The 144179-nt window shown below is 36.2% G+C and overlaps 8 protein-coding genes, 1 long non-coding RNA gene and 1 pseudogene across 24 annotated transcripts in view; 7 read left to right on the forward strand and 3 right to left on the reverse strand.

The window, feature by feature from the left end:
• Positions 1–3460: 3460 nt before the first annotated feature.
• Positions 3461–11366, forward strand: LOC126689089 (cullin-1-like; annotated as a pseudogene).
• Positions 11367–23913: 12547 nt separating this feature from the next.
• LOC126689093 (protein SRG1) lies at positions 23914–25610 on the reverse strand. 2 transcript variants are annotated; one of them, XR_007644421.1, is made up of 5 exons: positions 25292–25610; positions 24963–25210; positions 24555–24882; positions 24084–24469; positions 23914–24012 (listed from the first exon to the last, which is right to left on the reverse strand). XR_007644421.1 is itself a non-coding variant. In XM_050384131.1 (4 exons), exons 1-4 carry the CDS (start codon positions 25547–25549, stop codon positions 24209–24211), a joined length of 1095 nt encoding a protein of 364 aa, XP_050240088.1. In that variant the 5' UTR covers positions 25550–25610; the 3' UTR covers positions 23914–24208. The 2 variants fall into 2 exon arrangements, 1 of the variants encoding a protein (XP_050240088.1); XM_050384131.1 differs by having other exon boundaries at positions 23914–24469.
• A 15414-nt stretch (positions 25611–41024) lies between these two features.
• On the forward strand, positions 41025–43244 carry LOC126689094 (pentatricopeptide repeat-containing protein At4g15720). The gene has a single exon (XM_050384132.1). It carries the CDS (start codon positions 41116–41118, stop codon positions 42940–42942), a length of 1827 nt encoding a protein of 608 aa, XP_050240089.1. The 5' UTR covers positions 41025–41115; the 3' UTR covers positions 42943–43244.
• A 3327-nt stretch (positions 43245–46571) lies between these two features.
• LOC126689097 (uncharacterized) lies at positions 46572–48563 on the forward strand. The gene is made up of 2 exons (XR_007644423.1): positions 46572–46963; positions 47048–48563. It is a non-coding gene; the product is annotated as an uncharacterized LOC126689097 (long non-coding RNA).
• Positions 48564–49049: 486 nt separating this feature from the next.
• Positions 49050–61414, reverse strand: LOC126689095 (cysteine-tryptophan domain-containing zinc finger protein 5-like). Of its 12 annotated transcripts, none has more exons than XM_050384134.1 (14): positions 60810–61414; positions 59704–59776; positions 59483–59610; positions 58969–59358; positions 57505–58868; positions 56834–57276; positions 54754–56723; positions 54495–54652; positions 53373–53533; positions 52850–53007; positions 51445–52317; positions 51269–51346; positions 51053–51158; positions 49050–49993 (listed from the first exon to the last, which is right to left on the reverse strand). In XM_050384134.1, exons 1-11 carry the CDS (start codon positions 60906–60908, stop codon positions 52099–52101), a joined length of 5163 nt encoding a protein of 1720 aa, XP_050240091.1. In that variant the 5' UTR covers positions 60909–61414; the 3' UTR covers positions 49050–49993; positions 51053–51158; positions 51269–51346; positions 51445–52098. The 12 variants fall into 12 exon arrangements, with proteins under 12 accessions (XP_050240091.1, XP_050240100.1, XP_050240099.1 ...); XM_050384143.1 differs by having other exon boundaries at positions 49050–49445; positions 49905–49993; positions 51060–51158; positions 51269–52317; XM_050384142.1 differs by having other exon boundaries at positions 49050–49467; positions 49905–49993; positions 51060–51158; positions 51269–52317.
• A 14474-nt stretch (positions 61415–75888) lies between these two features.
• LOC126690276 (uncharacterized) lies at positions 75889–76404 on the forward strand. Its single transcript, XM_050385390.1, has one exon. It carries the CDS (start codon positions 75889–75891, stop codon positions 76402–76404), a length of 516 nt encoding a protein of 171 aa, XP_050241347.1.
• A 378-nt stretch (positions 76405–76782) lies between these two features.
• LOC126690277 (uncharacterized) lies at positions 76783–77367 on the forward strand. The gene has a single exon (XM_050385391.1). It carries the CDS (start codon positions 76783–76785, stop codon positions 77365–77367), a length of 585 nt encoding a protein of 194 aa, XP_050241348.1.
• A 30210-nt stretch (positions 77368–107577) lies between these two features.
• LOC126689098 (sucrose nonfermenting 4-like protein) lies at positions 107578–118144 on the forward strand. 2 transcript variants are annotated; one of them, XM_050384146.1, is made up of 14 exons: positions 107578–108020; positions 108165–108407; positions 108538–108625; positions 110264–110398; positions 111007–111141; positions 111257–111316; positions 111930–112019; positions 113014–113148; positions 114436–114580; positions 114682–114855; positions 115747–115810; positions 115948–116017; positions 116666–116783; positions 117591–118144. In XM_050384146.1, the coding sequence occupies exons 2-14, from the start codon at positions 108283–108285 to the stop codon at positions 117680–117682; spliced, it is 1431 nt and encodes a 476-aa protein (XP_050240103.1). In that variant the 5' UTR covers positions 107578–108020; positions 108165–108282; the 3' UTR covers positions 117683–118144. The 2 variants fall into 2 exon arrangements, with proteins under 2 accessions (XP_050240103.1, XP_050240104.1); XM_050384147.1 differs by having other exon boundaries at positions 107578–107869.
• Positions 118145–120104: 1960 nt separating this feature from the next.
• On the forward strand, positions 120105–123338 carry LOC126689099 (H/ACA ribonucleoprotein complex subunit CBF5). The gene is made up of 5 exons (XM_050384148.1): positions 120105–120293; positions 120388–120545; positions 122674–122732; positions 122824–122943; positions 123023–123338. The coding sequence occupies exons 1-5, from the start codon at positions 120178–120180 to the stop codon at positions 123080–123082; spliced, it is 513 nt and encodes a 170-aa protein (XP_050240105.1). The 5' UTR covers positions 120105–120177; the 3' UTR covers positions 123083–123338.
• A 2420-nt stretch (positions 123339–125758) lies between these two features.
• LOC126689100 (protein ALWAYS EARLY 3) overlaps positions 125759–144179 on the reverse strand; it is an 18539-nt gene continuing 118 nt past the window's right edge. Inside the window, exons 1-21 of one of the 3 annotated variants that reach the window (XM_050384151.1) lie at positions 144049–144179; positions 141438–141585; positions 141173–141271; positions 140858–140920; positions 140430–140507; positions 139277–139466; positions 138694–138956; positions 138239–138599; positions 137387–137452; positions 136232–136443; positions 136058–136111; positions 134732–135055; positions 134468–134646; positions 134081–134363; positions 132348–132542; positions 131956–132117; positions 130677–130820; positions 129715–129933; positions 127468–127767; positions 126638–126805; positions 125759–126410 (exon numbers count right to left, since the gene is read on the reverse strand). The exon at positions 144049–144179 is cut by the window's right edge and continues 118 nt beyond it. In XM_050384151.1, coding sequence (XP_050240108.1) covers positions 126638–126805; positions 127468–127767; positions 129715–129933; positions 130677–130820; positions 131956–132117; positions 132348–132542; positions 134081–134363; positions 134468–134646; positions 134732–135055; positions 136058–136111; positions 136232–136443; positions 137387–137452; positions 138239–138599; positions 138694–138956; positions 139277–139466; positions 140430–140507; positions 140858–140920; positions 141173–141271; positions 141438–141566 — 3489 coding nt within the window. In that variant the 5' untranslated portion in view covers positions 141567–141585; positions 144049–144179 and the 3' untranslated portion in view covers positions 125759–126410. Of the gene's footprint in view, positions 126411–126637; positions 126806–127467; positions 127768–129714; positions 129934–130676; positions 130821–131955; positions 132118–132347; positions 132543–134080; positions 134364–134467; positions 134647–134731; positions 135056–136057; positions 136118–136231; positions 136444–137386; positions 137453–138238; positions 138600–138693; positions 138957–139276; positions 139467–140429; positions 140508–140857; positions 140921–141172; positions 141272–141437; positions 141586–142525; positions 142544–144048 lie in introns of those variants that run through there. The other 2 variants (XM_050384149.1, XM_050384150.1) reach the window with 2 other exon arrangements.

Genomic DNA, 144179 nt, shown 5'->3' on the forward strand with positions numbered 1-144179 from the left:
TATATAGACAAATGGTTGAAATATATACAAATATATATATATATATATATATATGTATGTATGTATGGATGTTACTGTCCATATATATGAGCAAAATGAGTGGTAGAGATCATGAAAATTTGACAACTAATTTTGATTGTATCTATTGTCAAAATTTTAGTATGAAAACCAAATTCATTCTTGGTTTTTATTTTATTTTATTTATATTGATTACATTAGGTGGTTTACATAATACACATGTTTTAAATTACACAAGAAATATAAAAAATAAAAATAAAAATTTGCATACCAAACACCAGAAAACATTCTCAAGCTCATTTTCAAAGTCGTTCCCAAACACTAAAAAATGATACAGTTTTCTAGAAAACGCTCTTTGGAAAATGAACCATTTTCTAGAAAACCTTTATGCTGAAACAAATAAAGCGTTAATATTTGTTGAAGCCAAACAGAAATTGAGAAAAGTCCCACAAAAAAAAAAAAGAACCATTGAGTCAAAAAAAATGAAAGCAGTAATTGGAGTATAATACATTAAACTTTGGTTTTCTTTTCTTCTTATTTTTTACATAGAGTTAAACAAATGTCAAATGTAAGAAAACTAAAATATCAAAGATAAACAAATTGAACGAGTAAAACACAAATATAAAATAAAAATTGTAAAGCATGAATATGAAGTAAGAAGTTGTTGTAGAGATTTCTAATTCTTGAAAACCCTTCTCATAACCGACAAACCAATCCTAGCCACCCATAGCCCCAAAGTGATCACATTGTCAACAACCCACAAAAAAGCATATCATCCACAAACTTTAGAAATCCAATGGAAAAACTAAAGCTGGGGGGGAAAAGAAAAAATAAAAAGGGAAAGAACACACCTTAAAGGGACTTTCCAAATCAAATGCTACTTTGGCAACTTTTGCGGATGTAGAGAGAGCAACTGGAAATTTATAATGTTAAAAATAACATAGTTAATCACAGGAGTAGTAATTGAAGGGGGAAATGAAGAGTTGAGAATTGGAAGAAGGCCAAATTAATGGTGAGTTGGATTTCATGAGTTAAAGAATGTGTAAGGTTGTTCATAGTAAGTTGGATTTAATGAGTTAGAGAATGTGCAAAGTTGTACTATTTATTTATATATTAATATTGTTTAAAAAATGAAGGGAAAATAAAAAATGTAACATGAATCATGATCGATGATGGCTCAACTGAAGCGTAACAACGATAAATACTACGTTTTAGCTTTTAGATATATATAAATAGATATAGATGTCCAGTCTCATGACTTGGTTTATGCTTGTCTGTTAATTGTCTATTAGATGGATGGTACATCACTCCATCTTCATATGCAAATCTTTATTGCTCTGTTGTTTTGTGCATTAGTCTGTACTTACATAATTTTATTTTCTTAATGTAATTCCCAAGTCACTGAGCTCACGTCGTAAGGTGCTTATGCTTTTATTAAAAGGCTTGGGAGGGACATGAGTTGGATTTACAACTGTAAAATGAGTTTCATATTCTCTCATGGTTATTGAAATCAGTCTGTGTATTCAAATGCTATCTTGATTAATTTCACACTTTATGGGATTTAAAATAACTCCTAATCTCCTTTAAACAGATCATGAGATTTATATGTATGACTTGATTGAAATTACCAGTTCAATCATGCCTCCAATTTTGCCATATACTTTTCATCCCTTATGTGTAATTTTTAGTCATGAAAGTGTGAGATTGCCACCTTCAACAATGTATTATAATTAAGGATTAGGTCCAATGTCCAGTAGTACTGGATCCGTTCGGATGATGACATGTGTTCACTTTTAAATACGTATCATTATTTGATCGAGTCCAGTGCACTGAATACACTGGACCTAAACCAAGTCCTATAATTAAACATTATAAGCATAACTCAAAATATAACACAAACTTACCAAAAGTCTTAGGGTCTCTATCATAGCCTTAAAATCCTGCAAGAAATTGATGTCTTTGGTCGAAACTCTAGGGATCTTAGTATTGCATCAACTAGATCTTTTCTAGAGCATCTTCTTGCTCGCTAAGCTCCATCATGACAACAACAAAGACAAAGATTCGGGTCCAATTTGAAGGTTTATGGTAGATTTGAGTTTGCTTGATTATGGTTATGGGTTATGATACTAGGTTTGCTCGATTTTTACCTCAACTAAATAATTTGCAAGATGCTTGATTTTGTTGCTGAATTTGTTTATTTGTTTGTGGTTTGGGCTTAATTTTTTTTTTTTTTTTTGTTTAAATCTTTTTTTACAAATTTTAATTAACAATTTTAAAAAGTATTTTATTATTTTTATTTTTTTTAACTTACAAAATTCAAAGAAAACCAAAATTATGTCATTTTCAAAGGCACTAACACCACAATTTTGACAGAGAGGGATGACTCAAATAAAGTTAAAATTTAGAGGACTGAATTAAGTAAAGTTTAAAAAATTAGATAATTAAATTGAGAAAAAAATGAAGTTAGAGGACTAGATTGAATTTTACGCAAACTTAAAACGTACAAAAATTGTAATTTAGCTAAACAAAGAAGGTGCCAAATGAAAAATTGAGAGTATATAACGGCTCCTCCAACTCCAACATGTGGTTAAAACCCAATTTCACATTGTCTTCCCGCGGGAAAAAACAGAAAAAGGAATTTCTTTTTTGGGTGAGAGAGAATAAGAAGGAACCATCTCCTTCACTTTCGTTCTCAAAAACACAGAGAGGAAGAGAAGAGGAAGAGAAGAGAAAGAGAAGGATCAAGAAAGCAACACACAGTAGTCAATGTACTCTTTTCTTTTTCCTAGTCTTTGCCATTTCAAGCAAAGAAAGTCTTTCTAGGAGAATCAAACAAAGAAAGAATTGCCAAATAAAAACTCTTTTTTTTTTTCTTTTTTGGGTTCTACAAAGTTACCAACTTGCACTGAACTTTTGGTTGAATTCTTGTGCAGTTTTCTTGTTGCATTCTTGATTCTTGTTACTTTCTTTTGATGGGTTTCTCATATAACAGCTCTTTGTGTTCTTTGAGAGAGAGAACACAACTCTTTTAGAGAGGAAGAAAGAAAAAAAAATTTGTTTGAAATTTCCTCTGTAATCTTCATCCTTTTTTTTTTTTTTCCAAAAATTAACATTTTGATTCGTTTTATGCTATGTTTTTGTATTGAAAGGTGTTTTTTTTTTTTTTTTTTTTTTTTTTTTTTCTCTAACAAAGATTATCCCAATTTTTATTTTGAGCTCTTTCAGTTGTACTTTCATGCTTCCTCTTCCTCAGCTGAGAAAACAGAGAGCATTAGGGTTTTTGGACTGAGGATAGAGGAAATTTTGTTTAGCTTTCAATTCAAGCATCTGGGAAATTCAATTTGGGGGTTTCTTTCTTGTTCAACAAGTTTTGTGTGAAATTTTGTAATTGAAATAATGGGATGTGAGTGAAAGTTTGATATTGGGTGTTTTATTTTGCAGGTTTTGGTTTTGGGGGTTAAGGAATTATGGCTATAGCAGTATGCCGATGGGTGAGCGAGAGATCATACACTTCGAGCAAGGATGGGAGCTTATGCAGAAGGCGATCACAAAGCTGAAGAACATTCTAGAGGGTTGCCCGAGCCGCAGTTCAGCAGTGAGGACTACATGATGCTCTACACGTATTGATTTCTTTGCCATTTTGCTTTATTTGCTTTGTTTTATAATTATTATTATTTTTTATGAATTGTGTGTGTTTTAAAGTTTTAGAGTTTGATGGAAATGATTGTGATGTTGTTTGTTTTGCTTGATGTTATATGCACAGAACCATCTATAACATGTGTACACAGAGTCCTCCTCATGATTATTCCCAACAGATCTACTATAAGTACCGGGAAACATTTGAAGAGTACATGACTTCAATGGTGAGGAATATTACATGTTTTCTTGCGATTTTTTTTTGAAGTGGCTTGAAGAAATGTGTGTGATAAAACTGCGCTGTAGAACATGTGTGGTATAGGATTGAATGGTTAAAGGAATAGGAAATGCAGTGTGAGTTGTATAAAATCAGGGAAGACGTCAGGCTTCCTTTCATCTTTGGAAGGCAACAAATATTTTTAGTTGAATCTTATTCTTGTGTGACATTGGAGAATTGGAGTTCTCCTTACTAGGTTTTATCCTTTATGTTTTTGGGTTGGTTCAGTTGTGGGTTGCGAAGACAATGGTTTATTGCCCTAATTGAAATCTCGCTAGCCCACAAGGGAAGGTTATTACATAGTGAGGCATTGACAGATCTCTGCTAAGAGATGTTTAGTATGCTATTACTGGATATATTATTTTGAACATGAAGAATTAGACTGAGGTCTCCTGATACCATAGTTAGTGAGGAGTTCTTTTTTTATTATTATTAACCTTTGCTTTATTAAAGAGTTAAATGTATCAGGCTCAACCTTTATTTTACTGTCAGCAGAGTTGGCAGTTATTTTTTTTACTTTGAAACACATTTTTTGTTTATAATAAGGGAAGCATTTCATTAGGGTGTTAGCATTCAACTCTCAAAAACCTAAAATCCATATGCGCTATATGAGCCAATGGGTCGATGATTGAGTAAAGGCACTCTAATGGCAAGCATTGGATTGTTGTGACACATGACACCTAAATTATTACGAAAAAGAATTCCATTTGAAAGGGAGGTTAGTCAGAGTGTTGCTTGATGTGGTGTGATGGAAAGCTTAAATGTTAAGGAGAGATTTGATAGAATAATTACATATGATACTAACACTATTATCAGAGTAAATATTATCACCTGGTCACTACCAACAGATCGAGCCATCAAAATGAGACTTCTTAAGGTGTTATATTCACCCTCACAGATCCAAGATCCCTACATTTGGCCTCTCTGTCAAGACAATTGAGCATCCTTCCCATCTCTGAAGTGGCTGTTATATTTCTTTGAGTTACCTCATTCTCGGATTGGAGAACAATTTTGTTAATTTTCAATAGGTTTCACATTTACTTGTCAAGCATTTGATGGCCTCTGCTGCATGTTGATTAGATTTTATGTTCATGCTTTGTTGCCCATTTTTTGCATACAAAAATGAGATTAAGGAAACATTAAAAGGTAATATTACACATCCACTGTAATTTAATATTGTTACTGCTTGTTATACCATTCTCAGAAGCTTTCCGCCTTTCAAGTTATCAATGGTTTGTGATTATGTTAAAAGATGAAGAAAGCGTTATTATTCTTTTCTTTGGAAAAGAAGTATTACCAGTTATTGTTTGTTTGGTTCTGAGATTAGTATTATCATATCAGCACTTTAGTCTTTAGACTTTAGTTATCTATGAGGAGTGAGGAAAACTGTCTTGAAAGTAATTAACAAGATAAGGACATTTGCTGGATCAGTATCTCACATCTAGCTAAAGCAATGCCATGGATCTTTGCTCTAATTTATTGTTTGTGTGCATGTGTATTTATAAAAATATATATATATATATATATATTTGTGTATGTATTTATAATTCTCTTGCCAATGAGTTATAGCTCAATTGGCACTTCCTTCTCCAATAATAATGGGATTGAGGGTGAGTTTGTGGGTTCAAAACCTACTGGGTGCGTAACTTACCAAGAAATAAAATGTATTTATAGTTCTCTTGCAATCAACTTCTAACGGTTTCTTCTTCTGTACAGGTATTACCATCTTTAAAAGAGAAGCATGATGAATTTATGTTGAGAGAGCTTGTGAAAAGGTGGGCAATCTACAAAGTTCTGGGGAGATGGCTTTCTCATTTCTTCAGTTATCTTGATCGATATTTTATTGCTCGGAGGAACCTTCCGCGCCTTAATGAAGTTGGACTTACTTGCTTCCGTGATCTGGTATGTCATGTCTGAACCCCTATGTGATGGTTCCATCTTGATTAATGTTGTATAGGCCATTCTTATTTTTATTGCCTCTTGATAATGGATTAGTTCACATTCCAAATTAAGACCTAACAGTCTTGCATCCAATTTTATGTTCATTTTCCTTCAAAAGAAATATAAATTGTGATACAGAATTACCAGATTTGCTAGATAGCTGTGCTTTTCATGCATCCTAGTTTTTTTTTTTTTTTTTTTTTTTTTTTTTTTTTTGGTTCTAAGTACGCTGCCTGTGTGCTTTGGCTTTTTCATTGTACCTTTTCAATGTTTTTGGAATGAAGTATTATTTACCTATCAAAAAATTTTTAATTCTGATTTCAGGTATACCAGGAGTTCAATGGAAAAATTAGGGATGTTGTAATTTCTCTGGTATGTTTGTACTTTTGCCTGTTTTATAAACTGCACTTGTATAGCCCTGAAATAAGTCTACTTAAAACAATTCTTTTCAATCAGATCGATAAAGAACGTGAAGGAGAGCAGGTTGATCCAGCTTTACTGAGGAATGTTTTAGATATATTTGTTGCAATTGGAATGGGGCAAATGGATCAGTATGAACATGATTTTGAGGCAGCGTTTCTTAAAGATACTGTTGCTTACTATTCTCAGAAAGCTTCCAGCTGGATTCTAGAAGATTCTTGTCCAGATTATATGCTCAAAGTAAACTTTATATGCCCTTGTTATTTGGTAAAAAGTGATTTCTTATAAATATAGAATTATTCCTAATGTGTGTTGGGAATTCCAGGCTGAGAAGTGCTTAAGACGAGAGAAAGATGGGGTTTCTCTTTACTTGCATTCTAGTACTGAGGCAAAGCTACTGGAGGTTTGTACCTTTTATATTTAAAAAAAAAAAAGTAATCTAGCTATCCTGGTGTAGTAGTCCTGTGAATGATGTTTTATTAGGTTGATGAAAGATTAAATGTTTTAGTGATGCTCATTGATTCTTGCAATGCCTTTCAATATTTTATTACTAAATCTGTAAATCTGGCTGCTACTTTGTTATTATGACTTCTTCTTTCTTCATTTTAGAAAGTTCAACATGAGTTTTTGTCTGTATATGCGACCCAACTGCTTGAAAAAGATGACTCCCAATGCCATGCATTGGTTAGAGACGACAAGGTACTTAGTAATTGTATTATTTTTGAAATAGTTTTGTTGAGATTATTTAAAATTTTGGCAGTTATTGCTGCTTTCTTATCACTTTATTATTATTATATTTTTGTGTTTAATGATGTCTAAGGTGGAAGATTTGTCAAGAATGTCCGGGCTTCTTTTTTATTTATCAAAAAATAAAAAAAGGTTCAGGCTTCTTTTTAAAATACCTCAAGGCATAGAACCAGTTTCCAGCATATTTAAGCAGGTTAGTAGCCTCCAGCTTATGTTTTATCCATTTGTCTTCAATTTACAAGGGATCTTATGCGTGGCACATCTTCCTTCTTTCTCATTAAAGCTGTTTTTTCCACTGTAATGCAGCATGTCACTGCTGAAGTAACAGCCTTGGTCAAACAAGCAGAAGATGCAGCAAGCAACAAGAAGGTCTGTGCCTTGATTTCTTTTCAATGATTTTCCAAGAAGGTGTTTTTGGTCACTTAATACCACAGTAGGAATCGAATAAGCAAATACTTTCTTTTCATAACCTCGAGGTGGCATCCATACTTCTTCTTCACATAAGTGTTTTTTTTGTTCTTATATTCATGGAGCCATTCTAAAATCTTGGTGACAACATGCAACACTTTGAATTATTTCAGACATGGTACATTTCCCTGTACAAAATGTAAGATTAGATGCATTTGATTTACTTGACTTTTGTGTTTTGTTTGCACTTAATTGGTAGGCCTTTTTGTTGCCCTATTGCTCGGTAAACTTTTAGAATGTCTGAAGTATCCAATGGGATCTCTGGCAGAAATTTCAGTAGTCTGAGGCCATATGCTACATTCTAATTTGTTCCTTGTTTTGAAGATTGATTTTGAGGTTGAGTACTAGTTAGCCAATATGAATATGTTTCAGAGATGTGATAGGTATATATGGAAATATAAAACAAAACTTATAACAGTATAAAAATAAGCGTGTAAAGATCACTTGTTACAACAAAGTGGAATACTGGAATCCAAAGAGTGAGGCATGAAGGCGCAGAAAATGTTATATAAAAAAATAATTACTTGCAAACAGATTAATTTTAATTTATACAGTCATTATAAGTTCATTATGAATACAGCCATTATAAGTATGAGTCCATAAAGTGTATGGTTACCATAGCCTATATGGGTGAATTGGCTTATGTGTATGATCTTTCAAAATTAAAATTATTTCTAAGTTCTTAATTACTCATTTTTAATGACCCATTGCTAATCATTTAAGAAAATGTAATGAGTAAATAACAACCTGATTGGATTGATAAATGTAAAGATGACTCAGCCAATTATTACTGAGTTTTTCGACCATTTTTTTTTTTTTTTTTTTTTGAGAATAAGTGAGAAAATCCTTCAATTTTTTTTTAATCCAACAGAAAATCACACTTTGTAAGTTCACTTGCAATCTAAAAGGTGAGTTCCAATAGGCTTACAATTTGAGCCACATCTTAAATACCTTCACATTACATATCATCTTATGATTAGTGATAAATAATATTAGCATTAGTGACTTAGTATAGTCTGATGCAAGAAAAATGATCAGAATGATAAGATCAGTGACTTATTCCAGACCATTGTATCTTGACCATTGCATACTACTCTTTTTTTCGTTTTTTAATTGATCTTTTTTATATGTGCCAGTATTTGAACAGTTCATTTTTCTTGTAATGCTCATTATTGTTTTTTCTTATCTAATTTTCACATGCGGAGAAGGACTTGGTTGGTTTGCAGGAACAGGTAATTGTATGAAGATTGTACTTGTAGAATTTGTCTGGACTGTTTAATTATTGGAAACTGTTATAGATTGTGTGCTCTTCAGGTTTTTGTCAGAAAAGTGATTGAGCTGCATGAAAAATACCTAGCGTATGTGAATGATTATCACACTTTTCGTAAGGTTTGTGTTAGAAAATGCCTTCAGGGTTTTCATGATCACACACATATGTTTCTCTACATCTAAATATTCTGTGTTTCATTTTAGGCGCTCAAGGAGGCTTTTGAGGTCTTCTGCAACATGGGGGTTTCTGGAAGCTCAAGTGCAGAATTGCTTGCTAACTTTTGTGATAACATTCTTAAAAAAGGCAGTAGTGGGAAACTGAGTGATGAAGACATTGAAGAAACACTTGAAAAGGTCTCCTTCACTCCTGATGAGATATACTATTTAGCTTCTAATAGAAATATTTTAGAACTTCATAATTTTCTAATCAACCTGCAGGTAGTAAAGTTGCTTGACTATATCAGCAATATGGACCTGTTCACCAAATTCTATAGGTAAATAGTCATATTTTCAAATATCTGTTGTCTTCAATCAATATTTTTTAAAATTGAAATTGCATTGATTATTGCTTTATGCTTACTTTAAGAACAAGAAGTTGTAAATGATTAATTTATGGCAGGAAGAAGCTTGCCCGACGGCTTCTTTTTGACGAGAGTGCAAATGATGACCATGAGAGGAGTATTTTGACGAAGATTAAGCAGAAATGTGGTGGCCAGTTCACCTCAAAGATGGAGAGAATGGTTAGTTACCTTAAAATTGTTCAGGAACTAAATTTTAAATGTTAATGAAGTACATTTTTTTTATACTGATGGATCCCAATATTTTATCACTATTCAATATCCAAAATAGTACTCTAGTGCAAACTTATTCCATTGAATTTTTTTTTTTTCCTTCTTGTAGGTTACCGACTTAACATTGACCAGGGAAAACCAGACCACCTTTGAGGAGTATCTGAGTAATAATTCACATGCAAATCCAGGGATTGACTTGACTGTTACTGTTCTGACTACTGGCTTTTGGCCAAGTTACAAGTCTTTTGACCTCAACCTTCCACCAGAGTTGGTAATTTGGAATTCTTTTGTTGATATGATATAACTTTGCAAATGTTAATTATTGTGGAAGTCGCTAACATCCTTCTCTTTTACTGCTATTGCTTTAGGTCAAGTGTGTCAAAGTTTTCCAGGAATTCTATCAAACAAAAACAAAGCACAGAAAACTTACATGGATATACTCTTTGGGTACTTGTAATATCAGTGGGAAATTTGAACCCAAAACTATGGAACTGATTGTGACCACTTCTCAGGTGATATGTTCACAAAGTTTTATTTCTATTCTGTTAATGCTTTTATGTGGTTATGAGTGCCACTTCCGAATGGATTTATTTCTTGCTATTATAGAGGGTTAATTCTTCTTCTTGTGGGACAGACTTCTGCCCTGTTGCTTTTCAATTCCTCAGATAGATTGAGTTACTCAGACATCATGACAGAATTAAACTTGACCGATAATGACGTTGTTAGACTTCTCCACTCCTTGTCATGTGCGAAGTACAAGATTCTGAACAAGGAGCCTAACACGAAAACAATATCTCCTACTGATTACTTTGAGTTCAACTCAATGTTTACTGACAAAATGAGGAGAATCAAGGTACTGAGCTATTTTCTGAATGTCTAGTTCCAGTTTGCCTTTTCAATTTACTGATTTTTGCTAGGCATATTTAATCTATTGCTTGGTTTGATGTGCAGATTCCTGTCCCTCCAGTGGATGAGAAGAAGAAAGTAATTGAAGATGTTGACCAAGACAGACGGTATGCCATTGATGCCTCGATTGTGCGCGTCATGAAGAGCCGTAAAGTTTTAGGCCACCAGCAGCTGGTCATGGAGTGTGTTGAGCAGTTGGGTCGCATGTTCAAGGTTTTTATGGCACCTCTTTTCCTCATATATAATTTATGTCCTGTTTCTTTTAATCAGCTGTATCTCACTGCTATTGCTTGAAATGTGATTATGCAGCCCGATTTGAAGGCAATAAAGAAGCGCATTGATGATCTGATCACTCGAGATTATTTGGAAAGAGACAAGGACAACCCTAATTTGTTCAGATACTTGGCATGAGGTGTCCTAGTTGATTATCACCAAATGAATTGGTGACTATTAATGCTGCAAATAACAAAGAAAGAGGGGTCAGTTCATGGTGGAGAGAGAGGGCAAAGGCTTGTATATAAATGCCACTAAGTGAGTGCCTCTTTTTTTGTTGATTGCTTAGAAGCTGTAAGTGTAGAATGCTTGTACATTTCACCTTGAAAGCTAGGTAATGGACAACTACTGTAGATTGAGCACCCAGATTGGAGAAATTGTAATTGATTCTTTAAAGTGGTCCAGTGCACCAGTTGGATCCCGCCCTGTATCTTGGTGTTGTAATTTTTTGTAACGTCCATCTCATGCCTTAGTTTCTGCCTGCTTGTTAATTGCTTATCTCCACCACCCCACCACGCGCGGGCAGAAAATGAAAAGTGTATCTTTAATATTACTCATCATTGCCTTTTTATTGTCAATCCTTGAAACTATCAGATGGATGTTCCATATGCAAGCCTTTATTGCTCTGTTGTTTTGTGCATTAGTGTAGACTTTCTATAATTTTATTTGCTTAATATAAATTCCGAGTCCCTGAACCAGAATCATAAGATGCTTATTCTTTAATTGCAAGGCTTGGGACTTATGTTGGATTTACAACAGTTAAATGAGTTTCATATTCTCTCATGGTTTTAGAAATCAGTCTCTGTATTCAAACACGATCAGGATGAATTTCACACTTTATGGGATTTAAATAATTCCTAGCCGTTAGCCCCAAGTATTATTGCCAATCATTTGTCAGTCATGGATTGTGATGTCATGTTGGAGCCATTATTCCTGTCAATTGGTAATTATGTATTGTGATGTATGATTATATAGTATCCAGAAACCATCATATGCAAAGACCCTAATAAATTTGTGGGGAGAGAACTAGTCATTGTTATAAATGTACAGTTTTGATGAGATCTGAACTCATTTGCATTTTTTTTTAAAGATTGAATGAGGGGTTCTAACACAGACACCACAAGCTCCATTCATTTGCATGTGGAGAGAACTAGTCATTGTTATAAATGTACAGTTTTGATGAGATCTGAACTCATTTGCATTTTTTTTTTAAAGAGTGAATGAGGGGTTCTAACACAGACACCACAAGCTCCATTCATTTGCATGTCTTTGATGTCATTGTATCAAAATGATTTTTTAGACACAAACAGGCATAGTAGCTGTCTACTTGCTGTAATTGTTCACTGCCTCTTAATTATGTTGTTTGGTCCTGTCTGATTTTGTCGATGCCGATACACTCAGCTGCTACATAGAACCTCTTTACTGTCAGACTGCCCGCTGGCAAATTTAGATGTATCCTAACTTCTTTTCTGTAATGAAAGTAACAATTATAAAACATCAATTTTTCATTTCAATCCTAAAGGTGTTGGGGGTTCTGATAACAGATAGGAAGGTCATTAAGAGTTTTAAGGCTTTGAATCTTTTAATGTTTCTGTTGTGAGAATAATTTCAAGGCCTTACTTACCTTATGAACAAAAACAAATCCAAATTGATATTTGCTCAAATTATGTTGGCAGGCAAAGATGGAGGTAGCTCTCACTCAGATTTGCAATTTTGGTCATGATAATGAAATGTATGAGTGGTAATGTGCTATTTTAACCAATTTGACACGGCATCAACTTCTTAGGCAGGTAAACAGCTCGTGATTAGTCCAAATGTGCGAGACTAACTTCTTGCAATCCAATTGAGGCTAACTGAAAGACCAAACAATGAAAAGAAAATCATTAAAAAAATAATTGACTCTGCTGGTGTAGGCCTAACTAGGTTCTACTTATCTTTATGATAGGAAATTCACACCAATTGAGTTTTGTCGGCAAGCTTTTACTAGTTCTTATTTGAACCCACTTTTGACATCACTTTTTTACTTATCACTAACAATCTGCCGCATAAGCCGGGTGTGAAATTTAGAGGCGAAAGTAATTTTATTTTCTTTTTTTAAATAAAGTTTTTTTGTAAAATTTGTCTGAAACTATTTCTAGGATAATAATCACAAGTTGTCCTGTTCTGCACAATTTGTTTTTCTTGCGCAAGCAAACGCCAAAAGAAAATTGCAGAGTTTTCTCCATATTCTAGTGTGAACAATATGAGTGATTTATTTATAATATTTTATAAACTTCGAACTTCAAGGTTGGACTATACATGCATAAAAAGAAGGGTTGCAGTAAGGTTCAATGAATGTGAACAAACAAACAAACGTGCCAAATTCACAATTCGCTTATGTAAAACGAAAGCAAAATTAACGGTCCTCTTCACATTCCCCACTCATGAAAAAAGAGACTAAGAATAGCTCCCATGAACACACACAATCTACTACTAGTACTAACACACTTGCTTGTCTTTTTCTTTCTTCCAATGGTTGCACTTTTTGGTTTGCTTTTGTCTTCAACAAATTATTTGTTTAATCATGTTGGGCAATCGCAATTTAAGCTTGTGAATTGAACCAATTTGCTGAGATCACCCTCAAACTCTAACCCCAAAGACAAACACAGAGCTATTATTGGAAAAAGATAGTTTGGAGGAAAGGGAGGTGAAGTTTTCTTTCCTCCAATAACTTGTGGTAATGACATTGGCAAGTAGGCACAGCAAGCAAAGCACACCTTTGCGTGAGCACTAGGTTTCTACTAGTGGGTTGTCATTTCCAAAAGTCATGAAATGGGTCCAGCCCTTGTTTTGTTTTGTTTCTCAAACATGGCTGCTAGCCTCTCTGCACTCAACCTTCCAAAGTCAAGACTCAAGATGTTGATTTGTGATTTGATGAATGTTTTTCACTTTTTTTTTTTTTTTTTTTTTTACGTTCTATTTCTTGGGATGTGAATTCCTAAAATATTAGTTCAACATTTTGACTTGTAGTTGAAAAAAAAAAAACTTGGTCCATGTTTCCATGCCCAAAAAATTGTTAAGAGTTACTCTTATATGAATATATATATATATATATTTTTTGATATAGGGGCATTTAATATTCTTGTAATTTTTTCATATCACTAAGTTGAGAAACTAATTGATTAAGCCCTAAATTTCTCTCTCTCTCTCTCTCTCTCTCTCTCCTTCTCCTTTAACCCTAATCTCTCATGTTTTACCCCTAAACTTGGTATAAGAGCCAAGTTCCTATCCTAGGACTTTAAATACAAAACATTGACTGAATATCAAATAAATCTTGACTTTAAAGTTTACACACTCTTGAACAATTGATCTTGCTTTTTGAAAAAGTGGTAGGCCAAATCGCAGGATTTGGATTTTCTGCTTAGGAGCTCCATTGCTCAAACACCAAAAATCACCTTTGTTGGACCAAAAAGCACAATTTGAAAATTTTACCAAACACACCCAAAAAAAAATCACGTTTTGAAAATATAATCATTATTTTGACCAAAAATGCGCTAACCAAACGAGCACTTAATTGACCTTATAAGTACCCAAGTCTTTAATAAGTTTCTCTTCCCTGTTTTTTTTAATTCATTTTTGGATAGATCTTTCATGTTAAATCTGTATAGATCTTTAAATAACTAATTTACTCAAAGGGTCTGATCTTACTTGTTACATAATATCTTCAATTACTATTTCAATGACACTAATTTCTCTTTCAATCCCATCCTCCTTGACACCACACCCCCCCATCAAAGTGAATAAAGTTTATTTTGATGTTGGAATCTGATTCAATTTTCTTGTTAAGAAAGGTAGTTCATTTTTTATTTTATTTTTTTACGAATATATACTGGAGAAAAAAATTAAAAATTTTCCAAGTTAGTGTGTAAAAAGATCTGAGATTGCAAAGGGTAAGAAGTTTGTTATAATCAAACAAAATAACTCAGTCTGCTTGGAAGATGAACTACATGCATGTGTATGCCGCTATTATACATTACAAACATATTCCCATTTTTACACATGGCAATCTATCAGTGTTAATCAAAAATTCCCATAATATTCTACCTTGATACCATAAAATACAAATGTTTGTGATACATGTTCCTATGGGTTGGAGTAATGGGGGTAGAGGTAATCATTTAGAGTCATATCAGCTTCCTCTGCTTTAAATACCGCAAGACTAATTGCAGCATCATTTACTTTGTTAACTATGCTTCTGGACTTGGGTCAACCCAAGACATTATTCTAGTTGCATAGGTCATCGTTGACTGTGCTTGGGTCATTTTTTAACCCATACTAGTCGCAAACCCGCGCATTGCGCGAGATAATTTTTTTTTAGGGTGATCTTATTAAATATATTTGGGGTAATAAGTAATAACACTCTCCCATTCTATTTATATTAATAACAAAATATTTTAACTTTATTTAAGAATCTGTTTATAAATGTTTAACCATGGTTAGTAAAGACATTACTCATAATTTTAGAATTAAAATACAAATTTATAAAATACCAAAACATTTGAAATGACAAATCTCTCCATAACTCATTGGGAAAAGAGAAGGAAAAAAAAAAAGAAAAAGGAAAAGACATTACTTAATATTTTGAAATACACTTTAATTTAAAATTTTAAAATAAGAGAATTTAATTTTAAAATTAAGGTTAATTTTGGAACCTATCTTAAGCACATGCAAGTTAGTACACAATATATTAATATTAATTTAACAAAGTTTGGTCAAACAAATGTAAAGGGTGAAAATATTTTTTCCTTTCAAGTTTGAGGTAGAGTGTCATTTCTTCAAACCTCAAGAAATGGGAATGTAATTACCTCTATATTATTATTATTGTTGTTGTTGTTGTTTTTTCATTTTCTTCTAAGTTAATAAAAACCTTACATATACCTTTTTATTTATTTATAGAATATACATTTTTTTAACTTTTACATATCTTTTTTTTAATGTCAATCTTTACATATACCTTAAATAAACTCTATATATTCCACTTCTTTAGATGTGCAAAATCATAGACTACTACTTCATAATGATAGTAGCTAATTAGTTTTATCACTTTTTTTTTTCATAATTTCATTTATAACTTTTTTTACTATTATCATAATTTTATTTCTTATGTAATTTCTATTATTACATGAGAACATCTCCTTTTAGTTATGAATTAGAGTTTGATTAGTTTTAAGTTTAAATATATTGCTATGATTGTGTTTAATTATTGATTCAATTTTTTAAGTGAATGTAACAATTGATTTTATTGCACTGTAAAGTTTTTAATGTTCTTCATATTGGTCATATTTATTTTTTATTTTTACTTCTCCTTACAACCTCTTTGTTTTCCAATTAATAGTTACTAATTGACATTTGATTTTTTTTTCTTTACCATCTCTCTATCTCTCTTTCCATAGGCAACCTATTTTTTCCAAAACTTGATGATTATTTTATTGCATTAAATATGCATTGTAGTTTTTTTTTTTTTTTTCATTTAATTTTGCTACCCTTAAGTTAGTATATCCATAACTATTAGTTTCTTTATATTATATTTGGTTTGATATCCTCATTATTATTATTATTTTTAATTTAGTGTTTCCCAATTGGCATTTGTTTTGTATTATATTTTTTCTTTGATGTATTGGGTTTGAGAATGAGTGTGTCCCTAGTATTACTCCACTTTATGAGGACAATTTTATTTATTGAATTTAAGTAAAATTTTAAAATTTTATAAAGGTAAGGAAAAAGCTTTGGACAAAGTGTAGATGAAAAAAAAAAGAGTACAATTTTTTAAGGATAATTTTATTGATTTAAATTTAAATAAAATATTCCATGTTTAATTATTATTATTATATATATATATATATATAGATAGATGTGACTGAATTTAACTGTTGAATAACATAAGATGAGAAGAAAAAAAAGTAAAAATAAAATATATAACAATAAATACCAATAAAGAGAACAATTGCACATAAAAGATTTTTATTCTTTCTTATAACTCTAATTAAGATTGATGGTTTTTTTTTAATATGTGTTTTAGTATTGTGTTTTTTTAATTTCCCATTAGAAAGTCTTTTCTTTCCCTTTTATAATTTTCATTGAATTTTGGTTTGGATTAATACTTAGTTGTTTTTGGAAATAGGAATTTGAATATGCCTACCAATTTTTTGACTAATAAATTATTATAAAATCTATTTTTTATTTCTTTAGTTTTATTTTAATTTTGGTTAAGTTAACCTTGTAATTTTGTGATGATTTTTTATTATTATGGTAATTTCCTTATTCCAAAGAGATGAGTTGTATATTAAGCAAATGTAACACACTACAACAAAGTTAGAAGAATATGGTTCACCTTAAAAAATATTAATGAAATACACCAAAAAAAAAAATATTAAAATGATATCCACCCCAAATGTTTTCCTATAATGACAAGCTTTATCTTTTAACCTCTAAGAAATGCAATGCAATGACCAAAGGATATGCCCCTTTAATATATTGTCTCTAATCAAATAAACAAAGGCTCTTGTCCCTTTTAGGTACAGGTTTATATGGAATTCAATTGTTTTCAATTTCTTCTTTCCTCTGTAAGAAAGAACCATCAACCTTAACTAACCAAAAAAAAAAAAAAAAACCATCAACATTAATTAGAGTTATAAGAAAGAACAAAAATAGGATAACATTTAACAATTAAAGAGAAAAAAACAATTTAAAAAACAAATCTAAATGGCATTAACCAATGTGGAGTTTTAATGAACTCTTGGTCTACCTAGAATATAATAGATAAAATAAAAATGAGACTAATACTAATTCTAGGAAACATATATAGAGAAATTGAAATTAGGATGCTAATTAAAGAACATTGGCAATACCATCAATACCATTTAAAGCTTAATCATAGCTCCACTAATTTGCTGACTTTCAACTTTTGGCTAGTATATATTCAAGCGTTCTCCAATGCCATAAAATTCCTTATTGTCTGGTTTTACTTGAATTCAGGCAAACTACCCAATCAAATTAAGGAGAAAATAAGAATAATGATTCTAGTGTAGAAAAAAAAATCCCAAAGATTAGTAATTTGGCATAAATAGAAGAATGTATAAAAAATTCATCGAAAAATTAAAAGAAAAAGAGAGAGAACCTTTTTTTTGAATTCTGGCAAACTACTCGATTAAATTAAGTGAGAAAATGAGCATAATGATTCTAGTGTAGAAAAAAAAAAAAAGGATTCCCAAAGATTAGTAATTTGGCATAAATAAAAGAATGTATAAAAAAATTCATCGAAAAATTGAGAGAGAGAGAGAGAACCTCTTTTTTGTGAGAGAAAACCATGCATAGAATAGAATAGATAGTTACAAATTTATAGTAAGAGAATGTGAATAAGAAGAGACAAAATAAAGGAAGATGAAGAGAAAGAAGAAGGAAAAATTTATGTAGAGGGTAGTGGGGAGATGAAAAGAAGAAGAATAATATTTATGTAGAAGGTAGTGGGGAGATGAAAAGGTAAGGGTGGAGAAAGTGTGGAAAAAGTGTGGAAAAAGTGTAAATATTAAAATAAAATAAAAAGTAAATGTTAAAAACAATTATAGGAAAATTGGAAAGAAAATGATAATGAGGTGGATGATGATGTGGCTCAACTGGAGCGTAGCAACAATAAATGCTACGCTTCAGCTTTTAGATATATATAGATTTCACAAAGCTCATTGCATCATCAATCACTTTTGCCTATGTGGTCTCTCAACTTGTTGAACTCTTATGTATTATCTATATATATAAAACCGAAACTTTTAGAGCTCCCACAATTTTCCACGTCACCATTATTTTCTTTTTCTTTTTATTTGCCACATCATTTTTATTTTTTTGCTCCAATTCCAATTAGAACACATCTTTATTTCTCTCTTTACGTAACCCTTTTTTGCCAGCGTCTCCCTCTGCCTCCAAGAAAACATTTATCCATATTGGGTTTTCAAGCCATGTAGCTACAGAGCTTATAATCAAGCTGCTAAGGATCCTATTGTAGCGACAAGAGAGAGTGCAAAAAAATAAACAACTAGGAAGAAAGAAGAAGTTGAGAGAGAATTGGAGGCTAGAAGATCAGCCGAAAGAAAGGTATGTGTGTACCAAAATTATATCTTTACTATTGCATAGACCTTCAATTATATGACTTTTTGAACATGAAATTCTACATGTTTATTGGTTACATCTTTCATAGTTTATGAATTATGTTTGCTTTAATTATTCGAATTAAGCTCTTCTTAATTGCTTGGACTCGGAGTGACTAAACTTATTGGGAATTTCTATTGAGACCTTGCATTGAAGATAAGAACATTGGCCTGATCCCTTTGTGACATTCAAGGTTTGGTCATATCAAAATGAAAATTTTTCTAAGCAAGGTATGCTTTAGTTTCCCCACCTATCAACTAAAATCCAACTGAATTTAATTAAGTCTTTTACTATCTTTGATGTTAGGGTGTGCTATCAATTAGGGGTTTCATTGTACATTTTTTTTTCTTTTTTTGCAAAATTATTAATGTACCTTCAAGCAAATTAAATATATATGATTTTAATTATTATTTATTTAAATTATATAAATAATTAATAATCTATATTATTATTATTATTATTATTATTATTATTATTTATATGTATAAAACCGAAACTTTTAAAACTTCCACAATTTTCCACATCATCATTTTAATTTAAAAAAATTTTAATTTTTAAAACTAAATAGTGAAAGAGTCCTAACAGAAATCTCTTATATATATATATATATATATATATATAGATAAGAGACAAAATCTTTGAAAACCCTAAAGCAATCTCCTCTGTCTGCCTCCACTAAAAGAGAAAACCCTAAGCTTCAATTTCTTTGGTACGCTTGCTATTGCTTTTTCTCTTTTTTGTGAATAAGTTTTTTTTTTGCTTTTGTTTTGTGTCTGGTGGAGGTGATCTTGCAGCTGTCTGTTCTTCCAGGCCCCATGGGATTTTACATGACTTTCATTGGCGATGGAGTAGTACTTTACAATATATAGTATAACTACAAGTATTGTAGTAAGTTTGCTAACTTTTTGTGTGGTTCAAAGATGCTATATTCTATATTCTTTTAGATTAAATAACCTTAAGATTTACCTTATGGAGACGTATGTTAGGTTGTCTCACATCAGAAGTAACTTATTGCATTTGTTGTACAAGTTTTCAATTCCTTTTGTGTGGATATTTTTTCACAGCTGTGGAGTAAGGTATATGTACTATATGTTATCTTATGTTTTCTCTTATAGTGTCATGCTTCTTTGTTTATTAATTAAAGATTATGTTGGAAGCCTATATTATTTGCACCTTCAAAGTGTTTGACAATGTTTGAACCAAATTTTTCATCAATTAGGAAGAATTAGATAAAAAAAAAAAAAAAAAAAACTTAGAAAACCTTTCCATCCTTACTAAAATTGTCTCACAATAATGACTTTTTTATTTTTGTTTTGTTTTTATAATTTGTAGGTTTTGAATCTTTTGATTTTTAATTTTATTGCCTTTTGAAAGTTTGACCATCTAAATTTTTGGGTTCAATTTTTTGCAATATCTGAAACAGTTTAGCAAATTTCAACTATTATAACTATGGATTATTCTCTTGAAGGTAGTAACCTATCTTTCTCTTATATTTCTCTATTTGATAGTCATATATATTTTGTTTTGTTTCAATAATTTCTAGACAGTGCCAATAATTTTTTTTTTTTTCCTTCCTTTCGGACGTTTTAACATCAGAATTTTTTAGTTATTTTTTTCAATATCTAAATTTGTTAACTAGATTTTTTGCAACCCATTGCATGTTCAAGCAATGGCTTATTCATCAAATTGTAACTCAAAAAGATAGGAGCAATTCACGCAATAGTATAGTTTCATAATCAAGTTTAGTCTATTTAAATAAAATTATAAAATTTTATAAAAAATAATTTTTTTTAAAATAATTTTTTTAAAACAAACTTAATAAGGAGTAAAACTCTATTTCTCTTATAAATCCAACTTAAACTTAAACTCAAACTCAAATGTTGGTAATTTATCTCTAAATTTGCAAGATTTCATTTAAGAATTAATTTATTTTCTTATAAATATATATATATATATATATATATAATCGAAACCTTTGAAACTCTCACAATTTTTCACGTCAACACAATATTTAAATAAAATTATAAAATTTTATAAAAAATTATTTTTTTTAAACAAACTTAATAAGGAGTAAAACTCTATTTCTCTAACAAATCCAACTTAAACTCAAACTCAAATATTGGTAATTTATCTCTAAATTTGCAAGATTTCATTTAAGAATTAATTTATTTTCTTAAAATTTACAAACCAATTTCTTTTTTAAAGGAGAAAACACCAAATTGTAATCACTCAATAGTTCTCAAACTATTTGTAGCCGCCTCCTTTCTTTTTGAAGCCCTATGTTATTTTGTTTTTTCTTTCAAGGAGATTGTCTTTATGTCATAATACCACCATAGGAACCTACAGAGAACATCTCATGGACAGACACAACACCAAAGATGCTAAGAAACCTAAGATGGTTACAACAGGTTTGGGTGATGTAGTTCTCTTCACGTAAAGTGATAAGCTATATAACAAATAGGTTTGCAACAAACTCTTCTTCTTTTTTTAGACCCATTAAAATTTAAAATTTATTGCTTCATGGGTTCATGAACTTTTTTCTTTTTCTTATATTTCTCTTTTGAATAGTCTTTTTTTTTTAATTGTTTCAATAACTTATTCTGTAATTATATTTCAACATGTTTAGCAGATTTCAATAATTGTACTATGCATTATTCTTTTGAAGGTAATCAATTTTATTTATTTATTTTTTATTTCTCTATTGTGTAATCATATACATTTTGTTTTGTTTCAAAATTTTATAGAAAGTAAATCTTATGATTTTTTAATATTTTTTGGTCTTTCATAAGTTTTAATATTTGAATTATTCTTTTGATGGTAACACATCTTTTTCTTATATTTATCTATTGTGTAATCACACGCGCGCGCGCACACACACACACACACACACACATATATATATATATATATATATTTTTTTTTTCTATAATTTGTAGGTTCTGAATCTTTTTATTCCTTTCAATGGTTATAACAATGGATTATTCTTTTGAATATAACCCATCTTTCTATTATATTGGTTTCTTTATCAAATTGTAACATAAATTGAAGTCATACAAGAACAAATCATCATGTAACGGTGTAGTTTCATAATCAATTTAAGATTTTATTAAATTATTTTAGTCTACTTCACAATTAGGTAAGTTCTCGTGCATAACACAGGTTAGCGACTAGTTTCAATTATACAGTAAAGCACGAGGTACTTGATTGCAGTTATAATAACTAGATGATATCCTGTGCGATGTGCAGACTACTTTATAATTTCATTTGAAATCATTTTTATGTATATTAAAATTTACATATAATACTTAATACTTTTTTTGTTGTATAATATTTATGTTTGCCCACAATATTGTTAAATACTTTGAAACTTGATTTTTTTTTTTAAATTCATAATTTATTTTAAAAAATTTTATAACATTGTAAGATTATAATATATTATAATATTTACCGTTAAAAGTAGATTTTATTTTTCAAACTGATTAAATGATTTTGAAAACTACAAATAAGAATTCAAAATATAAAATACTTTTATATCCTAAAATTACATAAATTTAAATAACCTACCCAACACTTTCTCAATCACTCTATTCTCACAACCAAATATGGAGAACTTGACCATAAACACCCAATTAATTATCTCAATGGAATTAAGGAAATCATTTGTAAGTATCAATATAAAGAGAACGTGATTAAACAAAGAGAAATTTGCTAAAAACACATTCATTTATCAAAATTCAATTGACTTTAGTTGGGCTTCTGTATCCTTTAAAAAAAAGCAAAAAATAATTCTAAGTCACCATGGATTTTTGTTTTTACCACTATGGCTACATACAAAGAAACCTACAAATTATGAATTCTAACACAAAAATTAAAATTAAATAAAATTAAAATTTAAAAAAAAAAAAAAAAAAAAGCTAACTTCATAAATAATCAATTAGAATGTTTTTTTTTTCTTTTTCTTTAGTTCTAAAATAAAATACATTTATAACTTTCCCAAACCAAAATCTCAAACACCCAAAGACTCCAAACAAATCATAACCTTCACAAAATCTACAATGTTTGACTTCAACATCAAAACCGTAAGCTATCGTCATTGAAAAAAAAACGCAAGCCCTCTTCTTTGGTCATAGCTTACTCATACGGGTTACAATCAAATGATACTGCAAAGTTGGAGTTATGTAGACATCATTGAAAGGTTGAAGCTAAATGACATCATTTTTTTTCTAAGTATATTTGAGATAGGATGATCTGAAAGGCTATGGACATGTGTATATAAAGGAGTAAAAGTGAAAATGATGAATAGAAATGCAAAGAGTTTTTTGTGTGTGAGAGAGATAGAAGGTCTTGAAACATTGAACCAAATGAAATAAATAGTAGTCTTAAAACATTGAATACAAAATGTAACAAAAATTAGTCTTGAAACATTGAACCAAAAGAAATAAAGATTCTCCACTTTTAAATTTGTTCTTATCTCTAATATGGTTTAAGGGTATCTCAATTCTCTTCATAGAGTGTGCTACATGACAGAACCTCATGCTCTTTCGCATGAGTTCTCTTCTTTTATATATATATATATATATATATATATATTGATTACCTTATCATGAATGTTGTAGATTTGCTTTGTGCTCTACTTGTTAGCACTCAAATGTCATTTCAGCTCTTAGTGCTTCCCTTCCTCATACCAATAATATGAATAAACAAACATGCAAATATGTGATTTGTGGCCCTCTCCTCTTTCCCACCGCTAAGAAAAAGCTCTCACACCTTAACCAATGGAATGCCCCATGAGATTCTTAAATTTCGGTTTGATTTTTTCAAAATATTGGGTGGAGGTATTGTTGGGTTTCCCCACATGATTTAATGCTTCTTTCCTTATTAGGAGTCTGATAGAGAAAACAGTAAGAATAAAATCTGCTTCTGTTTGATCCTTGTTTTCTTCTCTGCTTACAGCTGCTAATTCATGAAAGTCTCCACAACAAACGCAACTTGAAAAGAAAAGATTCCATTAATTCACGGCTAATACAGAAAGGAGATACACATGAACAGTGCAGTCCAATGATCCACACTGATTTTGATATAGAATACCTTTTTTTTTTTGGTAAAAAAAAAAAAGGTATTCTATATCAAAATCAGTGTGGATCATTGATATAGAATACCACTAACTAGTGTTTTGGTCTATATTTTTCTACCAGATATAGAGAACTGATACTTAATCATATTGTGCTCTTTATACAAAGTTTAATAATGGGTATCCCAAGGTAGGGGGGCTAAGTGGGCCTTCCTAGTTCGAGATCTTTGTGTGAATCTTGGCAAAATCCAGGGCTTTTTTACCTTGCAGCTTGCTTGTTACATAATGTTTACTGTACTCTCCATGATTGTACCTTCTATACTTGCATGGGTTGCTTTCATCAACAAATTCTGGCATTGGACCAAGCTCTATTTCATAGCTAGGAGCATAAAATGTGACAAGTGAGAGTCTGTCTTTCTCCTTATGAGTCACTGCTCTGTGCTCCACACTCTTGTATTTACCATTTGAAAGAACCTGAAAATTTTTAAAATTTAGAAAGACCCCAGTTGAGATATTGATTTTGACACAGAAGATACACATAAGATTTCAGATCTCTTACTTCTATTGTGTCACCAATGTTGATTACTAGAGCATTTGGGATGGGCTGAACAGGCACCCATGTGTTATCTTTAAGGATTTGCAGTCCTACTGAGCTGCCCTTTCCTTGCTGCAGCACTGTGAGGGCACTTCCATCTGAATGTGGGCTTAGACCTAAAACAAGGTCAGGCCTTGAACATGCTGGGTAGTAGTTCATCCTAATGGCCTGCACAGCCACCCCAAACATCTCTTCAAAGGCTTGTTGTCTCAATCCTAGGCTCATGGCTATATATTTCAACAGATCATTGCAGAGTGCCCTCACTTCTTTTGAGTAAAGCTCTACAGTTTCACTGCAGACACAAAATATGAGTTTAAGTAATTAACCAAAAACATTGGAAATTATTGGAAAAAGGTATAGAACAACTTTTACCTGAACTTGGCTGGCTTTGTTGGCCATAATTTGGGGTTCCTTATGTATTGGGGCTCAACCCCAAGAGCAAACATGTTGCACCAATCCAGCTTTTGGTCCTCTGAGAACACAAATGCCTGCCCATATCCTTGAAGAGTCCCTGGTATCATTGGGTATTTTTGTTTCTCTTCCAGAGGTAGCATGAAGAATTCCTTGGCCAGCTTCTCTATGCTCTCAAGCAAACTAAGCTCAATGTCATGGTTGATTACCTTAACAAAATAACAAAGTATTAGCTTACACTGTAAAATGACCATTTTTAGCACTAACATTAAGATATGCAATTTGTGTACCTGAAAGAATCCCCACTCCTCACAAGCTATTCCAAGCTTCAAAATTTCACTATGGACTTCATCTTTGTCTCCTTTTATAAGCTTGGAGAAATCAATAACTGGAATGTCACTAGTTGATGATAGAGCTGTGGCTAGTGTTGGCCTCTCTGTCATGTCCCTTACAAATCTTTCTGGAATTGTAGTTGGTTTAGCGTTTCTTAGTTCTTGGACATCATCAATGTGCCCAACCTTGACTGGAGAAAGGGGTACGGGGGCCATCGGAATAGAACTTAGAGGTAAGTGAATGCAAAGAGGTTTTACTTGTTAACTCTACTCTTGCACAAAGCTCTATTTATAGAGGAAGGAAAATACAAATCTAAGCACTTTGTTGAGCATTTGTTTTTTTTTTTATATAACAAAATTTGTATCTAATTCTTTGGGGACCCACATTATGCATTTTATAAAATTGAGGTACATATTTTAAAATCTCATTTTTGCTCGTAACACTAATTGAGTCATACATGTAACCCCTTACATATACCGACTAGATGTCTGGTTGCAATTGGAGCACAAACAAGGCCACTAAATCAAACAAATGATACACATAAGGTACCTCTTGGCTCTTATTGCATCACTTGTTTTTTATGGGGGGAGGAGGGGGTGTCCTTTTATGTATGATATCATCATTTGTATGAAAACATTATACATACATACATATATATGTGCTTTTAAGATCATGGAATCTAATAGTACTGGTACTGATTGTCTCTTGTGGCAGACTTATGCCAGTGGTTGTAAGTTGGGGCCATTCTCAAATTGTGCAAGTAGTAGATGTCTCCATTTCTGCAGACCAAATCTAGTGTTTTTGTTCCCTTTGTCCATACTAGCTCTTACTTAAGGCTCTATGCTTTCTAAGCCCCTCTATTATGTATGTTCCAAGATCCTTTTTGGAAAGCATGAAATAAGAAAAGCACCCACTCAATCTTTAGTGCTAGCAGAGACCCCTACTTGGTCATGCTTTGGGAAAATTGTGTCACCCCCAAGAAAACGTTATTGAGTTCTCAAAACATTTTGGTTTAGTAAATATGAGTTACATCTTAAAGCTTAATAGCTTTTCCCAGTTAGGTACAAGTTTTGGAACTTAATTAAATGGCTGAATCAGTGAGGAAAATGTTGAGACACAAATCAAGCAATAATTGATTCCAAAAGAGGTTTTAGATATTAACCTAGAAACTTATGTGGTGGAAATGAAATCATCTTTTGGTACATGTACCATGTGGCTTCTCCCATAAAGTTAACTGGTTTGTGCTGAGAAGGATAGAATAAAAATTTTGTCCCCAAAGAAGAAGTAGAAAATCGTACTTGAGAATCTTAGAAAGCAAAAGATCATATTCTTTTTAGAAAAGTGAAGTGCAACAATGATAAATGTGTTAGTGAGATTCTAAGGCAACTAAATTTTGTGCAGCACTAGGCAGTCCAGTTTTGTACTGTCTAATATTCACCATGCTCAACCTGTGAGCTACCTAGCATTGCATATAGAAGTTGTATAAACTGAACAATTTATATGCACATATGTATATATGATCCAAAAAGATCTTTCCCACCCAAATGATCTAATGTCAATTAATATTAAAGGGGAAAAATTTTTTAAGTCCCAAAAGTCTGTTACCATTGGACCAATACATTTTTGTAGTAACTTCTAAATAGCATAAAGAAAGTAGAGGGGTTGATACATAGTCCCCCCAAAGCCTTCTAAATTGTAATGACAAGTGTCTTGACCAAAAAAAGGGGAATGGGCTTGAATGAAGGTGGACCACTCAACCTTTTCTCTCTCTGTCAGTGGTCTTTTTCACCTTTATCAGTTTGTTGGGCTTTTTTTGCCAAGACCAAGGATATAAAGCATGCTATCAAGAAAACACCAATAATTGGACTATCCAACAAGAACAAATTGTTTATGAATAACACCCACCGTTTGAAGCCATAAAAATCTATGTAGGAAATACTTGGATAATTGCTTCCCCCACCAAAATCTGCAACAACAAATGATGGAGTTACTAATTTTGAACTAAATAATCGAACAAAAAAATTACACAAATCAATGTCTTAAAACAGTAGGTGACCAGCTAAAATAAAAAAGAAAGTGTAAATGGACCAGATAAGACCAAACAAAACACCAAATAATAGCAAATCTACATGTACACCTTTATTTGTTCCACATGAAGTCCCCCCCACCCCCCACATTTTAAGGATAAAATTTTCAATCAAACAAGATAGGAGCTCATCAAAAAATGAAACAAAGAACAGAAATCTAATGAAATTTTATAAAACACTTTCACACAAAATGAATTGATCAAAATTAGATCATATTCAATAACAATTTGCAACCCTACGAACAAAAATATCCAAAATAAAGAACTCTAAGCCTAAGGTATCCTCTAAATATTGTTATCCAAACCCACCCCACCAAACATACAAGTTGAAGATCAACTAAGTCAGTTCTCTATAAGAAATATATATGAGTGGAAAATTGATGGAAAATCTCTATAAAAAAAATTGTTGGCGGTTGTGCTCTAAATACCATTACTGAACCAGGAAATTATAAATCAAAAGCAATATTTAAGAAAATGAACACATAAAAATGGATATAAAAAGCAAATTAACAAATGTGGGAAATTAACTTTGTGTTCAAAAGCAAACAATGAGAAAAGCAAATTAACTTTGTATTCAAAGCAACACATATGGGAAATTATTTAAATTAAAATAATAAACAATAAAGAGTGATCGGAGCATTAGTATTGGTGGTGCTAAAAAACTAAATTACTATTTTTAGCACCACAAACTACAAAATTGGTGCTGCATTGGTGGAGCTAAAGCAATAATTTTTTGCTTCTCAACTACAATGCACAGCTATCTTTGGCTATGCACTGCAGCTCAAATGTTTAAAAAAAAATTATTTTATTTGTGTTCGCACTAGGTCAAATTATCGTGGATTTGTGTTTTTGCTAGCTTTTTGGTTCTTCTTCCCATAGGAGTTTCACACTTGTGGTGGTGGTGGTAGTGGTGCCATAAGTGCTTTAAAAAGTTTCACACTTGTGGTAGTAGTGGTGGTGGTGGAGGCAGCGACAACAACGGCAATGGCAACATGAGTGGTTGTGTATTGAAAAGAGGGAGAAAGAGAGATAGTGAAGAACAGAAAAAAATAATAATAAATAAATGAATTGTTTATGTAGTAAATATATTATTTTATTATGTTATTTATATTATTTTATTATGTTAAAAACTAAAATAAAACCATTTATGTTGGGTGTTTTGTAAAATAAGGTAATAAAATAGATAGAGTAGTTTTTTGTTGTACAAAATTATTAAATTTATGACTCCACCAATGTGGAGAAATTATACAGTCTTCTGGTGGACCACATCACTTGTCCACTATTCCATTAAAAGGCTTCCATTTGTTTAAAATTACTGAGTCAATAATCAGTTTCTATTTTTTTTTTAAATTTAACTCAATAATTTTAAACAAGTATGAGTCTTTTAGTGAAATAATAGACCACATCATTTGTCCACCATATAAACCTTATAATTTCTCACCAACGTGGATGCTCTAAATAACCGGTACTTTCTTGAAGGCTGAAGCTTTTGACACTTTGAACATAAATATTTGGATTAATAATTTTGGAAAGTATTGAAAATTGATGAAATATGTAGGAGACAAGATAAAAGAAAAAGGAAAGGGATTACAATGAGACGTGACTACAAATGACAGCAAGAGTGGAATGTCTTTTTGTGACTCTAAAGGCTTGTCCCTAAACTAAAGCTACTCCCTGAAAGTCTTTTTATAGCCAATTCTTGGAGGGATAAGCGTGTGATCTTGTAGCGCCACGTACTACTCTCATGCAAATGGAGTTTTTTTTTTTTTTTTTTTTTTTTAACTTCAATAGCATTAAACTTCAAAAGCAACAAAGGGTGGGTAATCCTCCTTACAAACTGTTAAATATTAGCATTGATACACCATGTTGAATATGCTAATATAGATGCGGAAGCGAAAGCATAAAGTATGGTTCAACCTAACGGCCTACATCCACGGAGGAAACCCTAAAGGGCTACATTAATAATATATTAAAGTGTAGTACAAATCCTGTGTTACAATGAATCATAACATGTGTATATATAGTAGACTAAACCCTAGACTAATAGACTTCTAGTACAAGTAGGAGACTTGGCTTGCACACAAAGTAGAATTAGGCTTGGGCCTATGCTAATGGGCTAATATATCTCTAACACCCCCTCTCAAACTCAAGATGGAAGCTTGATGAAATCTTGAGATTTGATAAGGTTGAGAAGATCCCTTGAATGAAGTTTGGCTCTGTGACGGTAGTTTGAGGAAGGCAATGGTCTTGCAGTGTTGATGCGACTTCTAACGGTAGCTTGACTATACCGGAGAGTTTTGACGGCAGTAGTAGGAAGCCAAAGAAGATGAACACAGCGAAGAAAAACACCGAGGAAGACAAAGATTGCTCTTAAATATACCGTAAGGACAGAAAACTATGGCCACAGGAAGGTGGCTCTGATACCATGTTCAATATTAGCATTGATACACCATGTTGAATATGCTAATATAGATGCGGAAGCGAAAGCATAAAGTATAAAACACAATAACACACGAGGGTTACGTGGTTCAGCCTAACGGCCTACATCCACGGAGGAAACCCTAAAGGGCTACATTAATAATATATTAAAGTGTAGTACAAATCCTGTGTTACAATGAATCATAACATGTGTATATATAGTAGACTAAACCCTAGACTAATAGACTTCTAGTACAAGTAGGAGACTTAGCTTGCACACAAAGTAGAATTAGGCTTGGACCTATGCTAATGGGCTAATATATCTCTAACACAAACAAACTCTATAACTGGTGGAATATTACCAGAACTAAAAGAAAAGGACCGAAGGGAGGTCCAAGCAAATTTAGCAACCTCATGAGCTGCTGCATTACATAACCTCCTAACCCTACAAAACTTAACAAAAGGAAAAAAAGCAGAAAAATGAAAGATGTTGCTGATGGAGTTTGTAGAGTAGTCTTGGAAACTTGATTTGACTTTAATAATACCGAGATTATATTTCTCTTCTTCAATCTCCTGGTTTCTTTTGCCACAGCTAAACCCTTTCTCATTGGTTCTCACAAGACCTCTGGTTTACTCTTCAACTACACTAAGTAAGTCCTCCTTCACTCTGCTCTCTCCTCTAATCGCTCAAATTTCTTTACTCTCTTTGAGTTTAAACTTTAAACTGATTTAACAGTTCTAGGGTTTTTTTTTTTTTTTTAATTCCCCAAATGGAGTTTGTAGGGCACTTGGACACTTCGAGTGTTACTTTCATGAAACTGACATCTCGATTTTGTCACTGCTTGCATGTAAATGGAGTTTGTAGAGTTTTGGTTCAACTCATTAATTATATTTTGCCACGTAATTTTTGAAACTGTACCATTTTACGCATCAACATTCTAATATAAATTTTTAATTGAGTTTGAATACTATTCTATATATATATATATATATATATTTAAATTCTAAATTAGAATCTGGCCACATTATATATATTTTTTTAAATGATATTCTATCTCTCCCATAATTCCATTTTAAGATGTCTTAAAACAAAGTTCTTTTTATCATTATAAATCACTACAAGGAAAAATGTTTATTGCAACAAAAAAAACCATTACAATAACATTAGAATTATTGCAATAATTGATACAAGATGTTGCAATAAAATTTGAGATAATAGGTTTATGCAATAAAAAATTTTGTTGCAATAAACTCCAAATATTTTAATAATAACTTTGATGCAATGATATATATATATATTGTTGCAATAAACAATTTACTATTTTGAATATCTTGTAAGTATAGGCTATTACTTCACAAAACTTGTTGTAATAGAAGAAAATAAGTCGGATTAAATTACTGCAATGATATCTTCAATGCAATAGATAATTAATTCATTTTGTCACTGCGATTAACTATAAAATAATTGATACAAAGTTATTGCAACGATATATTCATTGCAGTTACATGTTTGTCATTGCAATAGATTGTAAAAGAATTAATATCAAATTATTACAATGGTAATTTTGATGCAATAGCTATTAATTCGAAATTTTCGTTGCAATAGATTACAAAAACAATTGGTATCAATTTATTACAATGATTTTTTCATTTATTGCAACAATTTTTCCTAATATATTAAAGTTTCTGTTGCAACTAAAAATTATAAGTTATTGCAACTTATTATTGTTGATGCAATAATTTAATACTTTTAAGTTACTATTACAACCATTTTAACTTGTAAATGCGATATTTTGTCTAAAACTACTATATAAATATTTTGTTGTATTAACGCTTGATGTAATAGACATTTTTTGTTGTAGTGCATCATTGATGTGATGGTCACTTCATAAGTATAAATACTTGTAAAGTGTGGGGGGCAAAGGCCGGGGTTCAAATTTTCAGGAGAAAACTTCACACACATATACAATTAGATTAGACTAGAGTAGAATTTTAATCATGTATTTAAAAAAATAAATAAATAAATAAATAAAAACAAAGCCATCTTTGAAAGGTCAATAACTAAATTTACTAACATACCCTCCACTTAAATAAATAAACCGTACTTCTTCCACTATCATTTTAAAGGGTAAATTGCAATTTACACCCCTGAAGTTTGGGGTTGACTGGATTTTACACCCTAAAGTTTTAAAAACTTGATTTTACACCCTGTAGTTTGATTCTGTTAGCAATTCACACCCCACAGTTAGTTTTTGGTGTTAAGAGACACATATACATGCTGACGTGTTTTATTTTTGCCAAATCAGCACCAAAACTACGTCATTTTAATGATGACCAAGCGAAGAGTTAGCATGCATCAAAACTAACTACGTAGTTTTAAGCCTAAACTTAACTCCTTGCACATCTCCATAAACGACACAGTTTCAAGCAAAGTTCTAAAATATAAAAAACAAGGACTCACGAACAACTCAAGGATCTCACCATTCTCATGAACCCAAACCCTTCATCCCAGGTGGCGGCAGCAGCAGCAGCGGCGGCGTTGAAGGCTCCAGGCTGCCTCGTCGGAGACATCTAGACCCCCTAGCTTCAATTGCACATGTGAACCGAAACAAACCGAACCCAAACCCCACGAACCCATCGACTCTTGTGAACCTAGGCAGCCTCAGCGATTGTGGGTTTCTAGGTTCTCATTATGCTGTATTTTTGGTTTTATTTTCATCTTGTTATACTGTTTTGGGATTGACATTGACCATTGCAATCTGGGGCGTTGAATTTTTTTCGTTTTGTTGTTCCTTACTATTGACAATATCCATGAATTTTTTTTCGTTTTGTTGTTCCTTACTGTTGTCAATATCCATGAATTTAGGAGTCATTTATTGGGTTTGCTGAGTTTCTTCATTATGCTTTCATGATTGTGGGTTTATGGGTTCTCATTATGCTGTATTTTTGTTATTTATGTACTTGGTGAGCAATTTCTCTACTTGGGTTGGTTTTATTTTCATCTTGTTATACTGTTTTGGGATTGACATTGGCCATTGCAGTCTGGGGCGTTGAATTTTTTTCATTTTGTTGTTCCTTACTGTTGTCAATATCCATGAATTTAGGAGTCATTTACTGGGTTTGCTGAGTTTCTTCATTTTATCATCTTCTCACATAACTAAGCTGAGTTAATTCCTAATTGTTCACCATTTTTGTATATGCTTATGATTGAATCAAACAAAAAAGTTTAAAGATTAAGACAAATGAAACATGCATAATTCAGAGGCAACCATCCTTATGTTGGGGTAAAATTATCAGCATTAATCTGACTGCTTTAAGTCTTGCTTCATTTTCTTATTGCCAAATTATATTTATTTCATCATAGGTAGACAATGTATCTTCCACCCAAAGGAAGACATGTATTTCCCTTCATGAGAATCTCTTAATTCTGCCATTGGTAACATGCATCCAGCAGCATTAGAACAATTGAAGAAGTGAAATTTTCCACTATGCCATAGATTCATTATCAGTTGGTGTTCTCATGTCCAAGACCCTTCAAATTTTCCACAGTTCCATAGATTCATGATCAGCTATACATGTGCCTCTTATCTCTTGCAAACTGACAATCTTGAAATGGGAAGAAGTGAAATTGTAGAGGTAGCAGCTTCTCCGAGAGAACCTAAATTGTAGAAATTGGTTTGTTGTTGTGGTGGTCATTTTAGTGTATTTAGTGAATGCAAAAGGCCAATTGTATATAGTTTCTTATCTTATTTAATGTAACGACAATTGTAATAGCCATTGGCTTTATTATATTGTAATGGAAATTGAAATGCATTTCTTGCAAAGGAAATTGTCACTTAATTTTGTCTCTTATTAGAATATTGTTTATTATAAGGTTTTTAAATGTGGCTTTTGCTCTTGACTTAAAACTTAGAAGAAGTCTACCAAAACCACATCTTTTCTGCATCAGTCTATGAGAAATATGCAGAAACATGCAGAAAAATGACTGGAATATGCAGAAATATGAGGAGAGGATTATATTTATATACATATATATATACTAAAAACTCTAATGAGCACAGCATCAACATGCCTTGTAAAACTTTTAAGCCTATAAATTGCTCTCTCTCTCTCTCTCTCTCTCTCTCTCTCTCTCTCTCTCTCTCTCTTCCTACTTTTCAATGATGCTCTTTTTTTTGGTAATAAGTAAAGAGAACTTTATTAGACTGAGACATAAGATACAAAAGGAATGAAAGGGCCTTTAGCATCTTCAGCTTCAGAAAACAGAACAGAGGGAGGGAGATTGGAGATGGGAAAAGGCCCCTCTTAAGAACACTCAAAACCCAAGAAGTTAAGTTATTGGGGGGGGGGGGGGAGGGGGGGTAAAATTAGCATCTTGTTTTACAATTGAAAAAGAAAAGGAAAATTCTTAACCCAAAAAAGAATGACTTCTATTATAGGAGGCCAAAAATGAATGTCTTCAATTCTGGAAGCAATCAGCCAGCAAGGGGTAGAAGCAAGTTCCTTGAGGGGCATTAACACATTGGCTACATCACCTTTGATGATGATTAGGGAATAACCAGCTTCTGAAGCACATGAGATTGCAAACAGGGCAGCCATGACTTCTCCCCACAAAGCATCTCCTTTAGGGAATAACTTGGTCCAAGCTTTGAGGATTTGAGCTTGGTTGTTACAGCTTACTACTACTGCCATTGTACCTTGATTTTTGAAAGTTGCATCAAAATTCAATTTATTCCTATCAAAGGGAGGGTCTGGCTCCATTTGCATGGAAGGGGCAGGGTATTTTAATGTATTCCAAGCTGCCAAGTGAGATAAGAAAGCAGCATTAATCTCCCTGAACAAAGCTATAGTCTATTTGAGCATTTTGAAAAACCAATTTGTTCCTTTCTGCCAATAAGTGATCGCAGAGAATTGGAGAGAATAGTATAAATGCTTTTAATTGTTCTTTGGTGAGCTAGAGGTTTTTTTTTTTTTTTTTTTCTGAATATATGATGAATCTGATCCGATGAGCCATTGTTGGGAAATCCATTTGAGCAAAGTGGCAGGGACCATAATGAACTTGACCACACCTATGAAGAATGGGGCATTTGAGGAAGAGGTGTATGGTTGATTCACTTGGGTATTGGCATGTGGAATAGTGTTCTTCTATAGCTGGAATTCTAAATTTTTGTATGGACCAGGAGCAATATTTGGAGATGCATTCTTGGATACTTTGTAGATTTTGTGCTTTGGTTTGTGAGAAAATGAATAGATTATCTGCAAATTATGGGTGTATTAAGGATGGGGAGCCACGGTTGATTTTGACCCTTTGATTAATCCAATTTGATCACTTTGTTGAAGAAGTCTTGAAGTGGAGTCACCAGCAAGAGTGAAGAGGAAAGAGGATAAAGGATCCCCTTGTCCCATCCCTCGAGTGGGTTTGAAGAAACCAAAAGGGCCACCATTGATTAGTATTGAATATGAGTGAGTGGAGATAGATTGCAGAAACATGCAAAAAAATGACTGGAATATGCAGAAATATGACTAAAATATGCAGAAAAATGACTGGAATATGCAGAAATATGACTAAAATATGTAGAACATGACTGAAATATGCAGAAATATGACTGAAATATGCTGCTATATTTTTTTTCTACTCATGTCCAACATGACTAGAATAATAAGCTTATGAAAGCTTTACAAAATAGTGACTATCAAAGTTTGCCAAACCAAAGGGCCTAATAATAAAAGGTCCTAAGACCAACACAAAATAAGCTTATGGGCAGCCTTATAAAACAGTAACCACAAAAGGTTCTAACAATCAAAGGTCCTACAAACTACCAACTCCTGATCCACTTCCAACTCCTTTTCTAGCTCCAGCTCCTTTTCCATATCTACCAACTGCACTGCTTCTAGTAACACTTGTTTGGGTTGAGACCTATAATAATAGATACATTGGACCATATGGTAAATACACAACAAACTCAATGACCAAATACTGGCAATATGCAAATATTAAGCATAATGTGAAGTATATATATAATATGGCAATTACTATAGTGGATTGGCTTCCAACAACACTTGGTGGGTGATGATCCTCTTCCACTCTTAAGCCCATAAACACATGATCACCTCCAGCTCTCCTAACCTTCAACAAGTTCAAAAAATTTGTAGTTAGCAACTACAATAGGTGAGTAGCACAATAAAAAACTTATTTAGCAATAACCAAGTATTAATACATGGTTTTGGCTCCTTGTATTCGTTGTTGCTCCTTGTCTTTGCTTAGTCTGGCCCTCACTAGCATCATTAGATTTGGGGGGTAATTTGCATCCTCTTTTGTTGTGACCCAATTGTCCACAATTGCCATATTTTTTGTGCGGCAGATGATTTCTTCAACTATGTGAAATCCTTGGTGCCTCGTCAGCAGCTTTCTTCCTCTTGTTCTCCTTTGGTCTTCCAAGTTGTACTAGCATCTTTGGAGGCAAAATCTTATCACCTACTGCATTTGGCCAAAAGTCCTCACCATTGGTAGGCTGGATAAGGTGTGAGTATGTTCTAAGGTAAGTCTCAACCTTGTAATAACTATGCACATAGCTTTCTGCCATTTCTTTTTTGTAAGCAATTGCTGAAACCGCATGCATGCAAGGGATGCCGGTTATATCCCATCTGTAGCAAGCACAAGTATGCTTCTCCAAATCAACTACAAATTGCTTTCCCTTACAATGCACTTCAAACTTCGATCCACCAAACCATGTAGATGTGCAATCCCTAGTTGCTTCCTTGTTAACTTCTAATTTATCTTGAATTTTAGGACAAATTGGGCCAGACTTCTTCAACATTGTATCCCTATTTCTTGGGATCCTTTTCATAAGATACCTCCTAATCATCTCACACATAGTCAATATGGATTTACCCCTAGCATCAACAATCTTAGAGTTAAATGACTCACAAAGATTGTTCAACAGCATGTCACACTTAGGTCATGTACTAAAAGCATGTCTACTCCAATGTGCACAGTCAATACCCATCAAATGCCCATAAGCATTAACATCTACCTTTCTCATCATCTCCATCTTTGCCTCAAACCCAAGTTTGGTGATCTCTCTTGCTGCTGCCCACATTAAATCCTTCAATAGTTTGCCCTTGTGCTCTTTCTTGAAGTTTGCCTATAGATGCCTAACACAGAACCTTGTATGTGCTTCAGGAGCAACTTTTGCAAGAGCAAGAAGTAAGCCCTATATTAAAAACAAAACAAATAAATTAGTTAATATGTAGATATTAAATAATATGTAAATTATTTCAAGTCAAATATTATACAACAAATGGTAAGATTAAACTTACATAAATAATTACATACCTTCTGTTGATCAGAAATAAAGGTCCAGCCACGTTCCCTCACAGGACCAATATCAGCTAACAACAACTCCAAAAACCATGACCAACTGTCTTTGTTCTCGCCCTCACAAACAGCAAATGCTATTGGGTACATCCCGTCATTCCCATCAATTCCAACAGCTGCCAATAGTTTCCCTTTCAAAAACCCTCTTAAATGACAAGCAGCTAGACACACATACATTCGTTTGAAGTGCAATGTGGGTGTGTGTAAAGTGTTTTACTTTTCATCCTTCCGTTAATGTCCGTTAGTTTATGTCCTATGTAGCCTAATGGAATACTGATGTGGTAACTAACTTGGACTAAACCATTTTATTTAAAAAAAAATATGGACACATGGCTCACAATGATTTGTACATATGGATTAAATACTTTAGTGAGACAAATTTACCCCTTTTAATGATTTTTTCTTCCTTGTTCTCATGACCAACTGCACCTAGCTTCTCTCAGAAGAGATCTTGGCACTAGCAACAAAAACAAGATACAGTGGCACTAACTCATACCCCCGAGCCTAATGAAATCTCAAGCCCTTGATTGAAAAAAATCCTTTCATTCTGTATTTGCTTGTAGATTTGAAAAGAAAAGATAACTTGGAGCCCACTACCTTGACTAGTTGATAAGTTTGGATATGCATAAACAACAATTTCTTGAACAGAGCGAAAAATTAAAGTATTTTATAGTTTGGGACTCAAAACTTTTGCCTGATTTGGAGCTATATGTGTGTGGCAATACTTCTTGTATAATGGGTTTGTAGTTGAAGCGGTAGCCCTGGAGTGGATTAAAATAAAATGAAGCTATAAGTGCTCTCTCTCTAAGCTTTGGAATTTTTAATCGTTTCTTCTCTTCTATAAGGTGAGCTTCTAGGAGGGCTTGGGCGTTGGGTAATCAGTTTTAACGTTTGGGTAATGGGGTTTCCAGTTGGGGATTTTCTATCAAGATTAACGCACGACTACGGGCTACGGCTAGTGTGAAGAATAAATTTTGTTAGGTTTTAAGACTTTAGGATCTAAATGTATTAGAACTTCAATGTGTAATGTTGACAAACCATGATCAAAACTTAGAGACTAAAATTAGGCTGCTTAAAGTGTGTTTATGTGTAAAATTGGAATCGAGTGATTGCAAAATTTATTAGACTAAATCTATAAGGCTCGATTGATCGAAAATTAGACTCGATCGATCGAAACTCGTGCAAATTGTTTTTTCTACAGAATTTCCAACTCAGCCCAAGCCCATATGACCTATAGGGTTTTATGTTTTGCTTCAAGTATAAAAGAAAAAACCCTAGCCACGTTTTATAAGTTGTTGATATGCTGTGTGTGTGAATCTCTTGTGAGATCTAGATGTGTTTATCTTCATACACACTTAGGATTATCAAGATCAAGATTGATGTCGAGAACTTGGTGATCTCTTCAGTTACTGTTTCAAGAGCTTAAAGAAAAACACAAGTAGGAGAACTTGTGGTTGCTGTGAATCAAGGAAAGAAGTAATCTGTGGACTCGGAGCTGTCACGTGGTCGTGGTAGTAAGTTTTCTACTCAAGGTAGTAATAGGATGTTAGTGATCTAAGTCTTATTGCACAAATTTCAATTCTTTCATAGTGGATCTGTTTTACCTTGAGAATGGCTAGGTTAAATCCTCCCCAGGTTTTTTACCAGTTTGGTTTTCTTGGGTCATCATATCATTGTATTCTTTATATTTTCCGCTACTTTACATGATATGATTGTTATTGTTTTAACCTAGATCTGAATAATAAACCTAAGTATTCACTTGATTAATTAATTAGGTTAAACAATCTAGTTTACAGGGATCTAAAAACGTACAAATTTGTCTCACTAAAATATTTAATCCACACGCATGAATTATTATAAGCCACTTGTCCTTTTTAAAAAAAAAAAAAAATAGTTTAGTCCAAGTCAATTACCACGTCAAATCTCTGTTATGCCACATAGAACATAAATTAAAGGACATTAACGAAAGGATGAAAAGTAGAACGTTTTATAAAGTTTAGAGATGAAAAACAAACTTTTAAAAATTTAGGGACTAAAAACTAACTTTTGTGATAGTTTAGGGATGAAAATGATATTTTACCCAAAAAAATACTTATATGGGTATTGTTCCCTACATTGTGTGTATCATAATTACAATTATGTGTGTGTGTATATATATCAAAATCAATTGCTATGCAAATAATTCGTATGTATCAGCATTGTCCTAACTTTGCCAATGACTTATTGGCCTAATTGTCCCAACTAGTGGGATTCAACTAGGACTCAATTCTCCTCACCCAACTTTTTATAAAATAAGATTGTTATAAATAAATAAATAAATATTGTCCTAACTTTTTGTATCTTGACATATAAAGGGATACTCTACTACTTGGCACTTGCTATTTTCCAACTAGTTTACTAATTACTAGAAATGCTTCTTTTCAAAATAATAATAATAATAAAGGAAATAGTGTCGTGTAATTTTATATATATATATATATATATAAATATATATATATATAAATGTATGTATGTATGTAATTAAAAGACAAAACTTAGGTACAATACCTTAGGTGTTGTTTTTTAGGTTCCCCTCTTAAAATTCAGCCATGTGGCTATTTAATTAAAAGATATACTTCATCCCATTAGAAAAAACCCACATGACAGAATTTTAGAATGGGAACTCAAGGAACAACACCTAAGTACTATACCTAAGTCTTGCCCAAAATTAAAACAAGAAGCATACTTTAAAAAAATAAATAAACAAATAAATAAATAAAAGAGTAATGCTAGAAATACAAACTTTTTTACAAAAAATTTTACAAACTGTTGATGTGATAAGTGGTTATTAGTAAATGAAAAAGTGATGTTAATAATAGACCTAAATGAAAACCAATAAGAAGTAGGCCACATTATTAGTTTGTAAAATAGTTTGTGAATTTAACATTACTCAAAAAAAATTGTAAGTGGTTTAAAACTTTTAAATTAGGAGCCAAAAAAAATTAACTTTATATATATTTACACTATTGAAAAAGGTAAATTATATTTTATAAATGGTTTCAAATTAAACTCTATATTTTAAAAATAAACCATGAAGCTTAAGATTTAAGAATGTTATAAGTTACACCTTATAGTTCCATTAGTTTCAAGTCAAATCTTAAACTTTTCAAATTATATCAATTTAAATCTCTAATTAAACTTGCAAATCAAACCCCTAAACCAAACAAGAAAAGTTCATAATTTAAATTAATACCATTTTAATAATCTAGGGTTTGATTTGAAACTAAGAAACTATAAAGTTTAAATTGTAACGATCATAATTTTTTTTTAAATCTTAAATTCTTTTTTAATTTAAATCATATGAAAATATACAATTTAATTTGAAACCACCTTTGAAATATATTATTAAAATGTAATTTATTAAAAAATATATAAAGTAGACTCACAATATGTTGTTGAACTTCATGGGCCTACAATAACGTGCATTTGGAGAAGATATGCCTGGTTAAACCTGATGGGCTTTTCTAACGGTGTCAAAAAAGTTGGTCTAATCTTCTTTTCTTTTCTTTTTTTTCTTTTTCTCTAGAAAGTTTTAATTTATAATGTCAGTTCTTGGTGATAATTCTTATCGTAACTCTTATCATAACTCTTATCATCAGACCAAGATATTAATTGATTTTTAGTTTAGGCGAAAATTGAACCTCAGATCTTTTATACAACCATCAGAGACTTAATCAGTTAAGCTAACTGAAGATCACTTTGTCTAATCTAATCTCTTTATAATCTTTTTTTTTTCCTTCTGAAAAACAAAGAAATTAAAAACAAATAAATAAATCCTTGGACCAAAATGTCCTCATGTTGCTTTGGGTAAGAGTGTAGAACCCAAAACCATAACCAGTTTGTGAGTGCGTTTGAAATTGATGAAGAAGTGGCCTTTGAACGAAAATCTCCTTTTTGCCCTCACCTCCTCACCTCTTTCCCGCCAAACAAAACTGTCAAATTTTCATACAAAAGCTTATCATTGCATTCAACAGCTTCGAAATTGTAAAGATTTCATTTCTGCAACCTTAGCACACTCCAACGTTTTAAAGTGTGGTTTCTTAAACGACACCTTCGCCACCAACCATCTTATAAACTGCTATGTTAGACTCCAAGAAATACAGGATGCACACCAAGTGTTTGATGAAATGCCGGAACCAAATGTCGTGTCGTGGACTTCGCTTATGGCGGGTTATGTTGATGTGGGTCAACCCAAAATGGCTCTTTGGCTCTTTTGGAAAATGCCCGGAAGTTCGGTCATGCCCAATGAATTTACTTTGGCGACTGTGATTAATGCTTGTTCTACCCTTGCTGATGTCAAAGTAGGGAGAAGAATTCATGCGCAAGTTGAAATATTGGGTTTTCGATCTAATCTTGTTGTTTGTTCTTCACTTGTTGATATGTATGGAAAATGTAATGAGGTTGATGAAGCTCGACGGGTTTTTGACATAATGGATTCTAGGAATGTTGTTTCTTGGACTTCAATGATCACAGCATACGCCCAAAATGCACAAGGCCACAATGCACTCCAAATTTTTAGAGAATTCAGTAGCTTAATGTTGGACCATCCAAATCATTTCATGTTGGCTAGCATAATAAATGCTTGTGCGAGCTTGGGTAGACTGGTTTCCGGGAAAGTCACACATGGAGCAGTGATTCGTCGTGGCCATGATTCAAATGATGTGGTTGCAAGTGCACTTGTGGACATGTATGCCAAATGTGGGTCTGTTAGTTATTCAGAAAATGTCTTCATGAGGATTCCAAATCCTTCTGTGATTTCATATACTTCAATGATTGTAGGTGCTGCAAAATATGGGCTTGGGAAGCTATCTCTCAATCTCTTCAAAGAAATGATTGATAGAAGAATAAAACCCAATGATGTCACCTTTGTTGGAGTTTTACATGCTTGTAGTCACTCAGGGCTAATTGATGAAGGCCTTGAACACTTGAAGTCCATGTATGTGAAACATGGGGTATTGCCAGATGCCAAGCATTATACTTGCGTTGTTGATATGCTTGGTCGAACTGGTCGTCTTGATGAGGCCTACCAATTAGCAAAATCTATCCAAGTAGAGTCTGATGAAGGGGCTTTGCTGTGGGGTACACTTCTTTCGGCTAGTAGGCTTCATGGAAGGGTAGATATTGCAGTTGAAGCCAGTAAACTGCTAATAGAATCCAATCAACAAGTAGCAGGTGCATATGTAACATTATCAAATGCTTATGCATTGGCTGGGGAGTGGGAGAATGTTCATAGTCTACGGTCTCAAATGAAGCGTACCGGAATTTACAAGGAACCTGGTTGTAGTTGGGTTGAGATTAAGGATTCAACTTATGTGTTCTATGCTGGAGATGTAGCTTCATGTCCACGGGGGAGAGAAGTGATGAGTTTGTTGAGGGAGTTGGAGGAGAGAATGAAGGAAAGAGGGTATGTTGGAGGAAGTATGGGTTTGGTGTTTGTTGATGTGGAACAGGAGGCTAAAGAAGAAATTGTGGGACTGCACAGTGAGAGATTGGCATTAGCTTTTGGACTAATAAACATACCTAAAGGAGTGACAATCAGAGTGATGAAGAACTTGAGAATGTGTAGGGACTGTCATGAGGCTTTCAAGCTTATTAGTGATATTGTTGAAAGGGATTTTGTTGTAAGAGATGTGAACAGATTTCATCATTTTAGAAATGGATCTTGCACATGCAGAGATTTCTGGTAATGATCAGCCGATCATAAAATTTAAAATGTTATGATTATGACTATATAGTCGACCCCAAAATTGAGACTAAGATTTCGTTTGTTGTTCTTATCATAGTTATATTCTAAAACCCTACAATAACACAGTGGGAAAAGCCTCCCAAAAGTTGACAATTGTCCAAATTTCACAACTAGATGATAAGAATTGTACTAGATATGGAACAGGCAATGCTTGTGAAGTCTTGGTCAAATGGCATCCAAGAGAACGGTTTCCCCAGAAAAATCTTAGTTTAAGAGATTGTGAACTCAATCTGATCCATGGTATCTACTTTGATGTGTGTGTGCGAGTCTGTGTCAAGGTTCTGGCTACAAGGCTATATGATGCGAGATAAATTTTGTGCAGTGACCCATTTTTTTCTTTTATTTATTTTCTTATTTATTTTACTTTTGGACCAGCCAGTGTTGAAGAATTGGACTAAGGGGGGAAGCTTATCTATCAAATAGCTCTCCCAAAATTGAGGGTTAGGTTACCTATCAATTACCTCTCCCAACGATGGCCAAGAACCTTGTACACTAGAGATCTCACAGAAACGGGTGCCTTGTTCATTGGATACAATCATGCACAATGTGATGTGACAATACAAATAAAATTGATGAGTAACTCAACTACAACAATCATCATCCCAAGAACAGAATAAGAACTCTTAATGACCACCTTTTAAACAACAAAGAGTGCCGGAACTCACTTTAAAATGTTGCAAATCAGTATTAATAATGGCTTCTTTAAACGAAGTAATAGCATCTTAGGGTGTCAAAGTAAGTCCAAACTCATTTGTCCCCTCAAACCCGTCCACTTTAATTGAACCCTGTGAGAGTGCTTTTTTTTCTTTAGCACACAGGCCCAAGGATCATGAGCCAAATAGTTGTAGTTTGGTAGACTAGGCTTGGTTCACCGTAGCTAAATGGGAGCTGATTACGAACCAAGTTGTGCGCAAGTCACATAAATCTCCTCAAGGCAAAAATGCGATTCCTCCTAAGCAATAAAATACCATTATAAGTGTTTTAGTATCATAAAATGACCATTTACTCTTACAAAATAAGTAAAATAGATATTCATAATATTCACAATGAGAAAGAGATTGAAATAGAATATTTAAGGCTTATCTTTTATCGTATAAACATTTTAAAGAATTCCTTCACTTGGTACCCCGGGCATACTGTCATGGGATCCCAGGGCGTATTAGGCCTGTAAGAACCCTGAATACTGATTCTCTGCACTATACAATCTTTCTCCATGCTTGTTATGCAATGGAGTTTTGTCCTTTCCTTTTACCTCTATAGGTCCTACACAAGAACAACTACACAATGCACATATCTTTAAATAATTGTTAGTTTCTTAGATTATGATATATATATTAATACATATACATATATGTAAATGAATTTCATGAGAATGATTCAGCCACGAGGATCCTAGCCCCAATTCTCACAGACTTAATGCTTTTGCACAAGACTTGTGGAATTTGGAACTCAAATCTAAGTGACTTTGCTTGGGCAAAGGACTCAGTTTTTGGCTGAGTAAAAGGAAAAATTAACAAGCAAGAATATATGTATTGAACAGTAAGAAGCAGTAAAAGAAGATAATATAATAAAGAAATATGCAAAGTAATTGTTAGAAATCCTCAAATCAATATGAGATATTTCATTATTTTTCTTAATTGTGGATTACAAATGTGCTCACTAAGACGTGATACAAGATTCAAATAAGTTCAAAAATTACAGATTTCGGTGGCTATCTAAGCCTCTAAGACTTGCAAAGTTTGAATCCTTTTGAATCCAAGTATGTGCTATAGTGGCTGTTTCTGGGATACCGGGAGACGTTCCTCTGTTTTTCTTAAATTTTACAGAGTTCTAATGGTTCTGTTATGATATTCTTCCTACTGAAACCCCCCCCCCCCAAACGTGGGTTTTCTCTTCCTTTTATAGTGTGTTTTCTAGGGCCCCGAGATACTAGTGATTTCTCTCTTTTGCCTCTCAGAGCTCATGCTGTGACAGTTGCCCAAGGGCTGGTCTCTTCCCTTTTTTCTCATAGTTTTCATCTTTTAGTGCTGTTTCTCTAAAAGTCACTTACTGACTTTCCATTCCGGGGCGCCCTTAGGCAACTAGCCTTCAATCTCTCTTCTTTCAAGGTTTCTCACTTTTCAGACTCAGCTGTCGGTTGTCTTTCCTTGCTGTCATTATTCCCAAATAGTTGGAATCTTTTACTGCTCAGTTGAAAGTTCCCTTCCAGTCGGTAAATTGATTAATTTAACTTCTCTCTTTCGGTAAATTTTGTCCTCGTACACCACCTTATATTCTGGATCTTCCTCAAGTCTTTGTACTTTGTTAACTTCTTCAGCTCTATATAGGTCATCATATTTAACTCTCCAATCTGACATCTTTTTCTCATAATTAAGCGACATAAGTGACAATACTAGGAATTGAAGTCTCTCTTGAGATGTCAACAGCATCGGATGGTCTCTCAAATGAATAAGTTTGCACCTTCAAAAAGTAAAAGGTAAAAATAATCAGAAAAGAAATTGACTTAGACATTGAAAACATAATTTTATGCACATAAGAAAAACTATTGTTTCAACATAAAATATTTCCATTCAAAAAAAGTTTTCAACTAAATTTTATGAGGAAAATAAGTTATTCTCAAGTGGAAGAAGAGTTCTAGTTGATTTTGTTTGGTTGAAAAATTTTACAACATGAAGATAAAAGATCACCATCTAAAAAAGAAATGCATTACCATTTTCTAAGATTTTATTGGTGTTTTCAATTAATCCTAAAAATGTTTTCGTTGACTATGATTTTCAGTGTACCAAATATTGAAAAATAAGAAAAATATTTTCAAGAAAATACTTTATACAAAGCCAAACGGGTTTAAACGTAAATGAGTACTTACATTTGCATTGTTTTCAAATGAGAGTAGAAATCGATCAACTCCTTATAGTTAGGATCATTTCCCAATAAGTCTTCTAATAGATTTTGTAGTTGGTCCCTTAGCTTACTCACTCCAAGTTCATTTGAGATTCTCATCAATTTGGCACGACCATTAATAATAGCAATATCTTGAATCTTTAGTTCTCCCATATATCTTTGATTCACTAATTGAATAACACCAGCAATAAGGTCCCTTCAAACATGAAATTAAAAAAAAAGTAATCAATAAATCATTATATCACATAATAATTTTACAAAGATCATGAAAATAAATTATAAGCTATTTTCATACCTTACAATGATCTTGTATTTCGTGGTACCTTTCTTGAGCTGTCTCAATCTCACATTAGCTGTGCTGCATTACCTGAAGATCCCGAGCCTTTGGCAGCCTCTAGATATCCCAGCCCAGATCTTTCACTGGATTTTGCTGGATTTTTTAATGGCTTTTTTACTGGAAATCTGAACATAAATAGAGTCTTAATGTTGATTCTTCTTGCTACTTGAATTAGGTCTTCTTTACTTTTCATGGAATAAGCTTTCTTGTGAAATTTTGGCCTTCAACAAACCCAAATTCACTCAATTATTAGTTAGGCTAAATGGACATCAATCCAATTAGACTCAATAATTATTAGGTTTTAACTAAAAACCCATTAAACTCTATTTAATCCAAAAATAACGTACCTAAATTCAACCCGCCCTTCTCATAAAAAAATTTAATTTCTCAATTTAAAAATCCGTTCATTTTCCTATCCTTTCTTGCCTTTTCTCGGGAACCACAAAGAAAATTTGTCATTTCCTTTTCCCTCACTTTCTTGGCAACCAAACAACAGCACTCAAATACTCTCTCTAAAAATCCAGAAAAATTCCCAGCAAAACAGAGCAAGTGTCTCAGAAAATCTCGATACATCATTTTATCTTCACCCTCAAGCTAAAATCTAAAACTCCTTTGTAAACCCATACCCATATCAACCACTCTCTGAAATACTGTCAAAGAATTCATCGCTTGCATCGTCATCAAGCGTACCCACCTTCCCAACACCAATCAGTTCAGCCCGAAGGTCTCCCCTCTCTCTCGATTTCTTAATTTCTTCTTTATTTCAATTAATCTCTATCTCTTTGTCCTGTTTCAATGGCAATGGCAGACAAATCAGTGATACCCACCTCCCCAACACCAAATCCTCCGATGCAGGGGTGTAATGCATGCTAACATTACATCAACAACACGTCAAACTTCACCGACGACTTCGTCGAAGCACTCAAGTCAGCTCTCGAGACTTACCAGAAAAACTTCAACCTCAACGTCACCGGCGAGCTCGACGATTTCACCGTACAGCAAATCGTAAGGCCCAGGTGCGGCGACGCCGACATCGTCAACGGTACCTCGACCATGAACTCGGGAAAATCGAACACCTCCTCCACGCGCTTCCACACTGTCTCTCACTACACGCTTTTTCCCGGCGAACGTCGCTGGCCTCAAAGCAAGTGCGACCTAACCTACGCGTTCAACCCAGATATCAACCTCTCCGACGAGGTTAAGAGCATGTTCGCTCTCGCCAGAGACACCATCGCTCAGCTCAGGGAGCGGTGGACTAAGCAAGAGCCTTTGAACTCTGATTCCACTGCTCTCACTAAGGTCAGTGGAAACTCAAAGCTGCTCCTTTTTCTTTGTTTTCTTTTTTTTTTTTTTTCTTTTTTTGTTATGCTGTGTTTGGTTGCTGAGAAAATGATGGGAAAAAGAAGTGTGAAGTTTGGGAGAAAAATGAAAATTAACCCTGATTTTCAAACATTATAATTTGTAGGCTACGTTTTTAAATTATATTTTTTACTAGCATCTCAAGTATTTAAGACTCGATTTTGGCCTATAAATCGAGTCTCAAAGACTCAATTTCCATGGATTAATCACGTTTGATGTGGTATTTTTTTCCATGTGGCGTCTACATGAAAATCGAGTCTCTAAGACTCGATTTATAAACCAAAAAAAAATTTAAGTCTCAAGTCTCTCAGTCATTCCTAGAAATACCAAAAAAAAAAAAAAAAATTTAAGAAATCCAAGAAACACAATCTAGCACAATCAGATCAGAGACACAACAATCACAGCACAATCAGATCAAAGAGAGAAAGATCTAGAGACCCAAATTAAATAGGAGGCAGCACGACCTGGGTCGTGCGACCCTGGGCAACGCGACGTGGGTCGGCTTGGGTTGACGGTTGAGCTTGCATCTCCATTTCTTCTTCTTCTTCTCTCTCTTTCTTTCTGCGTTTTTGTTGTTTCTGCGTCTTCTGATCTGAGTATGAATGATTGTAATTATAAAATAGGTTATAAATCGAGTCTTAAAGACTCGATTTTCATGTAGACGCCATGTGGAAAAAAGTATCACATCAGATGTGATCAACTCATGTAAATCGAGTCTTTGAGACTCGATTTATAGGCCCTAAATCGAGTCTTTAAGACTCGAGATGCTAGTAAAAAATATAGTTTGAAGACGTGACCTATCAATTATAATGTTTGAAAATGAGGGTTAATTACCCTGAAATGTCGTGAAGTTTGACTCTTTTAAGAGTTATGTGTTTGTTGTCCTCTGTTTGGGTGCCAATGGAAGTGTTTATCTGAAAGTAGAAATAATTAACAATTGTCTGAATTTTTATTGATTGAATTTTTGTTTGTTTGGAGTTCTCTTTACCCTTTTTGGTAATTTAATTTTGATAATTAGGTAATTGGGTGAGTTGGGATTTACCCATTATAATTGGGTTGAGTTAGGTTTGAGTTAGAAGCAATTAGTTAAATAGGTTTTAATGGGTGAATGGATTTCATATACCCAACCCAATTATGCCCACCCCAAACCACCCATTTGACACCCCTAGGCATCTTCTACTCTACATAAACAAAGTTCATTTGCAATGGATATTAGACTAGATTTTATTGATTTGATATTTGAGACATCCAAGATCCATCAAGTTGCCAATAGCAAGGGTTCAATCTGAAAAAATAATGTCAGTAAATAATACCTGCTGTCACCACAATAACACAATCATAGGAAAAAATAGAACGAAAAAGAAAAGAAAAAATGTTTTCAGTAAATAATACCTGCTGTCACAATAACACAATCATAGGAAAAGATAGAACGAAAAAGAAAAGAAAAAATGTAGTGACCAAAATGCCTGATTCTTTATTATGTAAGCTACAAGAACAACGGTTTGTGTGCATATCATTCTGAGAACATCAATGGATATCAACCATGCACTTTTATTACAATCTATACTGAAAAGAATAATACAAAAATTTAGGGGGGAGAAGAATGGAAATAGGAATAGAGTCTATGTGAATGCCATTCATCAGTGTCTGTGCTTGCAGCTGCCTGCCATCAAGTCAATGCCCCATTCACCTACCCAAACATCCTGCTTCTTTAACAATCATATTCATTACATAGATTCCGCTGAGCTACCAGCTAATACGGAAGCATCGATACTCCCATTGCCACAGGACAGATCTATTCGCAATATTTGAGACGAAAAAATCATCATCTCCTCCAACTCCAAGACCTTAATCAAAAAATTGGCAATCCTTCCCTTGGTTCAGAAAATTATGAATATGAGATACAATGTCCACACTAGTAACAATAAAAGCAAGAAACTGAATGACCACCTCCAAAATATTGCATATACTTGCTAGTCCGTTTTTTTTCCTAGATAAGTACTTGCTAGTCCAAATAAGAGAAAAGAGCAATAACAAAGACAAGCAAAATCTGACTACCCAGTACCACCACTACCAAAATCCCGGAGGTTCTGCTTTTCTACAAGTGGAAGAATCAGTTTAATTTTCTTAACAAAAAACAAGTAACATGAGAGAGAGAGAGAGAGAGAGAACAATGTGAGACAAGAATTGGTCACTACAAAGGCAAAAGCTGAAGCACAGTTATCAGGGAAGAAACATCTAAGCATAGATATGTTTGCTTTTCTAGTAATACAAATTGAAAATAAAATAGAAATAGTGTAACCCACTTATATCCAGCCACATCAGTTCATATACTTCCACCATCAGTGTTCCATTTCCCATCTCCTTAATCACAGAATTTGTAATGTAATGACACCTGTCAATATGTAGTTCCTTTGTAAGTGTTGTAATGCCATCTCCAGACATTGAAAATATGCAAGGGAATAAGATCTGCCAAATTTATGCCATGTGGTGAAGAGAAGTATATCTTCTTTATGTTATGCACACACACAATAGTGAACATTTGTTTGCAGTCACAAAGGACATAAATCGGCAAAATATCACCATCACCTATAGTTGACATACATCCCCACTAATATATATATGATGATAGTAATAATAGTACAAAACATAACTTTTTTTTATTATTCAAATGTTACAAGTGGGGGAGGGGGGATTCGAACCCTGGTTCCCATAAAGATGGCATGAGGCTCTTGGCAATTGTATAAAACTAAACTCAAGTGGAAACACATCAATGGCATCATTGACAAAAAACTGAGGTCAGTGAAAGACTGAGCTGTTATGATCATGGTTAAAAAACAGCCTATAAACTTATTTGCTTTGGGTGGAGGGTGGAAGGCAGTTGCAACCACATAGCCTCCGTTTGGATTGAAATGAAAAATGAAAATTATTTCATTATTCAACTTATTTTTGCTACTATTCACAGGCCCCACTATACTTTTTGATACTATTCATGAGTCTCACTGTATTATTTTAACTAACTTTTACCTTTACCTACAATACTTTCAGCAAAAAGTTTTCAGTTTTAACAAAATAAACGGTTCTCAAACAAACCCATAATATCCTAGTAAAATTAAAACTGAATAGTAGGAGGGACAAACACTTGCCAGAAGGAAGAATAGATTTCCTTGCATGAAGAGTAAATGGAAAGAAAAAAAAAATTGCAAGTATTGGAATAATGGAAAAATTAGTGAAAGCAAATCACAAACTATATCCTAACTAAAAAAGACAACTTTTTTTTATAGATAATTACACATGCACCCGGTGGGTCTTGAAAGGTGCTATCTGAGCTAGAGTCATTGGACCAACTGAAAAGAACAGATCTATAAGGACTAAGTTCATGGGAATCCAGAGTGTTTCAATACCAAAAAGAAATGTAAATTTTGATACAAAAAGAAAGAAAATATAGATGTACCTCTTACATATCTATGCAGCAAAACTGCTTAAGAAATACAAAATTTTGTCTCCTTATCCAAGCATTAATCTACTCAACAGATGCAATGACAAACCAATACCCCTTCCTGCAATTCATGTACAAGTCAGATAAATTAGCATAAATTGAACAACCCAATGAGTAATCAAAAGTAGAAGTTCAACTATATCTTGCAAAAAGTTAAAAAACTTTGCAAACCTTGGTCAAGGTAATTAATTCACATGTGGTGAACACCCAGATCCCAACAGAAGCAGAAGGAGGCCCTAAAAGTAAGACCTACACAGAATCAAACTTAACATTATAAACTGAAAAGAAGAGGACTAAAACAGGAGCTCCTCCGATATACCATGTTGATGAAATGAAATTTTACATACCTGCAAACTCATACTATTTCTTTAACAAGGAAAGCCAGCAGGGTCAGTTAAAACAAGGTGCATGCATGACAATTCTGCAAACAATATAGGAAACCCTCCACAAAAACTTGGATTTCCATTCCATCAAATTTTGATAAATGATAAAAAGAAAAGGGAAGGTGAGGGGAGGGGGAGTACTTAGACAGAAAATTGACCAGCATCACTATATCAGTATTCAGCCTCCTCAAAATGGTTGCTCTTGGAATGGTTGCCTAAACCGTTTCCAATCTCTACAAATATTTTACCCTCAAACCCCGAATCAATGGAGCCAAAAGAATATATATAACTGAACTAATACATAAACTCTGAATTGTGTTGCCGAACAAGAGTTCCATGCCTCTTTTCCCAACCCTTGAAACTTAGGGGTGAGCATGCCTTGCCCTTATCCATGTCAAGAACTAGCTGAACATTCAAAAATACATTACAAAATTTGCTAATCAATCTCACTTTGTACACATGTACAGAGGGGTAACGAACTCTCGGGGACCTGCTTCTTTGCAGGTTTCCATGGGCAGGTCTATGTAGGCATCTTTTACCCATTTCTTTTCCTGATGCCTGCTCGCTAGGGGAAACAAAACTGGAAGAAAAAATAAACATTATATGTACAGGGTTGACTTAGTCTCTAGCACCACTGAAATCTGAACGACTTATGGCCTCCATTGCAAGCCGAACCAGACGTATTAGTTCCTCTACATCTTGGAAGCTGAAATCAATGACCCTCTTAACAGAAGTAACACAATCCTTATTTTGTGCCTCTTCTAGGATTACATTGGCAGCCGCAAAAGCATTCTGGGATTTTCTAGAGGCCTCCATTGCAAAATTTACATCCTGTGTCTGCAAAAGAATCAAGCAGTAATTTTTACCCTCCTATGCCAAATATAGCCACAAAGGCCAAGATATGCACACAAAGCTAATATAAGCCTACTACAAGTTTACAAATAAAAAAGTTATAGACCACATTAGATTGGACTGTCAAGAATCAAATGTCCAGATATGGAAAACCAGACTAAAGGATTTGGATGACAAAAATACTCCTGAAATTTCAAAAACATGACAGCCTATGCCAAATCCTTTCATGCAATAATATGTTCACTTTACATTTAAACCCCCATTAACACAATCCGTTTGGTACAAGACATGTACCACAAGGCAAGTGGTAGACCATTCTTATTCACCTTCCCAACACTTCAATCATAGATCCCTGGGCTTTTCTATGCTTCCCTCTATTAAGATAATTCCTCCCGCATCATATGTTACAGGAAATCAAGACTCCAGAACACACAATGACTAAACCCTTGATCAATTAATTGCTTAACAAGTTATATGATATAAGGCAGAGATTGTAGAGAAGATTAAATCAACTTACAAAGTCAAGTAGACGAACAAAATTAGGGCGGTTTCGAGAAACAATGACCTGGTTTCCAGCAACATTATAACCAGTACCCTTGGATAAATTACCCTTATCCACTGTTGCTTGATTGTTTAAGTTATCGACATCTGAAGCAGAAGATGATGGAGATTCACCTAAATAAATGATTTGAGAAAAAGTGTTACATCGGTGATTTTCTTAACCCAAAAAATAATTACATCATTGATGACATCACTTTCAGAAACACAGTGCATCCTTTTACTTGATTCAGTTACCCACAGACCATAAAAGTTTTCAACATTTTGTTTTATAAGTTTAAAAGTTTTCAACATTTAAAATAAGAAAAATTGACATTCTTTGGCAGAAGAAAAGCTACACCACTTCATAGCAGAAGAATGACTAGACAACATCTAAATAAAGAAATGCACACAACTTCGAAAGAAGTTGACAACTTATTGTAAAAACATAAGAACAGAAACAAGCCTGAATGTATAGCTGCACCATGACCAACTTCTATTACCTTGAGGAACCACCTGTAAAGTTGCTTGCAACTCATGCCGATCTCTATTTGTACTAGAATTTTTGCAATAAACCACCCTCATGTATGCCACCTCCAAGCATTTGAAGGCCAAAGCAGCAGCTGCCATCTCTTGGCGACTTTCATATTCATGAGCACAGTGCCTGTGGAAATATAGGGTTCAGCACATGTTAGACCTTAAGAATAGTAGAGTGCAGTAAAATCGTACTTATTATGGGGTTGCACCCATTTTGCTTTTGCAAGAAACTTTCTTGCTAAGAAAAATGTTAAAGCAACCACCTCTAAAAGGCAATGACACCTAACTGAGCTATTATGGTCAGTCAATGGAAATCAATCAAAAACTAATCACCAAAGGCTGAACATTGATCATAACAGTCATTGTCACACACATGGCCAAGCCAAGACAAAGCCAAATAATAGGCTGCTGGTTGCCAGGTTTGTCCAATGTTTTAGACTACAAATGCACTGTCAGAATGTGATCTCCTCAGGCTTGGCTTGAACAATTAACAAGCTCAAGCCAGTCCAAGTAGCTCAGTCCATCTTCTAGTGTCTACAAAGAAGCTTTTGAAACGTGACCTGCTCATGCTTGTCTTGGAAATTTAATAAGGTCAAGCCAGTGCAAGTAGCTCAGTTAGTCTACATTCCAGGTCAGGGAAAAAAAAATTCTACCACATCAAAAAAAAATTTGCAAGTCATTCAAAATATTTTGGGACAGACTTCTGGACCAAAGAAAAATAGAGAAGAAATAGTCAAATAGATGACTCAGACATCCTGATAAAGGAGAATCAAAAAGATTCTTGTAAAATGTTTATTTATCATTAAATTTCTTTGCTCCACCATCATATTCTTGCTTAACAACACCTGATTATAATGGATACCAAAAAGGTAACGCTGTATTTAAGATATGCCTCACTTGAATTGATAGCAAATTATCAACAACAATCAACAAGCTAATTCGTTACCTATCGAAAAAAAAAATCAACAAGCTAATTCATAAGAAAGAAAGGTATTTAAGACAGTCTAATTACATCGGACTCCTACTATATATAAAAGCGGAGTCCAAAGAAGCAATGTTTTTCTTCAAAATTGAAAATTTTCACCTACTCGCACAATTTAGCTGCAGTGCCATACGCTTGAATTGGAGTCATCTCCCCATGTCTACCACTATCGCTACCACAAGTTTCTGTAAGTGAAGCTCCATGAAGATACTTTAAGGCAGCTTGGAAATAAGCCTCATTACTTTCGAAAACAAAGCAAGAGCTCTACGAAAGATATTGAATCCATACCAAGAATTAGAATAACAGGAAACACAAAAATACCATAGAAACAGAAGGTAAACAATTAATAAGGGTAACAGATGTACCTTAAGACGATCTGCAGTGTCTCTAAGATCTTTGGCTCCTTTCAGGGTATTGCTAGCAATCTGGCTGGAGGAAATTGTTCTCACAGGACTTGAAGCATTGAGATCTCTGACCCCTTGTCTTTCAGTTACAACATGCCGCAAACTGTTGTTAACTCCATTGGTTTTATCAACATTCCCATTCCCAGAATGTTTTAATGCCTTTGACACATCACTAGGTGCATCAATAGGACGTCCATCTAGCACACCTCCTTTCTGGTGCCCTAGTCCAGGTCCACAACCAATGGATACTTTTTCTTGTTTACCTTCACCATCAGAACGTGAGAACAACTTTAATTTCCCATTTCTTGGCTCTATTTGTATTAGATTAGCTTTATTTTCACCCTCAAAATCTTGAATCAGGCTCTGCTGGGGACCAAGCTTCCCATTTCTGCTACTTGGAGCACCCAATTTCATATCTGAATCATCGTGCTCTTTTTGCTTTAACTTGCTTTCCTTTCGACTCTCACTTGACCATTGTCCCACAGGATCCGCCCTACTGGCATGATTCTTCTCTTCCTTGCTGAATCTAATGCTAGAATTCTTAGGAAAACTGTGTTTAGCATCGGCCACTGTTTCATGACCAGGAACTCGGAGATTAGGGTCAATCTCTGAGTCAGTGCTCTGGTTCTTCTTTGTATACTTATTAACTGGATCAGAAATGTTCATTGTATCTCTATCAAACTCAGACTTGGATCTTCTGCTCTTGTCCCTAGATTCCAAAGAGCTATCCTTACCAGATTTTTGCAGAACAGCATGTTCATGGTGGTTCTTCTTAACTCTATCTTCATCATAGATATGTTCTTGGACATGCAGATCGCCAGGGAACTGGACATTTTGCACAACACTGTAAACATCACCATTAAGCATATGGGTATTCCCAACTTCAGAAGAAGGTTTTAATTTAACACTGAATTTGTGACTAGCATCTCCATCTGTACTATACGCTTGTGTAGAAAATTTACGAGATTTAGGATGAATCACTGTCCCAGACAAATTAACCTCAGCATTAATGTCACATCTTCTAGAATCATCCATCACAGGGAGATCACTAGTCATAGTATCACCTTTCTCTACAATGTTTCCTCCCACCAATGTAAACTTGTCTAAATTAGAGGCCTTCAAAGGAGAAGACGAAACAGATTCCACTGGTGAACCTTTCACTTCTTCAATGTTGGCCCTAGTTTTACGGGATCCTGAAACCTTTGAAGAGCTTGAGGTTGCTGTACCAGATACCAAATCTCTTCTCAGTGAATCTACAACATCCACATTCTGTTTAGATGAAATCTTCTTTTTATGTTTCCTGGGTTGTTGCTCGTCATTTCTCCTGACTTCTTCCATGCTGTCAACGGGATGATCTCTGCTGGACAAGATAATCTTTGACAGCCTACCTCTTTTATTTGACTTATCATCATCATCATTAGTGCTGGACTCCTTCAGCTCGGTCTTCGAATCCCTGAACTTCTTTTGCTTCCTGAATCCACTTTCACTACTTTCCTCTTTCTCGTATACCCCACCATCATGCGCAGTATTTTGAAACATCTCGACCTGACTCTTGTTATCCTCCCAGTTATTTGATTTCCTTTTCTTCAAAGAACCATCCTTTGTACTAAACTTTCTCATATCCAAGGACCCCCCATCTGACATGATCTGAGCTTGGTCTCCCAGTTTCTTAACAGAAACTATTACCTTGTCCTTTACATCAAATTTTGAGTCCTCAGATAAACAGTATTCATCATATTTTCGCATATCCTTCCCACTCCCCTTAGTTGGCAAAACAGCACTTGAACTGATACGCACCCTCACAAGGTCCATTTCAGAAGTCTGATGCTTATCAGAATAGTACAGATCCTCTGTCTTGGACTTCTTAGAGGTTCCACGTCCATGTTCATCAGCCTCTCTCTTGCTTTTCATTTTTATTTGTTTTGCATCACCTGCAGATATTTGATGACCCACAAGAACGCACAAACAAACACACGGTTACCTACTTTCCCAAGAAGAGTCAATCAGCCACATAAAATTATTTCTTAAGTAAAATACATACCTCCATTAATTGAGCTTTTTATATTAGGCATGTCCTTTTCCACAACCAAGTTGTGTAATCTACTCAAATGTTGAGAACTAGATTTCTTCATTGGAATTGATTCTGCATGACGCTGGTTCATGTCATTTAAGCTCCTGCTTTTTGCAGATTCTTGTAGCTGTTTCTTTGTAGAATTAGAGATCTGAAAGGGGCCACCACTGGTTCCTGCATTTGCTATTTCCTTAGAACTATGTTTCTTCTTTCCTCGATTAAAAATGTAATGGGAACTGGAATTCAGGTGATTCTGATCAAGATGTTGGACATCGCCTGAGGATACTCCCACTGCAGTTCCACTGACATGATTTTGTGGGTTATTCTGACTCTCAGGAACCGGTAATTGATACAATGCACGAAGGGCTTTCGTTGTCTCGTCCTCACTGATGTCACAACGATTCATACCAGGCCTGTTAAAACAATGCAATAGCATAATGAGAAGTCACCAATATTTACATATACTCATACTTTGTACACACGCAAAGAAAGAGAGAACACAATGAACAAAGAGTACGAGCATTGCACTCACAACCTCATTTAGTTTTCAGCTGAAGTAATGCCTAAATCCTACATTGATTTAACTGAACATGTTGATTTATTCAGCAATGTGGAACTCCAAAAGGAGAAAGCAAACTTACAGCCAATTTAGCATGCTACACAACCATTTATCAGGGAGTTGCTCTGGCTTTGTACCAATGGGTAGAAGCCTCCATGTCTGACAACGGTCACACTGTACCCAATCTTCTTCTATAACTACAGGAGCTGCCATTGGAGGTGCCATCTCAGAACCGAGTCCATTTTCCATAATAGGAGGACATGCAATTGTAGCATCTTTTATAGAAGCCCCTGATATTGACTTCTTATCAACTTTCTTACCACTTAATCTTCCCTTTGGTTTATCCATGAATGCATTCCTTTGCATTTCAACAGCACCAAGGTTAGCATCCTTCAGCCTATCCTCAGAAGGCCTCCCCACTGGATCCATTTGATTATCTTTCTGTTCCAAGTTTGTTACCAACAATGACTCTCTACGATCATCTCTGCCTTTATTCTCCTTCTGTGGCTTTATTTTTTGAGTTTTACTATTACTGTCAGTAACAACATAACTAGTACTCTTCTTATCATTTGGTTCTGCAGTTGCACCAAACCTCGAGCTTTCATTTGTTGAAACAGCGACTGCCTTGCCATTATTTTGTGTCCCCTTTGACTTATTTTTGCGCTCAAAGGACGGCTTTTCCAGTTTACAAGGAACATTTGTTTCATCATCTTCATAAGATGTAGCTTTCCAACCAACCTTCTCTTTTTGAGGATTTAGATCTTCCTTACATTTGGACTCATCAGAGTAGCCTTTTAGGGAGGAAGAAGTTTTCTGACCATTGCCATTGTCCTTGCACTCAGTTAAAACATCCTTGTGGGAGTTTACAGCTATGTTTTCTCTGACATTTTCCACTAAAATATTCCTAGGATTTCTCTTATCACTCTTACCACAGTCTTGGCCTGATACTGATTCCGAAGACTCCTCTTTCACTATTTCAGAGGAAAGTAATCTACCTTTCCCACCATCGTTGCAGCCTTCCCTGAAAACTTCAGATGCCCCACCAGCATCTTTCATAGAGTTGCGAGCATCACATACCAACTTGGAAACTGGTGTGCATTTCAAGTCACCAGACATAAATTCCTTGCCTTCTGTGGTTTCATTTACTGATATTTTCTTCCCTTGTAATGTCAGGTCATTCTCAGAATCTGCACCATTCCCATGCTTCAATTCTACCCGCCTATCCTTTTTCCCCATAAGTTTCGTTTTCTTTGCCTTTAACAATTTCCCATTTTCCATCATTGACGCTGACTCATCTACTAACATGGCAGAGTGCTCTTGATGACCACTGAGGGATGGCAAGGGTTTACTGACACTAGAATGTTTTTCCTTTCTCATCAAATAAAGCAGACTGTCATTAAGAGGTGATATCAGTCTACCGCCAGGGATGGGGAAGGAAGTCATAACCTGTTTTTAACACAGACAAAAAAAATCAAATGTAAGAAGGTTTTGTTCCATCTAGTGGCAAAGAAACAGATTATTCAGAAAATGCCGAACAAACCGTTACCTGAATAATGCTAGTGGGAGACCTATCAGTGGTCTCTTGAGAAATGGGTGATGTCCCTTGACTGTCCACTGGGCTGTCTCCTGGTGATGAAGATGGGGAGTCATCAAGTCCAAGACCACTATAAATTGCTGCATTCTTCCGTTCCGAGTTGTCACAACCCATTTTTATTCGAACCTTCAGTGTTCTTTGGTCAGTCGGATTGCCTGATGGCTCTGATCTGCTTGAAACTTCATCCTTCAAGGTACTCTTAACAGCAACTTGGATTTGCTTGATGGAAGCATCTGCTGAAGGAACGGTTGAATTGTGCAACATGTGGGCCCCGCAGGAAGAAGTCCCAATTTTCAAAGATGGGGTAGTAGTAGAGGGAGCTTTCAAATTCTGAGAGGCACCCTGTATGGTAACATAACCCACAGAGCTCAAATAAACTAGAATTCCCCAAGCTGGCAAGATTTCAGCCAAATATATCTCTTTCCTACCAAATGATCTTTTATGTTAAAAGAAATTGTCCATATACCTCAATGGGTAAATTGTTAGGAGATCTAGGCTGATTGTGGTTTCTTTGTGGAGTCTTTGGATGAGACCAAACAGAAGGAGAGCGTTCATAGGTAGGTAAAAATGAACCGTACCCACCAAATTTCGCCCCTGCCAAATTAAGCAAAGTTCCATATTATTAATTTCAATGCATAAAGAATGCGCTTATCTCTGTGTTCCACAACTCGCTACCAGGTCACTTACCCAAATTCTCAGCAGACACCCCGCCTTCAAATTCTTTTTGAAAGTGGCCAAGAACATTTTGAAGCTTCTCATCCTTTATGAAAATAAAGTAAACTCTTACAAGTGTCATTTACATACAAACTATAACAAAATATCAAGAAATTTATCTATGAAATATCCATAATGAGTTACTAAAATAGCAGCCATCAAAAAGGCCAACACATTAGAATTGCAGGAAAAGTTAAAGACTGTTCAACAGGTTTTGAAATGGTTTCACTTGTTTAAAGGAAATTTGCACTAATGGTCAACTTGGTAGTATAACCAAACTTCTATTAATCATTCTTTCAGTGCACAAAAGATGATATAATCAACTAAAGCAAGTCTTAAAATTTTATTTAGAGGTTTGAATTCTTTCTTTAAAAAGATAAAAGGTCCCTCAAATATATCTCCAACCAGAACAGGTTAATGATCAGCATAATAGCAAAGAAGTTTGGCCTGGTTCTAAACTCTAATCACCAAAATTTCTAGGAATATAACCTACAGGCTCCCCACAATTAGTTATAACAAATTTGCTGCACGTTATCGGCCATATAATGCAAGCAATCCATCAAGGAGCACTTCCTCACTGATTTGATGAAGCACAAGTCGAATTATCCTCCAAGACATTATATCCTTATTTGACCCCTCACGACTACAAGTAACGCATTGAGGTTTCCCATAAACAATATAAAATAAAAACAAGATTCCAAAATATGAACCTAAAATCGTCGCTAACCAGTGCAATGCAACTAGTTTAGGCTTATATTATTGTTCTTCACATGTGATGTGATTTGACCATCCTTTGTGTGTGTGTTTGTGTGTGTTTGATTCCCATGAAATTTAAAAGCTCAAAAATTAAACTCCCTTCATTTTCCTACAGTTTCTGGTGAATTCTAAACCAAATTAAAAAATTTAATCACCACAACACAAATGGAAGCTCAAATCAACACATTCACGCATAAAACTAAATTCAATTTCTTCAACAATCACAATTAAATCAAACTCCAAAAAATAATTAAGAGAAAAATAAACAAACAATCATAATAATTAGAACAATTATCTAATGCAAACAGCAAAGAAACCCTTACAATGTAAGACAGACAGGTGAGATCGATGTCAGGGTCAATGTTATTGTTGTTGTAATACGAAGCCTCGCCTTCTTCAAGCTCTGTATTATTCTCTTCCATCTCCTCCACCACCACCAAACCCTAACCCTAACCCTAACCCTAACCCTAGCCCCAAAACCCTAGCCCTCCCTCCTCCTCCCTAAAGTCCAACATCACCAAATCTCTTCGCAAACACCACCAACAATAATCAAAGCTCCCAATCCCAACTCTGACTCCGACCCCACCAAATCACTAACCCTCATTGACAGCGAGATCGATCGGACGGTGCAGATTGATCGGACCCGATCAGCGCCGACTCGGGTTGACTCGGACCGGAAAAAAAAAATCGATTTCTCTCACAAAACAGCAAGAGAAAGAAAAACAAAAAAATATAGATTTTGTGTTTTTCGGTCTTTGGTTTTTATTATTATTTTTTAAAAAAATTCAAATTTTTTTTCTTCTATTTTTTCCTTATTTAATTTTTTTTCTGTTTTTAGAGGAAACTTTTATTTCTAATTTTCTAAGAGTCCGTTTTAGGAAGCAAAACTCTGTGTGTGAGCTTTTGCTATAGCCAGAGAGATCAAAGTAAAAAAGTACTTTTTATATTTTTTGTGCTTATATTACTGCGTGTTGATGGCGCGTGCAGTTTAAGCGCGTGGATATGTGAATGTGTTTTTTTTATATTTTATCTTTGGGAGTGGAGGAGGAGACAGAGTAGCTAAGAAAACGGCGCCGTCTGGTATGTTAAGTAAAGGTGTTTGGTGGTTTTGTAAAACAACAAGTTTTGTTTGGTTTTGTCTAACCTTTGTATAACGAAAGACGATGTGGCAACTTCTTCGTGTCCGTTAGAAAAGCTGTGTTTGGACATGTGTAATTCCATATGCGTGACATGGTTTTTTTAGAGCTACCTAGATTTTCCGTTTGTTTGTCGAGAAAGTCAAAGTGAAAAAACTCAAAGAAAAGTGATAACGATTGAAGATGAGTTTTGTTGTGGTGGACAACCTGTTGCGATCCTCTACAGCAAAACTCTTTTCTTTTTCCTTTTTCTTTTTTTGTCTTTCGTGGGTTTTGCTGCCCCCCACTAAATTCTCCCTGGCTTCATACTCTTCACCTTAATATTTGACATGACAAATCGACCCATGAGCACGACATGAACACGATATAGTTTTTTGTGGGTTAGTGTAAAAAATGAGCCGACACTTTTAAAACAACTAATAAATTGATCAATTTTGTGTTGACTTACTTAACCTGTAAATCAACTCAAAATTACTTGATTAATATAAAAATTGTCATTTTCCTCTAAAATATATTTGAATTCTAAAGATAATTAAGTTAAAAGAATTTTAATGATTATGTTGATAAAATTTTCTTTGAAACTCTAAAGTCTTTGACCTTTTTACCCTAAACAAAGAAAGAAACTCGTATTTTTTACTTCACTTTTCTTAATTGCATATTTAACAAGTTGAAATGGGTCGTGTTATGTCAACCCACCTAATCAATAAATTGTATTAGGGTTAAGGGGAGTTTGACACGATTATTAAATGGGTTACGTTAGGGTTGAACCATCTCTTCAAATGCTCATACCTTGACATGACACGTGCACGAACATAGTTTACTTAACACGAATTGTCACCTAATCACCTTGGCACAATAGACAAATTTAAATATAAATTCGTCCTTTTTCTTCACACACCCATACCAGGTTATCAGGTGAAGTTCTTGTTGGTAGTTGATTCTTTTTAATAGCCACTACAGTTTCATGCTCAAATTGAAACAGATCCTGTGGTTTTGGTGATCCCATTAGCCTATTTCAGAATTGATTACTTACTCACCATTGAAGGTGAGTAGTTGAGTGCCAAATGCTTGCTTTCATCTCATCTAATTTAGTTGGGAATAATTTCCTAAGTTCAATTCCGGTCATACTAACCTGAAGTATACAATGGTTCTACAATTTTCACTATTTTAAAGTTCTTGGGGTGCCAAATTAAGGAAATAAAACATTATAGTCACATCTAAATAGAATCTTCATGATTGATTATATATATATATATATATATCCCCATTACCTTATCAAGTAAATGATGTAATAATATTAGGTAACATTTTCTTATCACTTATCGGTTTATGAATAATCATAACTGAAGTTGCACATTATGGGTCTGTTTGGGATCTGCTTATTTTGCTGAAAGCCTGAAACTGAAATTTTTTTATTAAAAGTACTATAAATAAAAGTAAAAATTAGCTAAAATAGTACAGTATGGCCCATAAATAGTACAAAAAAGTGTAATAATGCCTATAAATAGTAGCAAAGATAAACTAAATAGTAAAATAAGCTAGCAAATTTCATCCATGCCAAACGCACACTATTTATGAAAATACATTATGATAATTTTAGAGAAAAAAAAAGTTGTACATACATAATGATAACATAAAACTTGTGGGAAAGAGAATCTATTGTAGAAACGCATTCTTTTCTTGCGTGAGGGAATAAATATCATAATGGAACATGGAATGCGTTTTCTTCAGAGTACTTATAGTTATATATACCTCATTCCTGCCTATTTATGTCGTGCTCAAAGATTTCAAGACAATCCATGTGAATGCAAGCCTTTTTTTAATTTTTCCTTTTGATATTCCACTAGGATTATGTGATTTTCAATGTTTTCAGCACCAACTACATTTGATGTCAACTGCAGAACTAACAGGCAACCATGCAATAATGTTAATACGAACAAACTTCTTTAATGTGAAAATTATTTCCCTCTTCTTTAATGTTAATAAGTAGAGTGCTGTTGGCTTCTCAAAAAAAAAAAAAAAAAAAAAAAAAAAAAGAAGTAGAGTGTTGTTGAAGGCACTTTCCCATAACTAGGGGCCCATAAAATTACTTATGAGCAAAGCCCACAAGGCCCAACACCAATCAATTAAGAATTTTCGGTCCCACTTATTTTTGTATTTCTATTTTTTTTTTTTTTGCATGAATTTTTGTATTTCTATTTGTTATGTGAACCAAGCTCACATGTGATGATGTGAAAGGAAGAACCCAAGTAAAGAAAAACTTAGGAGATATTGAATAGAGGGCAAAAGAGTCATTTCGCATTGGTTTGTGCTCACCGAAAGATCTCTCTATCGCGCTTGGAGCGCTTGTGAGACCAATGAGCCCATACTTGATGCAATGTGCAATACATAGTTAATCGTGGAAGAATCAAACAATCGCTGAACAAGAATGCATGCATTCTCTCACCCAATAAAGGATTCAATCAGCATTTAAGGTGTGTTTGTTTGGAAGTGAATAGGGTGGATGAAAAACTTTAGAGAGAAAATGAAAATGAAACTTTTGTGGAGTGTGTTTGGTTGGATAGGGATGAAAGAAAGTGAATAGTGAGGCCCGAGTGTTTTCCCCCTAGGCCCACTAAAAAGTTTTCTCCCCAAAATGAGGAGAAAACTGAAGGGAAAAAATGAGGCTGCTTAATGGACGAAAATGCCCATGTGCACTTGCACATGGGTTTCATCAGTAGCCTTTACTTCTTCTTCTTCTTCTTCTTCCTCTTTTTTTTTTTTTTTCTTCATTTCATCCCGTTGCTTTGTTTAACTTTTTTCTTCTTCTTCTTCTTTGTTTCATCCAGTTGCTTTATTTACTTTCTTTTTTTTCCTTCATCCATTTGCACATACACAATTTGAAACATTTGTCGTGGCCTTTGGCCAACAAACTACTTGAAATTTAGGAAAATTCAATAACAACCATCCTCCTTTTAAGTATATTCACTGCTCAAAGAAAACATGTGCTAATATTTAACAAATACAATAGATTTCCCTCTCGTTCAAAAGATTTTTCTAGTAATTCCAAAAAATCTATATCATAGAGGGGGATCTTAAAACAAAGGGGGCCATACCATAGGAGATCCATAGAGATACAAAAATTACTTTTGCAATCAAGTATTTCTTACATTTATACATATTTACACTGCCCTACATTTTTTTCCAACACGTTCAAAAAATGGCTCAATACATTTCCATGAGTTTCTGAATGCACTAGTAGCAGTGGCAGCTCCATGAATTTTGTTTAGGGGTCATTAAAAAATTTTAATAAAAAAACAACTTGAATATATCGAGTTACTGAAAAAAAAAATTAATACATAAAGTTTTACAATTTCCTTCTACAAGTTTTCAAATTTTGAATTGTTATATGATAGTTCATTATGAGTATCTATTGCCAATATAGGTAACTATGATCCTATGACCATTTTATTTTGTTAAGTTTATCTAACATTTTTAATTTTATGCAGTTTTTATTATCTATTTGTTATTGTTTTTATAAAAAATACTTTACACTAAATGACTAAACTAAACTCATTGGCTTTGTATTAATTATTGACACACACAACCACACTCATTCATACATAAAATTATACATTACGTGTCTGCTTAACCAATCAAATGCTTGGACAATCACGAACTTTACGATTTTTTTTTTCTTGAATTTTACTAACTTTATAACAAAAAGTTATTATAACATGATAACAATCCACACACTTATAACGAATCATTTTTATTTTCTAATTATTAAATTATATATATTTATATTATATTTATATTGTACACATAAACATCCACACACATCATAATTCACATAAATAACATTATAACAAAAAGTAATTTACACAATCAATATTAGACACACTCACACACATAATATAAATTTATAAAAAAAGAGTGACACTTACTCTTTACTCTAAGAGTTGAAAATACTTGTAATAAAGGAGTGCAAAATTTAAGTTAGGATGTGAAAAAATATTTTTAAGAATAAATTAAAGTATTAAACCAACAAAAAAAAAATATTTGTGTAGGGGATAGGACCCAAAATAATGTATTGGGCATAGGGCCTTATCCGAGGACACTAACAAGTCCGAGGAGGAGAACACGACTTAGATGATCCACATTACAAGTCTCATCAGTGGGGGACAAAGGGAAGAAGGTCCGAGGAGGAACTCCTCCTCGGACACGATAATTACAGACCAGGTTTGTACTCTAACAATTGAGATGCGACCCCTGAACACGTGAGAGGGAAGAAAACTCAAAATATCTAAGGAAAAGCTACCACCACCACATTAAATGCACTACAACTATTTTTCTGGCCGCATTAATGTGGAGAAGACTCCTAAACAGTGCTACCTTAGCTACCACAACTCACAGAGAGCTGAAAGGGGTGTCTGATGGGATGGGTACTCAAGTGGAGATTCAGATGATCAACAAGTGTAAGGTCCAGATAATCAGAAGAAAGTTATATAATGTGGAAGAGCTCCCACGAAGAAGGGAGGCAGAAAAAAGAGTGAGAGAGAATACTGTAGCATGCTAAACAATTTTAATATTGTGATCTGTATGCGTCAAATTCTGGTCTCCTCGGACCAAATGTCCTTTGGCAATAATGGCTTTTATTTGTGTTTGATTGATTTTTAACTCCATACTAGCCGTTGCCCAACTCATCTAGACCTAGTTCTTTGACCCATACTCTACGAAATTCATTGTATTGGGCTTATTAGACCAAGATTCCATACGTTTGGGCTTGGGCTCCAAATCTTGCCCCTACAATCGGCGCCGTCTGTGGGAAGAACTTGTATGCCAGTGAGTGCAATAGTTAAACATGGAAGGATCAGGTCTACACCAGGAAAACCCGCGCCAGGCAAGTCCCCAACGGACAGAACCCATGGGATCTCAACGACAGGGTAATTCCCCTAACCATGAACTTGAATGAAATCAGGAAGACGAAAGAAATATAGAGGGTAGTGTGCATGTCACCCAGACGAACAAAAGCCCTTCTCAAGTGGGCAATCACATATCCCAAAGACAAAACAACCATCGAGCCATGCAGAAAGAGATAGACGACTTGAAAAAGAGACTGCACCATGCACAACGAAGGCGATCCCCTTCTAGCTCCGACATATCCTTTAATGATGAGGAGGACAACAATTACAGGCGGAGATCAAGAATGCCCCCAAGCGAGACCTTCTCTTATGAAGACAAGCACCGCCGTAGATGGAAGCACAAGGGACCATCCAGTAAGGGCTTGGGTAATGATGCCATGAACAAAGCCCTGGATCAAGTCTCTAAGTCACCCTTCATGTCACGCCCCAAACCCTGAAGAGTCCAAAGCATGAGAAATACATCCCAAGAGTACTTGTGGATTTTTTTCCTTTTGGCAAATCAAGCTATAGGAGATCTATTTTCCTTTCTTTTCCATAGGATAAGAATATATAACCATACTAAAATCTCCCCATTATAAGTCAGAGCTCTATAACACATTTATGAACAATAACTAAAAATCATGTGCCTCCACATAATACATGAATATATTACAAAACTTTGATTAAATTACACAAAGCCACAATCTTATCAAGAATAAGGACCTTAATATCGAGTCTGGGCCTACCACACCAAAGGCTAACAAACCTCAAGCAACCCGCATCCAATAGAATTAATTAAGGTCTCGTTGAACATGACAAGATCGAGTCACCAACCATTTACAGCAGAAGTCTCCAAATTTAACATAGCACTCTAATCATCACCAAAGAATTAAGCTCCATACCCAAGGTATAGCTATTAAATCTGAAAAACTGTTAAAGGGTGGGATGAGCTAACGCCCAGTAAGTAGCATAATTAAAGGGGGTGGGAGAAATGCAAGTTTCATCTTCAATAATAATATGACAAGAATGATTAAATAATGAAACACAGTTTCTCAAAATAAATACCATGAAACTATATACTATAATCTGTGATCACCAACAATATAATTTCCAAAACCATAATATTTAACGTAAGGTAAATTTTCACAAATATACCAAACTACCACATAGACCGGTTAGGAGATCCACCCATTCACAACTGGCATGATATTGTCCTCTCTGGTATGCAGACTCTTGGCCCCATGGACAATAATCTCACCCATACCCTCAAGGTTTTTCTCTCCCCCCATGGGCAGCAGAGAGAGCGTGTCAAATAAGACCTCTCTTGCATGTGGTCTTTTGACCCCATGGGCAGCAACCTCACCCACACATAATCAAGGAACCTCTTCCCCCCATGGACAGCAGGGAAGAAAGCGTCATCCAAAGTGAAAGGGCACTGACCTGGATTTGATTCCATTGTCACAAAGACTACGGAAACCAAATCGGGTGATCACCGGGAAATCACACATGGCATGGTGTCAAAACCACATAAAGCTCACAAGTATACATTTCCTTTCAAAAACATAGTTTATAACCAGGTAGTTTCAGAAAAACCTTAAATAATCTAACTTCCACAAAATTTGTAAGGTTTTCAACTTCATTCTTGTTAAATGATTTTCTAACAATTTCCCACATAACAAGACAAAATAAGCATCTTTAAATTTTCTAATATACCATAAAATCTAAGAATTCCTTATCAAAGATTAAATAAAAGATGCTCAATTTTTCCATATCAACAATTCATGTATTTCCCCAAATGCAATACCAAATATGATGCATTTTCATATATAATCACACACACACACACACACACACACACACACATATATATATATATATATAATTGTTGAGAAGGGTAGGGCATCTGGACATGCATTGGAGTTATTTTTTGAAGATTCATCATGCAAAGAGTTTCATCTCCCAATGGTGCTCTATTCCACATTTCCATGTTGTCTTTTATACGTTCCTAGTAATCTACCTAATCAACCAGTTTGCCATAGTCTCTTTGGGGACGTTTAAGCCTGGAGTAGGTGTTTTAGTCCTGATAAGTCTTTGCTAAATAGTTCTTTTTATAGGAAACTATCATAGCAAGTTCATCTTCGGAAGTAATTGATACCACTAAACCCACTTTTGACCTTTCTCTTCACAAGTCTACTGCTAATAGGTTAGACTATTTGTATGAAATCTCTCATGTACCTGAAGATAGTAAGATCCCTATTATTGACTTTCCTATTGTAAATCCTTATACAGTGTTTGATAAACCTCAGGTCTCTTTCAAAAAATCCATAAAAAAATTGTTAGGTCCTTCTTAGTCTTCCATTGTTAAAGAATATGTCAAAGCTTCTAAGTTTGACCAGTATAATATTCCAGCCAGTGAAATAAAAAATTTCATTACCCTTGCACTTCCTAGAGAGTTTATAATTTCATGGCAGAAACAGGGATATACACACCTCCACTTTGGAGCAGTAAGGTTGGCATTAACTTTCCATGGAAGAAAGGGACTCCCTGTAGTCTCTAGAATTTCACTTCTTGACTCCAGATTTTTGGAATATCAAAATGCTGTTATAGGGACAGTCCAAACCACCTTAAATGAGGGAACAATTTTTGTTACCCTTTTTCCTAACTTTAACATGTCTCTGAAGGACCTCCATCTTTGTGATGCTCTTAAAGTACAAGTCCAAATTACAGGAGCTTCTCAGGTGCAGGATACATTTGCTGCCACACTTTACTGTCAGCTAGCATATAGACTTCAGAATCATGCTTTTGACATGGCGGTTCTAGACATAGCCCAATCCAATGAGGCGTTGCTGATTCAAGTTGATCCGGGAATGACACCCATGTGTACCTTTGTCCCAAGGCAACTCAACAAAGACCAGATGATGTCTCTTTTCCCAGAATCATGGATTACGAAATATGAGATGCTTCATCAAGCAACTAAACCAATCCAGTCTAAAGATCCTCTCTTTATCAGAAAAGCAAATGGTGAAGTAGAAACAAAATTCTTGATAGCACCTTTAGAGAAGAAGGATGTCACGGTTTTCCCGACTCAAGTTGCTATGCTCCAACCAGTATCTTATGTCGGTGAAGAAGGACTTCAAATCAAAGCATTTCGAGAAGATGGAAAGCCTTGTTATGAAGGGAAATCACCCTCTGGTCACATATGATGGGACGTTTGTGATTGTGTTGACTGCCAGAAAGAAGAAGACTTTGAAGAAGATTATTCCAAGAGAAAGAAAAAATCCTCCCAGCAAAAGCTCAAAGAAAGATATGAAGCAGGAGATCCAGAAGTTGACCTTCTAGGAGAACCTTCTGGAAAATTTGATTATTATGCCCTTTATCCTAGAACCAAGAAACAAATCTCTCCCTCTTCATCCAAAGAAGATCATAACCAAAACCTAAAACCTCCATTAATCCCATACTCTCAGAAAGTCCTTCCCCAAACTTTAAAATGTCAACCTCTTCCCACTAAATCAACCCAAATATCAGAATTTTCCCCCTGTTACATGTTTGACCAAGCCTCTCCTTCCTATTCCCAGAACTTTCCTCCATTAGAAAATTTTGACCACCCTCAAACCAATACCAAACATGTTTGGAAAATAAAGAATCCTGTTGGAACTAATTCTGATGGTACCAAGAAACAGGTCTCTTCGGCAAAAGCAGCATTAAACTGGCAAGCGGAGAATGATGTAGCATAAAACAAAGTCTTTTCAAAAATCTTGGATAACCAGCAAAGGATAGCTGAAGCAGTCAATCACACCATTTCATCTTCCAATTCTCTTATTGAAGATTTGAAGAAAAAAATCAAGGCAGTTGAACAACAGTTGGCAATCAAGGCAGTTGAAGACCATCTAAGACTTGGTATTTGATGAAAGAGATCAAATCCGATGAGAAGGTCTCTGCCTGTAAGAGGGGATCCAAGGACTTGGTGTTTAATAGTTAAGGTTGGAAAGATTCTGATGAGGATAGGCTTACTTTTTAGGGTTATAAGAAATGTTTCTCCATTGGCTGCTCTAAACATCTGGTGATGGGGTAGCCAAAATTCTTGAGGTAAAATTATGGGGTGAAGAATTGTTGCTGCGGCTCCTGTATCAAATAAGGCTATCACCGGAATAGGTCTAGAGTATGTATCAAGGAGAAGGTGCACTTGGGCTATAGGAGTTGGGTTGGTCAAGGGAGCTATTATTGGTTGGGATGTGTAGATGGTTTGGATTTCTGGGTCTGAATCATATTCACTGTTTGGTTCTGAGTCTTCTTCCGAGGTAGAATAAGCCACAACTACTAAGGCTTGAGGGGAATATTCATCATCCAAGGAAAAGAGTGACTCTACATCCGAGAAAGGAATATCTTCTGCATGAATCTAGGCTTGTTCAAGAAGCTTTGCTGCTTTTTCCTTTTGCGGGCAATTTTTAGCAAAATGGCCTGGTCTCCTGCATACAAAGCAAGCTTTCGAAGTTTTTCCTTTAAACTGCTTCCTCCTAAGAAACTTCCATTTTTTTTCTTTCTGAAAGTGTTTTTCTTTTTTCTCGCATAATGTCTTTTCTTTCCAAAATATTTTTGAAATGATATCTTTTTTTTTTTGTGGACAGGCACAATTTTTCTCATAGCACTTTATCTGCAAATCTTTTCTCCTGCAATTGTCTTTGAGTTTGCTATGAACCTTGTCAATTTCGGAAAGAAATTTTGTCTGATTGCAGAGCTTTTCCAAGGCAATAAGCACATGTTGATAAATTTCTCCCAAGGAAGCTTGTTGTAGAGTTATTTTTTGGAGATTCATCATGCGAAGAGTTTCATCTCCCAATGGTTCTGGAAGGGAGTTGAGAAAAGTATGCTTGGCACTAACATCATCCATACCATTAAAAGAATAATATCTCCTTGACATTCTGTCAAAATGCTTTTCCAAATCTTTCCTTTCAACTGAGCAACATTTCATCAAAAGGAATTCTTCTTGTGCTACCTCCGTGTAATGAGTTACGGAGCCAAAAAATTCATTATGGACAATTGTGAAAAAATCTTCCAACGTGTTGCACTGGGCTGCTTGTCTTTGTCTGTATTCTCCTAGATTGATCCACCACTCTCTTAGCCTTCCTGTAATTCTTGCCACAAATTTAGCAATTATCTGGGGCACAGTGGCATTCGGGGCTTGCAGTTCAGCTATACACCAGGAATACATGCTAAAGATCTCATCATGCCGTCTGTAAGGAGGAGCATTATCGAGAGTAAACAAATGCTTTGAATTTGCAGTTGGCGAATGAGCCAACCTTGTTTGGTATTCTGGGATAAATGGTGGTAGGGGAAAAATTGGTGGCGGTGGGGGTGGGCGAAGAACATCATCTTCCTCTTCCTCTTTTGGTTTATTATTTGTCATGAACACCTCTTCTAGACCAAGATCAGACAAGTCTAGGTCAGAATCCTCAATTACTGGGAGCACAAAAGGCTCTCTAGAGTCATTAAGGGTGAGGGTTTTAAGGAATGACGAAATTGGGTTTGGGAGGTCAGGGTCCACAGTCAACATGTTCATATCTGGAGATCTTGAGGAAGCACCAATAGTTGGGTCTGGAAGTTGGTATACTGGTTCTTTGTCCTTTTTCATGGAAGGAAAGTCATTTTGGGATTTAACTTGTGATTCTGGTTGGGGTGGAACTGAATGTATAATGCTGGGGAGAATTCCACATGGCCTAAATAGATTATGATTAGGATGTGTCATGAATAATGGTTGTAGGTTTTGAGAAGTTGGTGAAAACGGTGAGGTCAAGGGCATGGCGAGGTCTTTATACAATAATTGCCGAGGCTGGTAGGGCATCTGGACATGCATTGGAAGGGCCTGAGTAGCTTCTTTCTGTGATCCTTCCATAGATTGGAGTTGTAGCAGCAACTGCTTTTTCTCTTTTTCTTTTTGTCCAATAAGGGGAAAGGAGACAGACAAGTCCTTGACTGTAGAAGCAATAATTGCCAACTCTTGTTCAACTGCCTTGATTTTTTTCTTCAAATCTTCAATAAGAGAATTGGAAGATGAAAAGGTGTGATTAACTGCTTCAGCCATCCTTTGCTGGTTATCCAAAATTTTTGAAAGGACTTTGTTTTATGCTACAGCATTCTCCGCTTGCCAGTTTAATGCTGCTTCTGCCGAAGAGACCTGTTTCTTAGTACCATCATAATTAGTTCCAACAGGATTCTTTATTTTCCAGACATGTTTGGTATTGGTTTGAGGGTGGTCAAAATTTTCTAATGGAGGAAAGTTCTGGGAATAGGAACGAGAGGCTTGGTCAAACATGTAACAGGGGGAAAATTCTGATATCTGGGTTGATTTAGTGGGAAGAGGTTGACATTTTCAAGTTTGGGGAAGAACTTTCTGAGAGTATGGGATTAATGGAGGTTTCAGGTTTTGGTTATGATCTTCTTTGGATGAAGAGGGAGAGATTTGTTTCTTGGTTCTAGGATAAAGGGCATAATAATCAAACTTTCCAGAAGGCTCTCCTAGAAGGTCAACTTCTAGATCTCCTGCTTCATATCTTTCTTTGAGCTTTTGCTGGGAAGATTTTTTCTTTCTCTTGGAATAATCTTCTTCAAAGTCTTCTTCTTTCTGGAAGTCAACACAATCAGAAACGTCCCACCATATGTGACCAGAGGGTGATTTCCCTTCATAACAAGGCTTTCCATCTTCTCGAAATGCTTTGATTTGAAGTCCTTCTTCACCGACATAAGATACTGGTTGAAGGATAGCAATTTGAGTCAGGAAAACTGTGACATCCTTCTTCTCTGATGGTGCCATCAAGAATTTTGTTTCTACTTCACCATTTGCTTTTCTGATAAAGAGAGGATCTTTAGACTGGATTGGTTTAGTTGCTTGATGAAGCATCTCATATTTCGTAATCCATGATTCTAGGAAAAGAGACATCATCTGGTCTTTGTTGAGTTGCCTTGGGACAAAGGTACACATGGGTGTCATTCCCGGATCAACTTGAATCAGCAACGCCTTATTGGATTGGGCTATGTCTGGAACCGCCATGTCAAAAGCATGATTCTGAAGTTTATATGCTAGCTGATAGTGAAGTGTGGCAGCAAATGTATCCTGCACCTGAGAAGCTCCTGTAATTTGGACTTGTACTTTAAGAGCATCACAAAGATGGGGGTCCTTCAGAGACATGTTAAAGTTAGGAAAAAGGGTAACAAAAATTGTTCCTGCATTTAAGGTGGTTTGGACCATCCCTATAACAGCATTTTGATATTCCAAAAATCTAGAGTCAAGAAGTGAAATTCTAGAGATTACAGGGAGTCTCTTTCTTCCATGGAAAGTTAATGCCAACCTTACTGCTCCAAAGTGGAGGTGTGTATATCCCTGTTTCTGCCATGGAATTATAAACTCTCTAGGAAGTGCAAGGGTAATGAAATTTTCTGTTTCACTGGCTGGAATATTATACTAGTCAAACTTAGAAGCTTGGACATATTCTTTAACAATGGAAGACTGAGAAGGACCTAACAATTTTTTTATGGATTTTTTGAAAGAGACCTGAGGTTTATCAAACACTATATAAGGATTTACAATAGGAAAGTCAGTAATAGGGATCTTACTATCTTCAGGTACATAAGAGATTTCATACAAATAGTCTAACCTATTAGCAGTAGACTTGCGAAGAGAAAGGTCAAAAGTGGGTTTAGTGGTATCAATTACTTCCGAAGATGAACTTGCCATGATAGTTTCCTATAAAAATAACTATTTACCAAAGACTTATCAGGACTAAAAAACCTACTCCAGGCTTAAACGTCCCCAAAGAGACTATGGCAAATAGGATTCTCCAAAGACTTTAAAACAAACTCCTTAGTGTTCTACTTTGATTATCAAATCCAGTGTTCTGATGTGATTAAGACAGAGGATCCACGTAATGTGGCAACTGCAAATCACAGAGCATACTAATCAGGACAATAATCAAAGTATACTAATCAAAGGAGGGGGAAACCAATGACATGGCTCTGATACCAACTATTATTTTAAGGAAGAGACAGAAAACAGAGGGATGACTGAAATAGAGGGTGTAAGTAGATTATGGAAACTGGTTGATTAGGATTGGTTTAGTTGCTTGATGAAGCATCTCATATTTCGTAATCCATATATATATATATATATATCTACGTTAAGGTTACGACACAATAATTTTTAGGAAAATATAGTTTTCATAGGTAGTTTCCAAAAGCGTGTCTAACCCAAAAACGACATTCATGCAACAAGATTATTTTTCAAAATCCCATTAAAAAGCTACTTACCTCGCAACCGCAAAATCCTAATTCTCCAAGCTCCAAGGAGATTAGCCAGAACCTAAACAATATCAAGTAAACCTATCACAATAAGCATAGAGCTTAAAATTGTATCTAGCTTCAATTTAGGAATTGCCAAATAAGCACTTAATTAGGCAAGCCTAGTACTTAACCTCATCAATAATAATATATTCCACTTCCAAAGTTTCTCAACAAATAGATTCATAAGGCATAAACTCCAATTTATAAAGTTAACCCATTTAATATCATCTCCAACATTATGACTAGCTTCCATAAAATTTACGCTACATCATTAAGAGACCCAGGAAAGCAAAATCAATATATCCTCCAAGACAAGAAATTTAGAATTTCAACTAACTCCAAATAAACCCAATGGCAATAGAAAAATTAAATTTACCAACCATCACATGTTGTAACTTAAAACCCCTAAATTTTCCACCATAAATAAACCTTAGGTAGTCATCATTAGCACAAACCATATACCTACTCATCAAATAATTCCACCAATGCAAAACTCATACTTATAAACACATAAATATCACTTCTAATGCTCATAAATCACATGGGTATCATTATTAAAGCTTAGATAAAAATAACCTCAAACAAAAGTGCAAAACCCACCAAAAAGATGAGAAATTTTTACCTCAAAAAGATATGAAGGTGTTTATGGGTTCACAACAATTTTCTGGTGATCTTGTCGGAAAAATGATGGTAGAGATGTTGATTTGGAGTGGGTACCGTGGGAGAGGATGAGAGAGTATGAGAGAAATTTTTGTGTTGTGTTGAGAGGAAATGAAAAAAAGAAAGAGAACAATTGAAGTAAGTGAGCCGGCCAAAGAGTGAAGAGATAAGTGAATGAGTGGTGGGGAAGGGGGTTAGATGAGGCACGTGGGAACCCAAAATCTGATCTTGACTTTTACTTTTTCTTTTTTTTTTTTTTACTGACTAGGACGTTACACTTCACACACAAGATAGAAGGGGCTAGACTACCTCGGCGTTTCCATCAACCTACGTTCACCGTTTATAATGGTCGAACAGACCCCGTAGAGCATGTGAGTCAGTTCAATCAAAGAATGGCCATCCACTCTCAGAACGAAACTTTGATGTGCAAGGTTTTCCTGTCCAGCCTAGGACCCGTGGCGATGAGGTGGTTCAATAGCTTGAAAATGGACTCCATAGATTCCTACAAGCAGCTCACCCAAGCTTTTGGTTCTCATTTCATTATGAACAGCAGGGTTCCTCTGCCTCTAAGTTCATTATTGTCATTATCCATGCGTGAGGGAGAAACTTTAAAAGCATATTCGGACAGATATTGGGAAATGTACAACGAGATGGACGGCAACTATGACGACGTTGCCATCAGCACGTTTAAAAGTGGTCTCCTGACCGAGCATGGTTTGAGGAAATCCTTGACTGGTAAGCCTGTTACCAATGTTCATCAACTTATGGACCGAATTGACAAATACAAAAGAGTGGAAGAGGACCAACTGCAAGGGAAAGGAAATGAGAAGATCATCCCTCAAAAGAGGAATGATTTCAGGTCGGAACGATACAACAATAACCCTCCGAGGAGAGATTTCGCAGGGTAATCAGGATCGGCCAACACGCAGACGGTTAACGCCATATTCAAAGAACCGATACACCAAGTTTTAGAGAAAGTCAAGAATGAGTCATTCTTCAAGTGGCCGAATAAGATGGCTGGAGACTCCTCAAAGCGCAACCAGAGTCTGTATTGTCAGTACCACCAAGACTACAGACATACTACCGAAGACTGCAAGAACCTATGGAACCACTTGGATTAGTTGGTCCAAGAAGGGAAATTGAGGCACCTTTTACATCCTTCCAGTGGTCATCTGGGTCAAACAAACCAAGAACCCCGGAGAGACATATCTTTCAGACCTCCCATGGGCACGATAAATGTCATCCTTGCCGCTCCGAGAAGAACCGACTCTTTTCCCTCCAGAGAAATGTCTGTGGCTCGGCTCTCCACCAAGGACAACGATCGGGAGTCCAAAAAGTCCAGGAAGGGAGCCTCACCTGTGCTGGGATTCTCGGACGAGGATAAGATCGGAACCATTCAACCCCACGACAATGCTCTGGTAGTTACACTCAGGATTGGGGGGTTTGATGTGAAGAGAGTACTGGTAGACCGAGGCAATACTGTGGAAGTAATGTACCTTGACCTGTACAGGGGGCTGAACCTAAAGCCTGAAGACCGAACGACGTATGATTCCCCTTTAGTGAGTTTCGAAGGGAAAATCGTTACACCAAGGGGCCAGATCAAACTACCCATACAGACCGGTTTGGACGTGGTGGAGGTGGATTTCATTGTGGTCGACGCCTATTCGCCTTACACAGCTATAGTGGCTAGACCTTGGCTCCACGCCCTGGGAGCCATTTCTTCTACACTTCACCAGAAGGTAAAATACCCATCGAAAGGCCGAGTCGATAAGATTGTGGGAAATCAGGTCATGGCCAGACAGTGCATGGTGGCTGCCATCTCACGCCAGTTCAATGCAGAGTCCTCGGCCTCTATTAGAAAAGACTTATAGCAATCAGCCACCTCGGCAATACTCGTTGATGAGCCAGCCGAGGAGGTGAAATGCGAAAATCTAGAAAGGGTGATTGTTGACGCTGAGCCAGAGAAATTCTTTCAAGTTGGCTTAAAACTACCCCTCTGAGAGAAAGAAGAACTGATTGGGTTTCTTAGAAAAAATGTGGACGTGTTTGCATGGGACGCCTACGAGGCCCTAGGGATTGATCCGAGCTTCATTTGCCACCACCTAAACGTTAACCCATCCGCCATTCCTAAAAAGCAACCACCCTGATACCCGTCAAAAGAGCATGCCAACGCTGTTAGGGATGAAGTAACAAAACTCAAAAAGGCAGAGGCTATCAAAGAAGTCTTCTACCTCGAGTGGTTGGCCAATACAGTAGTGGTAAAAAAGAAGAGTGGGAAGTGGCGAGTTTGCGTAGATTTCATAGACTTGAACAGGGCGTGCCCAAAAAACCCGTTCCCAATGTCTCAAATAAACCAGTTGGCGGATGCAACTGTAGGCCATCTTCAAATGAGCTTCTTGGATGCCTTTCAGGGTTATCATCAAATACCACTAGCCTCGGGTGATCAAGAAAAAACGGCATTCATGACTCCTATTGGAAATTACCACTACAAAGTGATGTCTTTCGGTTTGAAGAATGCAGGGTCTACCTACCAAAGGATGATGACCAGAATATTTGAGCCGCAACTGGGCAGGAGTATTGAAGTCTACATAGACGACATGGTAGTAAAGAGTAAAGTGGTGTCCGAGTATGTGGGAGATCTTGGAGTCATTTTTGGCATCTTAAGAAAACACAAACTACATCTCAATGCCTCTAAGTGCTCATTTGGTGTCGGGTCTGGCAAATTTTTGGGCTATATGGTAACTCACAGGGGAATTGAAGTGAGCCCAGATCAGATCAAAGCGATTCATAATTTACAAGCTCCTCAGAACCCAAAAGAAATCCAAAAACTCACTGGAATGATCGCGGCCTTGAATCGATTTATTTCCCAATCTACAGACCGATGCCAGCCCTTCTACCTCCTGATGAACAAATGGAAAGGATTTGAGTGGTCTGAGGACTGTGCCTTAGCCTTCCAGCAACTTAAAGAATACCTGTCGCAGCCACCCATCATGTCTAGCCCTGAGGCCGACGAGGTTTTGTTCGCCTACATTGCGGTGGCCTCTCACGCTGTGAGCTTGGTGTTAATACGGATTGACGATGGCATACAACGGCTAGTTTACTATGTGAGTAAATCGTTACATGAGGCCGAGGTGCGTTACTTACCATTGGAGAAGGCAATTTTGGCAGTAGTGCATGCTACACGAAAACTCCCTCACTACTTCCAGGCGCACACAGTCGTTGTTCTAACTCAGCTTCCCCTCAGGTCAGTACTCCGGAGTGTCGATTACACAGGAAGAATTTCCATGTGGAGCACGCTTCTAGGGCCTTTCGATATTAAATACATACCTCGGACCGTCAAGGGCCAAGTTCTCGTTGATTTATTAGTCGAATTTGTCGAACCCCCAATAGAAGTAATAGTAAAGGAGGAAAACATGGATGGAAAATCGGTTGGCACAATCTCTGCACAAGAAGCCTCACGCTGGAAAGTGTAAGTTGATGGCACGGCAAATCAAAAGGGATCCGAGGTAGGGCTAGTTCTAATATCCCCTGAGAGGATTACCATAGAAAAGTTATTGAGACTAGGATTCTCGGCTACAAACAACGAAGCCGAGTATGAAGCTTTATTGCAAGGAATGGCCATGGTGCAAAAAATGTGAGGGAAGGCATTAGAAGTGTTCTCGGATTCCTTATTGGTTGTAGGCCAAGTGAAGGGTAAGCTGGAAGTCAAAGATGTGAGAATGCAGGAGTACCTTAGTAAGATCAGACACTTGCAATCGAACTTTGAATTCTTCAACTTGACGCACGTCTCTAGAAGTAGGAACACGCATGTGGATTCATTGGCCACTCTTGCCACATCCTCGAAGCAGGGTTTACCTCGAATCATCCTCGTCGAGGACTTGTACAAGGCAGACGTAGTAAAAAAGGACATGGTTCGAATCCATCAAGTCAGAGTAAGTCCGAGCTAGATGGATCCCATAGTGAGCTTTCTCAAAAATTATGCATTACCAGAAGAGAAATCAGAAGCTGAGAAAATACGAAGAAAAGCTCCTCAGTTCTGGCTATCCGAGGATCACAAGCTGTACAAGCGCTTCTATTCTGGGCCATACCTACTATGCGTACACCCCGAAGCGTCAGAGCTATTACTGGAAGAGTTGCATGAGGGAATTTGCGGGAGTCACACAGAAGGAAGATCGCTGGCACACAGAGCCCTCACTCAAGGATACTAGTGACCGGGTATGCAGAAAGAGGCCCAAGAATACGCCAAGAAGTGTGATCAATGCCAGAGGTTTGCTCCAAATATCCACCAACCGGGAGGGGTCCTTAATCCCCTCTCTAGTCTTTGGCCGTTCGCTTAATGGGGCCTGGATATTGTAGGCCCTTTCCCTAAAGTAGCAGGAAACAAAAGATACCTGATGGTCGACACAGACTACTTCACCAAATGGGTCGAGGTCGAGCCCCTGGCCAACATCAGGGACATGGATGCAAAGAAATTCATCTGGAGGAACATCGTTATTCGATTCGGAGTCCCTCATACCCTCATCTCGGACAATGGCCTTCAATTTGATAGTAAGACCTTTAGGAGATACTATTGCGACCTGGGAATTACGAACCGATATTCCACTCCGGCCTACCCTTAAGGAAACGGGCAAGCCTAGGCTATAAATAAGGTCATAGTCAATGGGTTGAAGAAGAGATTGGATGATGCAAAGGGAAGATGGGTGGAAGAGCTACCACACGTTCTATGGACCTATCGGACTACGCCATGACGGTCAACGAGAGAGACTCCCTTCTCTATGACTTATGGGGCCGAAGCTGTACTCCCCTTGGAGACTAGCTTTCCAACATTGAATACGGGCACCTTCACTCCAAGCAATAACGACAAACTGCTAGGAAGAAGTTTGGATTTAATTGAAGAAAGAAGAGAAAAGACAATGATTCAATTGGCCTATTACCACTAGAAACTTAAGCAGGGGTATGATACCAACGTAAAACTACGGCCGCTAGTGCCAGGAGACCTGGTGCTGAGGAAAATTTTGGGTAACGCCAAGAACCCATCCTGGGGAAAGCTGAGGTCTAACTGTGAAGGTCCATATCGCATCACTTCAGTAGCAGGAATAGGTGCATATTATTTGGAAGACTTAGATGAGAAAACTGTACTCCGCCCATGGAATGTAAATAACCTAAGAAGGTATTATTATTAATAAAAGCAGTTTTGCCTACACTATGTTTTATTGTAATTGCGCGTCATACGGTTCACTACCATCCAAGTGTTAAACAGAACCTAAGTCCTGTATGGCTCCTCGGACCACAGGCTTAGGGGAAATTAATAACTTATGACATCTATCAAAGTGTTAAACAGAACCTAAGCCCTGCATAGCTCTTCAGACCACAGGCTTAGGGGAAATTAATAACTTATGACATTTATCCAAGTATTAAACAGAACCTAAGCCCTGCATGGCTCCTCAGACCATAGGCTTAGGGGAAATTAATAACTTATGACATCTATCCAAGTGTTAAACAGAACCTAAGCCCTGCATGGCTCCTCGGACTACAGGCTTAGGGGAAATTAATAACTTATGGCATCTATCCAAGTGTTAAATAGAACCTAAGCCCTGCATGATTCCTCGGACCACAGACTTAGAGGAAATTAATAACTTTTGACATCTATCCAAGTGTTAAATAGAACCTAAGTTCTGTATGGTTCCTTGGACCACAGGCTTAGGGGAAATTAATAACTTATGACATCTGTCCGAGTGTTAAACAGAATCTAAGTCCTGCATGGCTCCTCGGACCACAGGTTTAGGGAAAATTAATAACTTATGACATCTATTCAGGCGTTAAACAACTCAAACGGGTCTTGAAGTGGGTGCATTTCATAATCTTAAATTGCATATATATGTTTATTTTTAAATAGGACTTGAAGCCTAAACAGGCCCAAAGCAAATTTAAACCTATACTTACGTGCAGTATATGCACTGTCTGCATGTCAACCTTCACTACCTAAGATTCATTGCACAATTTTACTCCTAACACTTAGTCATATTGGCAAAATATTATTGTAAACTCTAACTGAAGGCATAGTTACATTTACTCAGAACAATGCAATAAAATCCAAACAACATCGGGCAAAAGAAAGAAGGATGAAAGAAAGAGCATTCACATTAGGAGATAAAGATAATACAATACTATTGGATGAGACGTCTTTGAAAACAAAAAATAAAATACAATTCTACTTCAAAATGATACTAAAAATAAAATAAAAAATAAAAAAACCTAGGGGCTAAACTTCAGTAGGAGGATCTTCTTTTTGCTCTGGTTGAGAAGGAGGAACATCCTTGGCTTGGGGGTCAACCTTATGGCCCTCGGCCCCTGCAACCTTCTCCTTAGAGGGATCCTTTGATTTGGAAGAGGGTTTTTTCCCTTTGCCCTTGCCTCTACCCTTCTCTCCCTTGGCTTCCTCGCCTTGGTCGGTAACTTGGCTAGGTCCCTTTGTAGTTTCGGCTATTGGGATGGCATCTGGGATAGGCGCAGGTTGCTCAAAAGTTTCAGGGGTATCAGCAAGGACCTCCTAGATCTCTAGGGGGTAGAAGACATTTTCAAGCAGCCTCTAAGCAGAATCTGCAGGGACACCCGCAACACTGAGAGCCTTATCCCATGTAACACTGCAGTAGTCCCTACATACTTTTGACAGTTCCTCAGCAAGCATTACTTGCGTCTAACTCTCCTCCACGCCAAGTTAATAGGCAGCCCTCTTCTCGGCCTCGGCTGCTTCCTTGCCCAGCTGGGTTTCCTCCTTGGCCTTCTGTAACGCGGCTTTGAGATCTAGGACAACTTGTTTCTCAGTGGCGAGATTAATCTCAGTAACGTGCAACTTCTGGCGCTGGTCCTCAGCTTGTTTCTCCGCATTTTTCAGGCTAGCCTCAGCGCTCAGATTGCTGGATTGTGCCTCCTTCAACTTCTCAGTCAGCTCATACTACTCCTGCTTGATAGCCCCTAGTGTTTTCTCTATCTCGACGCGAGAGAAGGCTTCAGCGTCAATCAACTTGCGAGCATCGCGATACCACTCCTCGGCCACAAAAACCTGCAAAGTAATCCACCCAAAGATCACAAAACGACATGAGTTAGAACAAATTATGATTTAGTATTTATACTTGTAAAGGGATAAGTTGCCTTACCATCACAAGGTCCCTCTTCAAGGACAGGAAGAGTTCATTCCGCGAGAAACGCCTGTAAGCATCCATGTCCCTAGGAAGGAGCATGGGTTACTCCAAGGCTTCAACGATGTACCCTGCTCGGCCCCTCTGGTATTCCCAGACTGAGGTGTTCCAAGGAATTGGTGCCCCATCCACCTCGAGTCGAGGGCTCTAAATACGCTGTGCCACGCGTACTTCAGCCCTTTCCAGCTCGTCGCAGCTCTCCACCAACAGGGCCCTCTTGTCCCGAGGTTCCCGAGTCACCTTTTGGTGTTTTACGCCATGACAAAGGCCCACCTCGCCTTCCTCAAGTGACTCGGTTGGCCTCTTCTTCTTCAAGTCAGGGTTAACCTTCAGGCCGAGGTCAGCAGGGACCTGTGGAGGGGCAAGAGGAAGGTTAGAGGGAGCTTGAGACTTAGTGGGCGCCTTCAAGGTTGACCCTTTGCCCCGAGCAGCCATAAGCTTCCTTAAGCTCTTATTGCCCTTATTCGAAGCCATGTTATCTACCTCTTCGTCAAAGGAATCGTCTAAGCATGCGATCACAAGGGGAGAGGCGCAAATGCCGGAGTTTCTGTCTGGCTCACCCTCGGCATCCGAGAGGTTAATTAGAGGAGCCTTTGGATTATCTTCCTCAAAATAGAACTCGTCTATTTTTTCCTCTAATGAAAGGCGAGATGATTCAATCTCCTCTTCAACTGATGCTGCGGCTCCAGGATGGTCTTGTGGAGGTGGCTGTGCAGTTGGTGGAAGGTTCTGTAGAATGGGCAAGGTAACAGGCGGAAGGTCCTTTCGAGCCAAAAATCTTGGCTTAGAAACGTTGATCCGAGATAACCTTGAACTACCAGCTCTTATTGATTGGCCAACGTCCAGAAAGACGCGGGACAGGGGCTCGTAACCCAATATCAAATGAGTGGCACGCAATTGTCAATCCTCGCTTACAAAAATCTCCAACCTCAGGAGATAGTTAAGGGCCTAAACGTTGGTATGGCTGAGCTGCGAAGCAATGTGGGCTTTATCTGCAAAACAGCCGAGAAAGGAATTATGGTCAGATCGCTAAAAGGATATTTTCTACCAAAAAATGAAGTGTCAAGCAAAAGGAATAGAGCTAAAAGGTTAAATCCCCTTCCAAGGGGACTAATCCTAAAGGTACCACACCTAGATCTCCTGCCTGAGTTGGACAATGAAGACCGTCGCTCCATTCCTCCGAAGCAATCAGGTAGTCATCCTTCATACCCTTATTAGACTTGGGAAGACAGGATATTAGCTTAACGTCCTCAGACCGAGATTTAAGGTAGTACCCCGCACTAGCAAACTTGTGACACTCGTACATGTGAACCACATCGTGCCACGTGAACCCTAAGCCCATCTGCTCATTTAAGGCATCTATGCAGCCCAAGACCCTAAATAGGTTGGGGGCGCACTGATAAGGGGTCAACCTATGGTTAATCAAATAGTCTCGGGTAATCCTACGCATGGGAAGCGTCATTCCTCCCTCTATGAAAGCGATCATAGGAATGACGACTTGACCCATATCTCTATCGGTCAGTACTCGGTCTGGAGGGCAATATTCTAAAACCATCCCCCGTGGAATATGGTACCTAGCTCTAAAAGCCTCCATAGCAGCTAGTGTATCTACTAAACGCTTGAATTTACCCATCTAGATGAACTGAAAGGCCGAGAAGGAAGGCCGAGAGGAAAAAGGGGTAATATAAAGGAATGAGAACTTACAGGTACTCGTATAATAATCCCTGAAACTTTCAGAGATCTTTTCAAAGAAAAGCTTCTTATAGGAAATGACTACGGAAACTCAAGAATTTGATGCATTTTATGAAGACTTGGCGCTGGAGTTCTCTGAAATTCTTGAATATTCGTAAAAAAGAAAGGCAAAGGGGGTTCCTTCAAGGTTTTATATATCTGAAGAAGATGGAAGAGATTACTCCTGCTCAAAATACTAGGAGGAACGCCAGCCGTTGGATCTGTGCTTCGCCGTTAGATGTGAGGGACACAAAGCTGCTTGGAGTAATTAATAGCGCCTCGTAAACTACGATGCAACAGAAGTAATCACTCCCACACATGTGAACCAAAAGTCAGTTGGTCTTATCTCTTAAAAAATCAAAACCCCGCTTTCCTCCTCGGATGGAAGGGAAAAATCAGAGTTCTGAGAGGCTATTGTAGGGGCTAAGGTCCAAAATAATGTATTAGACCTTGGGCCTTGTCCGAGGAGGAGAATACGACTTAAATGATCTCCATTACAAGTCAAAGGGGGTTCCTTCAAGGCTTTATATAGCTGAAGAAGATGGAAGAGATTACTCCTGCTCAAAATACTAGGAGGAACGCCAGCCGTTGGATCTGCGCTTCGCCGTTAGATGTGAGGGACACAAAGCTGCTTGGAGTAATTAATAGTGCCTAGTAAACTACGATGCAACAAAAGTAATCACTCCCACACGTGTGAACCAAAAGTCAGTTGGTCTTATCTTTTAAAAAATCAAAACCCCGCTTTCCTCCTCTGATGGAAGGGAAAAATTGGAGTTTTGAGAGGCTATTGTAGGGGCTAAGGTCCAAAATAATGTATTAGACCTTGGGCCTTGTCCGAGGAGGAGAATACGACTTAAATGATCTCCATTACAAGTCTCATCAGTGGGGGACAAAGGGAAGAAGGTCCGAGGAGGAACACCTCCTCAGACACGGCAAACGCAGACCAGGTGTGTACTCTAGCAATTGAGATGCGCCCCCTGAACACGTGAGAGGGAAGAAAATTCAAAATATCTAAGGAAAAGCTGTCACCACCACATTAAATGCACTACAACTACTTTTCTGGCTGCATTAATGTGGAGAAGACCCCTGAACAGTACTGTCTTGGCTGCCACAACTCACAGAGGGCTGAAAAGGGTGTCTGATAGGATGGGTACTCAAGTGGGAATCCAGATGATCAACAAGTGTAAGGTCCAGATAATCAGAAAAGAGCTATATAATGTGGAAGAGCTCCCACGAAGAAGGGAGGCAAAAAAAAGAGTGAGAGAGAATACTGTAGCATGCTAAACAATTTTAATATTGTGATCTGTATGCGTCAAATTTTGGTCTCCTCAGACCAAATGTCCTTTTGCAATAATGGCTTTTATTTGTGTTCGATTGATTTTTAACTCCATGCTAGCCGTTGCCCAACTCATCTAGACCTAATTCTTTGACCCATACTCTACGAAATTCATTGTATTGAGCTTATTAGACCAGGATTCCATACGTTTGGGCTTGGGCTCCAAATCTTGCCCCTACAATTTTATATATATATATAATTTTTTTTTGAAGTCAGGGGGTTCATTTGAATCCCCTAAATATAGTATAGTGCCACCCTTAACTAGCAGAACGATACTTAATATGCAAACCCAAAACGAGACTGTTAGGCTCAACCTCCCTTGGGCTCACAATTTATTTGTAAGGTGGGCTTCAAGATTTCCTACTTTGAGTCGTTCTCGGCACAAAGACTCAAAGTAATATTCCTCCCCTCTCTAAATGATTGTTTTCACTTTTTTTTTTTTTCTGAAACCCCCTCATCTTCCCCAGCTTCTGCTATTTATAGCTTAGGTTAGTGGGGAGATCATGATTATTGCCACCGCTAGTGCAATTGAAGGTCCAATATTATCTGTTTTAAGTGGGTGTTTAGGTGAGAGTGGGATGTAACAATTATGGCCTTGGAACTTGGTTCCAGTTCAGGCGAATCTGCTCGGTAATGGTGTTCCCCGAGCATCCCATGACTTACCCGGACAGGGTTTATATGATTGTTCGGGAGGTACTATGCCGAGCGCATCTCTGGATCCGAGACCCAAAACTCGTTTTTTATGAAGGCAGTTTCAAGAAGGATTTAGGGCGATGGGGCCGTTCCATTGGGCCTGAGCCCAGGGCCCATATGAGTCTTGGGATCTTGGTGCCATACATTAGCCCCCCCTTGATTCATACCCGGTTGCCGGAAAGAATCAAGGAGCCAGCCGAGCTTTTGGTCTCGGAAGTCCTATGGCCTGGGACTCATGCGGTTATGGTTTCTCATTAATGCTTATCTCAAAAGACGCGCCGTTCCGCGGCGCCAGGTTTAGTTATCATTATTGCCTGACGGTTCGCGAATCGAAGCGGCGCGCATGTCGGTTATCTTTGGCATCCGCAGGGTCATTCGTGAATCGTGCCCATTTATTGCTTGATTGAACATTCCTTTGCCCCTTTTTCTGATCCTATAAATAGCCTTCCTCAGAACATTCTTTCACTTTTTCTTCACCTCTGATCCTTCGAGCTTACTCTCTATCGACCAAATCTTTATGCGCTTACTCACCTGCCCAGAGTTCTTTCCTCCCTTAGAACCCAAAGTAAGTCCTCTTCCCCTTCCTATTCCTTCAGCTTATTTCTTCAAGTTCCTTTCATAGCATTTAGTGTCACAGATGGGCTACTCTCATCTCTTGGAGGCCCCGGCTGCCCTGGCCACTTTTAGGCGCAAGTTTAATATTCCCGATGATGTGGAAGTGGCATACTGCCACGAGAGCGAAATCGCTCTCCACCGAGGACTAGGCACGGCCTTTTTTCCTTTAATGTCTATTCTAGAGGGTGGGGTTAGATTCCCCGTGGATCCCTTTTTAGCAGATACACTTAGGTACTACGGACTGTGTCCCGACCAGCTTCCCCCCAACTTTTACCGGGTAGTTAGCTGTGTCAGTAGATTGAACCACACCTTCAATTTACAGTTAAATTACCATGATATTAACCATATGTATAGCCTCTGTGGGAACAAAGCCTCCAATTATTACCTAAAAACAAGAGATAATCGGGTACGGCTTATATCATGCCTACCTGATTCGAATAGGAACTCCGCCGGGGAATTTGTTCGGGTGCGCGGCAACTGGTTTGCCGGAGATGTCCCTTGCCCTCTTTCATGGCGTGAAGTGGGTTCGTACCAATCCCTTGATCAAACTGTTTTTCCCCTTTTTTTTTTCTTTTTCTTTCCTCTTTATTGAAGTAGATCTTTATCGTCGGATATTGATATAACACTTGTTCTTTTGCAGACGGCAAAGTGTTCGTTCCGAACATCAGAACCGTCCACATGAAAGACCTGAACTTCATCCTTCATTCCGAGATATTCGTGCACTGGGATGGACAGCTCCGGGCCTTGCACCTGATTCTCGGAGTAGAGCCAGTTTACTCTACCTGGCAGCCCTTTAAGCAAGCGCTATTAGTTGATAGTCCCTTACTGTCATATATTGATGTTCGGTTCACGAACTTTTTGCCGCCGAAGCTTACAACCGAGGAGGCAAGGGAGTTCGGAAGGCGTTACACTTGCTCAGACGAGTTAGCTCCTTTGCAAGACGAGTCCGTGGAACGTGTGTCTCGGTGTCTTAGAGAGTTAGCTCACAAGGCAATTCAACAAGAGGGCCCTGTTCAAGAGCAAGCGCAGCCCGAGAACCCAGCTGCGGAGCCCCAGCAACCAGCGATTGAAGCGACTGCCTTGTCGGCTGAAGATGCCCAACCCGGTAGAAGCATGGTGTCAAGGAAGGTTATGACTATTGATCGCTTCGTGCCCGGTGCACGGCAGCCCAACCAGCCCCCACCTTCTCAGGGTCGAAGCCAGGTGCCTCAGCCTCCACCCTCTTCTCAAGCTGGACAGGCCCGTAAGAAACAGAAGGTCACCGATCAACCATCCACGGGCCTGGGAGATGCTGTCGTCTAGACTCCTCCCTAGCCAACAGGGGGGATCGTTATCCATGAGCCACAGACCCAGGTCGGTCTGGGGGTTGCGTCCTCCTCCCAAGCGGCTCCAGCGTGGAAGCCCAAGTTCTTGTTGGACGGCAAGCCTTTGCCTTCGACCGCCTGTGTGTGGCTGTGGGAGAAGGGCGAGGGTGGCCGTATTGCCTAGACACTAGCCGAGGGTCTCCTTCTTCCCGACAACGTGCATGCCTTCGAGGAGGGGTCTGAGGAGTCCATGGGGCGTCGGTTAGAGTGGTACGCTATTGCGGTAACTTTTTATTTGTCTATTCCTTTCCATATATTTACTTCTACTCCCGTACTAACTTTTATGAATACCAGGCTGCTCAACTGGCCCACATACTGGCCAGCCGTACATGGGATCTTGCTGAGGAGGTCGACCGTGAGAAGGGGGCACGGGAGTCAGCTGCCAAAACAGCAAAGGAAAAATTAAAGGCAGCTGAATCCGCCAAGAAGAAGGCCGCTATCGCGGAGAAAAATAGAGCGCTGGCGGAGAGCAAGTGTGCTGAACTTTTGGCTAAGCAGAACAAAACAGGCATGAAGCTAACCGAAGCCATTAGCCTCAACACATCTCAAGCCGAGGAGCTAAACGACCTAAGGGCAGCCTTGGAGGCCTGCGAACAGAAGTGGTATAATGAGGGATTCACTGATGCCGAGCAGTCTGCAGAACCGGCAGTGGCCCAGGCCCGGAAGCTGGGTTTTGAGGCCGGGTGGTTTGCCGCTCTTCAAGCTCTGGGAGTTCTTGAGGATTCCCCTCTAAGAGACCCCGACCAAATTCCTTTCCCGAGCCCCGTTACTGCCGTGCAGGATCCACTGGCTGCCGCTGAGGAAGAAGAAACGGCAAGCATGAGGGAGCTGGTTGAACAGATTGATGCTCATGCCGAGTCGGATGAGATGAAGGCCACCAGCATTCCAACTGTTCAAGACCTTCTTGGTGAAGACCCGCATTTCCCCTTGGCCGTCCAACAAGAAGTCGCAGATCCAACCCGGCCATCTAGCTGATTATCTGCAGTCTAGTTTTTTTCGTGCCTTTACTTATCTTTATTGAATTTTTAGTTTATTATTATTATTTTTTTTAATGGTATATTTGCCTACGTCACCGGATTGTGGTGAACGAACAATTTGCTTATTTCACGGGGACGACCCGAAAACAATTGCCGAGTTTTGGCGATGAGATATTAATTATGCTTTTTGACTTTGCTTTCAACTCGTTGAATGATTCTCTATTTATTTGCATGTCTGCTTAGATCATGTTTGTGGTTTCTTATACTGTAGTAAGTCTGGCCGAGAGCCGTCCAAAGCCTGTTGCGCGGTGCTTTGGATAATCTGAGAATGAATTTGCAATTAGTGTTTGTAAAGGGGTTAAGGCTTCTACCTGCTCGGCGATTTGATTGAACCGAGGACAAGGTTTCTGTCCTTAGAAATTTTTTGTAATGATAAGGTTTCCGCCTGGTCGGTGATTTTGATCGAACCGAGGATGAGGCTTCTGTCCTTAGAAATTCCTTGTAACGATAATGTTTCGGCTTGGTCGGTGATTTTGATCAAACCGAGGACGAGGCTTCTGTCCTTAAAATTTTTTTGTAACAATAAGGTTTCAGCCTGGTGGTGATTTTGATCGAACCGAGGACGAGGCTTCTATCTTTAAAATTTTTTTGTAACGATAAGGTTTCAGCCTAGTCGGTGATTTTGATCGAACCGAGGACGAGGCTTCTGTCCTTAGAAATTTTTGTAACGATAAGGTTTCAGCCTGGTCGGTGATTTTGATCGAACCGAGGACGAGGCTTCTGTCCTTAGAAATTTTTTTGTAACGATAAGGTTTCCGCCTGCTCGGTGATTTTGATCGAATCGAGGACGAGGCTTCTATCCTTAAATTTTTTTTGTAACGATAAGGTTTCCGCCTGCTCGGTGATTTTGATCAAACCGAGGACGAGGTTTCTGTCCTTAGAATTTTTTTGTAACGATAAGGTTTCCGTCTGCTCGGTGATTTTGATCAAACCAAGGACAAGGCTTCTGTCCTTAGAATTTTTTTTTTGTACAAAACATGCAATTCTCTTAATGTGCAATGATGGAATCGAAAACAGCTTAGACAGGTATCTTCATCATTATCTTGACTTTGGCGAAGTACAAAGTTTTGACTTACATTTACTATATGGATGGTCACGGATAGAACTTCTTTAAATTGTGAGCATTCCATGGCCAAGGGAGCAGCCTCTCGTCAAGATCTTCCAGGTAGTAAGCCCCCGCGCCCGCGATGGCGGTAATCATGTATGGTCCTTCCCATGTTTGAGCAAGCTTCCCAGCAGATACGTCTCGCATGTTTCCCACGACCCTCCTTAGGACCAGTTCCCCGGCGCTGAATTCCCTCCCCTTCACATCTTGGTTATATCTCTGGGACAGTTTCTGCTGGTACTCCGCAAGCCGTATGGTTGCGGCCTCCCGGCATTCTTCTAACCAGTCCAAGCGCTCCGTCATCAGGTCGACGTTCTGGGCAAGGTCAAATCCTGCGACCCGTGCACTGCACAAGCTCACCTCGATTGGTATTACGGCCTCCGCCCCATATGTCAAAGAGAAAGGGGTCTCACCCGTGGATCTTCTAGGAGTCGTACGGTAAGCCCATAAAACGTTAGGCAGCTCTTCAACCCATCTTCCCTTTGCCCCGTCCAACCTCCTCTTCAACCCGTTCAAAATCGTCTTGTTCACTGCCTCAGCTTGGCCGTTGCTTTGAGGGTATGCCGGGGTTGAGTACTTGTTCTTAATGCCGAGATCGCTGCAGAAGGCTCAGAAAGCTTTGCTATCGAATTGTAGCCCGTTGTCTGATACTAGTGAGTTCGGTACCCCGAACCTTGTGACTATGTTTTTCCACACAAACTTTTTCACGTCGATATTTCGAATGTTGGCCAAGGCCTCGGCTTCCGCCCACTTCGTGAAGTAATCCACAGCCACTAATACAAAACAGCGGTTACCTATTGCTCGGGGAAATGGGCCGAGGATGTCTAGCCCCCATTGTGCGAATGGCCATGGACTGCTAACGGGGTTTAGACGTCCTGTTGGCTGGTGGATCAGAGGGGCTTGCTTTTGGCATTGTTCACACCTCCTGACGTATTCCGCGGCATCCTTCTGCATCTGTGGCCACCAAAACCCCTGGGTTATGGCCCTGTGCGCTAGAGACCGTCCTCCGACATGGCCACCACATACTCCATCATGCAGCTCGGTCAGAAGTTCGTTAACTTTCTCAGGATGCAAACATAAAAGGTAAGGGCCTGTGAAAGACCTCCGATACAACTTGCGATCTGCCGACAGCCAGTACTGGGAAGCCACCCGACGAATCTTTTTGGCCTCCTTTTCATCGTCCGGAACTTTATCCTCAGCTATGAAGTCTATGATCGGGTTCATCCAACACAGATTTACCATCGACATCATGGCAACTTCAACTCCAGCTAGGTTGTCATCACTTTTCACCTCGATGCTTGGCTCCCTTATAAGCTCTATCTTGGCCAGCGAGTCAGCATGTATGTTCTGTGCCCGACCTACCTGGGCTACCTTTACTGTCCCGAACTGGCCAATGATCCGCTTGGCTGCACTCAGATAGGCTTTCATCTGAGAGTCCCGAGCTTCGAAGCTTCCCAATACTTGATAAACGACCAGCCGAGAGTCCAAATAAATTTCAACATCCTTCACACCTAAACACAACACGACCCTCAACCCGACCCTCAACCCGACCAGGAAGGCCTCATACTGGCCAGGAAGGCCTCATACTCGGCTTCGTTGTTTGAGGCTTTGAATCCTAATCTGAAGGAGTGTTCTAATCGTATGCCCTCCGGGGTGATTATGACAATACCAGCTCCGGCCCCCATAGCATTCAAAGCGTCGTCTACAAACACTTTCCACGGACGACGCTCCGCATTACATATTATCTTCCCGTCGCTCTTGGGGGTGAATTCTGCAATGAAGTCAGCAAGAACTTGTCCCTTTACCGAGCTTCGCGGTTGGTACCTTATGTCAAACGAACCCAAACGAGTTCCCCATTTGGCTATTCGGCCCGTGAAGTCCGATCTCTTTAGCAACGACTGCAGGGGATACTCGGTGAGGACGAATACCGTATGAGCCTGAAAGTAATGCGGCAACTTCCTCGTGGTGTGTACTAGTGCCAAAACTAGCTTCTCAAGGGGCAGGTATCTCGTCTCGGCATCTACTAAGGTTTTGCTTATGTAATACACTGGCTGCTGTACTCCTTGGTCCCTTAGTAACACAGCACTCACGGCATGGTCAGACACTGAGAGGTACATAAACAAATCCTCCCCGGACTCCGGGGCTGTTAACATGGGTGCTTTTGCCAAGTACTCCTTCAGTTCTCGAAAGGCCTTGTCGCATTCATCGTCCCAATAAAACCCCTTCCACTTCTTCAAAAGCTGATAAAACGATCTGCAGTGATCCGCGAATTTGGAGATGAATCGGTATAGGGCGGCTAATATCCCGGTTAGCACCTGTACTTCCTTCGGATTGCTCGGTGGTATGAGGCGATTCACGGCGTTTATCTGGTCGGGATTGGCTTCTATCCCCCGAGTAGAAATCAGATAATCCAAGAACTTTCCAGCCCCCACACCGAAAGTACACTTCTCGGCGTTCAAGCGCAGCTTGTGCTTCCAGAGTATCTCAAATACTCCTCGGAGGTCTTCCGTGTGTTGCGACTCCCTTTTGCTCTTTACCACCATGTCGTCAATGTATACTTCCACCGTGCACCCAATTTTCTCTCGGAACATCCTTGTCATCATCCGCTGGTATGTGGCATCGGCGTTCTTCAACCCAAACGGCATGACCTCGTAATGATAGTTAGCACTCAGGGAAATAAATGCTGTCTTTTCTTGGTCCTCGGGAGCCAAGGCAATCTGGTGGTACCCTTGGAAAGCATCCAAGAAGCTCATCCTCGGGTGCCCATACGTGGCGTCTACTAGTTGGTCAATCTTGGGCATTGGGAACGGATCCTTGGGGCATGCCCTGTTCAAGTCTGTGAAATCCACACAAACTCTCCATTTACCATTCTTTTTCTTCACCACCACCGTATTCACCAACCACCTCGGGAAGAATATTTCCGTTATCGCCCCTGCTTCCTTCAGCCTCTGGACTTCCCAGTTCATCGCATCAGCATGCTCCTTCGATGATCTCCTCGGTTTCTGCTTTTTCGGGGGGAATGATGGGTCCACATTAAGCTTATGGACAGTGAACTCGGAATCTACGCCGGGCACTTCGTACGGACTCCAAGCAAAAACATCCACGTTCTGTAAAAGAAACAACAACATTTCTGCCTTTTCTTGGTTGTTCATGCTCGTGCCTATTTGGAAATACTATCTTCGTCTGGAAAAATTCTGACCTTCAGAACCTCCTCGGCAACATCCGCCCCCGTTTCCCCTCGGGGCTTCTGTGATTGCTATAAAGGCTCTTTTTCGGTCTCTTCCGCTTGCCCGAGCTGTTCGTTCTTCCATCTGACCGCGGCGACCAAACACTGCCTAGCCACTTGTTGGTTTCCTCGCACCACGGCGACTCCATACTCGGTGGGAAATTTCACTTTCACGTGCAGGGTGGACGGAACGGCCTTCATTGCGTGGATCCACGGCCTTCCCAGTATTGCAGTGTACGGTGAGAATGACCGGACTACTATGAAGGTCACTATTACTTCCTTGCCTTCCATATCCACCGAGAGAGAAATTTGCCCTTAGGGAACCACGACCCTTCCGTCAAACGAGACCAATGGTGTGTCATATTTCGCCAAATCCTGATTCTTCAATCCGAGCCTTTCGAACAGGTCCGGGTACATCACGTCGGCCCCGCTTCCTTGGTCTATCATCACTCTTTTTACCAGGAACCCGCTTATCCGAGCTGTTACTACCAATGCATCATCATGAGGTTGGATCGTCCCCTGTAAGTCTTCTTCACCAAAAGAGATGGTTAGCCGACCAACTTTCATCCTCTTCTCGGGTGATTCTCCTTCTGTGCAAGCCACTGTCAGTACCCCTTTTGCTGCTGTCGTACCTCTCGGGGCAGCATGGATGACTTTGATTACTCCCAGCAGTGGCGGGAGGGGATTCCTTCTCTGCTGAACACCCTGGCTGGAATTTTGGTCAATGGAGTCCACTACGAACTCTTTCAGATACCCCGCTTTTGCTAACTGCCCGAGATGATCTTTCAATACCCGACACTGCTTAGTGGTGTGCCCTTTGTCCCTATGGTATGTGCAATACAAGTTCTGGTTCTTCCGAGTGGGTCACCCCTCATTTTGTTCGGCCACTTGAAGAATGATTCGTTTTTAATCCGATCTAGAATTTTGTGCACAGGCTTTTTGAACGCCACATTAACTCCCTCAATTTGCGCCTCTGGTTCTTGCATCCTGAAATCTTTTTTCGGTCTTGCTGGGGCAAGGTCTTGCCGAGATCTCCCGAGTAACGGGGCTTTCCCCTTATTTTGTAGCCGATCATCTTCCAGGCGTTTATACTCCTCAATGCGCCTCATAAGCTGCCTCATATCCTCGGGAGGTCTTTTTGTCAACGATTCCCGTAATTCAGAATCTTTGGGGATCCCCATCCTGAAGGTACTTGCCGCTATCTTCTCATTTCCTCCACCGATCTCGTTGTAGGGTTCCCAATATCGGATGGCGTAACTCCGAAGGGTTTCACCAACCCTCATCTTTATGGAAAGTAGCACATCCACTGGCTGTGGCACTTGGCTGCATGTCACGAATCTACTGCCGAATTCTTGAATTAGCTCGGCAAAGTTACGAATGGAGCCTTTTCGTAACCCGTTGAACCATTTCAGGGCAGTGGAACCGAGACTGGAGGGGAATACCTTACACATCAAGGCATCATTGTGTGCATGCAAGGACATCATGTGGATATAATGACTGACATGCTCCACAGGGTCCGTCTTCCCGTCGTAGGAATTGAATGGCAGTCTTGTAAATCTACTCGGCATCGGGGCTCGTTCAATTTCGTCTGAGAATGGTGACCGAGCAGCCCTTCGTAAGGCTCGGCTCATGGCATCCATGGCAGCACTGTGGGGTCGCCATTCCTCTGGCGAATCAGTCCTTCGGTCCCCGTATTCATGCGAACGCGAACGATCCTGGAAGTGACGTGTCTCTTGGGAATGTGAGTGATTCCTTCGTCGGTGTGATTCTTGAGAGGGTGATCGGTTTTGGAATCGTCGTGTACTAGATTGGCTAGAGCTCTCTCCGCGCCGATCTCCCGTGCTATCATTTCTCCTTTGCCGGTGGTGGCAGTCCCTTTCTTGGCGTCGACCCCTTGCTTCCAGCTCTAGATCCATCACCAGTCTACGCAACTGCTCCAGCTCTCGGTCTCTGTCATCATACTGCCTGTGTCTCGAGACGCCGGACACCATTTGGCGGGTCTGATCTGACCCTTCTCCTAAGCTAGACTCTTCCTCTCCTCGCAGGCGCTCCCTACCCTCGCGCCTTTTCTGTCTTCGTTCCTGCCATGTGGACCCCCGAGAAGATCCCACGGAACCGCTCTCAGCACGCCTTCCCGAATGACGTTCAGACATTTCCCTTATTTGAGTCTCAGTCGAACCACAGCTTTGTAAGAAGGCCTCACGGTGGGCGCCAATTGTGCAAACCCAAAACGAGACTGTTGGGCTCAACCTCCCTTGGGCTTACAATTTATTTGTAAGGTGGGCTTCAAGATTTCCTACTTTGGGTCGTTCTCGGCACAGAGACTCAAAGTAATATTCCTCCCATCTCTAAATGACTGTTTTCACTTCTTTTTTCTGAAACCCCCTCATCTTCCCCAACTTCTGCTATTTATAGCTTAGGTTAGTAGGGAGATCATGATTATTGCCACCGCTAGTGCAATTGAAGGTCCAATATTATCTGTTTTAAGTGGGTGTTTAGGTGAGAGTAGGATGTAACAATTATGGCCTTGGAACTTGGTTCCAGTTCAGGCGAATCTGCTCGATAATGGTGTTCCTCGAGCATCCCATGATTTGCTCAGACAAGGTTTATATGATTGTTCGGGAGGTACTATGCCGAGCGCATCTCTGGATCCGAGGTCCAAAACTCGTTTTTTATGAAGGCAGTTTCAAGAAGGATTTAGGGCGATGGGGCCGTTCCATTGGGCCTGAGCCCAGGGCCCATATGGGTCTTGGGATCTTAGTGCCGTACACTTAATTATCCTTTATTTGGAAGGAAAATATGATTTCATAAGCTATTATGAACTAGTTGAAAGGTTATTCCTCTCCTTTGCGGGTTTTTTCGAGTGGCACACAACCTCAAAACACATCGTTAGCCTTCTTTATCATTTGTGTGGAAGTGAGTAGTGCATTCAACTCCCCAAACTAAAACTGGGTTAGTGAGGAAGTTCAATCAAGTTCAAACACGTGACGAATTGAAAATAAAAAGGCCCTAAACAAGTGTTGCTCTTTACTGTTGCAACTATTTCTTTCAGTGAGACAAGCAAAATGACAAAATAAAACTATTGGATCTTGGGCAACACACAATATCACTGTATTTAGAACAAAACAAATTTTATGATTTTTAGGGTGGGTTTGGATACCGCTTATTTTGTTGAAACTGAAAACTTATTACTGAAAGTATTGTAAATAAAGGTAAAAGTTAGTTAAAATAGTACAATGAGGCTCATAAATAGTACCAAAAAGTGCATGAACAGTACCATGGGACCCACCATTTTTTCAACAAAACGTAAAAAACTTTCATCCCCAACGCAATCCAAACGCACGCTTACAGGGCATGGGGAGAGATGGTAGTGGATTAGCTGAAAACTTAATCAAATTGAATATCAACTCATTCAAAAATGATTGTCACTATTTAAAGTTTTGGAGACACTAAAAAAACATTGACTTCTAAGTGGGGTTCATATGAATAAAAAAATTTCTTTTGGCAAAAGTCTTATAATCATAATTAACAAGGTCAATATAAACAAATGATTAAATCTCTCTCCATTTTGAATATATTATCAATATATTAACAGTTAAAAGTTTATATGTAATTTGTCAGGTGACAACTAAACTCGTGATATTAAATTTCAAAACAAACTTTTGAAATGATTCATGTCTCAAGTTTATAATATTTTTGTTTTTAAATATCACCCATATAATCGGGTCTTAGATGCAGTGCCTGAAATGGTATTGGACCAATATACAAAATTCCCAATAAAAATATTAATCACCAGATTCACCACGTTTGATCATAGTTTTATTACTTTTATATAACTTTGCAATATATAAATGTTCACAAATTAATGAAGACACCTATGCGGATTGCGCAGGTTGAATGATTATTTGGACATTTTTTTGCCAAAAACCACCGTGTTTTCGGAGTTCGACCCATGACTCTCAAGCTTCAGCACTTTTAAGCGTCATGGATGGATTGAACTATTATTACTATTTTCCTCATTTCATGAAATATTAATTTTTTGCTAAATATTCTGTTATTGGAAATTATTTCGTTACAAAGCTTTTATTGCAACTTATTTAAGTATGTAGTCTATTTTTTGAACTAGCTTTCTGAAAGTCGAGTTCCACATTGGAACTCGATTTCCCCAAAGTCAAGTTCTTCTATGCAATTTGGTGGAACATGGAACTCGAGTTTGAGAAAATTGAGTTATATGTTTGCCGCATATCATTGAATTGCATAAAATTCGACTTTGGCAAAATTGAGTTCTCTTTGAACTCGATTCTAAGAAAGTCAAGTGTTATATAACTAAAAAAGTTGCAATAAAAGCTTTTTAACAAACTAATTTTTAAAAATCAAATATTTAGCAAAAAAAAAAAAAAAACACCCATGAAATGTGTTTAAAGCCTAATCTTGTCACTTCATGGAATTGGCTACAAGTTTGAATCTTATTACTTCGTGGACTACCAATATCACATGGTGGACTCATGGTCCATATCTCTCCTACTTCGAGGATTAAGATTCAAGCCCATGACTTCTCTCATTAAGCTCACCACTTGTATTATGTCTCGTCTCTTTATTGTGAGAGGCCATAATTACACAATGGGTTTGAGATGAAAATGCACAGTCACAAATCAAAACTCCTAGTCACAAAATGGTTATTTTACTATAAATTTGAAATCATTTCATCCCACCAAACACCCATACTTCCAAAAAATAATATTTGGAAATTTTTTTATATCAAAACAAACAAAGTCTTAAAAAAATACAACTTCTTAAATTTATTCATAAATGACAAAATAAAATTTCAAATTTAGTATACAACACATAACTAAAACTAACTTAACTAATCCGCTGAGTTGAAATTGTTCAAATTTTCAAACGACCTGTCATTTGTGAGGTTGGTGGATTGGCGGTGGTTTAAAAATTTCCCAACGAATAATGTTAGGGACACAAAATTGTATAACTTGTGCCACAACTCGCCCACATGGCAAGTTGGAGTGGTAGAGGTGTGATGCTAGATCCATGTGGGGTACGCCTTTTACTCACAACTTGTCACGTGAGCAAGTTATAGTACAAGTTGTGTCATTTTATGTGTCCCTAATATTACTCTTTTCTAACACACCAACAGTGGATGAATTGAAATTTTTTCCTTCAACACACCCAATCTGACCCGCGTATAAGTCTTAGCAAAGAGTTTGGCCATGAGATGATGTAGTGATATTTTGCATTTAGTTACTATTGTTGGTGTGGATAGAAAATTTATTATTAATGGGATGAATTGTAAAATAAAGAATGAACGTAGGTGTATTGCAAAAGTGATTAAGTAAAATAAATAATGTGGCCTTTTGGTAATTTAAAATGTTTTTTTTTTTTGGTATAACCGGATGAGATGTTCTTAACTTGCATTTGCGATATTTCTTCCCCAAAACTCAGTTTCTTGCCACTTAAAAAACTAGGTCAGTTTATTATATTATTAGCTCTTTTCTTTTTTTTCTAAACTATTTTTAACAAATTAGCAAGTAAGCCAATCCAAACATACAAGGATGAAAGAGAATCTCTTTAATTGGTTTGAAAGAATTCGACCTAACAATAAACCAATTGGGCACTTGATCGATTGGAATTTAATCCAAGTGGAAAGATCAAGATTTCTTGAAATCATCATTAAGATAATTTTAATAAAAAAAAACTTGCATTGCAGCAAGTATTGATATTTTTTTGCGTGGATGGAAAGCATTGATAATTTGATATAAAACTAAAAACTAAGTTTTAAAGGGTTTAAGAGGGTGTTTGGTAATGTTGTTCTAGTAACGTTGTTTGTATTTTTTGGAAATACGTGTGAGTGAAAAAGTGTGTGGAAATACGTGTAATATTGTTTAAACACTGAAAATTGTTATTTTAGTTACACTACCAACAGCCCCTAAATGTCTTGAAATTAAATTTTCTAAACTCATTGATTATTATCCCACCAAAAAAATAGCGATATTGCTCTAAACTTCTAATAAAGTAATAATACAACCGTGTGGGGTTGGCTAAGTAGTTGGGCACTCAGTCCCAAAGTGGTTGTCTTGAGTGGAGGTGAAAGAACCCAAGTTCAAGTCGCAACACTTTGAAAAAACTCCCTGGGCCAGCAATTTACCTTTGCTCACCCGTAATGAGTCTCGTGACAGTAATTAGTCCTTTGGTTGAAAGTTTTGGGAGTAGACTGAGTCTTAAGACCCAAAAAAATAAAAATAATAATAAGATATATATATATATATTTTTTTTTTTTGAGATTTGGAGGGGGAAGAGAGAAAATCTATGCTGTTGTTGTTATTACTTGATATGGTGAGTGGGGAAGAACAAAACAGAGAAAATTGCAGAGAAAGAGGAGAGGTAGAGACCGAAAATAAAGAGGAATAGGGAGAGAGAAAAGAAAAGAGTTTACCATTCTGATATGTGTCAACATGTGGGGTCCACTTGTTCAGTAAAAATAGAGTTGTTTTAGGCTGTGTTTGTTTTGGGTGTAAATGATTCCCGGAAAATATTTTACACCCAGCAACGTGTTTGGGTGCACATGTAAAATAAAGTTTTTCGAAAAATCTTAAACTGTGACCGTAAAATAAGACTTTTGACTCGAAAAATCATTTACGCTTTTGTTTTACCTTCAAATAATTTTTGGACTCACACACCCAAAGAGAGAGAGAGAAAAAGCAAGAAGAGAGAGAGAGAGCACCAAAGTAATCAGACTGCCGTGCAAGCTCCATCCACCATCTGTCATTTGCCGTGCAAGCTACGTCCATCGTCCCTCTTCTCTTCCTCCCTCATTCTCTCTCTTTTCCTCTGACCAGCCATGGCCGAATCTTCAACTGCATGTCACTGATCTACAACCCACCCCCGCCGTCGCTGCCACCTCTAAATCGAACCGCTAATCTCGTCGCCTAAAGCCCCAAGCTCGATACTGATCTTGACAACCGACCGCAAGCCATACTCCACCAGGCTCTCCAACGCACTAGTTGATTTGGCTGCCACCACCAATCGCTGATCTGACCGCCACCGATCACCAGCCCACTCCACTCCACCCCAAACCCACCCAATCTGGCCGCCGCTGTCCTCCATTCACTCCGATCCCCTCTTTCCCGATCTATCTCTCTTTCCCTCAATCTCTCACTCTTTCTTCTTCCCCTCACCGAGTTTGTGAATAAGAAATTTTTTTATTTTGATTTTTGGTTGTGTTAAGTGTATATTTTGAATTTTTCTATTATAAAATTTGTTTGGGAGCTGAGAAAATGTGAAAAATTTGTAGAAAAATAATATTTTAAGAATATTACCAAACACTAAAAATCGTTTTCCGGACTATTTTCCATTGCAAATCCAAACACTCAGATTTCATTTTCCTTACGGGAATTCACTTTCCCTTTCATTCATTTTACACTTGGAATTCGATTTACATTGAACCAAAGGCAACCTTAGATGAAAACTACACCCGAATTTTTGAACCAAACGCTTATGTGATAGAGTTAAGAAAAATAGAGAACTGAATTTTGAGATATGAACTAAAGTTTTGAGTGATGAGAAATATTGAGAACTAAGTTTTGAGTCATCTTGAAACCAAACATGGCCTACACTAGGAATGAGACAATTTTGATGGTTCACATATTAGTGGGGTCCACGTGATGGAATCAATGTCTACGAAGTCATTCTCAGATTGTACATTAAACGAAATTACAGAATCCTAGGGTTGAAGCTTCCCTCTTATTTGTTTTACCTTCAAATAATTTTTGGACTCACACACCCAAAGAGAGAGAGAGAAAAAGCAAGAAGAGAGAGAGAGAGAGAGAGAGAGAGAGAGAGAGCACCAGAGTAATCAGATTGCTGTGCAAGCTCCATCCACCATTTGTCGTTTGCCGTGCAAGCTACGTCCATCGTCCCTCTTCTCTTCCTCCCTCGTTCTCTCTCTCTTTTCCTCTGACCAACCATGGCCTAATCTTCAACTGCATGTCACCGATCTACAACCCACCCCCGCCATCGCTGCCACCTCTAAATCGAACCGCTAATCTCGTCGCCTAAAGCCCCAAGCTCGATACCGATCTTGGCAACCGACTGCAAGCCATACTCCACCAGGCTCTCCAACGCACTGGTTGATTTGGCTACCACCACCAATCGCTGATCTGACCGCCATCGATCACCAGCCCACTCCACTCCACCCCCAAACCCACCCAATCTGGCCGCCGCTGTCCTCCATTCACTCCAATCCCCTCTTTCCTGATCTATCTCTCTTTCCCTCAATCTCTCACTCTTTCTTCCTCCCCTCACCGAGTTTGTGAATAAGAAATTTTTTTATTTTGATTTTTGGTTGTGTTAAGTGTATATTTTGAATTTTTCTATTATAAAATTTGTTTGGAAGTTGAGAAAATGTGAAAAATTTGTAGAAAAATAATATTTTCAAAATATTACCAAACATTGAAAATCGTTTTCCGGACTATTTTCCATTGCAGATCCAAACACTCAGATTTCATTTTCCTTACGAGAATTCACTTTCCCTTTCATTCATTTTACACTTAGAATTCGATTTACATCGAACCAAAGGCAACCTTAGATGAAAACTACACCCGAATTTTTGAACCAAATGCTTATGGGATAGAGTTAAGAAAAATAGAGAACTGAATTTTGAGATATGAAGTAAAGTTTTGAGTGATGAGAAATAATGAGAACTGAGTTTTGAGTCATCTTGAAACCAAACATGGCCTACACTTGGAATGAGACAATTTTGATGGTTCACATATTAGTGGGGTCCACGTGATGAAATCAATGTCTACGAAGTCATTCTCAGATTGTACATCATTCTCAGATTGTACATCAAACGAAATTACAGAATCCTAGGGTTGAAGCTTCCCTCTTATTTATTTTCATTAGAAAAAACAATTTCAAAGAATAATGGTAAAAATTGTTTTTTTTTTAAGTATTTTTTTTAGCAGAAAAAAAAAGGACAACTATTAGCATCCTCATAACTCTACAATGGCATATGTGAATTTTTATACTATGGGTCTGTTTGGATTGAGCTTATTTTTGCTGAAACTGAAAACTGAAACTGAAAATACTGTAGAAAAATAATTTTTAAATGTGTGAATAGTATAGTGAGACCCATTTTTAATAAAAAAGTGGCTGAAAAGTGGAATTTGTGGGTCCATAAACAGTACATCTGTGCACTGTTTATGGTTGACTCGGTCAAATAATGCGGCTGAAAAAAAAAAAAAAAAAAAAAAAAAGAGCTGAAACGTGATTACAAAACGCAAACGTGCATTTCAGCCAAATCCAAACAGTCACTATATTGCTTATTTGCATTACATAAAATACCAATAACTTTTTTGATAAAATAAAATATCAATAGCTTTTCCTCTCTAAAAAAAAATATCAATAGCTTCATTTTACCTCCATAAAATAAATAAATAAATAAAAATTAATTTACCATTCTCATGCATCTCGTATTTGGACTGAAAAAGTGTAAAAATTCATGCTAGGCACGACGATTACTGTGCTTTGCTTTGATCTTAAAATAAAAATAAAAATGAAGATACCTTACTTGTCACGTGGTCATGCCATTTAGTGAAACATTGGGATCATCCCACCTCTTCAATAAATAAATTAACTAACAAAATTGTTTGTATGACTTTCAAGTAACGTATAGTTTTTCAATACATGATTTTTTACTTGGTGTGTGCGAGTTAGGTCAGTTGATAAAATTTATTATTATTATTATTTTTTTTTATACAAGATAGAATTCTACTCTAACCTAATCTAAGTGTTATATGTGTGTGAAATTCCCTCCTGGAGACTTGAACCCCGGCCCTTACCCCCCCACACTCTACAAGCACTTATACCTGTGGAGTGACCATCGCACCAAGGGTGTGCGGTGGTGATAAAATTTATTATTTTAAAATAAGAGATATAGAGTTTGATCCCTGCCGACACTAAAAAATCAATTGGTATCTTAGTTTAATAATAAAGAGATATTAGCAGAAGTGGACGCTATAAATTGAAACTCTCTCTAAAAGAAAAATACATTATTTTTTCCTATCCATTTATATTCTTGGAATCCTAAGGGTACGTTTGGTACACTGAATGAAGATTACAATAGGAATTGTAATCTTTATTACTAGGAATAAAATTTGTTGTAATGTAATAACTAAACTTATTCATTAGTTTGGTTGTGAGTTATAACATTAGAATGAAACTTAACATTTATTTTATGAAATTTCTTACTCATACAATTATATCTCCTTAAAAATTGTTATTTTTAAATTTAAGAGAGATATGTGTTTTTTTTTACGATTTTTTATTTTTATAATTATTAGATGTATATGGAAAGTTTGTTTATTTAGAAATATATTAAGTTTTGAAATTATTACACTTACTAAGGAATAACTAATACAACCTTTTAAAGAGGAATAGTTATTCCTCATTTTGAAGAATAGCTATTCATAAGGAATGATTATTACTTGTAATAAAAACATAATCAAACTAAAGAATAACTAAACCATGGAAATAACTATTATATTACAGCACCTATTACAGTCTACCAAACATGCCCTAAATATCGTCTTAGCGAGAAAAAAAAAGAGAAGAAAAAGAAGAAGAAATCCCAAATCGATGCTCGTCAACATATTTAGTTATAAAAGCAAGTGAATATATATAAATCTTATCTCTATATATTAAGAGGATTCATAAAGTTAGTTATGACTTAAAAAAATGTCAAAAATATCCATAATCTAATTAGATAATTTTTATTCTTAAAAAAAAAAAAAAAGGTTAAAATTGTAATTCAACAAAATTAAAAAAAAAAAAAAAATCAGAGAAGCTTTTTTTTAAAAAAAATTAGCACACTCTCTATTTAAATTAAGGAATATTTCATGCATGTTTAATACATTTTTTTTTCTTAAAAATTAACACACACTAAGTCCAGTAGTTTACTTAATTTCAAAATCTAAATTTTAGTTTCAAAATCATTTTTTGTGTAATCTCACTAAATATAGATAAATTTAAATTGAAAAATTTTATTAAACTCAAAAAATAAAAAAGTTACATCACACATGTGGTACGCGTGTAATGAGGCTAGTTATTATTATTGTTTTGGCTCTTAAACAGAATTGATTATTGATTATTAAGCTAAACAAGGAAAGTAATGCTCTTTTTTTGTTCATTCGTTTCTATCATTGTACTAATTGTACTTCAAAGTCCCGTACAAAAGAGAAATTGTACTGTCAAATTTCTTTATTTCTTTTTTCTTTGAAAAGCAAAGTTTCTTTATTTCTAAAATAAGAGATATGTGGAAGAGTTGAATTGAGTGTAAGTTAGTGGCTTGTGGGGGTTGAAATAAAATGTCAATGGTATTTTTAGACAACTGATGAAATATAATTAGATCCGACAATCTCAAATTCGTTGTCCCCATAATCCTCAAAATGTTCACTAGACCACCATATAATATAAAGATTTAGTGATTTTCTTCATACAAAGTTTGATATGGACAACGAAAATTACATCTACATATATAAAGATTTAGTGATTTTCTTCATACAAAGTTTGATATGGACAACGAAAATTACATCTACATATATAAAGATTTAGTGATTTTCTTCATACAAAGTTTGATATGGACAACGAAAATTACATCTACATATATACTTGCGTCAAACAATAAAAAATCCAGGTCGTGCACTTCATTGCGACAACTGTTGTAATATGCTAAGGTTCATGTAAGAATATTCCTTATTAGAAAAGGAAAACTCCCAAAACATATTAACTATAAAAAAAATCCTACAATATAATTTTTTAAGTGTTTGTAATCACTACCATTAGTTTTTAAAATAGAAAGGAAAAAAAATACTGTATTAAAGTAATGTAGAGATAGAAGTACAGAAAAAAAAAAGAATTAAGGTGAATCAGCCTGACGAACTATATCTATCACAGAAAGCAACAATCACGTCTTTGTTATTTTTTTCCTCAAAAAGAAAATCTTTGTTATTTTAAATTATATGTTACTTCTTTGTTATTTCTTTCCAAAAAAAGAGGAAGTTACAATTAAGTAATTAACCCTATGCAAGGAAAATACAAGAATGCATTTAAGTTCGACATGATGATCTAAAACCACAAAATCCATGGTATTACAAAATCTTTATTTTTAATTTTTTTTTATACAAGATAAAATTTATACTTTAGTTTAATGTAAGTGTATATGTGTGTGAAACTCCCTCATGGAGGAAAAATTATAAGGTCCACATGGTGGACAAGTGACGTGGTCTACCATTCCACTAAAAAACTTCCACTTGTTTAAAATTGTTAGTTAGAAAATTTTTTTAAACAGAAATTAATTACTGATTCAGCAATTTTAAACAAGTGGAAGTTTTTTAGTGAAATGATGGACAAATGACGTGGTCCACCAAATGACTTTATAATTTCTCCTCATGGAGACTTGAACCCCGGCTCTTACCCCCCACAAGTACTTATTCTTGTGGAGTGACAACCGCACTAAAAGTGCGCGGTGGTAAAACTCATGTTAACATGTCATTGTTACAAAAATATGATAATCCTTGATATTTTATAAAAACATGGTCTATATATTAAATACTTAAAACAACCAATTTGGATCATGAATATTAGTTAGTGTGTTAGGAAAGTGAGAGAAGACGCAATCTCTAGAGACATAAAAAAATTTCATAACTGTTATATAGTAAGTTGTAAATGGTCGATAAAAAAAATTAGAGGAGAAGTAAAAATTTGTTATTTTAATTTTTAACTGTTGTGAATCAGAATTATTCGAACCTCATTTACACAAAAAATTGATTGGTATCTTAATTTGATAATAAAAACAAAATTATTATAAAATAGTGGCGGTTTGTTAAAATTCAATCCTATTGATAAAAAAATTGTTGTGAAAACTATTATAATTTTTTGTTTTTATATCTATAACATTTACTTAAAAGAGGAAAGAAAAAAGAAAAAAAGAAAATAAAGTGGCCGTAATATATTAGGGTCTGTTTGGATATAGCTGAAAACTGAAACTGAAACTGAAAATACTGTACTAATATAATTTTTAAATGTGTGAATAGTACTGTGTGATATATTTTTAATGAAAAAGTTGCTAAAAAGTGAAGTTTGTGAGTCTCGTAAACAGTACATGGACCCATTGATGTGTACTGTTTACACAAAAAGTCAACAATTACAACTCCAAGAAAAAAGAAGAAGCAAAAAACGCAAATGTAGCTCTTAAACGCTGAATACAAATGCCACCTAAATAAATGGATTGAAACATGGGGCGATAAAACCCATTGATTTCTCCCTAGAAAAAAAAAAAAAAAAAACCCAATGATTTCCAATTATTAATTAACTTATTATTATCTAATATTTTTCATTGGATTATTTATATAAATATAAAAAAACTAAATAATAATACTTTATCTCTGGTTGGCTCCCACTTGGCAGGCCGCACGTGTTGAAACTTTAGACATATAACCATAAAAACTCCATCAACGTCTCATGAGACACACAGCAATTTTTCTCTTTTATTTACCACTCATAATTCATTCCTCACTGTAATAATAATAAAAAAAGAGTAAAATTTTCTCTACATAAAAAAAACAAGTTTTAGAATTTCTTAGCTTAGCTTTAGACAGTTTGATAGAGTAGACCTCCTTTTTTTATTTTTTATTTTTTATTTTATTTCACTTTGGGTTAAAATTTTAATTTTAATAATAATAATAATTTTATTTATTTATTTATTTTTATATTTCTCTAAAACATCTCTTTCAAAGTTTCGTCTTTTAGGGTTCCAAATCAGATTCGATCGTATCGCTCCCTCTCGATTTTCACACCCACTTTCTTTTTTTGTTCTTCTTCCTTAATTATTATTATTAATTTTTTTGGAAATTTTTTTTTTCTCATTTAGGGTTTCGATCTTTTTGTCGTTAACCTCTTTCGCTCTCTGCTTGTTCGAATCCAATTCCTGAAATAGAATTTTAATTTTAATTTTTTTTCAAATTCGAAGTCGTTTTGGGGTGCTCTAAAATCTAAACGGTGAGTTTGTGATTTTTGCCCCAAAATTTTTTTTTTTTTTTTTTATCAGGGTTAGGGATTTTTTTGTTTGTTTGTTTGTTCGTACAATTTCATTTCCGAGCTTTGCGTTCTGTTAACTACGAGTTGTAGTGGTAGTAGTAGTTGATAATTGGTAAGCAGTGATTGGGGTTTTTCATTCTTTTGAAAAATTTTGAACTTTTTTAGGGTTTGGTTATTGTATTTTTTAGGGATTGTACTGAATTGCAGCGAATTTGCTTTGATTTTTTTTTTTTGGGGGTTTTGTTATGGTAAATAGATAAAGCGAGCTGTGTGTTAAAAACAAAAAAAGAAGAAGCAAGAAGAAGAAGAAGAAGAAGAAAGTTGATTTCTTGGAGGGGCATTTCTTCGTAAATTGTTGAGAAATTCAGGGGTAAATGTTTTCGCCGAACATGAATTCTGTGCCGGAAGAAGCCGCAGTTCCGGGCACAGTGTTAATCCCAATGCGGTTCGTTTGGAGACATGGTGGAAACAGTGTTTTTCTTTGTGGCTCTTTCACACAGTGAGTCTCTGATTTTATTTTGGTTTTATTTTTTCACTTTTTATTTGATTGTTATAGAATGCTGTTAGTTTAGTTTAGTTTTTACTTATTGAAAAAGTGCTTAATTGGAAGTGCTTTTGTTTTTGTGAAGGTGGGCTCAGCTTGTGCCGATGTTGCCCGTTGAGAATTGTGATAACGTGTTTCAAACTGTTTATGGCTTATTGCCTGGATACCATCAGGTCAGTTTGTGGGTAATTAGTTTTTTTTTTTTTTTTTTGGGGTACTTTGAAGCAATGCCGTGTGGAATTTGATGTTGGATCATGTTATTAAGATATTTGCATTTATGATATGATGGTTATGTTGGCGAATTCAATTGTCAAGCTTGTGTTAGCAACTTGGGGGTTGTTTTATAGTGGGTCGTGATTTGACTTGTTGACAATGGGTTTGAAGATTTGGGTTAGTGCTGAAGCACTTCTAGGGTGTAGAATGGGAGGCAAAAAGCGATAAGTTATTGAAATGGTTGAAGAAGTAAATAGGCTTGTGGCTAAGAACAGTGAGATCTATATCAGGAGCTGAAGCAGATCGAGAAGATCATCTATATAAGGATGTACCTAATCACTTCGTGGTATTGTTATTTATTTATTTCTTATGTTGTTATCATCATCGTCAAAGAAATGAAATATTTGGCCGTAATTAGGCGTATTGTTCTGTGGAATTTGGTTGAATGTATTTCTGCCAAGAAGAGAATATTTGGGTTGACAGTTATTGAGGAAAAAAACCAAAAAGGCTGCTAGTTTTGAATTAGGGTTTGTGAACCAGTTCTCCTTCACAGCGATTAAAATGAATGAAAGCAAATTGTTTTATGGCAAGTTATTTGAAGAAAAGCCAAGTGGGTGCTACCCAAATACACATGAATGGCCACGCGTTCTCAAGTAGATAGAGTTGTATGTAGGCAGGATATGATTTGTTTTTTGGATAACATGGTGAAACTTTCTAAAGAAGAGCCCTTTGGAGTTGCCTCTAGCTAGTAAAACCCACAAGAACTAGTTTCCAAGTAATCCAAGGGTATTCACCCCTGACGAAGTTTCAAGTGTAAGTATTTGTGACAAAATAAATGGATCTAAGCTTTCACAGAGTTAAAGTATTGACATTGATTGGGTTTTCTCAAAATTCTGTTCGAGTGAGTTTTGGTTCATCCTTCTTTTGGACTTTTAGGGTCTTTGATTTTATAGATGTTCAAAACTTTGGGCTTTGATTTTTAGTTCTTTTCTTTTTCAGGTGCCCTTTTGTATACTCATGAGCACTAGAGTTGTGTCCCCATTGATGATTTTTTTACTATGTGCATGTGTACGCATAATCACGCACTTGTGTGTTATTTAGAATGAGAACATTGAAACTTTGTGCATTTGTAGTGTGGAATTACCTTTTGGGTCTTCTATCAAGTTCTGCATCAAGGTCGTTTGTTTTTAAATCTTGGCAATATAGAAGTGGAATGGATTTCTGGGTGATTCAAATTGTTTATAAAGGTGTAAGAAACAAGACTATAGCATACCAAGCATGGTTATAAAGTAGAAAGGAGTGCGTTTGTGGCTGAAAAAACTGATACAATATAAATAAACTCTTTCTTCACCAGCAAAGTTTCTTTTATTTCTTCTAAAATTATATTCTAAGGTTTTAATTATTACTATACTGATATATGGGCTTAAAAGTGCTTGAATCTGTCAAAATAAATTTAAGCCTCAGAAATTCCTTTTGTTTGAACAAAGAATGCTACCATGAGTGAGGCATACACATTTTATGCTCTGATGGTAAAGATGTTTAAATTTTGATTCTTCACAGACATGAATGTCCTTATATGTGGATTATCTTGCATGCAGTACAAGTTCTATGTTGATGGACAATGGCGATATGATGAATCTGAACATCATGTGACTGGTGAATATGGGATTGTGAACACGCTACATCTGTCTACGGATGACATGGATGTCGATACTGAAACCTTTCGGCGTGTGGTGAGTCAGTTATACCATATGTTTGAAATCATGATTACCATGATACTTATGCTCTTCTTGTTGTCTTTTGTTTTGTTTTGATTTTGCTGGAAGTCAGGAGTCTTAGCGATATCTATATGTCTCTGTGGGCTTGACTTGAGGAACTGTTTGAACTTTAGTGTTCTTAACACCCAGCCAAGCTTTGCTTATTTGAAAACCTATGAGCCTATGGAGCAAGTGTTTATTTATTTATTTTTTTAAGTCAATCGTAACTATCAGTAAGTACCAGTTCATGTTTCCTGAGTGAGCATCTTTTGGATGGTCTTACCTTGTCATATCCAATGCAACAATAGGTTCACAGTATACTTTTGGTATTCTGTTGCATCTTAACATTTAACTTTGGGTTAAGCTTGTGTTTGTCTAGTGCTCTAGTGCACTAGACCCAACACGATGTGGACACATGGCATATTTTGGACGTGTCCGAATTGTATTGGGTCCAATGCATTGGGGCAGTGGACCCAGGCCGAACCCTTAACTTCATTTGGGCTGTATCTTTTCCACTTATATAAAAAAAAGGTTCTTCTGTTATGAATTATATAAGTGGACTGGGGTTCTGATGTACAATGCAGGTCCGAGTTACAGATGGTACACTGACTGAGGTAGTGCCCAGCATATCAGAAACTGATTTACAGGCATCCCGTCTACGTATATCTGCTTTTTTGACTAATCACACTGTTTATGAGTTACTTCCTGAGTCAGGCAAGGTTTGGATGCTTTACCATTAGCCTTCATTTGAGACTCACAATTTACTGTCTATATAATGTTGATCACCGTGAATTAGTCATTTTTGTTCCCAATTTGAAAACATCTAGCTTACAGGTTGTTGCTTTGGATGTTGATTTACCAGTGAAGCAAGCATTCCACATATTACATGAGCAGGTAGCTACTTTATTTTCCCCCAAGTTTAGAATTGAGTTAAAGTCAATTCTGCATATTTTGAAAGATTTTTTTCTAAGAAACATGTATTGGATTATTACCAATATCACCTCACTTGCCACTAACCCAAAAAGGGGAAAAGAGGGTTAAAATTTTTCTCACTTTCTCTTGGGTCAATGTACACTGTTAATCTGATATATGTCAGAGAATAATGAACATGCCTGAAATGAATCTACAGTGACTTTTAATTAGCATTTTGGAGGTGCTAAGGTAATTCTGAAAAGTGAATCAGATCATGTCTTTTTAATTCTTTTTTTAGGGGGAGGGGTGGGGGAGATTAAAGCTTTAATGATGAGAAGAGAAACAAATTTCCATAGTAATCTCTTTATTATTGGGGCCCTTGTGCATCCATGTCCATCCTTTATGTAACCTAGCATTGTGCTGATAATGGAGTTAATTGTTCCAGTCAATTCATCAAAGCTATTGTGGGATGAAATTCACCTAGTCTTTGCCTTCACATTTGTAGTTTTTCTCTTGTTTTTGGTATTCTTGAGTATTCACTTATTTTCTAAGAAAGGGCTTGGATATGCATCTCTCTAATTCAAACTAATTTCAGGGAATCCCGATGGCTCCTCTTTGTGACGTCCGCAGGGGGCAGTTTGTTGGAGTTCTTAGTGCATTCGATTTTATTTTAATATTAAGAGAGGTATGTGTTTGTAGGGAATTATGAACATTTTCTGCTAGTGAGTTTTCCAAGTGCAAACTCTTCTTATGGCTATTACGTTTTATGATCTCTTTCACGATAAAACTAATGCATTATTCTTGAAGCTACCAATATGCCATGTATAGGGATTATGGGCTAGGTAAGATAAACCTGTTAGATGTCACATTGTTTTATTTTTCTTCTAGTATCAATTTTTGACAAAACATGAGAAAGTTTTTGCTGAACCTTTTGGGAACATAACCAGTAGGAGAGGAGTGTCCAATTCACCTTATTCAGATCATTTTTATTTTTGACATTATTCCTTTGGGTTTCCTTACCCTGTAATATTTTGAAGGAAAAATCTGAAGCATTAGTTATGAAGATTCTGAGAGATCTATTCCGGACCTCAAGCTTCTCTTTTTTAGAACATTACGGGATTGGTTGTTTGCTTTGCAAAATAAATCTTTCCCTTCTTTTATTGTTTTCCTAGACTCTTGTAATTTTTGTATTTGATTTCCTATCCCTTGTTCACTTCCGGTGCACTTGGGTGTTCCTTTTTATCAATATATCTTATTACTTATCAAAAAAAAAAATTGTCTCTGTATACTTATATGTATGAGTAACAGGTCTAGTACCATGGTATTTATGAAATTTTCATCTTCAGATGCACAAAATGCTGCATTAGACATATAATTTTAGTGTTTTACCTATAGTAAATGATGTGTACTTGGGCAAAAATTTTCATTGATAAAGTTTTGTTACTTATAAAAGCAAGTGCAGCATTCAACAAATTTAACTTGTGTATGTGTTTCTTTTTTGGTGTCAGCAATATATTTATTGGATTTTTAATATTTGGTGCAATTCATACTAGATAAGATCTTATTGTTTGTGAGTTTCTTGTTAAGTTCAGTTAAATATATACTCATGTATATGTGTACTTGCATGGTTAATGGTTAATAACAATTGTTAAGCATGCTAACTCATGTTTTATTTTTAGCTTGGGAATAATGCGTCAAATCTGACAGAGGAAGAACTTGAAACACATACTATATCTGCTTGGAAAGAGGGAAAGGCGTATCTTAACAGACAGAACGATTGTCATGGCAGAGCATTTCGTAGGCGTTTCATCCATGTAAGTGTAGCATCTGGTGTGATTTTATCTCTAGCATGCAAATGGACCACTTGGGTTTGCTATTTTCATTTTTTAGTTCCCTGTGGATTAATAATGCCCAAGAGATGCTAATGATGTGTACTTTTTTTCTTTATTACAAAAATGAGATATGTTAATGATGTGTATGTGGGGAATGTTTATGTGTCTATATATTTTCATACAACACATGCCTCATATTTTTCAAGATGTACAACAACAACAAAGCCGTAGTCCCAAAATTTTGGGTTTGGCTATGGATCCTCATTAGATTAGTCAGGTCGGCCACATGTATTCTTTTCCTCCTTTCTAAAATTTCTATTCTATTTAAAGTCATATTCTTTGTTATTCTCTTAATTGACGTGTCTTTGTTTTATTACTTCTACTAAAGTGATTTTTGGTTTGCCTCTACCTCTTGTTCCCTCAACTTGGATCAACTCACTCTTTCTTCCCGGTGCATTTCTCTTTTCTTTGAAAATGATCAAAGCATCTAAAGTGGCTCTCCCTTATTTGTTCATCAACAGGGGCTACCCCTATCTTTAAGCAAATTTCCTCATTTTGAATCCTATCTTTCCATGTATTAATTGACTTAGAAACATTGTTTTTGATAAATTAGAAATTCTGACAATTTCAAGAAGGCATAAAACTAAGGTGTTTGACACCTTCTTGAGGTAACATAGAAATTTGAAACCCTTAATTCAATTTTGAAGAGGCCATCATAAAAATTTTCTTCCCATAAATCTTAAAAGTGTCAAAGAAAATAGAGATTTTTATTGAAGTTGTTAAAGGTGCCATTGTAAATCTTAAGTATTGTTTGATACATGGCTTTAATCATAATCTATCATGATAGAAAATGGCCTCTCAGCCATGAGCTAGTAAATAAACAATAAATGCAATGACAACAGGAATACTATGGTGCTGTATCTATGGTTTAATTTATACATTAAGCTAGCTTATTTTATTTCTTTAAAATGAGCTATACCAAACACACACACAGACTACATGTGGTGTAACGGCTCTGTCGACACTTATTGTTGTGATGCTTGAGTTGTAACTGCTGTGCCATGGCAAGTTCAAAAGTGCATGTAGAGTTATTATAGCTTTTTGAGGTCAACTATGCAGTTCTTTCCGTAAATTGAACTGCAGGGTTGATTAACTTGCCAATTTTTTTTCTTGTGATTTTATATCACTGAATTTCTCACAGCACTTTCTGTTTTAGAAAGGCAGCATTTTTTACCGTTGTCCACTGTCCTCATCATTTATTAATTGCAGGCTGGTCCAAATGATAATTTGAACGATGTTGCTCTCAAGATACTGCAAAATGAGGTGGCCACAGTTCCCATTATCTATTCATCTTCCGAAGACGGATCGTTTCCACAATTATTACATCTTGCTTCACTTACTGGAATTCTAAAATGTAAGCCTTTTAGTAACTTGCTAATTAATAGTACAAGGTTTGTAAAGCTAGCTCGCTAACTAATGACACATTTAATACTAAACTTGTGGACGGTATTTCAGGTATTTGCCGATATTTTAGACATTCTGCAAGCTCATTACCTATCCTCCAACTGCCAATTTGTTCAATTCCTGTGGGTACATGGGCTCCTAAAATTGGAGAATCAAATCGTCAACCGTTAGCAATGTTGAGACCTAGTGCTTCTCTTCGTTCAGCATTAAATTTGTTAGTTCAAGGTAGGATTCTTGCTTGCATCATATGCAGAGAAAAAGGAAAAAAAAGGGTTGGGGGGGGGGGGGGGGTGTGGGGGGGAAGAGATTTTCTACAGCATACCCATTTACACATTATTATGAATCTGAGGACTGAGGATGTTCATCTGCATGTTTGTATTGTTTAAGTATGTAAACTGCCTGTATGTGTTACTGAAGTTTTGATGGAAACTATATGTAGAATGAATAATTATTAAAGTTTTGTGTGTGTATATATATTTTATATTAAATGTTTACACTTCATTGTGGAATAGAATTTTTTATTGTTTTTGTGCAGTGGTCTCATGCCAAGGAATGTTTGTTTTCTAATTTGACCTTGAAGTCTTATTGAAGTGTGCAGTCACCCATATCTTGAAACATTTATAATGGATAAATTATTGAGTATGGTGCATTTCCCCCATTGGTCACTTTTTTACAGCACTTGTTGCTATGCATCTCTAATGGCTGGTTTCACATGTGGCAGTTTTGTTATTATCGCTATTTGGGATTTGTAGCACACTATTAAGGCAGATAGCCTTAAGTATGTTTTGTTTGAGTTTAGACAGAGTAAAGTGATTTCAATGATGTATGAACTATGAATTTTATGGAGAATAATTAGCAAAATTCATTGAGATTGATGGTGGAAAAGAGTTTCATTTATAATTCTTTAGTGCAAATTTATTATCACGACAATAGATATAAGATAGGTTTGTGAGATTATATTTGCCTCCCTTACCTCATTGAGCCTATGGATAAGCATGGTAGAGGAACTCTTCCTTGACAAATTGAATAAATTTCAGCTTTGGTTCTTTTAGCCATATTTTTGCAAAAATGTGCTTTTGCATTTGTTATCATTCGTGTTATCCTTTCCTTTTGCAGCTCGAGTAAGTTCAATACCAATTGTTGATGACAATGACTCATTACTGGATATATATTGTCGGAGGTTAGTACATGACATATAAGTCTCATTATATTTTTAATTATGGGATGCTTGTTTTTAAGAAGCTTGGAATTAATTCTTAGCTACCTTTTCTTTGACTGTGCGGGATATTGTTCATTATCTGTGCATGTTGTTGACAGTGATATAACAGCATTGGCTAAAGACAGAGCTTATACGCATATTAATCTTGATGAAATGACAGTTCATCAGGTAACGACTGTAACTTATTTATAATGAATTGATCAACTTTCTTATACACCTTTTTCCCCCTGAAGTAAAAATTGTCTTTTTGTGTTATTACTTGTAAAAACAAAATTACAAATGTATATATTGTCAAAGGTTGTACTTAAAATATATCCTTTTCACACCTTCATCAACAGGAAAGTTGTACTCCCTGGTACTTGACTTTGGTTACAGAATCAATTTTTTCTTAGCTTAAGCAGGCAAAATCCTTTTTCTTTTCTTCTTTTCTGGAATAGGCTAGAACTCTCCAAGCTTTCCCTTGTGCTTCTATTTTAGATTTGTTAGAGTTCTGTTCTTTGAGATGCTGATGTTGATCTTTCTTTGAATACTTGGAAGTTTTGCTATTTCAATAAAAGTTTTTTACCTATCAAAAAATCTTTTTTCTTTGGACCCTACTATGGTTTCATTTAAATTTTAACTCAATTAAAGCCTTTTACAGAATCTATTTTTGTTAAGCTTTATAGAGGCAAAAATCCTTTTTCTTTGGACCCTATTATGGTTTTATTTAATTTTCAACTCAATTAAAGCCTTAAATCCAACTAATTACATTGGCTGCATTTATATTTTGAGTTCTGCCTTTTGGTGCTTACTCTCTCTCCCTTTCTCTCTCTCTAGGCATTGCAGCAGTTGGGTCAAGATTTATACTCTGCTTATGAGCTAAGGAGTCAAAGATGTCAGATGTGTTTGCGCTCTGACTCACTCCATAAAGTTATGGAGCGATTGGCAAATCCAGGTAAAAGCTTATTTTGTTAATAATTTTCTATTTAAAGCATGTCCTCTTTGTTTCAACTAAAGATTAAACTTTTGAAAGAACCTGTCTGTTGCTGTTGGATATAGGGTTAAAGGGTGTAGTACTATTATCATATGAACATGCATAATACAGGATTATGAGGTTTATGCATAAGCTTCATAGGGATTTTGGGAAGAGTATATGTTAGAAATGGTGGTTTATGTCCTTATGATTGCAAAGTTGCAAGACAATTAATAGATTGTTGTAATTAGCATCCAAAACTTTTTGAAAAACTATGGTTCTTTCGTCCAATTTTGCTCTTAATTGCACTATTTCAACAGACAAGTTGGATATGGTGTTCTTGTTTTTCTTTTTTGTGTATATATTGTTTTGTATACCCTGGAATGCCACTCGTGCTCTTATTTTGTTGTGCATGTGGTTTAAATACCATTTGCTTGCCAATGTTGCAATTACGTGATGCTATCATCAAAACAAATGGATACAGTTATACTTGTGATTACTTGGCATGCTAACAAACATGGTCACTTAAAGTTAATTCACTTGAGCATTATTTAGAGTCTGAACTCCGCATAAAGTGTATTGTATTGTCACTATTGTGGAGTCTGTGGGGCCTGATACTTCTAGACAATTACACATGATGGGGAGTTACTGTTTATCAATGTGTTGTAGATGGCATTTTCTTGTGCTCTACACCAATTTTGTATACCACTTGGTTTTGTCAATAGGTCAGTCGCTCCCTCTTGAAATTTCTACATCAGATTAACTGCCATATCTAATATTGGGTTACAGGTGTCAGACGGCTTGTCATTGTGGAGGCTGGCAGCAAGCGAGTGGAAGGCATTGTTTCACTCAGTGACATTTTCAAGTTCTTGTTTGGCTAATTCAAATCAATGATTGATGATATAATTGAAGAGGCTTGTGCAATCACTTAAGATTTCCAGATGTTTATGGGCATCATCACCTGCTCAACTGTTCCATAGAGACTCAAGTAGTTTACACGATGACTTGATCTCGTTTCGCTAAAATATACAATTGGATTGGCAATTGGATTGGCCTCTTGCTTCAACGCCTGCTTTTTTAGGATTTTAGGCTAAAGAAAGAGGCTGTAAATTGAGAGCATTTGATTCTCTCCCAAATTTGTTCATCATCCCCTGTCCATATTGTTATCAAGTACATTATATCGTTACCTTTAGATGCATTTTTAATGGGGAGCCTGTCGCCTGTAATATTTCTATTCTGCAATGAAGCAAGTGCAGAAAAGAGTTGGGGAAGATGAATACTAAATGATTAAAGTTATGGTGTTAAGCTTCATTAACCCATTAATATGCATTGCTTTTCCAATTTCTTGTGGTCTAATTTAATAAAAAAGAAAAGAAAGAAATTATCTAAATGGCAGCACCAATCATCCCATCTTTTTGCTATGCTTTAAAGTTTAAGTGCTACCCAAGGCCTTCTCCTCTTATGCTACTATGGGGATGATAAGATTTGAGTATGTTGTCTGCTAGAGTCGCAGCTGTTGTGGTATGGAAAGTGAGTTACTAAACTACTGCCGAAGGTTGCTGCTGGGGAAAATTATTGAAGCAAATCCAGAAAAGGCCTGGTTTTGTTTACCACCTTGAATCAATTTGTTATCTCTTCCCGTACCAGAGCTTTTGTGTTCAGTCAATGGGTTGAAAGGAAAACTTGGAGATTGGCTGAAAGTAATTGTAAGAAGGGTAAGATTTAAGCTCAAAAGGAAAAATAAATAAATAAAGATAGAAGTAACTATAGCTATATTCAACTGATCAGAAAATGCATTTTACATCATCAAAACACAATTTATTTTACACCATCACTTTAACAATATATCCTATGGATCTGTTTGGATATAACTTATTTTTGCTGAAACTGAAAACTGAAAACACTGTAACAAAATAATTTTTAAATGTGTAAATATTGCTGTGAGATTCATTTTTAATATATATATATTTTTTTTGAATAAAGTGGTTGCGGGTCCTGTGAACAATGTTGCTACAATGCGGTGATAATTGTCCCCTAAAGAAAAACGCGTGAAAAAAAAAAAGAAGCGGCAGAAAACGCAAAACGCAAACGTAAGAATAATTCCTATTCAAACACTCACTATATCACATTCTTTATTGGACAAAGTTTGACTACAACTCTATTTAATATATTTTTGTTGGATGTAAATTTTGAAAAATCTACTATTGGACAACCTCTTCTTCTTATATTCTCTATACTTGCAAAATTTCTAGAAAATCAAAGATTAATAGTTATGTCATAAATCAATGTTTAAATTTCAAGTTTTTGTAATCTAAAATTATGCATAAGAAATAAGTTTTTGGATCAAATAGTAAATAACATTATATTAACATGAAATTTGAAATGCATTTTAAGAACATAAAGAAAATGTAATTTATCAGTTAAAATTTCAAAATATGTAAGTATGTTAATTTTTTTTTTAAGCCAAAATTTTCCTTTATTTTACCATCCATCTCATTAAAATAATTATAAAATAACTTTTTTGATAAACAAAACACAAAATCGGTCAAGTGGAGAAAGAAAGGAAAGTGAATAAAATAAGCAAAGAGTAAGTTTGCATTTGATGAATAATATGGGTCTGTTTGGGATCTGCTTATTTTGCTGAAATTGAAAACATTTTGTTAAAAGTACCGTAAATAAAGGTAAAAAGTTAATTAAAATAGTACAATAAGACCTATAAATACTGCTAAAAAGTACGTACAATAAAACTCATAAATAATAACAAAAATAAACTCAAAAATAAAATAATTTATAATTTTAATACACATTCAAACCCACGCTATCTTTCGTTTGCTACGGGGTAATGCAAAATGCATTACCCAATACCCATTGGGAATGCTTTTAGTGTGAGACGTCATAAGCGTGTATTTGTGGTTAGATCAATAGTGACCTTCCAATTACTTTCGAAAAAAAAAAGTGACCTTCCGAAAGTATGCTGACATTAGGATTAAATACAAGAAATGTTACTTTTCAAAAAAGAAAAAGCAAGAAATGTCACTTTTCCGTAGACCAAACACCTAATCAAATTCCTATAAAAAAAAAAAAAAAAAAAAAAAAAAAAAAACACCTAATCAAATTAAATAAATAATATCATTTTGATGTGCATTGTTGGTGCACAGTCAGCTTATGCATACAATAAATAAAATATTTAAAGAATACAGTGCCGTTTGGCATCTACAAAGCCAATATACGACGTCGTTGCCACGTAGGCACCTTCAACAACCGAAAAAAAAAACAAACCCCTATATAATCTCAGAAGATCAAATTTGCGTCGGCTCCAAAAAAAATACAAAAGTGAAAAAAGAAAAAAAGAAACAGTTTTAGAGAGAGAGAGAGAATGGGGGTATCATCGGAGTTGGAAACACTGAGCGAAGATGAAAGAAGAGCTCTTAGAGGAAGCAAATTCGCACCTCTCCCTTCTTTACCTTCTTCTTCTCACCGTTCCCAACCCAGGTACTAGTACGTACCCCTTTTTTGGTTTTTCTTTGACCTTATTACCCACTCTAGGTTTTTGGTATTGATAGTGGAATTTTATTTTGAATTGAAGGTTGGCGCACCCAGGAGGACCGTTGAGGACGAACAAGGCGGCGGCATTGGCGAAGTTTCTAGAAAGAAAGCTACAGGAGCCTGATGGTTTGGCCTCTATCAATCCCGATCTCGTCGAAATCGCTGTCCAAAATGCCAAACGCACCGTTTTGCCTTCTTGTAATTTCCTTCTCTATACTATTCTTTTTTTAGTACTATTTTTGATTGTCGTAATATATTTTTTTTTTGTAATATTATCTTTTAAATTGGTTCCAGCGTCTTCAACTGATGTAGTAATTTTTGGTTATACGCCGTCATTTTGGCAAATTAATGAGTTCCAAATTCCCCCCCAAAAAAAAAAAAAAAAAAAAAAAATCCATAATATCTTTGTATTTTTTGAAAGCATAAGAAAAACTACTTTGTGTGGTTTTATTAAAATATTTAAAACTAGATAAGGAATGATAGGTGATTTTAAATGACGTGACACTGTATTCGTCTTTAGATTTGTTAAATACCAAATACGAACAATGAATTGGATTATATCCCGTTTTAAAGCCAATGGAGAGCAGGGGGCGGAGCTAGAATTTAAGTTCACAGGTAGAGTATCAAAATACACAATGTTTTGATCTAGCTTTGGACCTTTCCTTGCTAATGCGTCGATAGATTTATTTGCTTCCTGGAAGCAATGACTCATCCTCACTTGAGGAATATGGCTGATTAAGGTCCTGCAATCCAAAATAAGAGCAGCATGTTGTAAATTACTATTATACTCCTCAGACATCTAACCAATCACTAATTTAGCATCTAATTCAATTTCCACAGCCACAAGATTTAGATTTCTACACATTAATAACCCTTCCCTAAGTGCCCACAGCTCCGCATCCGCATTGGTGAACACTCTAATAGCATAAGAAAAGCCTTTAATCCAAGCTAAACCTTTTTTTTTCTTGAACTTATAATTTTAGTTCAATAAATGCATGTGTAATAGTATTGTATAACAAGTATATATGATAGTTTTTGGGTGATTATTGGTTTCGCTCATGATAAACTAAATAAATATGTACATTTGTAAAACGTTTAGTAATTTTAATTTGGATTATATCCCATTTTAAAGCCAATGGAGAGCAGGGGGCGGAGCTAGAATTTTATGAATGGGGGCCAAAATAATAACAAATATAAAATTGATTCAATTTGATAGTGTCATACAAAAAATATGAAGCGTTTGGGGGGCTAACCATATTTCTTTTGAAAATTTTAGGGGTAAAAATCTAATATTTGAGAAGTTTTTTTTTTTTTTTTGGGGGGGGGGGGAACCATACATCTCTTGAAAATTTTAGGAAAATTTAGGGGTAATTTTCTAATATTGGAAACCCTTCTAAGTGGTTCCGCCCCTGATGGAGAGGAACCATTTTGGGATGTGGGAGAGGAGACATAATGACTTTGAAAGAGTGAACCATTTAGCCTTGATCTTGATACTTGTGGCTTATAAACTATGATTCATGTCTTATTCCTTTTTTTTTTTTTTTTTTTTTCAACTTCAAAAATTTTGCAAAACTAAGAACATTTGTCTGAATTAGTGTTTTGTATTATGGTTACATGAATACTTTTTTTTCAACCTAACTGCAGTGGAGACTGATCCTTTAAGTTCTCTTTTTAGTGTCTAGCCATGGAATTTTTTTTTATGCTCGTGTTTTGTAAAGCTTGCTGAATGTGTTTTAAGTTAGATAGAGTGTACTGTGCTGGCTCTGTGTTAATTTTTTTGTGGGTTCTATTTTTGTATACATTCCATGCACTGGGGTTTTTGTGCCCCTTCTTGTACTTTCATAATGAAATTCATGGCTATATATGTGTGTGTGTGTGTGCACTTATGGAAGTTTGCTTTGATTTTATTGTTCTCTTTCTTTTGGGTTAACAACGTTTTCAATCATCCCCAGAACAGGGAGACCTAACACCAGGAAGGAACAATTTATTAGGAGTTTTTTTTTTTTTTTTTTGGTGTCAATCTGCTTATGTGTCCATGTCCCTGTCCCTGTCTATCTGTGTTTCTGCCTATGGAAGTTTGCTTTGATCTTTATTGTTCCCCTTATCATTGGTAAACAACGTTTTCAATCATCCCCCCAAAAAGGTAGCTTGACAGAATTCTGTCTGGGAAGGGAACATTTTAGTTGGAGTTATTTTGGTTTTTCTGTCTGTCTACTTACGAGTCCACATCCATGGTCTAGTTTGCTTCTTTTTTTTATGTCATCATATATAATTTATGGCAGAAGTCCTCAAATGGAAATCAGTTCCTAATTCTCTTTTATATCAGGTGGTACGTCAAATTCAGGAACCACTATTCAACATGTAGACTCCTTTGGTGACACTGAGGTGCTTTGATTCTACATCCCTTTAATTGATCCTGTCATAGTAATTGAGATAACTCTACTTAATACTGCCCAAATTGTTGCAAATTTTGCAGGATTCTTTTGAAGAAGGAAAAGAGGAAAAGAAACAAAAGAAGAACAAGAACAAGAACAAGAAAAATAACAAGAAGAACAAAAAAGAGAAGAAAGAAAAGAGGAAAAATAAAAAACGAAAGGTTGTTTGGTAGAGATGTTTTTGTCTTTTTGTGTTTTATGTTTTGACTCTTCATTAATAAGAATTTTGTTTTGCTGCAGTTTGCTGAGGATCCTGGAAATGCTGTAGTCAAGAAGTGCAAACAAAAATTGAAATTGTGATTAGATTGAAGTTATGAAAATTCTATACCTGAAAATTAGTTATGATATGTTTGATTGTGTAAAATATTCTTTGGCTGAGTGCAATCTAGAACCAGTCATTTACCCTCTGATTTTTGGAGGATATGTGTATTAGGAAGTTTTAAGTGCAACTCACCTTGGATTGTAATCCACATGCTCCATTCTTAGTTGCACAATTGAATTTGTGTCTTGTTCCCAGGAAATAATTGTCAAGTTGCAAATGAGGCATTTGGGTGAAGTGATATATTGATATTTACTTTTTTTCCTGTTTCCATTCCGTCCCGTCTACTCTTTGAAACGGAGTGGGATAGGGCCGGGTAGGAGGTATTTTTCCATATCTAAGAAGGTTGCCTAGACATTAGTCAGGTGTTTTTTTTTTTTATTTTTTTTTTTAATTTTTAATTTTTTTTATTATTTATTTATTTATTTATTTTATATCAGATAAAAATTCTACTTTAGCTTAATTTAAGAGTATGTGTGTGTGAAGTTTTCTCTTTGAGATTTAAACCCTGACCCTTGCCTCCTCTCCCACCTCTACAAGAACTTTGTACTTGTGGAGTGACTATCACATTAAAAGTGCGTGGTTGTATGTATTAATAAGGTTGATTTGAAAGGGAAAAGATATAATTGTGAGATGGCTAGGGAGAAAAAGCAAGTGTTTTGGGATGGTAATAGAATTAGAATTTGTAAAAAAATAAAATAAAATAAATATATATTAAACACACACAATATATATATATTCATGTTTAGGGTGGTATAGGGCAAGATAGGTGGGATGAGCAAAACTTATCTCCATCTCTTCACTTAATTGAAGCAGGAAAAACCAGGTAGGTGGGTGAAGTGAGATGGAAAATTTTTGTCAACCCGGAGATTAGATAGGGTGAAAAGCATGAATTAACAATTTATTTATTTTTTATATTTTTTTAAGTAGCATAAACTAGACTTATTTCATAATGAAAAGACTAATGAGCCTTAAGCAGTTATCTTTTTCGTATTACTTTTGTCCCTATTTTCAGTTTTTCACCCAAAATTTGTACTTTTCTTTTTTGGTTAACTTGAATAGATAAAACAGAAAGACTAGAGAGTTGTGACACTACTACTGCAACGCCTACAATTGGTAGTACTAATGGCATCAAGCCTAATTTGATTCAAGATACAAGCAAGGGGTAACTCACAAGTAGTATAATCCATAGCCAAGTCAGCTCTTATCACAATGTTGAACCTTGTGATGAGAAATCCTGCTGAGAAGGACCCTACAGTCATCAACCAGAGGAGATAAGGACCTAGAAAAGCTGTTAGCATCATTTAACATATTGATAATCATAGAGGCTAATTCAACAATTAGAAAATCAATGTGCAGCTGATTGCAAAGAGCAAGGCCATCTCCTAAAGCCCACAACTCAGCCACAAAACTGGAGGATGATTCAATAGCACGAGCACAACCTACCACCCGGTTGCCTAGATGGTCTCTAATAATGCCTCCTCCCCTAGCCTTTCCAGGATTATCCAATGAAGAGTCATTAGCATTAAGTTTGTACCAATAAGGGATAGGTTTTTCCCTACTGATCCATCTAATACTACCATGGCTACGGGTAAAATTCGGAGATATGATGAGAAAGTACTCCATGGCCCTATTATGAACCTCTCGAGAGAGATTTGGGTTGGGCCTGACTAAAGATCCAATTTTTTTTTTAAATTATTTATTTATTTATTTTAGCCCTAGGAACCAAATGCCATGAAGGAAGTATAATTTCCAGGGATAAGAATCACTGTGATCAATAGAATTAGGGGGCTGAATCTGTGAAGCCAACCTTTTAAATCAGGATAAAAAATTCTGATGAAGGACAAGGTAAAAGGATTCCTGGACCAAAATTTCTTAGCCACAGGACAGTCTCTCAAGACATGAAGGATGGATTCTGCGTATTTGGAGCGAGAATGGCAATTAACACTAACTGACATACCCCTGTGAACAAGGGTGCAATTAAGTATAATTTTTCTTTTTCCTTTTTTTACCACTTTATTAAAATGAGATAGATTATCTGACACGGTTCTCAGGAAGTTACAATATAGAGGCAGGATGAGTAGTTAATATATTTTTTTAATGAAAATTTTCTTAGTTATTGATTTAATAAAGCTAACATTAACGTGAGAACACCAAAAATCCTTAGATTTTGGCAATTAACACTAACTGACATACCCCTGTGAACAAGGGTGCAGTTAATTATAATTTTTCCTTTTCCTTTTTTTACCACTTTATTAAAATGAGATAGATTATCTGACACGGTTCTCAGGAAGTTACAATATAGAGGCAGGATGAGTAGTTAATATATTTTTTTAATGAAAATTTTCTTAGTTACTGATTTAATAAAGCTAACATTAACGTGAGAACACCAAAAATCCTTAGATTTTGTTTTGTAAAAAATAAATCCATACAATTGGCTCTATAATCACAACCAAGAATGCAACAGTCACATGACATCTACCTCATATTGCATAAGGATGGGACATAATAGGAGCTTTCCGTAATCACTTGTATAGTTTAAATTGATCTTAATATATATATATATATATATATATATATAAATCGGACTTTGGAAAGGTATTTGACACTGAGGGAGATCCCAATAATTCGTCCAAGATATATTATAGATGCAAATATTGCCCCAAAGAATCACCCACAGTAAAGTTGCCTTTATTAATTTTGAGTAAAGTGCTGTGAATTAAGAGTTACAAGGTGCCAGCATGGCAAATACAACAGTACTTACAGATCAATTTTGGGACTAATAGCAAGTCCCTTGTTACCTTGCCTTTTAAGTAAGCCTGAATCTTGTAAGCGTACATAACTAGCAGATTATTTGTAGTGTGCCAAATATATCTTCTCACGTCTGGAAGAGTTTGCAATGTACAACCAACATGCAGTAGCTTTTAGTATAAAACCCCACTCAGGGAAGTGCTACCAGTTGGAATCTCGTCCTCATACCTTACGGGTGGGATCCAAAGGTTTCTCACTCTGCTACATGTATCGAGCGAGCCTCATATGAAACAAGTGACAGTTCGCGATTGGTGAAATTCCGAGAAGCGACCTCTTCCACATGAATTTTATTTACATTCCAATGAATTTTTGGTTTGGACCACATGGCATTTTACCTGGTCTCTTCCGAAAGTGATTGATTGTTTGACCTGAGGTGATGCAGCTAGTGGACACACTAGTGAGAAACAAACCCCAATTTATCCTCAACAATCTGATTGAATTATATAATAATAATAGCCTTCTCTCCGCCTAATATCATGGCACTCTCCCTCAGCAGACCTGTCAAATCAGATTCCAATTATGGCATATAAAGGCCCGAGCATTAAAACAGTTCTGCTTAAAGCTTGCAAAAGAAGAAGAAAAAGAAAAAGAGAGGTGCTTCATGTACCGATAACAATTATACACAATTTACTTGAGAGAAAAAAGGGTTTGGTGAAACAGTGCACATCACATTCAAAATGTGACTCAAGGCTGTGCAATTTACAGACTGAGGATCAAGAATGTACCTATGTAGTAGGTACTAGTGCCAATATCTGATTTCTAATAATTCCCATGCATTTCTGTATCTCTGCGTATATTGGAAGATTCTGTGAACAACAGGGCTGTAAACTTTTAACAGCAGAATCAAGTACCTGGGCGACAACAGCTGGTGGAAACTGTCGTTCTGTACACTTCTGCATTTTGTTTAGTGAAGATTATTAGAATCAGAGATTACAAGTTATCAGCCCCTCCAGTACAATAACAAACATAACCATGAATCCAGTAATATATGACTAATATCAAATCCAAACATTATAACCAGAAGATATCATGAAGAGCAAGGACTTTAACAAGCAACTCACTATGCACTTTTTTGATCCTTTGCAAATCTGTTCTAAATATATAATATTTCACTTGTATTTGATGGGTAAATACAAAGCAAAAGGCCAAGAAAAAAAAATTAGCATTTTACTGGGGAAGGAAATACCATTGGGCCCAAAGAATTGGCATATCCAAAATGTCTTTCATCTCACAGCAATATATATTTTTAGGGGAAAAAATACGATCATTTGACACAGAAACTTGTACCAGCGATGTCATAACCAAAGTCAACAAGTGACGTCCTCAGACAAAGCATTCAGGAAAAGCAGATATAATGAAGGGAATGTTTTTATAAAATGGTTGATAAGAGACACTGTGCAGGACGGTTTGAATATAGAAACACCACTAAACAAAAGAAAGTTGCAGCATATTCAACCTTTTGGTTTGAAAGTAACGGATTCATGATAGTAAACCAAAATTGTTTTGATAAATGAGATCGTAAACAGAAAACTATGGCATATATACAAGAAATTACCTGAATCATGAGCAAAGTAGCCACACAATGAACAATAAGTTCTGAAGGGATTTTCACTTCATTTTGGTTGGCCAATCTGTCTAAATTAGGATCAGGTGCATTATTAGTTGCAGATGAAACTGATGAACAGGCAGTCGACTGATCCTGAGATGCTAAAGTAACATGATTTGCATCTGCAGGAGCAGAAGCCCTCCCGACTAACATGCTAGAATCATCTACTGAAAGCTGATTATTTACAAAATCCATAGCCTCCTCAATCCTTTCCATGTTAACTCCCCCCTTTTTAAAAGATGAAACTGCCTGAAATCAGGAGGAAATTTTAGTCAGAAAGAAGCACTGCATTGACAACCAGAGAACTGAAATGGCAAACAAGATGGATTGACCTTGAAAACTAGATCAGGTCTAAAAACAGTTACAAGAAAAAATACCCGATTTCCATAAAATCTTCTAAAAACTATCTTTTGGGTATTTTTTTAAAAATTGTCTCAAATTCCTATTTTAACTTGGTTACCTATTTAGGTCTTCTTGGTGAAGAATGAAAGTCAATTCTTTGTCAAATAAGTAATTTCATAATCCTGGTCAAAGAAGTAATTTTATAATCCTTGTCAACCAAAGAATAGGAGTTGGAGCCTTCTATCTAGATTGTACTATAAAGGATTTTATGACTTTCACCCAAGAGGTCCTCCCATACAGGGAGAGAAAGAAGACTCCTTGAAGTACATGAGTGGTTCTCTTTGAAAGTAGTTTGGCAGTTCTTTTGGAGTTGAAATATATTTGTGCGTGTTAGTTGAGAGATTGTCTATTGTTTATGTAAGAGAGCACCACTGGATGTATTCAGGGTTTTGGGCTTGTGACTATCAATTTATGAGTTGGTATTGAGAGTTTGTTTTGGAAGTAATGGGATATAGATTAGTTTGTGTTTGTGAGAGGTTTTGAGTGTGTTTGTGAGGCTTGGTTAAATATGGTTGTATCCATGTCGTTGAGAGTATATTTTGGTTGGTGTTGCCTGTGGATGTAAGCATGGAAGTTGAATCATGTTAAACTTTGTGTCTTGTGTAGATGTTTTTATTTATTGTTCATGTGAATGCATGAAGTCATGGAATATGCTATTACTTTGCAAATTTGCCTATTCAAGAATTATTTTATTGGGTCCTCATTTGAAGTCCAATTAAAGTGAAGTTGTGTGGTTTTGATGGTCCAAGTAGGAGTCTTTTAGGGTTAAAATCGTTTTTAATATGGGATTTTATTTTATTAGTTATGGTCAATTTTATATTCAGGGGCAAATTTGTAAGTTCTGCAATTCCTACAAATCAAGGGTATTTTGGAAATTTGCTCGAGTCTAGAATCTTCTAGGAGATCCTAAGTATCTTAGGTTTATTTTCTTTGGGTCCAAGTTATTATTTATTAGGTTAATCAAACTAGTAGTCCTAATAGGCTAATACTACTAGGAGTCCTATTACTACTAGTACAAGAAAGAGTCTTTATATATATATATTGTGCTCAATGTATTCAAAAGAGATGGAATCAGTTGATTAATATAATTGAGTGTATTGAGCAACGGGCACATTGGTTTTTGTTGGTTCTTCCTCCTCTCTTCTCTTTCTAAAATTACTGTCTATGGATACTGTTCATACAACACCTGAACAGCCCTAATTTCTCTCTAATTTTATTCTTTCCTAACCCTAAACCCACCACAACAGCACATAGACAAATTCCCCAATTTGTCCTACATAATGTATGCTAGTCCCAAAACCCACCACAACAGCACATAGACAGATTCCCCAATTTGTCCTACATAATGTATGCTGGTCCCAAATTCTAACAAACTGGTATAAGAAAATAAATTTTAACATATTTGTTGTCTCTAATTTGATAAATTTGGTTCAGCCAAGTATTACTCTCTAGGACATCAACAGAATATGTTTGCATTAAATTTCCCAATTTAGGATCATGTACGCATGTCTCAAATTGTGATCAAAGAAAATGGGAACCCCTTAATGCAATGAGCATTTCAACAATGGAGGTGGAACAATGCCATCAAGTGATCTACTACTAAGTTCTACAATTGTGTGCAAATGCCAATGTTAAAGCATGACATTCCAACCATATGATGAAAAAGGACTAAAATGGAACAAATTGTAATAATCATAAAATTGATCCTAGGGATTACGTATAGCAAGTTACATGAATCACCAGTAATTGCAAAGGGCAACAGGACACGGACTATGTAAAATGACCTTTCCATACCTGCATAGCCACATCAACCATAGTTTTTGCTCTTTTTCTTGAACTTTCAACAATCTCAGAAACATGAGATCCAGATTCTTGGGCATGACCAGCAGAACAATCAAGAGAGCTCAATTGGCCACCAGGTTCACCTAAATTAGCCATGGACTTCAACAACAAATGTGGGGAGCTCTCTTGATATGTGTTGCGTTGCCTCAAGCAAAACAAAGCAGAAGAAACCTGGAAATGAAAGGTGATCTATTAGAAAATAGTGTGTGGAAATATGAACTTGTATTATTGTATGTGTAAATTATATCAATAGCTTCTTTTATATATAAGGGAAAGCACAAGAAAAGTACAAGAAAATACAGCTGAAACTAACTAATTGAAGATTAACAAACTAAGTTAACTAACTAATTACAAAAGCACAAGAAAAGTACAAGAAAATACAACTGAAACTAACTAATTGAAGACTAACAAACTAAGTTAACTAACTAATTACAAAAGCATGTGGAAATTATAAAAGACACGTGGAAATATGTATAGAAAAAATCTAAACTAAAAATACAATCTCTAATATCACTCAAGTAGTTTCTCCATGGTCAAAGCAAAGTAGTGCAATACGCTGGAAAACAAATTAAATATGAAAGTTGGTCAATAAAAATAGTGGAAAAATGAACTTGTATAATTGTGTGTAAATTATATCAATTGCTTCTCTTATATAAACAAGAAAAAGCACAAGAAAATTCAACTAAAACTAACTAACTGAAGACTAACAAACTAACTGATTACAAAAGCACATGGAAATTATGAAAGCACATGTGAAAAATATGTAGAGAAAAATCTAAACTAAAAATTCAATCTCTAATCTAAAGATAAAGTCTCTAATATCACTCAGGCAATTGTTGCACGGTCAAAGCAAAGTAGTGGCAATACAATGGAAACAAAATTAAATATGAAAGTTGGTCAATAGAAATTCTTGCCTGCTCATTGACTTCATTTAACTGTAAGAGTACTGCAGCATATTGCTTCTTAAAAGATTCTGACTCCTTGAGAGAGTTATCCCCATCTTTTTGGTTATCAAAAACAGCATCATTCATGCACCTCAGCTCAGCCAGTACAGCTTCCTACAAGTTTTAATATTATCTATCAGCTCACTTTTAACCACCAAGGCTAACTGGACTAGTCATGAAATCTTTAAGGGTAAAATACATTAACTATCCCTAAGGTTTGGGCTAATGCCAACTAGGTCCAAAACTTCCCAAAACTAACCAACTTAATCCCTAAAGACAACTTGGTCCCTAAACAGCTAAACGCCGTTACTTATTCTATTCTCCCTCTCTTCTCTCTCTCTCTCTCTCTAAATCTCCTTTGGTTGTTAGGTTCGGATGATTTGGGTGAGGTTTAGATGATTTGGGTGTGGGTTTGAAAAATGGGATTTTAGGTACTACTGTTCGTAGATCTATGGGTTTAGTATTTTGATTTGGGTTTTGGGGTTTCTAGTAAATGATGGTTGAATGGATGTCTTTGAGTCTAGTGCCTGTGGTTTGGATTTAACTTTTGGTGGGTGTCCTTTCAAATTTACGGTGGCCGTGTGGCTTGGGTGGCTGTGGCTTGCTAGATTTGGTTTGGTTTGCCGTGGGTTTTTGGATTGGTTTGATTTGGGTGGTTGTGAGCATGGGTCTGTGGTGTGTATCAAGAAATGTTTGATGTGGTTGGTGGATATGGGTAAGGGTTTGAGGTGGTGATGGGTTTGGTTTTGGGGTTGCTGGCGAACATCGTTTGAAACATTCAGTAGTTTTTTTTTCTTTTGTTGCTGCACTGGGTAGGAGGTGGTGGCAGCCGTGGGTTGTTGTTGGTGTTACTATTTTTGGGTGGGTAGAAAATAGAGAGAGAGAGAGAGAGAGAGAGAGTGAATTGATGCAAAACTGGCCTTGGGCTTCATGTAGCAGTGATGGTTGTTCGATGGAGTTGCTGATGCCGGTGAAGGCTTATGGATTTTATAGGTGGCCAGGTCTGGTGAGAGAGAGGGGGACGAGAGAGAAGAGAGGGAGAAGGGAATAAGTAATGGCGTTTAGCTATTTAGGGACAGGTTAGTCTTTAGGGACCAAATTGGATAGTTTTGAAATGTTTTTGACTTAATTGGCATTAGCTCAAACCTCAAGGTAAGTTAATATATTTTACCCAATCTTTAAATACAATAATATCCAACAGGTAAAAAACATTTACAATGATGCAGAAATAGCAATTAATAAGTAAAACCTTTTTGTCAAGAGTAAGGGTCAACTCAGAGAGAGCTTGTACATCAGCTTCCTTTGCTTGGATCTGAGCAAGAAGTGAAGGCTGAGAATTTGCTGCTTGTTGGGTATTAGCAATATCAGTAGGCCTTACTTTTGCTTGTAAGCTGGAACTTGGTGAAACACCCTGACATAAAACAGTTTCTGCTTAGTTAATATCACGCTCACTTTGTTTCTAGATGATTGCCATATCAAATTCTTCTTAGTGCATGAAATTTTAGTTGAGCCGTAGGTTCCAGCACTCAGAAAAAATACTAATAATAGAATTACTGTATGATTCATAGTTCCATGGGTATAACAACCGCCCAAATATTAGCAAAAAACACAACTTAAATTCCAAAATGTACTGAATTTTACCTGCTTTAATAAATTGCTGATGTGATGAGATGACGGGGAAATATAAGGACCATCTGTGCTCTCCAGATTCTCACTCGGGGCAAATTTAATTTTAAGCTCGTTGAAGTTCTCAAATAATTTATTAACAGAAGCATTGTGCCTAGTTAGAGATGCAGGCATATTTTCCAACGGATTGAAAGGCATGCAATCAATATCCTGTGATGAAAAACAGGTATTACACCGTGCCATCCATAAAAAAATGATAAACAGAATGCCAAACATTGAAATTTGCTGAAATTCAGAGAAATAGTTAATAGCAAAAATCTTCAAATCTCAAACAAACCTGAGAAAGAAAAGACATGCATAGTCTCTCAAAGACATAATATTGCTACACAATATTTAATCATAACTAAAATCAATGCAGCACAGTTCAAAGGCATTAAAAAGTAAAAACAAAATAATGCCACAATTGGCTTTTGGTACTTTATATAATTGTCAGGAGCTCAAAGGAAAAATCAAGCCAATCCATACTTGGCATCTGATTTTTACAATATGGGCAAATAAATTCTTGCATTCTAAAGGTTACACGGTTGTGGAATACCATATTCAACTTCTGAGAAATTTGAACTCTAGATTTTGAATACAGCGATGCAATCAGAATTCATCTCATTAGGAGTTTACAAATAAATCTGAGAGGCTAGTCATCAACTATATCACCATGTTTATACCACTATTGTAATGAGAACTGCAAACTATTACCACCTTATATCCAAAAGTTCACACAGGGAATTTCTAAATTTAAAAAGACAATTGAAGTTAAATAGAGCAGAGTTAGCCAACAAGTTGTAAAGGCATTATCAACATTAAATATGAGTGGAACAGAAATTCGAAATTTAATATAAAATGCATGTAAAATTTTTGTAAGGATATAGAACAATCAAACCAGACATGAGCTACAACTGATGCTATACTTAACAATAAGTTATGGCCATAAAACCAATTAAGAATACAAATTTCAAATGCTCAAACCCCCACCCCACAGACATGGAGCAGCATCAACACAATAAATCCACCAATGAAAATTCCAGTAAAAATTTGTTTTCTCCTAGAAAATGATCCAAGACATTTACAAGTGAGAAAGAACGGAGTACAATATGCTGAATCAGTTGTTCACAAATAGCTTAACAACCTGCTACAACTATAAACTCCCACTACTTAAGTGATCCTATGACAAGAAAATTCCACATACATATTAAACATCTATACTTTAGCATTAAGAGGCAAAATAAAATTTCCAAAAAAAAACTTTCCTAGATTAATTACCACCACTCAACTTCTCTGATAATTTTCATGAACTAACACAAGGTTAATAGAAAAGGGCATCAGAGGATATGTAAGATAGCAATGCATTGTGTGTGCGCTACCCCATTTGACATAGTTAAGTCAAATGAGAAACCAAGTCACCACATCAAACAACTTCTTAAAATTTTATCTTCCTATTCTTTTTTTTTTTTTTGACAAGTAAGAAAGATGTATATTCAGAAAGCTACTTTATGCAAAGAAGCACAAAGCATATCAAAGATTACAAAAAAAAAGAAGAGAAAAGCAAAAACAGAGGCATCTTCCTATTCACCTTTCTAATATATGCAAAACAACACTACTTAATTGTGCCAATTTTTAAAGTCGAAACAGCCTTACATCAGACAATATGTAAAACACAATAGAAAATTGTAATGGGAGGGAAGAAAAAGTACCAGGACAAATTCAACCCCTAGTTCAGGCTGGTCAAACTGAATTCGACACCTACAATGGTCAACAGTTAATACACTTCCATTATGAATTTCTCTTGTCCTTGGATGCAGAGCAATAACACGTTGTCCAACTGATAAAGGACGAGTTAAATCAGTTGGAAGTCCTTCCCTGGTACCGGCACGTAGTTCAGCATAATGTCCTCTAACAGATTCCCGGTACTGATTTAGCTTCTCTCTCTCTTCCTTCAGAAATTGCTGAGAAAATCGCCGGGGTCTGCCCAGTGAGCTGCATCAACAAGAAATTGTGATTGAAGCATTTGGTAGCTGACACTTTATCAATCATGTGGGAAAGCACAGTATGAACTCTAAATGAAGGTTAAGAATCAAAACCTCCTTATAACACCCCATTCAACACGGGTTAATCTTGGAACAAGACCCAATCCAACGTGATCCAAGTACTCCATGAACTCCCTTTTAGCAAACCATGGGTAATCTATTGCACTGTAGAACCACTCAAAAGTGCACCATCTCCGTGCTTGATCCGAAGATAGGCAATTAGAAAGCTTTTCCTGTTATACAAAAATATATGAAACGTTAAGAAGAATTTGAAGAAACTCAGTTTTATTGAAACATAAACAATGATATATATTTTACCTTAAGACTGAGTACTCTGTCGTGGGATGAAAGAATCTGTATACTGGGATGGTCATTCAAAATACTTTCAGAAGACTTTGAATCATTCTGTATTACTGGTTTCTGTAGATCCACCTTCCTTCTACTCCTAGCTTTAGTTGGTAGGTTGACCTGGTCTGCTGATGTAACTTGTACAGTTGGTAGAGCTGAATCATTTCCTTCCCCTCTGAGATCAGTACTCAAAGGTGTACGTTCTTTAGGTTTCACCACCCTTCCTTGTTTTGCTTGTGCGGAATTATGAGAAGAGCGTCTACCTTTATTCACCGAGACCACTTCAGCAGTAGCCTACAACCAAACGCAAGGTACTTAGATGCAGAGAACAGAATTGGATTGCAATTACCGTAAACCATACATGATAAAGTGAGACATGCTAACTAATTTCAACTTAAGGTCTATACACCATAAAAAACTTGCAAATACATATATATATATATATATATACAGTTCCTTAGGTGTAGTACATTATTTTCACCAATGTAATCAAACACATGGATGCATTGATCACCAATACAACAACAAAGCCTTAGTTCCAATATATATATATATTGCTTGATATACACTGGCCCACGTCCTAAAATTTTAAAGTGTTTACAATAGTGGTTCACGAAAATGATAACTGAGTCTCATTGTATATAAGGTCTTTTGGTAAAAAGTCTTGATGACTCCCATTTAAGTGATTCCTCAAGTTTCACATGCTCAAGGCCAACATTTATTTCGGTGGTAATTTAACATGTTGTAGGGAGGGATGCCAGTGGTTTGCTTTATATAAATGCTGGCCTACTTCCTAATAGCTTAAGATGTTGGGACAGACACGAACAGTTTAGTTATTGAGTATGACATATGGACCAAAGCACGAATTCCTGAATTATGACCAAAGAAAAGAATTGCAAGAAAGGATATCTACTTCAATCTGCTATGAACAGAGATTATAACATATAGTGCAGTTTTAACATTTGCCCTCCATTCTGGAAAAAAATTTCAGACCAAACATAAGTCTGGTTCCCTTTTGAAGATAAGTGCCATATTCCTTTATCAAGTAACTTGGGTGCAATCCAAACCCCAAAAGCAATTTATGTGATACCAATGCACATTAAAATTGTAGAAGCAGTACACTGAAAACTTCAGAATTGGTAATCTCACTCAACCAGTCATAAGCCATCAACCAAATGCACGCGTGCGCGTGCGCACACACACATATATATATTAGGATACTACGGTGCAAGATCATGTTAGAAATTTGTTTCTGTTATCAACTTTCAGGGTACAAAGAATTAGTAAATTACACACCTCGATCTTTTTAGGTTCACTATGAGAACTGGTATGAGCTTCCTTTTCAAAAATCTGCAACTGACAAGGAATTTGCATATGTTCATTGCTTCATGCCAAGGCCAAATAAAAATTATATCACCAATTAAGAGAAATACAGGCAAACTGGTTTGAGTTAGTTTTATGTTTTCTTACTTTAAATGGCGAGGTTTTCTGTTTCCTTTTCCGTATTCCGGTATTGGACGGGTGAGCTTCCTCCTTTGTTTCAGGAATAGCACCAATGTTGTGAGTAAATCCTTTGCTCAATTTAGATGTCCTCAAAGCACTGACTTCGGCTTCTGGAATAGAATGATTCCCTTTCAATTTAGACTTGTCAAGACTTTCTTCTTTGACCTGTGCAGATGACTCTTAACAGACAGAAAACCAAAGATGATCAGATCTTGAGTAAAATTACCTCCTAATACAGTATTTATTCAAAGCATAACCAAAACCCAAAGGTTTACTGTTCCCATTCTCTGGGTAGCAAAAAGTATATCACAGAAACAAACTAACACAAAGACACCACAAAAGTACAGAAGTGGTTGAGAAAAAGAAAAACAATCAGCTATCAATCAAGTAGTGCAAATTATACATCATCTTGGAAAATAGAATCTCCGGTGATATCAAGAATATTGAAAGGAGCATTAGGGAGACTTTGGACAAGTTGCATTATACAGATAGATTAGATGCTTTGCATATCATGCTAAATTCAATATTAATGTGAGAACTTATATACACTTGCTTGCAAACTGGTGAAAAACCCATGAGGAGAAGCAACTAATTAGGTGGTTAACCACAAGCTACATTTTTAATGCCACAAATTGCATCTACTGGAGGAAAAAATATATTCTAAAGCATACTTTAGCCCCGCCACTTTGCAGAGAAGCAGTCATGTAATTGCATGCATAACAAAAAGCTTCCCTAAGATCAGACTATGTGATTGTCAACTTTGGAGATTACTAGTCAGATTGGGTTTTTGTTTTTAAGGAATGATATTTCCTTTAAAAATTTCTATCTATTGACTATTCATAGCAATTTGTTATTATTGTTTTATTGCTGAAACCAACTTCAGTGAAGTACCATATTGTTTAGCATTGAATATGTTAAAATATCAGATAACAATTGTTGCACACTTATATTCAGAAAATATCCAAGTTTGACACATAATGAAGTGTATGCACCATAATCAAAGTTCAAAGATAACCAAAATGAAAGAGATGGCAGGCTAAATCAAGGAAGCACCTCATGTCATAGATTAGTTTTTGCATGACTTATTATTCAAAAATTATTTGTTGAAGTGCAGATTCTTACCAGTATCTGGCATCATCAAAGACAGATTTGCCAAAGTTTGCAGGGCATCAAATTCAGAGCCATCATCTACATGAAGAGGAGAAACGAATAATAAAAGAATTAGAAACATGCTTCAACAAAATGGAGAGAAACAGGTCAAACTTAAAGGTCAACAAAATAAATAAATTTGTGGGGACCTGGGGAGGAGGTAGGTTCGTAAATGATCAAGTTAAACAGATCTCATCCAAATATGCTATTAGTTTTAACAAGTTAATTAAACACCAAGTTAAAACCTGGGAAGAAAAATGTGATGACTGCATCACATCAAAAAACTATCCTGTTGTAGAGATGAAATTACTTCAGGAGGGGGAAAAAAAGGGGGGGGGGGGGGGGGGGGGAGGTGGTAAACATACAAGTTACAACTACCAGAATCTTCTTGTCCTAAAAAAATTTACAAATGATGCTCTATCACATTCTTACCCACATAATGCAAATAACTAAAACCAAGGAAAATATGCATGAAGCTTGGTCATTTCAGTTCAGTTCAAAGGTCTGTAAAGTTCATGACAAGTCATTTATGCTCAATATTCTCTCTCTCTCTCTTCTTCTTTTTTTCATAAAATATGTGTTTAGGAAAGAATTAGGATTTTGGATGTTAACTTGTTCTCCTATAAAAAATAAAACCAGCTTCCATCTCCTTAATAAAACAAAGGCAATTACCTGCAAAGATCTTTATAGGAGAAAAAGTATAGTCCCCACATAGAATTCAATCAATAAAAGCATACAGAGATCTTATTGTAGAGGAAAAGAGAAGAAAAAAAGAACAATAATATTAATATAAATAAAATCTTGATTTAAAAAATTATAATATACCTCCTCCAAACAGAACTTTCTTACTTCTCTTCCTCGGACCCTTAAAAGGGGACCTCACAACCTCACTTTCAAGCTTTCCTTTGACAGCACCCGGTTTTTGTCCCTCCTCTGTCCCACTACATGCTTCTTTTATGTCATCCACATCATTGTTTATGCTTTCTTCAACTTCTGGCTTCTTTACATGGTACCTCTTCACCTTCTGTTGACCTACAGTACCAGCACGTTCTCTACCCCTTAAAAACCCTTTATCTCTAGCATAATCTCCATTATCAGCTTCAGTGCTTCCTAAGCTTAATTCGCAACCACCCTCATCCACCTGGCTACCACGAAGCTTGGTACAGGTTGTTTCTGATTCAGCATGCTGATTAGCAAAAAGGGTCACGATTGATTAACCAATTATCTTAAAGTAACTTAACAGAAAGCAACAGAAACTGTTAGATAAAACGTTTACTTACCATCCTTTCACCATTCTTAACAGGTGATGGCCTGGCGCCCTTTGCTTTTCTGTTTGGTGTTCGAGAGAGTTGGGGAGAACCACCTCTTTGTGAAGCCTCTGTCAACACTAATGCAATCTCATGAGCAACATCATCATCTTTGGAATCCACCTTTTGTTTTGAACCTTGCCTCGCTGGTGAAAAATACTTCTCTGCATTATCTTTATCGTAATACGAAACTGGGACACGAGGTGTCCTTTTTCCAACAGCATGGGGCTTAATCCCTAAGAGAAATTTCAAAACAACATCAACAAAGAACTCAGGAAAACTAAAATAGTGTAAAAATGACACCCCCCCACTCCCCCTCTTTCTCTCCCCCAAAAGGATAAGAGTATTTTTCTCCCAAAGACCAATTGTAAAAAATAAGCAACAAGATATCAAAAGAATCAACATCTTGGCACAGATTCTACACGTTCCCATGAGGCACGGAAGGCCTAGTTTCAATTCCTAGATTAAATTTAAAACACCTAGAGCCAAACTACCTATACAGAGAGAGAGAGAGAGAGAGAGAGAGAGAGAGCACAAGCAAAATCTTTTTTCCCACCAGAACGCCTCTTCTTCAATAATGAAAGGCAGCCATAACTTGATGCAACTGACTGGGACCGCGAAACATCAGGAAAGTTCCCATCTAATCCTTTGGAGGTGTTATTCTGGGTTTTAACACGTGCACGCTTTTGAGGCTTCCGAGATGCTTCTGCACCCTCATTGCTTTCTTGTTCACTATCACTTCCTCCCTGACAGCCCACAAAACATTTAATTTAGTCCCAACAGTGCAATCCCTGCAAGCTGGTTGCACTTTCTAGATGCAGATGAACTTAATAGATAAGTCAACATATACATTCAATACTCAAATACGAGGGACACAAACCACCAACTAATGCATCATAAATATAGGAGGGACACAACAACCAGATATTGATTTTTTTTTTTTTTTTGATTTTCTTTTTTAATTGACAAGTTACACACACTGACTAGGTCCCGAACCTATGACCTGACTTACCTTCCATGATATTCCTGTAGGAGTAAATACCATGATTACCATCTGAGCTAGAGCTCATTGGCATTTTATTATTTTGAATTTTACTTTAAGCAAATAACAATTCCAGGAAATTTTTCTTAGTTAGATACAATTACCAAAAAAAAAACTCCTTCAGAATATACAAGCTTAGAATTTTACAAGTCAAACCAAATTCCAAGTAATTCTTAATCCAGAAAATTTTACAACCAGCCAATGCCCAAATCCAATTCTATATTCTAGCATCTGCATCCTTGATGATCCTAATTTAAGCTGCAAAAAATTAACAAAATTGACAACTACCACTGAAGAAAATTATAGTGATATGACGAGACAAGATCCCACAGATGGGTAAAGGTTCCCCTCTTGAACAGGAAAACTAGGGTAGGTAAAGAATGAAGAAAACCAAACCCTTTCCCATGAAAAGTAATAGTGAACCACTGCACTATTACCATAGGGATATTTTGGCATTGAGTCAGGTTTTTTGTTCTGTTTCTCAATTTTTCATCACAAAAAGTAAGGTTTCCTTTCCTCTTGCAGGATTTGTAAAGAGGATAAAACAAAAGGATCATAATTCACAAATATTGAAGGCAAAATCAATTGGAGCACCATAATATTTCCAAAAAAGAAAGATCCATGTGAAAGTCTACAAAACTGGTTTAAAACTGAAATCCACTCTCACCAGTACACAGTAGTGATCAGTCATCATAGCTATTAGTCCAACCACAGAAGCAGTACCCTCTGGCAGAGATAAGTAGGCCTGAAAACAGAGCACAAACCAAAATCACCACAAATTTTTTTTTAAAGCCAGGCTAACCAAAATTCTCCTTAAAGTGTCCCATAATGTGCAAAAAGATCAAACTCTGGCAACCCAAAAAACAAAAAAATAATGGCGGCATCACTTAGAAACAGAAACACTTCAAATTTACAGAAAAAACATAAATCAATAGAAGCAACCCTATTGATGCAATAAGAAGTATTTTGTTAATCATTATAAGCATTAAAACATGAAATATGACAACAGAATCACGGATACTTAGCATCACAAAATAAATAATGAAATAAAGATAAGTTACTGGGTAGATTCAAGTAATTGAAAACCATGAGCACCTTATTCATACTGTAAAGGGCCTCTACCATATCTGTAGATCGGTTGCGCACTGCAGCAGCCACCTAAAGAAACCAGATCATACAGGAACCAGATTTATAAGCATATACTAAGATGGACATGACCCCAACTATGCATTAAAGTAGAATAATCCAAATTCTCAAGCTTGAAGTTGCAAGTTTGATCCCACAAAATTTATTGAAGAGTCCAAGAAACAGTTTGTGGTGAAGGGCAAAAAGCTCCATCCAGGTAACAGCACTTATTGTAACCTATATCTAATAAGAATACTATATTGTAGTTATGAAGTTTGTACTGACCTTCTTCCAATCTTTCCCAAACTTACGATATGCTGCATAAAAGCGCTCAAGCTCTTCCTTGCTCCATTGAGCTCCTAACATATCAGACAACTTCCTCTTCTACACATGATAGGAAGAAGTAATGAATTAAAAAAGGCATCCAACTTTTCACAAGTTGCTTCTTACCAGTTTCAATTATATCAATATGATATGAAGATACTACTATTGTTAGCATAAATATACTGGGACAGGTTCATATACAATAACAGTTTTAGAACATGATTACCTTCTGAACAAAGCCAGGACTGCCCCGCTGCCTACCTTTGTTAGCATTTTCTCCATCCTTACTGGATGCAACCTCATTAATATAAGAAAACCGCTTATTGACACTTCTCGATTTTCTTGATGGGGCCATGAGTAACTTCCTCAGTTGTCTGTATCATATTGTAATAAGAAGAAGCAAAGCATGAGTTACCAAAGCAAAATCCTTAATGAAAAGAAAAGCTTATAAAGTTAACGCAGTGTTTTAACAATCACCACCCCCATCCCTTTTCCATTTAAAAAAAAAATGTGTTCACCAGAGTTGTCTACATTTTTAACTCCCACCACCCGTGTCCTCCTAATGGGTTGGTTGGGGGGGGGGGGGGAATCTTAAGATAGCAATTTGCTCAAATGTATTGGTCAAGAATAAAATCATATTTGAATTGACTAACAATAAATGACTGGGAAATGATACTATTTTACCACCATACCACTGGTGCATCTTGTTGTAAAAATTGAATTGTCAAAAAAAAAAAAAAAAAATTGAAAAAGATAATTTGGTTCTTCAACCTCAACAACAACAACAACAACGACAACAATCAAGCCATAGTCCCAAAATTTTGGCATCATATACGGACTCTCAGCAGACTAGTTAGGTTTATCCAAAGTCGTACTCTCTATTACTCTCTTAATTGACATGCCCTTTTTACTACTTCCATTAATGTTATTTTTGGTCTTCTACATTTTTTTTTGTTCCCTCAAATTGATTCAACTCACTCTTTCTCATTGGTGCATTAATAGTTCTCCTCTAAATATGACCAAACCATCTCAAATGACTCTCCCTCATCTTTTCTCATTAATAGGGACCACCTTAATCTTTAAGAAAATATCTTCATTTCAAATCCTATCTTTCTTTATATTTACACTTATCAATCTTAACATTCTCATTCTCACTACACCTCAACATTTTATGAATATGTTTCTTCTTAATGACTCAACATTTAGTACCATAAAGCACTGTTGACGCTTTTCAACCTCTCTATTTTTATGAATTATTGATTAAAGATATCAAAAACTCTCACTATTTGGTATCTCTTGAACATCAAGTCTTACCTATCAAAAAAATCTCTTGAACATCAAGTCTTACAGGCCCGCCATCTATATGCTAAATTCCGAACTACTATAATCTCTAATAAGCTACAAAAGTAATTTCAAATCTGTCAACATCCTCATAAATGTTGGATTAGCAACAAGAAAGGAAAGAACATTAATGCTTTTTTTTGCTAATCAAAGCTAAGAAAAGAATGGAAATATTGCAAAAGTTTTTGATCCAAGATTTACAAACTGATTCAACAAAGGACAGAAATTTAAAATTTTTTTCTTCTTTTTCTTTCTTTAAGTGTCATAGAAATCCTATGTAAGGTAATGAATCCTAAGAAATGGCTCAAATTGTTGGGCAATACCTTAAAGTAGCAACAGCAAAACAATACCATCAATCAAAGCACATCAATGTTCTAAACATGAAGAGAAGTGTAAGCAAACAATTAATGCTAAAGAGCAATTAATAGAGGTTCAGAAAATGTAGGAAAGAAAAGTTTTTGACTCAGCAAAGCCCATATCAAAATATTTGACTTAGTTGATATATAATATATATATATATATACACACACACAAGTATAAAACCTTGTCTTTCCCTCATTTTCCTAGGGAACCAAACTGCTGGTCCACACTAACAATTTGCAAGAATAACAAGCAACGAAAAGTGTGTCTGTTCAACACAATGTTTAGAGCAAACAGGTGTTACTCATACCATCAGATCCCCAGATTGCTCATTTTCCCTCAGTTTCTTCCCTCACTTAAATACCCCTCTTACACAAGCATTTCAGAGCCAAATCTACCAAAATTCAAATCCATAGCTCCCTCCACTAACTCAGGAGTAAATAACCTATACACAAGCATTGCAGGCGTAACCTTGGCATGTGACAGGGTTTTACAAAAGCCCAGTTGCCAAATCAAGATCAGCAAATGCATCGCATACCCTTCAAGTAGCTAATTAGATTTCCGAGTTCACTCATCGGATCAGAGAAAACAAAAATCCTCCACCTATTCAGCTAACGTAAAGTCCTCCTTCCCATTTTACAAGCTGAAACAATAATAAGCACAACAGTCTATCTCTTTACGCTATTTTCCTAAACTCAGTCTCAGATTTCCCGCCAACCAAACAGAAAGGACGAGAGGAAAAAATTTCAGATTCCACAACTGTATTCACAAAAATCAAAATTCAAACAGCTTCAGAACACAGAAAACGAAAAAGAGCAAAAAACAGCAAAATCCACGATCCAAAACCGTTTGGTTGCTGAGAGAACAAATTGCGAGAAAAGTAAACAGAATCCACAATTCCGAAATCAAATTTCAAAAAAAAAAAAGAAAAAAAGAAATACTCACTGAACTTATAGCAGCAAAACACAACTACATCATAATTCAGACACTTCGATTTGGTCTCATTCCAAACCCTCAGTTTTCTCAGAAACCAAACAATTACGAAAACGAAAAAAACCGGTTCGGAATTTCGAAATTGTCTGAACAATTAACCCTAGAAAGTGAGAAATTCAGCAACAAGAAAAATGCGCTCTCACCGATCAAATCGTGTGCCGCTACGAAACCGAGCTTTAAACAGCGACAGAAGAGAACAGAGCCACCGTCCGATCGAGAACGCGAAGCACAGCACCAAGTGAAGAAGATGAAGAAGAAAAATGGGAATGAGAAT

The sequence above is a fragment of the Quercus robur genome, chromosome 6, assembly GCF_932294415.1.
Source record: "Quercus robur chromosome 6, dhQueRobu3.1, whole genome shotgun sequence".
Lineage (NCBI taxonomy): Eukaryota > Viridiplantae > Streptophyta > Magnoliopsida > Fagales > Fagaceae > Quercus > Quercus robur.

Excerpts from the sequence above, each read along its gene's own strand:
- LOC126689093 (XM_050384131.1), bottom strand. The coding sequence starts at position 25,549 with ATGGCCCCCGTACCCCTTTCTCCAGTCAAGGTTGGGCACATTGATGAT. Across the intron at positions 24,883-24,962 it reads ACAAAGCCAGCCAAGTTCAG|TGAAACTGTAGAGCTTTACT; the intron begins GTAAAAGTTGTT and ends TTGTGTCTGCAG. Across the intron at positions 24,470-24,554 it reads ACATTGGTGACACAATAGAA|GTTCTTTCAAATGGTAAATA; the intron begins GTAAGAGATCTG and ends AAAAATTTTCAG.
- LOC126689094 (XM_050384132.1), top strand. The coding sequence starts at position 41,116 with ATGAAGAAGTGGCCTTTGAACGAAAATCTCCTTTTTGCCCTCACCTCC.
- LOC126689095 (XM_050384134.1), bottom strand. The coding sequence starts at position 60,908 with ATGGAAGAGAATAATACAGAGCTTGAAGAAGGCGAGGCTTCGTATTAC. Across the intron at positions 59,777-60,809 it reads TCACCTGTCTGTCTTACATT|GATGAGAAGCTTCAAAATGT; the intron begins GTAAGGGTTTCT and ends ATTTTCATAAAG. Across the intron at positions 53,008-53,372 it reads TTTACAGGTGGTTCCTCAAG|GTGAATCTCCATCATCTTCT; the intron begins GTAATAGAAGTT and ends TCATTTATTTAG.
- LOC126690276 (XM_050385390.1), top strand. The coding sequence starts at position 75,889 with ATGGCCATCCACTCTCAGAACGAAACTTTGATGTGCAAGGTTTTCCTG.
- LOC126690277 (XM_050385391.1), top strand. The coding sequence starts at position 76,783 with ATGTCTGTGGCTCGGCTCTCCACCAAGGACAACGATCGGGAGTCCAAA.
- LOC126689098 (XM_050384146.1), top strand. The coding sequence starts at position 108,283 with ATGTTTTCGCCGAACATGAATTCTGTGCCGGAAGAAGCCGCAGTTCCG. Across the intron at positions 110,399-111,006 it reads CTGAAACCTTTCGGCGTGTG|GTCCGAGTTACAGATGGTAC; the intron begins GTGAGTCAGTTA and ends TGTACAATGCAG. Across the intron at positions 114,856-115,746 it reads ATTAAATTTGTTAGTTCAAG|CTCGAGTAAGTTCAATACCA; the intron begins GTAGGATTCTTG and ends TTCCTTTTGCAG.
- LOC126689099 (XM_050384148.1), top strand. The coding sequence starts at position 120,178 with ATGGGGGTATCATCGGAGTTGGAAACACTGAGCGAAGATGAAAGAAGA. Across the intron at positions 120,546-122,673 it reads ACGCACCGTTTTGCCTTCTT|GTGGTACGTCAAATTCAGGA; the intron begins GTAATTTCCTTC and ends CTTTTATATCAG. Across the intron at positions 122,944-123,022 it reads GGAAAAATAAAAAACGAAAG|TTTGCTGAGGATCCTGGAAA; the intron begins GTTGTTTGGTAG and ends GTTTTGCTGCAG.